General features: G+C 37.3%; 2 protein-coding genes and 1 long non-coding RNA gene across 15 annotated transcripts in view; 1 reads left to right on the top strand and 2 right to left on the bottom strand.

Annotated features, from left to right (window-relative positions):
* Positions 1–22,210: 22,210 nt before the first annotated feature.
* PRPS1L1 (phosphoribosyl pyrophosphate synthetase 1 like 1) lies at positions 22,211–53,235 on the bottom strand. 2 transcript variants are annotated; one of them, XM_058724896.1, is made up of 3 exons: positions 52,618–52,727; positions 38,326–38,402; positions 22,211–23,537 (listed from the first exon to the last, which is right to left on the bottom strand). In XM_058724896.1, the coding sequence occupies exon 3, from the start codon at positions 23,234–23,236 to the stop codon at positions 22,280–22,282; it is 957 nt and encodes a 318-aa protein (XP_058580879.1). In that variant the 5' UTR covers positions 23,237–23,537; positions 38,326–38,402; positions 52,618–52,727; the 3' UTR covers positions 22,211–22,279. The 2 variants fall into 2 exon arrangements, 1 of the variants encoding a protein (XP_058580879.1); XR_009260425.1 differs by lacking the exon at positions 22,211–23,537 and adding an exon at positions 34,311–34,793 and having other exon boundaries at positions 52,618–53,235.
* Positions 53,236–71,022: 17,787 nt separating this feature from the next.
* The window catches only part of HDAC9 (histone deacetylase 9), a 938,649-nt gene continuing 887,628 nt past the window's right edge, over positions 71,023–122,043 (top strand). For 4 of the 12 annotated variants that reach the window (XR_009260421.1, XM_058724881.1, XM_058724882.1 and 1 more), the window contains exon 1: positions 71,041–71,305. The gene's annotated coding sequence lies outside the window, so the exon portion shown is untranslated. Of the gene's footprint in view, positions 71,306–122,043 lie in introns of all 12 variants that reach the window. The other 8 variants (XM_058724894.1, XM_058724890.1, XM_058724889.1 and 5 more) reach the window with 5 other exon arrangements.
* On the bottom strand, positions 106,845–107,852 carry LOC131509315 (uncharacterized). The gene is made up of 2 exons (XR_009260424.1): positions 107,363–107,852; positions 106,845–107,243 (listed from the first exon to the last, which is right to left on the bottom strand). It is a non-coding gene; the product is annotated as an uncharacterized LOC131509315 (long non-coding RNA).

Genomic DNA, 122,043 nt, shown 5'->3' with positions numbered 1-122,043 from the left:
AGTGGCTCTCTCCTTAAAGGAGATTTTCAGGTCAATTGCTAATGTTTATAAATATATAATGTATATACATATACATGATATTTACATTAAATATAACTTACATATAAATTATATACGTGTGTGTGTGTGTGTGTGTGTGTGTGTGTGTATGTGTGTATTTCATGTTGTTATATTCCTTGTTTCTCACTCTTGGCCCAGACCTTTTGAGTTCATGCCACCACATTTGTTCTATGAATCCAAGCCTTTTCATTAGTTCCAACCTATTTCTACTCTTAATCTTAAAATTGGTGGGCCCAGAAGAGGAGGTTGTACTTTCTATTCACTTGGGAACACTTTGAGAGAAGGCATTACATCCTTTTATTCCTCCAACATGTATCTGTCCCCCTGGCATCCTGATGTAGTTCCCATTTTACACATGCTCCTTAGAACTCAGCAGAATATAGAACCCTAAATGGTTAAGCCACATATTGTGAGTTTGAAGTGTTGAAAATGTGAAATATTAGGCTGAATTCAGATAATCAAACTCAAGTTCTATGCCCAATTGTCTCTAAAATGGGAATGCCACAAATTCAGTACCAAAAGTCGCAATAACCAAATTCTGAGTTTCAATATTAGAATTCCAGTTCTTCCCACCCCTTCCCATAATGCACACTGATGGGCTTGCTTCTTACTCCTTGCCCATCCCACCCCTATCTATTTGACCCTTCTGTCACTCACTTTTTGGCATGAGTAACTTGGCCTCTGCTTGTGCCTAGGTTCATTATGTGGCAGCTGTTTTCATTACCATCTCATTATTTCACTGAGGGGGAGACGTTTCCATGGTGATACTGAACTGCGTAAGTAGAGATTTTACTACACTGAGCTTTTATCTACTCAGTGAACCAGTTAGACGGGAATTGAGCAAGAACCTTTCCAGTAGGAAGAGGAACTGTATACTTCCCTTCTCTTTCCTGTTATTTGTCTGTGCTTTTTATCAGCAAGAGTATGTTATAATTATGAGCTCCTAACAACAGATGGGAATTGATGAAGAAAACCAGTAGTTATTTCTGTTTGTATTAATTAACTTGCCCTTTTAACATATCCATGGAAATTTCCAGAGTAGCATTACATAAAATAACTGACTAGCTCTATTCAATTTTTTTAAATAGCCCCACCAGGAAAAAAGAGTTTGGAGTCCCAGGAAAAATTCTGTATGGCAAATGGACCCAATTACTAATGTGATTATTTGCCTAAGCTTTGATTGCTTCCAAAGTTGTCATTGCCTGGGGAAACAAAGGTCACAACAGCATTGAAATGACTATTTAATACTTTCTCCACATGTGAATGAGTGGCACTCGCTTTTCCTTAATTGCTTTGTGGTTAATCCTACATTTGCAGGATGATTTTTATTAATAAATTTCCCCTTGCAGTAAGCCTTCACTAATTTGATCTTCAATAAAAGTAAATCTATCGATGGCAGCAAATTCTTTTTTCTTCGTTCGCTTTTGGACTTTTAGCCAAATCAAACCACATTTGTTTAACACTTAGGATCTTAAATTATATTCTTAATTTCAATGTAACATCACTGTGTTAACTGAACTCTAAAGACAATTAAAAAGCTTAAACACCATTGACATTGACAGAATTATTAAGGACATCCATTAAACAAATGCACCAATAAGGTAAGTACATCAGAGCATGTGATGGTTAATACAGACTGTGATCAAACCAATTATGGCATGGAATTCAGTTTAACATAGATTTATCTCTAACCTGATCCATCCAACTTTGATGGCCAGAAGAATATTGTTTTCACATAGTTATTGATTTCTTAGCATTAATCCTATAGAGATTTTCCCATGGTTAATTTTCAATAAATGTAACCAAATAGATGGTACAGTAGGAGAAAATATAACAGAACACTTGTTGGGGAACTATTAAGTGTTAGAAAAAGTGGCTCAGGTCATGATCTCACAGTTCGTGGTTCGAGCCCTGTGTTGGGCTCTGCGTTGACAGCTCAGAGCCTGGACCCTGCTTCAGATTCTGTCTCCCTTTCTTTCTGCCCCTTCCCTGCTTGTCTTCTCTCTCTCTCTCTCTCTCAAAAATAAATAAACATTTTTTCAAAGAAAAGGAAAAGGAAAAGATTTTTTCCCTGTTTATTCCTTGCAACAACATGAGGTGGATATTACTATTTCCACCTAAATGTTGCTGAAACAAACATTTTGGATATTCAAGTAATGTGTCAAGTGTCAAACACCTAGTCAGTATTAGAATTGGTATTCAAATTCTGATGTTAGGTGTATTGTTCCTAACATCTCATCAGAAGTGATTATGGAATTATGGTAGCCACCGTTAGTCTCTAAATATAAACTAAAAAGAATTTGGAAGGGGCCCTGTGTGGACAGTTATAGGATGAAAGCAGCATAGAATGAATTGCAAAATCTAGCACAAAAATCTGTTTTTATGAGGAATGTTATATATTAGAAAACAATGTTCAGCAGTATGTTGGAAGATAAATCACCTATTAAAATGAAAAGTAGATTTTTATAAGCGAGGAAGGGTTTGGTGGGCAGTTCAAACTTGAGTGCAGTTTCTCCTCTTCAAGAGCCCTTCTATAAAAGTACCCTGGAACTGTTCATCGCTGCTTATTTTAAGTTGCTTCTATTTCAAAGTTCTACTTCCAGGGGAGTAATATCACCTATCTCTACATGAAACTCAAGGGTTCTCTTCCCTAAGTATTTAGAGGTAACCCATAGAATGCAATAACCTGCACATTTGAAATAAGTATAGATTCAAGACTCGGCCTTGCCTTAATATCCCATTTGGCATCCAAAGTTCTATTTCATTAACCCACTGGGCTAGATTAGGCACAATTTCAACTTTGCTTATTAGTATGTTCTAATTTACATTTTCTGTGAAACTTTGTCTTCCATATGTTAAAATAACGGGTAATTTTGGAGACAGTGGTTAAGATGAGGAAAGAGACGTGTACTGACATAAAGTTATAAGGATATTCTTCTGGTCAATACTTCCAAAATATGCAAGATGACACAAACACAATCAAAGTGTTCAGTCAAGGGTTTGTAGAATCAAGTCCTATGAAAGTTGTGGTTATAGACAAAACAGAACTCCATATGAGTGTCACCCAAGTATCACCTGGTACTATTTTTGAACAGGCCATTGCTATCAAGACATGTCTTCACTGAGAGTGCAAGTATAATGACCTTTCAGCTTTCTAAATGTGGATAAGAGCTCAATGTCAAAATACATTGCTATGCCTCACCACATAGCTAGAAAGAAAATTAATCAAAATTTTATGTGTGCAGATGGAAATGCTTAAGCCAGTTTTACAAACCAATTACTGTTTGGTTCCAAAAACCTGTAACTTGTTCGAGATTTAATACACACTGAACAGCCTCAGAACTCCTTGAAGAATAATAATTCAAACTTAATGTGGCATGTAAGTTGTCTACTATTTCTGTGTTCCTTAGTTTCTATATTTTTCCGTTAAGGTAAGTTATAATTCAGGAACATGCAGGAGATGCCTTTATAGAATATGTTTTCTGCTGATTGGCCTTTTTACAAAGACTTATGTAGCATATTTTTAGCGATGTAGTACCGTTGCTATTATGGGACCTGATTCTGCCCTTCCTGTTCAGAATAAATGTCCTGAGAATCCTAGATAAAAACAGCTGAATTTTGGATCAAAAAGGAAGGCTTTATTTTAGCATTTGTCCTGGCGAAAGCTTCAGAATTATAATAAAAAAATCTAATTTCGCAGGGATTTTTTTGTTGTTGTTGTTTTTGCTTAGAAAGCTGCTGGTGTTCAGATCAAAATATAGACTCTACTGTTTTATTTTAAATAATTTTTCTTACGACATAAATAATATGTGCTTAGGGTATGAAAATTAGAAAAAAAGAAAAAGTAGGAAAATAAATAAACTAAAATTAAAATTACTTATAATTTTTCTACCCAGGCCATTGTTAATATTTTAGTATTTAATATTAATATTATAACCTAATGAATATTTTTCAAATAAATGGCATAATATGATGATAGTGCTAAAATTTTAGCATCTCTAGATTTTTCAAATTGCAATGTATCATGATAGATTATCATTTAGTAAGCATATATTTTGAATGCTTTTCCATGTTTCTAGTAAGATCATTTGTAATGGCATGAAAACATTAAATACCAAATATAAAGTTTCCCATTTATGAATCTTGAATTTTTTGTTTTATTCTTAACAATGTTTTGAAAAATTCAGATACTTAATTACTCATTTTAAGTGAATGTTTAAATTTTATCAGGGGAATAATAATTAGTAAACATGCCATTTCCACATTTTTAAAATATTAACACTTTAAATAAACTAAAACTGTTACAGTGTTCTTAAATATAGCTAATGGAATTCAATATCATAGTGATTGGATGCCCATCATGGTACATTTGAAAGATACATCAACAGGCTTTTTTTTGTCAGAAAGTATACATTGTTCCTTTTCCTCCTTATATTTTCATTACACTCACCTCACTGATTTTTTTTTTGTCCTAATATACTCTATTTTTATCTTTGAAGTATTTTATGTTTGAAGTATTTATGTTTCGAAAGGATTTATTGAGGGGCACCTGGGTGGCTCAGTCTATTGAGCTTCCAACTTCAGATCAGTTCATGATCTCACAGTTTGTGGGTTTGAGCCCTGCATAGGGCTCTGTGCTGACAGCTTGGAGCCTAGAGCCTGTTTCCATTCTGTGTCTCCTTCTCTCTCTTCCCTTCTCCACTCCCACTCTCTCTCTCTCTCTCTCTCTCTGTCCCTCTCTGTCTCAGAAATAAAACATACATTGAGAAAAAAAGGATTTACTGATTATAGTATTACACCTCTCTGAATCAAAATATACACATAAAATGACATTTGAAAATTGATTTATTGGCTATTATCATAAAGTCTTAAGTGTTTACAATTTCTTTCTTTTGGGTTGAATTATGATGATATTTAATATTAACTGATTGGTCAAAGAAACCTAAATTTATTATGTTTTTTATAAAATGTTAAACATTTAAGTAAGATTTTATCAGATGCATTTCTTAATATGATGAATGCAGCTTTTTCTCTTTTCAATAAAGGGTGTACCCATGGCTAACTATGCCTTATTTCCAAAGTGAGACAAGTTTTAGTGAAAGGTCACTAAAAGTTCACTGATAAGTCTATGGCTTACGTGAAGTCTTTTCGTGAGTGTTTCTAAGTGCATTATTTACAGAAGAATCCACAACACATCCTCTTTAAGTGGGTCCAAACAGAGTAAGTGTGTGATAGGAATGAAAAAATCACCAGAGAAGTAGTTAGCAAGTGATGCTAAGCAGGAGACCTACCCAAAGAAAAGACAAATGTGAATTGACATCATCAATAATATTTTAGCAAATCTTAATGGAAATATATATCCTCCAGCTCTGAGTTTATGCTAAAAAAAAAAAAATGAACAAAACCGAAACCCACTAATTTACCTTCACCATTGTTCTTTCCACTCAGACCTGAGACATTCATAGGACATAAATATGGACTATTTCACTACCTACTCCTTGAAAACATTTAAAAAAATTAAAAGAGACCCAAATGGTGTCTTGATCAAGGGAGGCTTCACAGACCCCCACATTTAGAATTACCCTTTGTCTGGCAACCACATCATCTTTATATAACCTGGGGAAATGCCACCTTGTAAATTCAGGGAGGGTGAGGATATGCCTTTCTCTGGTAAAGTGGACAAGGGTGTTAGGGAAAGTGAAGGTAGAAGAAGAAAATAGACATGATACTTTGACCATAGGCATTTTCTTAGGCTTAAGAAAAACAACATTCAAAAAAAAAAAAAAAGATCTGGAAACTGATTTTCTTAAAACTGTCACTGCATATGTTCCATATGGAGTACCTGCAAATATCCCCAACGATATTGAACCTTGTGTGAACATCATTGGTATACCAGGTCTCCAACAGTAAAACATTTGCTTAAATACCCGGACTTAAGTGACTAATATTAAAACATCCTTGTTTTTAAGATAGAGAGAGGAAATTCCAACAATTGTAGGTTTAGTTATATAATAATTGGATGCTAACAGTTTAAGGTTGGTAGAGACTAGCTGAATCCTCTCCCTGGTTATAGATGGAAAGCTGAGATACTGAGGGGAAAATAATTCTTCCCATGTGACTCACATAGTGGGAGCAGAGTAACTAGGATTAGAAACTTCTTTAATGGATCATAGTGCTTAGGAAAGAATTCTCTTCCATTTGTTCTTTAAAGTCCAGCCTTAATATAGTTTTAAACTAGAATTCAAAAATTGCCAGGTGCCAGGTACAGAGAGCCTGGTGAAGGGGCTTCTCTGCAAACAAGCCCCTTGCCCAAAAATTAATCTGGATCTCACTGGACCCGACTTCTAGTGTCATCACCATATCTATTTGCTTTTCATGGTTTTTACTAGTGTTTTGTTTTTTTTTTTCCCTTAGTTTCTGCTTTGGTGTTGGCCTTCTTGGTCTTTGGAGTCTTCAACTTCTGTTCTCCTTTGAAACTGCCATTTTTAAATCAGATTGTTTGTTTGTTTTTGGTATTGAGTCGTATGAGTTCTTTATGTATTTTGGATGGTAGCCCTTTATCAGATAAATGATTTGCCAATATTTTCTCCCGTTCAGCAGGTTGCCTTTCATTTTTGCCTTTGCCATGAGAAGCTTTTTAGTTTATGTATTCCCAGTTGTTAATTTTTGCTTTTGTTGCCTTTGCTTTTGGAGTCAAACCCAAAAAATCATCACCTAGACCAATGTCCAGGAGCTTATTGCCCACGTTTTCTTCTAGAAGTTTTATAGTTGCAGGTCTTACAATCAAGTCATTAAACCATTTTGAGTTAACTTTTGTTTATGGGATAAAACAGTAGTCTAGTTTCATCCTTTTGCATGAGTCACTCCAGTTTTCCCAAAACCATTGATTGAACAGACTGTCCTCCATTTTATATTCTTGCCTCCTTTGTCGTAAATTAATTGATCATTTATTTGTGGGTTTATTTCTGGGCTCTCTAGTCTATTCCTTTGGTCTATATGTGTAAGTTTCTTGATTAAAAAATACTACAACCTTTCATTATCAATTTGTCTAACCCTCAAAAAACTCATATAAGACTAAAATTGTTGGGGTGCCTGGCTGGCTCAGTCAGTGGAGCATGCAACTCTTGATCTCAGGGTTATAGGTTTGAGCTTCATGTTGGGTGTAGAGACTACTTAAAAATAAAATCTTAAAAAAAGATTTTAAATTATTTATTTTTATGATAAATAGGAGACCTAGAAGAATGTAATGGGTTTGTGTTACTTAACCATTATCTGCATCCATTTCTTACCAGAAGCATAAGCTAAACACACAAAAGTCATGCAAAATTTTAACTCCACCAAAAGTTTTTCCTTTTTCCAATACCTCTGAGATTTAAACACTGGAATTTTCCTGGGTATACTGAAGCAACAGGGAAACAATGATGATGGTATAATAAAGCCAGATGATGTTCAACTGAAGACCCTTTTGGCTCATTTTATTTCATAATCAAAATCCCAAACAAAGTTTAAAAGGGACTTGGTTCCCCATAGTGCTACCCTGCCATTTGTGTTTGTCTGTAATGTAATCTGTAGAGATAGATCTCAAGGCCTGTGGAAAGTTAGCATTAAATTACTGGTTAATGTTACTCTGGAAGAATCGTGTTCATTACAGCATGTCTTTGAACCAACTTAAATATCCTTATAGTTGTCCTTCAGTTTATGATGCTGAACGTATGGTGCTTTAGCCCTATAAGAAAATAGCAAAGATGAGATTGCCTTGTAGTCTCATTTAGACAGTTAATTTTATCTTTGTTTTCTTAAGTCACATTTCATTGTGCTTCTCGATGGTGCAAAACTAATTGGCTCTTATCACAGTTACATTACCTTCAAAGGCAGATAAAATTAATGCAAAGTAAAAGATCACTACAATCAGAGATATCTGGTTAAAAGGGAGACAGGCTTGCATAAAGTGGCTGCACAATCCACAGAAGGCTCTGGCAGAATAATAAATCATTACTTTCTCCAGGTTATCATCTTGTGCTCTAGTTCATTATTTTGTATCATTTGTTTTAACCTTGGATTGTCCCTACTACATCTGCTCTGCTGTGATTAATTCTGCTGATGGAAATAAACTGTCGAAGGGCAATGCTGTACTGCATGACTAATTAGCCTACCGAATTATGTTCATAAATTAACATTTTGTTTTTATTCATTTAAATAAATCAAACTTGTCCAAACTTATTTTGTATAGATCACGTTAATATCAATTTATATTTTGTTACCTTTTAGCTTAGATCAGTTTACTTACTTTTTGGTCAACTAATTCTTAAACAGTTTCTCACTTTCACTTCTCTAAAATCGCCATAGAACATTATTGTCCCTGTTGGCCTAAGAGGAAGAAAGGTATGTTCAGTTAAGCTGAATAAGAGCTCTCCACCAAGCTCTCTGCTTTACCTTACCCTTTCTCAGCTTTCTCCTGCCCGCAATGCTGGCCACAACTCCTATACTACTCCTTTTGGTTATGTAGGACTGAATGAATGTTTCGGTCTGCCCCCAGATTCCAGTGTTGCTGGAAGCACTAATGCCTAGTGTGATGGTATTAGGAGATGGGGCCTTTGGAAGGAAATTAGGTTGAGATTAGGTCAAGAGGGTGAGACCCTCACGATGGGATTAATGGCCTCACAAAAAGAAGAGGAGATACAAAATCTCTCTCTATACACTGTGAGGATATAGCAAGGCTGCAAACTGGGAAGCCTGCTGTCACCAGACATCGAATCTGCCGGCACCTTGATCTTGGATTTTCCAGCATCCAGAACAACATGAAAGAAATGTTTGTTGTTTAAATTTCCCAAACCATGGTATCCTGTTATAGCAGACCAAAATGACTAAGACAGGTTATTATTGTGAAAAACCAAATTCTTCTCATAAAAATTGTGGATTATACAAGAATGTTGTTAGTTATAAAAACAATTATTTCAAGAACAGAAAAATTGATGGCAAATGTTTCTATATATTCTGCAATACTGGGTTGTTTGCTTCCAAAGTCTGTTTGAAGAATAGGACCTAGTCTTCCCAGAACACTATGTCATCAATCTTATTTTTTTTTCATTTTTTAAAAATTTAAATCCAAGTTAGTTAACATATAGTGTAATAATGATTTCATGAGTAGAATTGAGTGATTCATCACTTACATATGACACCCAGGGTTCATCCCAACAAGTGCCCTCCTTAAGGCTCATTGCCCATTTAGCCCACCCACTCACCCAACACCCCGCCAGCAACCCTCAGTTTGTTCTCTGTGTTTAAGAGTCTCTTATGGTTTGTTTCCCTCTCTGTTTTTATCTTATTTTCACTTCCCTTCCCATATGTTCATCTGTTTTATTTCTTAAATTGCACATACAAGTAAAATCATATGATATTTGTCTTTAATTTCGCTTAGCATAATATACTCTAGTTCCATGCACATTGTTGCAAATGGCAAGATTTCATTCTTTTTGATCACTGAGCAATATTCCATTGTGTGTGTGTGTGTGTGTGTGTGTGTGTGTGTGTGTATACACCACATCTTTTTTATCCATTCATCCGTCAATGGACATTTGGGTTCTTTCCATAATTTGGCTATTGTTGATAGTGCTCCTATAAACATTGGGGTGCAGGTACCCCTTCAAATCAACACTCCTATATCCTTTAGATAGATACCTAGTAGTGCAATTGCTGAGTCATAGGGTAGTTCTATTTTTAACTTTTTGAAAAACTTCCATACTATTCTCCAGAGTGGCGGAACCAGTTTGTATTCCCACCATCAGTGCAAGAGGGTTCCCCTTTCTCCATATCCTCACCAACATCTGTTGTTTCCTGAGTTGTTAATTTCAGCCATTCTGACAGGTGTGAAGTGGTATCTCATTGTGGTTTTGATATATATTTCCCTGATGACTAGTGATGTTGAGCATCTTTTCATCTGTCTGGTAGCCATATGGATGTTTCATTGCAAAAATGTCTATTCATGTGTTTTGTTCGTTTCTTTACTGGATTATTTCTCTTTTGGGTGTTGAGTTTGATAAGTTCTTTACAGATTTTGGATACTAATCCTTTATCTGATATCATTTGCAAATATCTTCTCCCATTTTGTCAGTTGCCTTTTAGTTTTGCTTATTGCTTGCTTACCTGTACAGAAGCTTTTTATCTTGATGAGGTCCCAATAGTTCACTTTTCCTTTTGTTTCCCTTGCCCCTGGAGAAGTGTTGAGTAAGAAGTTGCTGTGGCTCAGTCTTATTTTAATAAGAGCAGTTATGCCCTTTTCAATAAGGGGTTCACTGCCTGAAACTTCAGAAAACTGAATAATATGAGAGAATTTAAAAGCCCTCATGTTTATTTACAAAGTTTTCATTGAGACTTTCCTAAACTTTTATGCAAGGGCCTCGCCTACCAGCTCACGTGACACAGTTACACTCATTCTTTCCAATTCCGTGTTCACTAAGGGCACGTTGGTAGCTTGAATTTGGCAATTTGGAGTGTTTATTCCAAGGAAATATGCAAACAGTACAAATCAGGGCTTTTGTTTTCCAGAGAGCTGGTTGTTAAGCACTTACCAGCACCCCCTGTTTACATGAAAGGTAAATGTTGCTAGGCATGGCTCCCCTATAAGCTTTTTCTGATGAAATTCTTAGCTGTTTCATAGAGAAGAATCTTTATATTTATATTCGTTGTTCTTACCCTATCTCCGCTCTCCCCACCCTCTTCTCTCTTTCTTTTTCTTTTATTTGGGAGCATAGTTTCTCAGCGCTCTGCACTGTTTGAAAGAAATACCTCAGAAATTCTCTCTGAGTAAAACAACCGGGAAACAGTTATTCTCAGGCTTTTTAACTCAGCCAAGTCAGGTACCATCCCGGTTACCGCTCTAGACAGGCTTCCACAATTGTAACACCTGTTTCTGCCTTACACAGGTGGAGTCACCTTATGTCTTCTTTGATACTTAGCTTTGACAGAGGAAAGTACCATATAATTGAATCACTATATCAAACATAACTAAATCGCTATTCAGCTTAGTGACCAATGTGTTTTCAATGGAAATTTAAAATTTGCCTATAGGGCACTTTTTACTTTTTTTTTTTTTAATATTTTATTTTTAAGAAATCTCTACACCCAAAGCAGTGGTTCTTGAACTCACATCCCTGAGGTCAAGAATCACATACTTTACTGACTGAGCCAGCCAGGCGCCTCTGTAGGGCACTTTTTAAACCAAATGAACTTGTTTTATCTGTCTATTTCATGCCTTCCATTACTGTTCCAAGCACTGAAAGGGATAAGGACCAGAGAAAATAGTCATCTCTTTCAGAATCCTTCCAAACTTCTTTGGAAAATGAGGGCTCATTGATGAAACGTATGGAGCAATGAGGAAATAATTAAGAACAAAATTGGCAAAAGCTGGTCAATGTACCAAAGCACTGGAGAGGTCAGGAAAGATTGTATGTTGGAATTTCCACTTGAATTTGTCTTTGAGCAATGACTAGGACTGGGGCATTAAGGAAAGAGGAAGGAGGCACTTTATGTGAGACCAACAGCATGAGTGAAGGACTTGGCCAGTGAGCAAGTAATATCTGGCTCTTGGGAATTATTCGGAAATTTGGATGGATTCTGGGAGGTTTCTAAAAGTCAAAAGAAAAATGTGTTAAACACAATAGGGAATAGGAAGCTATTATAGAGCTTTTGAGCATTAGAGTGATGACATTAAAGGGATGCCTTTGAAGATTAATCTGTCAGCATTATTAAAGAGATTGTATAGGTTAAAATTAATGGCAGGGGAAGAAGTAGAACTACCTTAGGTTGGCCTTGTTAATAAGCACATAGGGACCACAGCAAGGAGCAGGTGACGGCCAACACTGGGTAGAATGCTACTTATTCACTGTGGCAGAGGTAAGGGTACAGGAAGTGGTAGAGTAGGCCCAGTGAGGTCAGAAGCAAGCTCCCAAAGCACGGCATCCAAAAGGCATGCTTGGGCATGATACTGGCAACTGCCAGAATTAAAAGAGTTCATCTGATGGACAGAACACAGTGATGGGAAATCTAAGTGATGGAGCAAGAGAGCTGACCAGATGTGACAATGTAGCAGGTGTGGGAGAGACTATTCCAGGCTTCTCCCCAGGAAAGGATGCAGATGCTAGAGCCAGCAAACTTCTAGAGCCTTGATATCACTTGGGATTCAATGTAGGGCCCCAGACCAAACAGGAAGCAGAGCACAAAGCTGAAAGAATATGGAGAAGAGAGATAATGGGAGGAGAGAGTGTCAGAGTGTGCCAACCCAAGGAATGCTTAGACGCCTGAGGCTTGGTCCTCAAATAGCAGACCTTGGGCTGAGCTGTGTTGATGGTAAAGAAGAAAAGGACAGTGAGAACCCAAGCACTACGGGTAGCAGATGCATCACAGCGATGAATTCTAAGCCTATACCAGCTTACAGATTCAAAGCTTTTGATCTCTAATTTTCGTTCAGAAACTAGCAGATCCCTGCGAGAGTACTTGAGGAAGGAGAAGTGGGAGATATAAAATGAGGATTGACCCTTGGAACTGAGGCAATAATGCAGTTAGCAAGAACCCATAGTCTAACTTTTTTATATTTTAGCCCATTGACATGTGTTTTGAAGAAGTACACATGTCTAAGTGGCAGAGGCAACAAAGAAGATGGGAAAATTTGAGAGGTATTTACATATAATTTCAGTAAAACGTTAAATAACTATCATGTACAGGGATTGTATGGTTCTGATTCATTCAGATTTCTTCTTCTTTTATTTTGGATAGAGAGGGGGTGCAAGTAAGCAAGGGGCAGAGAGAAAGGGAGAGAAGCAGGGCTCACCCAAAGTGGACTGGTGGTCACCTAAGTGGGGCTTGAGCTCACCTGAAGTGGGGCATGAGCTCAGTGGAAGCAGGACTCGAACTCAACCATGAGGTCATGACCTGAGCCAAAGGCAGATGCTTAACTGACTTAGTCACCTAGGTGCCCTGATTCATTCAGATTTCTGACCGTTTGAGCTGTGTAGAAAACTTTTATGGACATAAACTCTTCCTATATTTACTTTTCTTAGGTTAGCTTAACTCTCCTGACTTATCATGGTGGTATAATGCACGTAACTTGGTATTACTTCAATAATTGACTATTACATATAATTCACAGACGTTATTCTTTAATGAAGAAGCACAAAGTACAGTTTTGGACAATTCCATATTAACTCCAGGACATACATTTTTATAAATGAGGCCCCAATTTGAGGTTATTTTTTTATCACTTGCCTGTAGCAGTTCAGCATGTTGCACTAATGATGTGGAGGATCCCACTTAATTCTAAGGGACTATCGTTCCATAGTTTTCTTAAGAGCCTAGACATACACCCATACACATAAGAAAGTCTAATTGAGGATTTTGCTTGTTTGAACACATATTAGTTATCAAACTTTGAATTAATAACATTTTAGAGTATTTCTGAAGGTTTCCACATTACACTACCCAAATTCTGTTACCAAATAGAGGAACACAGGACAAAGTCTATAAGCATGTCTATTAACAGAGGAAGAATTCTGTTTCAAGCAAAGGCAAAGAGGATATCTAGGCTTTATTTCACGTACATACCATGTGACCAAAACTGTTCTAGCTGTTGCATACATGTTCATAGTGAATCACAACATTGTGTGAGATATTTTGTCTCCATTACGGAGATGAGGAATCAGGGATTCAAAGACATGTATTAACTGGCTCATAGTATAGCTGGTAAGCAGCACAGTCAGAATTAAAATTAAGGTGTGTCTACTTCTAGAGCTCATTCTTGTTTTTACTGCCCTACATTACAAAAATACGTTTGTATACATAAACTTTTATAAATGAAAGTACTAAATCCATTTTTTAAAGATGCTGCAGCTACGAGGTCTATATCAATATATTTTCTGAGTTAATTAAACAAAATTAATCCTACAGACCAACCCACAAATACAAATACATTTTTCTATGTAACAATTCAATATTTCTCAAAATACAAATCAGCTGAGAAATCCTCCTGATCTAGTGGTCACCGTAACAGAGGAATGGCATATAAGTTTCACCTGCTGTCAGGTCTTACTAATTGGTAGTGGCCACCTGGATTTCTGCATGGAGAAGAAATCTGAGGTCATATGTAAGTCAACAGGAAGGTGCCCTGGGATCCATTGGAGATGAAGGCCAGGGACATGGGTGAGGAAAATGGCAGCTATGTGCCTGTATTGGCTTGAGCTGCCACAAATATTAGCAAAGTAGTATGTGATTTGATATGCTACTGCTCAAAACTGCCTTCCGCACTCAAAATTCTCTCACTTTAATTCTCTCAAAATTATTCTCACTTTTGTTTTTTCTAAGCTGGCCTGATCATCTAGATTAATCATCTAGATTAATTGTTTAAAAATACTGTTTCCCAGGCTTCTTATCTGGAAGATTCAGAAGGTTAAGACTAGGAGTCCATGAATTTTATGTTCTGGCAAGTTTGGGATTATTTGAATTGCCTCATTTGTTTGTTTGTTTGTTTGTTTGTTTGTTTATATTTTTGAGAAAGAGAGAGAGGGAGACAGAGACAGAGAGCGAGCACGAGCAGGGTAAAGGGGCAGATAGAGAGAAAGAGACAGTTTCACGTAGGCTCCATGCTCAGGTTCCATGCTTAACCAACTAAGCTACCCAGGTGCCCTTGAGTTGTCTTTTTATTCAGAAAACCTCTCTGAGGGACAGACATTAAGTTATTGAGCAGTAATAATTTAAGACATAATCTTCCTGATAGAGATTTGAGGACTTACCGGTCAGGAGCAAACAACAGACCCATTTGATCTGAGAAATTCGGTGCATGTGATAGCTTCCCCACCTTATCTGGTTCTGCCCAATTTACTGACTCATTCCTCTTTTCCTCTCGCTCACTCCGCTCTGGGAAATACTAGCCTTCTTTCTGTTGTTCTAACATGTGCATGTTTCCACCTCACAGCCTTTGTCCTTGCTGTTCCCTGCATGGTATGTCATTCCTGGAGACTTTCACAGGGCTGGTGCCCCTAATCCTCTCTGAAGTGGTAGGACTATTAAGTGAAAAAGCTAATTGGTAAGCAAGGAAGAAGATTTTAAGTCTGTGAAGTAGACTCATTGCTTATATGACAATCAAGCTGTTTAATGTTATAAAGGGGAGGCTCCCTGCCCTAGCTCTAAGCAATGAGTTATGCCAGTCATTGCATAGCGTCTGCAATGAAATGAGGGTAAAGAAATAATGTTTTTTTTCTAGAAAATCAAGAATGATGAATATAAAAACAGAGAACGAAGTCACTAGTTGAATAATAATTAAATCTGGGTAAAATATATTATTTAAAACCATTCAATCACTGCCTTATCTTTTTTGATTCCTGCCGGATGCTCCTGAGTAGAATCATCTGACTATCTTTGAATGAGCATTAGGATTTGGGAAGCATCTTAATAAAACACTAACTGAAGCCACTCTGAAGAAAACATCATTAATCATGTCATCTGATAAGAGATACTGTCAAAGCTACACTTAGAAATTTATACTCAGGCTGAATTCCAGTAACATCCCTTGTGTACATTAGAGATTAGGAAAATGAGAGCTTCTTAATTTACTATATAAATTTTTGAAAAATATTATTTTGGCCTAATTTCTCAAAATGGAAATCACCTAGACACATGGATCTCCCAGTGGCAGAGTCTTTCTAGTCCAGTTCACTTTATACAATTCTCCTGTATTATCTTCAGAAAGTACTATTTTCATTTTAACACCGTCTATTGAAAATATACTGAAAAGGCTGCAAAACTCCCTATTACTTTTTAAGTAAATATAAAATCTTTAGGTTGGTATTTAAGACACCAATTTAGCTATTCCTAGGTTTACCCATCTTTAGGCAAGATTTATATCAATTTAAAAATATCAACCAAACTATAATAACTGACTGCTTAGTATATGGTAAACATTAAGTAAGACATCTTGAAGATGCAAAAAATTTATGAGGGGCAGCTAGGTGGCTCAGTCAATTGAACATGTGACTCTTGACTCTGGCTCAGGTCATGATCCCAGGGTCATGGGATCAAGCCCTGATTCGGGCCCCACATCAGGCTCTGATGATTCTCTGGGCAGATGATTCTCTGTCTCTCCCTCTGTCTCACTCCCTCGCAGGGTGTGCACATGCACGCTCTCCCTCTCTAAAAGAAAAAAGAACAAAAAAAGAATATATGAAGCATTCCCATTCCTTAATGACTACCCAAATTAATCTCATAGGAATAGGCAACATTGTAAAGAATGATGCAGACAATAGGAGCTTGCAGGAGAAGGACACAAAGAGATCAGAAATTGTGACATTTGTAAAAGAAGAGGGCCTTGAAGAAAAGTAAGATTTAGTCAAGTGGAGGGTAACAGAGAGGCTATTGGAAGTTAGGAGAATGTATGTAAAGGAATGATGGCAGAGATTTGCAAGTATCTTCTGGGTCAATAAATAGACCAATATGAACAGAGCAGAAAGTGTATATTGGGAATAGTGGACCAGATTTTGATAGTCAGGCATCAGAATAAAGGATGGTTTTTCTGTAAACAATAAAAAGGAAATCATTGAAAACTTTATTATGAGATCAAGGTAATGAAAAATATTTTAGGAAAATAAGTCTGGCAGAAGTGCAGAGAGAATCTGTAGGAGGATATTAGGGTTCTTACCTTAGACATTAGTGATGTAAAGAGGTCTTTACCCTTAATATTTGCCCACAGTGGCTGAGAATAAGCTGTATTGGGGGCTGTTGGGGGAAAAGTTTGAGAAGTGCCAAGAGTTGGGAGAAAAGCCTCTATTGGAGGGTCATAAAAAGTCAGGGAGAGAGGTCATCTTGATAACAAAATAGTTATGAATCTGATAATGGATTTTAGAAATGCCAAGGAGAATGAGGAAGGCCAACAGAAATAAAATAAAAATAAAATAAATGCTTAGCCCGAAGGGAAACCATCAAAAGGACAGAAAAGTAAATCATTTCCACATGATATAAAATACATGGAAACCAATTGCCAACAAATCCTAATAGAATGAATATAAAATACATGGAAACCAATTGCCAACAAATCCTAATAGAATGAAAGAACTGAAAGTTCATAGAGATAAAAGATAGGGGTTCCTGAGTGGCTTAGTCAGTTAAGCCTTCAACTCTTGATTTTGGCTCATGTCATGATCTCACATTTTGAGAGTTTGAGGCCTGCTATTGGGCTTTGTACTCACAGTGTGGACAGTGCTTGAGATTCTCTCTCTCTTCCTCTCTCTCTGTCCCTTACCTGCGTGCGTTCTCTCTCTCCCTCAAAATAAGTAAAAACAAACTTAAAAAAGATAGGATCCCCAAACAAGGAAGTCTTATAGAAAATTTCTAAAAAAATTATTTTAATGAATACATTAAAGAGCAGTGGAATAGTTGTGACTTTAGACCAACAGATTCCATAATTTTGTGAATATAGTTATCGGAAGTGAGAGGGCAAAATTTCAAGGTGGGATTTTAGGCTTGAAAGGCTATACGGTATATTGCCTTCTCCGTTACAAGAATATAAAAGTTATTCCACATTTTATTCCACTGCTTTAGAGTTTTGTTTTTCATGACCATCTCCCCTGGAATTTATTTTTATGCATCATTTAAGGATGAGAAAAAACTTATTTCCCAATTAATAGTTTTCCACCATCATTGATTGATCAAGGAACTATTTATCTAATGACATGATATACCAATTTTGTCATATATGCATACTTGATTTAATGTCACTTGGGAAGAATTAATTATGATATATATATATATATATATATATATATACACACACACACACACACATAGACATATGTATATATACATATACATACATATATATACACATATATACATATACATACATATATATACATATATACATATATATATACATACATGCACACACACACACACACACACAGTTGACCCTTGAACTACACAGATTTGAACTGCTTCAGTCCACTTACATGCCAATTGTTTTTCATAAACACTATACAGTCCTATAAGTGTATGTTCTCTTCCTTATAATTTTCTTAATAACATTTTCTTTCCTCTAGCCCACTTTATTGTGAAATACAGTATATAATGTATATAATATGCAAAATATGTGTTAATCTGTTGTTTATGTTACCAGTAAGGCATCCAGTCAACAGTAGGGTATTAATGGTTAAATTTGGGGGAAGTCAAAAGTTTTAAGAGGGTTTCTGACTGTTTGTGGGGTCAACACCCCCTAACTCTCACCATGTTCAAGGGCCAACTCTCTCTCTCTCTATATATATATGTATTTCCTCCCCTTCAGCTTCTAAGTACTGTTATGAGCTCTCAGCCAATAGGAGCTGGTATGTATTGTGATGGACTGTATAAAATAGTTCTTGGCCACTAAGCATAAGTACACTATAGCTTTCAGCTACAGAATCTGCTACTTTGCTAACCATTTGGTGAATATATTCTGCAGTGTGTGTAATTTATTATGCTATGGCTTCTCTTTCGTTTGTTTTGTATTCTGAGAACAGTTTGGCCAAAATGACTGGTTAAATGTGTAGAAATAACACTTGATATATTTCATATATACAAGGTAATGGTGTTATAATAGTACTTAAAATATAAGTTTTGAAGAGGCTGGAGGTGCTTTCCAGGATGCAATCAAGTAAGCAGAGTGTTAAGATCATCAAAAAGATATATATTGATAAGTGACAACTGACATTAAAAAGCCCATTATAACATCACTATGATTTGGATTGACCAACAATTATATGAAGATACTTAAGGAAAAGATTATGGCAGGAATCTCATCCCCATTTCAGAGAATCTGAGTAGATTGTAGGAGTGGTTGCCAAAGCAGGATACCAGAAAAGCATATCCCATAGGGATTTGTGATAGTGATTCTCCTATAGAATTGATTCAGTTATGCTTCTCTGTCCAGTAATACAATCCCTCCATTAAATGGGGTATGGGTGTGCTAAATTCCTGTAAGTATTCATGGGTCTGTTTCAGGAATTTAAATTCTGTAATATTAATTTATGTGTTCATTCCTGCATCAATACAACAGTTTTAATTACTATAACCTCATGTTTTATTATAGTACAAAAACATTTTGAAAAATATCTTGAATATTATTTATTACTTATCTTTCTAGATGAACTTCAAGAAAAGCTTCTCTGTCTTTTTAAATACTATTAGGATTTTTATTCGGATTATACTAACTAGGTGATTTGAGGAAACTCTCATAGTGTTCTTCCTCCCCAGATTCATATTTTTTATATCCTTTAGCAAAGTTTTTTCATACCAATCCTACAGTTTTGGAGTTTCTTACTGGTTATTTTGCAGATTTTATTGCTCTAGGTTGTGGCAATCTTTTTTCAAATATATTTTAAAATTATGTTTTGTTGGTGTTTAGGAAAGGCAAATACTTTATCTTATCGGTAGTCATTTTGCTGACCTCTCAAAGAAATAGTTTTTCTTTTGATTGTTGGATCTTTTTGTTGATAATTATGACATTTGTAAATACCGACAGTTCTGCCTCTTTTTACCCAATACTGCTCTTTTTCTTGTCTTATTCCACTGGCTTAGAAATTTGACTGCTTGTAGTGGGAATTATTAATTATATCTTTGTAAGTCTCTAATGGATTTGCTTTACCAGGTCAAGTAAGCTTCATTCTATTCTTATTTTACTGATAGTTTTATTTTTTCAAGATTGTCAAGATGATTGTAGTAAATCCTCTTTACTATACAAGGTCTATATAAATTTCTTTTAAAAAATGTATGAAGACTATTTATGACTTATTAATATTTTCAGTATTTGTAAATGTTCTCATTCATGCTGGAAAAATATGAATTATCTGTTTAGTTTCCATATGTAGTTATTAAAATAACATCTTTTATGTATGAGAGTTTTGTTAAAATTTCCCTCTATTAATGTAGATTATACATTTCTCTTCATATTGTTTTGTTTTCTTTTTATATTTCAATGTTGAGTTTTTAACTACATAAAGATTCATGATGCTTGTAACTTATGGAGGGTTTAATCAGCAAAACATATGCCATGTTTATTTTGACTAAAAGTATCACGCCTAGTTTCTCTTTGTAAGCATTTATTTGGTATATTTTTCATCATCCCTCTACATCCAACTTTTTGTTTGGATGTGTCTCCTGGTCTCTTGTAAACAGCTTATCATTAAATAAATTTACTACCCAATCTAATAATCTATCTTTTATGAGGTTAATTTAACATATTGACTTTTAGTTAATATAGTGACTTTAGTTTAGCATATATTTGGTATTTTCTTTTTGCTCTATTTTCTTCCTTATTTACTTTCTATCTTCAGCCGAATTTGTTTACTTTGTTGACTGGGCCATACTTTTTTTTTTTTTTTTCCCCTGTCTAGGAGTTTTCAAGTAATTCATCACATTTCTCTCTTGCTTGTCCTTGAATTTTAAATAACATATTTAAACACAGGTTTTTTGCTATAATGTCAATCATTTGTGTCAGTAACCTCCTTCCCAAACTACATAAGATTATTAATATACTTAGACCAATCCTAACATCTCCTAATCTCTCATGCTTTGTGGATATCATCTGGAATTTTATTTATAGATTTTAAAATATTTGCTTTATATTGTGACTCAATTTTTATGTGAATTTTATCTTAATAACTGTGATAATTGTAATTTCATGAAAAATAATTTTTTATCAGTTTCACTGTTACCTCTTTCAATCCGTGTGTTCCTCTTAGTCGTATATATTTATTTTCGATATCTTTAAGTGATACATCAGAAAACACTCATGGTGGCAAAGTTCTGAGACTTTTAATATATTAAAATGCCCTAATTTTCCCCTCAAAATTAAATGATAGTTCAGCTGGGCAAAGAAATCTAGGTTAAAAATAATGGTCCTTTAGAACTGCAAAAATTGTTTCCACTTGCTTGCTGCCTGGGAGATCAAACGAGAAATCTAACAGCAATCTCAATATTGTTCCTTTAAAATTACCTTGTTTAGGGGCGCCTGGGTGGCGCAGTCGGTTGGGCGTCCGACTTCAGCCAGGTCACGATCTCACGTTCCGTGAGTTCGAGCCCCGCGTCAGGCTCTGGGCTGATGGCTCGGAGCCTGGAGCCTGCTTCCGATTCTGTGTCTCCCTCTCTCTCTGCCCCTCCCCCGTTCATGCTCTGTCTCTCTCTGTCCCAAAAATAAATAAATAAAAAAAAAAAAAAAAATAAAAAAATAAAATTACCTTGTTTATGTTTTATCTTTTGAGAAGCTTTTAGGGCCTGTCTGCATTTTTGTGGAGATCGGAAATTTCCCAACATGTCTAGGTGTGTGTCTTATTTTTCCCCACACACATGCAGACATTTTATTAGTTTCTTCAACAAGAGGACAATAATACCAATTTTTAAATATAAGTCTGAGGTCATCTGAGATTCCAACCAAATACACGGAAGAAAGATAAATGTCTTGCAAGAGGTTTAGCACAGATCTTGGAGAACTTGTGCTCAATGGGAAGGGGAGAAGCCCAGAGGCGGGGGAGTAAAAGGGGGCAGAGGGTCAGATGAAAGGGTAGTGGTGAGGGTGATGGATCTGGTTGGCTGCAGTTGCTAGTTATCCTGAAGCAACTTTAGCAATTATGCCTAAAATTCCGTAGTCACTTTCAAACACCTCCATATGATACCCTCAAAATCTGAAATCAGTAGATGAACTGTAGCTGCAAGGTTCACGAAATAATCAATGAAGCCAGAATGAGACAACCCAGAGAGAAAATCCCAGCACTTATTCTCAATCTGTCCTTCCTCAATTTAAAATAAACTCTAATAGGGGGCCTCGGTGGCTCAGTCACTTAAGTGTGGGACTTCACTCAGGTCAGGATCTCAGGATTGGTGATTTCGAGCCCCACATCTGGCTCTGTGCTGACAGCTCAGAGCCTGGAGTCTGCTTAGGATTCTGTGTCTTCGTCTCTCTCTGCAACTCCCCCACTTGCGCTCTGTCTCTGTCTCTCTCTCTCAACCTCTCAAAAGTAAAACATTAAAAATTTAAAAATAAAATAAAATAAACTCTAATATACCTGAGGTGAGATTCGAAAAGTAGCGGCAGAGCCAGCTGGGTCTTCTACTGAACTTTTCATCAAATACCAAGAAAGAACAAGGGGCAAGGCATATTTTTATTTCTATTTTATCTTATTTTAAAATAGAATAACCTAAAGTTATTCTATTACAAAGGGACATGGCTGAATAGGTAAGAAACAGATTCTCCGTTGTGAGTTCTCTTGATGGCTTCCGCAAGGATCATGGAGATGTCGATCGCCTGTATCTTGGAGCAATGTTTCATCTTATCCTCCTGAGGTATGGTATTGGTGACGACCACCGCTTCAAAGCACGCACTGTTGATGCGAGCAAGGGCCGGGCCAGAAAAGATTCCGTGAGTCAAGATCGCGTAAACTCTGGCGGCTCCAGCGGAGAGAAGTTTGTCAGCTGCATGACAGATTGTACCACAAGTATCAGCCATGTCATCCACAAGGATGGCCACACGATCCTTCACATCCCCCACTAGCACCATACGGCCCACTTCATTGGCCTTCTTCCATTCTTTGTGAATCAAGGCAAAGGCCACATGCAACCTGTGTGCAATGGAGGTCGCTCTCTTAGCTCCGCCAGCGTCTGGTGAGACAACAGTGCAGTTCCTCCACTCAGAGATATTCTCCCTTATCCATTTCAGGACAGCTGGCTCCGCATAGAGATTGTCTACGGGGATATCAAAAAACCCCTGAATTTGAGAAGCATGTAAGTCCATGGTGATGATATGATCTGCACCTGCTACAGACAGCATATTTGCAACAAGTTTGGCGGATATTGGGGCCCGGCTCTTATCCTTCTTATCCTGCCGGGCATAAGGGAAGCATGGGATGACCGCAGTAACCCGGCTGGCTGAAGCAATCTTGCAGGCATCGATCATGATCAAAAGCTCCATTAGACTGTCATTGATTTCGCCACAACCACTCTGCACTATGTAGACATCCTCTCCTCGCACACTCTCGCCAATTTCCACGCAGGTCTCCTGGTTGCTGAATTTCTTGGTCACCACTTTGCCTAGCTCCAGGCCCAGGCGGTAGGCAATTTTCTGGGATAGGTCCTGATGGGAGCTGCCCCCGAAGATTTTGATATTTGCCATTTTGCCCAATCACTCGAGGTACTTACTCTTCGTCCGGCGATCACTGCTGCTGTCAAGATTGCAACCGAAGTCAGACCACAGACTAACAAAGGACTTTCCGTTGTTACAGGGCAGTTACCCGCCCGGTTCAGACGGTGGGCGCGAGCTGGTCTATGTTGATCTTGAGTCTTTGGGAAAAAAATTCCTGCTTGGCATCCACTTTGCACTTTTAAACTAAAAAAATCAAGTCTTTCTTCAGTTCATGGAAGTTTTTCTTCTGTTAGTGCCTGTAGTAGTTTCCTAGGGGTGTGAAATTTAATGCCTAAAAATATAAAGTTTCTGTAAGGTAAAGGATGCATACGTTTACAAGGAAAGTTACAGACCGGAGAAAATGTCTAACAATGTGCTTCCAATGGAATGAGGAAAAAGACCAAAAACATTTGGAAATGGTATGAATAGGCAATTTACAGGGGAAAAAAGATAATAAACATATGAAAAAATGCTAGTAATCAGGAAAATGCTAATTTTCACACATTAGGTGGGCCAAAATTATAAGATAGATAAACTCCTCTGTTGTAATAGAATGTATAAGTGTGAAATTTTGCAAGGGAAGTTTTGTTTCATAAAACCTTTGACTCAATGTATCTCCTTCTAGGAATCTACTCAATAGAAATATTCATAGACAACCCCAAAATATATTGATAATTTTATTTGTCACTGTGTTAATTCATTCAGTTAATATTTCATGAGGTATTGTGTGTCAGGTATTGTACCATTTATAGAATATAAGATGGTGAATGACAAATAGCATATCTCTCTAGAGTTACTCATAAAAACAAAATCTGGAAACTAACAAATGTCCATCAATAGGTAAAGTATCATATAATGTATTATACAAACATAAGCAGACATTAAAGAAACTGACTTATGTGCAGTCATATGGAAATATTCCCAAGATATTTCTAAATGTAAAAAATCCAGTCAAAAAGGTACATAATACATGAAATTTATGTATTTAGAATTAAGAAATAGTTAAAGCATCAAGTCATTACGGAGGTCCTTTTTATGATGATTATCTCTAGAGAGGGGTGTAGGTTGGTGGCAATTTGGGATGAAGAAGGACTGTCACATTTTATTGCCATTTATTAGTGTAGTATTTGAACTTTTATTACTTTTATTACTTAAAAAAAGACTAATAAAATATATGTGATGATTAAGTGTTAGCAAATTTTAAGTACACAGCTTCCAAAAGGCATTAGGAGTTGGAGTAATGGGGAAAGAAATGGAAGGGACCACAGATACCAGAAATTTCAAGAACAAATTGTATCATAAAAATAATGGAGGCATCAGATATAGATCATACATTTTTATCCTGCTAATTGTGTGTCTGACTTTTGGTTCTGCAATATTTTGATCTAGCCTAAATATAAATAACCATTTTTTCATAGTTTGAAATTGATAAATAATCTGTTGAATATATTTTCTCACCCTACTTGTGAGATCTCCCACTGAGTGGGGTTCATGAATCGGGTAAGGACTGGAATAGGCAACAGAAATGGGTAAGATTTGACAATGTCTATGAAACACATCACTTTGCTAGAAAAAAAAGTGTAGTTATATTAAATGTGCTATTAATATAAAACCATATAAACAGCTATGTAAAAAAGCCTAAATCAAAATGTCCTGCTGCTGATCCAATCACCTCTCTTCTCAACATCGTCAAGCTTTTCTCCTCAATTCAGACTCTTCATGGTTGATAGTGCCTGCCAGCTCATTTCTGCCTACAACCCTCCATTCATGTTCCTTCCTATCATAAAATCAGCAGACCCATCTATACTATATAATTCTCATCCTCAGCCTGACTACATACAGTGATTTCTAAAGAAAATTCTGTGGCTTAATTTAGCTGCACTAAAAAGTACTTGCAGCTTCAATTAAAATGATTTTTCTCTCAGTGTTCTCAATGTGTCACACATTTTTCACTTTTTAAAGAAAAACAAAACAGATTTTTAAATAGACTTATTATTACCTAAATAGGACTGAATGCTAATGTAAACATTAAAAACACATAGTTGGTTGCATTGCCTTGAGGTGTTAAGTAGAAGAAATTTTTGTCTTGCTGCTATTTTTTGCTCCAAGCTCTGGCTGTTGCAACACCTTATAGTTCCAGGGATTTGTCTAAAATCATAAAATGTTAAAGGTGGAGATAGCCTTCCAGACCACCCAGTCCAACATCCTGATTCACAGACAGGGAACTGAGGCCCAGAGAAATGAAGCAACTGGTTTGGGATCTAAAAGCTAATTAGAGGCAGAGTGTGGACTAGAATGTGGGATTCCTGAATTTCCAAATAGCATTTTTCTCAGTCTATCATTTTTCTTTGAGGTTTATGAGAATGAAGGAAAAATGTAAAAGTCGGGCAGAAACTTTTACATAAAAATGTTACTTTTTTATTATCAAACAACTACAGTAAGGAACAACTTTCCATATCTGAGACCGAATAATCCTTTTAAAAATTATTTCCTGAAACAAATGAACGATTGGTAGTGTCATGGAAATATCTCTGTTACGCTGACATTTCTGTTACATGAATCTATTGCAAGGGGATTTAGTTCCTCTTTACTTTGGTCTTTGTGGGTTGAGAAAGACATCTATCTTATCATTGGCTGTTCCGAACAAAAGTTACAGGTAGGAATGATGCCTATTGAAGAACATATTTTCTGTATTTAAGACATCATATCTTAATAAATTACTCTAGATAAATAAATCGTGGTATAGAGAAAATGTCTATCTTTCTCCTTCCCAAGGTAAGCATATTTAAATGTCATCTCTACAGATCTTTGAGAACTGCTATATTTTGAAGGTCTTTTGAGTCAATACCCAGAATATATATATATATATATATATATATATATATATATATATATATTGCACCTTGGTGATAGTTTCTTGCTTTACTGATTATTTTTTACCCTTTGCAATTCCAACATAAATAATTCAAAGAGAGAGCCTTGATGCAGCTTGATCAGTTAAGGAGAAAAGAAATTCAGTCAATTCTTTTAGAAAGTGGAGAAAAACAGTTGTTGTATTTTAAGTAAAATAAATGCTTTCACTAAACATACTTGCAGTTGACAAAATGCTAGATGTTTAGGTGGCAATTATAGTTCTTTGATAAACTGTCAAATCTTGTCACAACACATGTTACAAACAAGGACAGATTTAGATGTCCTTTATGACAGCTTTGTGTAGGTTGAGAATGTTTGGCAGTTAATTTCAAACAAGGAACATATTTTTCTTTCCAGCAGTTATCTGCTTGTTTATTAGGAAGAGTTTCTTTATGCCTTTAATCTTACTCATTTGACTCACAGTTCCAGATCATTATTCTAACATTACCTTACCTCATTTATTTTGTTCATAATAACCATCCGCAATACTTTGAGAAAATTTCCCACAGAGCTTTACATTGGTAGAAATACTTTAAAGTTTGTTTTGTAATTTTTTACAATTAAAGTTGACTACTTTGTGTGTTTATTGAGCTTTTAGTTGGAAATCCATCATTTTATACAATAGATGTGAAGATAATGATTAGGTAAACAAAGCTGAGTAAAACAAATAAAAGAAAAGGAGAAAGATTTGTGATTCAGAAATGCCCCTTTAATTTTGAGAGTTATTGTAGACTTACGAGGGTATTTTCGAAACATGTTTACAAATTTAAAAAAATCCCGGAGAGCTTGAAAATCCTAGTATGAAACAATAATCTTGGAATAAAAATGATGTCACATATGCTGAATAATATGTACGTACTTGCAATGGCAGATGAAGCAGTATATATGGAGATCTTCTATAACTAGCAAATTGCAAATAAGAAATATCTCCCCAATATTTATATGAAATATTTTAAAGTGTTTTAAAACAGTTTTTGATGATGGATCTTTCCCTTTTGTGTATAATATTAGTTTCATGAAATTAGTAAAAAGATTCATGTTAATTATATTTTGACAAAACACAAGCTCCATTTACGCTATTCAATTCTTTTTTAAAGATATTTTAGGGGCGCCTGGGTGGCTCAGTCCGTTAAGCTCAGGTCATGATCTCATGGTTCGTAGGTTTGAGCCCCTCGCCGGGCTCTGTGCTGACAGCTCGGAGCCTGAAGCCTGCTTCAGATTCTGTGTGTCTCCCTCTCTCTCTATTCCTCCCCTGCTTGTGCTTTCTCTCTCTCAAAAATAAATTAAGATTAAAATTTTTTTTTAAAAGATATTTTATCTTTTTCAATTGTGATCATTTGTTTAGTCCTCATAATAAACACTAAGACCCATTGTCCATTCAGGTAAGTAAAAACTGAGTGTACTGTGCTTTGGAATGATTCAGTGATTCTCAGACGTGAAGGACATCAAGATCTCCAGGCAAGACTGTTAGAATATACATTCCTGAACCCTGTGCCTACAGGTATTGATTAGTGGGTCCAAGGTGGAGTCCTAGGCTTTGTGTCTCTTTTTTTTTATTATTTAAAATTCTTTTAATGTTTATTTATTTTTGAGACAATGCAAGAGACAGAGTGCAAGCAGCAGAGGAGCAGACAGAGGGAGACACAGAAACTGAAGCTCCAGGCTCTGAGCTGTCAGCACAGAGCTGACTTGGGGCTCAAACTCAAGCCGTGAGATCATGACCTGAGCCAAAGTCGGATGCTTAACTGACTGAGCCACTCAGGTGCTCAGGTGTGCCCCCAGGCTTTGTGTCTAATAAGATACCAGATAACGCTTAATGCCACTTTCTGCTGACCGCACTTTTGAGAGCCACTGGTTTCTATCATCAACATTTATTTTGCCATTTGGGAAAATTAAAGGTATAGTTTTCTTTTTCTTTGACTCATTTCACTAGCTGTTGTGATGTGGCATTTTGGTTTTGCTTCTAGATCTTTTTCTCTTCATATTCTTCTTTTCTATATATGAATATTACTTTCACATATCACATAATTCTTTAAGAACTATAAACACACACACTTCAACTTAAAATACCTGTATAATGTTCCAGAAATATTTTGACAAGTACATGTAGGATATGAACTCTTGTTATTTTGGAGATTTAAAAAATCCATTAGGCATTTGAGCATCTGAAAATCAGTTTCTACCTACCAGCCCAGTAAGAATTGAATGAAAACTAAGAGGCTCTCCAATTTATTGTCTGATTTCCCCTCCTTGAATTTCTTACAGTATTCACCACTGAGATAGTTCTTTTTGTCATACCCTGAAGACCATTTGGCTGTCCATGAGGATACTAAGCATTGTACAGGGTAAATACTTGCTAGTTTGATTTGATATTCCCCCTTGGGGGGAAGTCATTGTATATCAGTTTATAAAACAACGACGATGACAACAAAGTAAGCAAAAACAAAAGAATTTCTCTATCAATTAAGTGTTAGAAAGAGTACAATCTTCAGGCCTCCATATTGTTCTTTCTCAAAGGCTATTTTGCCTTCATACTTCCTTTCAAATTTTAGAGTCAGCTTTCAAGTTCCACTAAAATTTTTGTTAGATTTTGATTGGAATTACATTATACCTATGAATCAATTTAGGGAGAAAATTGACATTACAATACTGAGTTTTCCAATCCATGAACATGCTATTTCTTTCCACTTAATTACTTTTTAAAATGAAAATAAGTTTTCATAATTTTTCTGTAGAAGTCTTTCCTTACAAATATTTTTCTGTATGGATTTTGATATTTCCAGATATTTAATTTTTATATGATATGAATGCTATCTACTGAAAGTTGTATTTTCTGTTACATAGATATATACTTGATATTCTAAATATTATTTCTATTTTTAAAACCTTTTGGGATTTGTAATAGTTTCTCTATAAGCCATCATATCATCTGTAAATAAATGTCAGTTACGGTTCTCCTTTCTGTTCCATGTACTTCCCCCCCGGCCTTTTGTTGCTGGCTAAAATCCTCTAAATTCAGGTTGACTAGAAGTGGTGACAGGTCATTCTTGCCTTGTCGCTAATCTCAAAAGGAAAGACTTTTAGTATTTTACCATTATGGATGATGTTTGTCAGTTGCACTTTATCAGAAAATACTCTGCTAGATTAAGAAAATCCTTTCTGTTATTAGTTTGCTGCAAGTTTCTTTTTTTCTCTTTAATCAAGAAAGGGACTTGAACAAAGTCAAGTGCTTTTCCTACAGCTTTTGAGATTATAATATGATTTTTGAGTTTAACTTCTTAATATCGTAAATTACAGTGATTTCTTTTCTAATGTTAAACCGACCTTACATTCATGAGATAAACCCAATTTAATCATTATATATTTCCTTTTTTATATATTGGTTGATTTAGTTGATAGTTTATTTAGAATTTTTTCATATCTTTTTAAGCGAATCTGGTCCATAATTTTCTTGTCTTTTCTTATTGAGAACACAAGATTATGCTAGCTATACATGAGTTGAAAAGCATGTCATTTTTTTTTGTCCTGTAGAAGATTTACGTAAGTTATGACATTATGTGGAACAAGGCCAAAAAGTTTTGATTACTTATTTAATTTATCTAATGGTTTTCAGTTATATTCAGGATATAGGTTATTGGTAATGTCAAAATTTCCAATTTTTTGTCAATTTTGTGAGTTTTTTTTTTTTACTGAATTTCTTATTTCATCTTATTTTTCAAGTTTACTGACTTGATACTATCCGTAATATCCTCCTATTTCATTTTTAGTACATGCAACTTTAGTACATGATTCCCTTTGTCATTTTTTGTCATTTCTAGTATTAAGTTTTTTTTAACTATTTGCTTTCTTTTTGATCAATTTCACCAGAAGTCTATTTAATTTTATTAGTCTTTCCAAAAAACTAATATTTGAAATTGTTGATGCACCCCAGTGGATGCTTATTTTAGTCTTTGTTGACTAAGATTATTTTTATTATTTATTTTAATCTCTTCTTTGAGTTTATTTTGCTTTTTTTTAAACTTCTTGAAATGTGTGTTTAACTTATTATTTATTAATATTTAAAGCTATACGTTTTTATTCTAAGTACTGTTTGGACTGAAGATTTGTGTGTAATTTTTATAGTATTTCTGTGGGTATTCAGGTAAACTTATTTTCTAATTTTGATGGCAATTTCTTCTTTGTTCAGCGGTTATATAAATTTTTGACTAACAAGTAGATAGGTAATTTTGATATCATATTTATGGTTTCTAGCTTAGTAGTACTATAGTCAGAAAACATGATCTGTGTGATTTAAGTATTTTGAAATTTGCTGGAACATTTTTGTAGTCCTAAGTGGTGACTTTTCGTAAATATTCCATGTGTGCTAGAAAAAATACGTACTGTGGAGTGGTTAGGTGCTATAAACATACACACACATTAGATCTGGTTTGTTTGTAATGTTCTTTATGTCTTTCCTACCTTTACTGATTTTTTTTGTCTATTTCATCAAATACTAAGAAATATGTTAAAACTTCAACAGTGATTTTTGGTGTATATTTGTCTCTATAAATCTCTCCTTTATTTCTTTGTATTTTAAGTTGTAACTTTTGGAATCAAGAAACTATTTTAAAGTAAAACTCTTTTTTCTACTAATGTCTTTTGCCTTAAATTCTATTTGCTGATAATTATATTAGCTATCTTTAAAATAGTATTTGGTTTATTTTCTGGTCTTGTAGTTTTAGCCTTACTGTATATTTATGTATTAGTTGTGTTGCTTATAAATGCCATTTAACTTCATGTCCTTTAACTTTATTTATCCCTTCCTAACATAGAGTGGTCAGGTATTATCATTTCCCTTCCTTCTCTCCTTCCTTCCCTTTTTTTTTATTTCCACAATTAAATTATTGTTGTTTATATAATCAATGTTCGTTTAGGTATATCTACCTATGTATTACTCTCTTTTCCCCTCTTTTATTATAACATCTTAAATATCCTTTTGAGATCAGTTGCCTTCTGCCTAAAGTACATCCTTACAAATTTTCAAGATACTGCTGGTGAAAAACTCTCTTTTTTCTTTTGGTGTGATGTCTTCATTTCACCCTCATTCTTAAAGATAGTTTTGCTAAGTGTACAATTCCAGGTTGTCGGTTATTTTCTTTCAGCCCATTGAGTTAATCATTTTCCCTTTCTCTGGATTCTCTTGCTGCTATTTAGAACTCAGCCTGCTTTGAAGTTATTCCTTTGAAGGTAATACATTTCTCCCCTCTAGCTGCTTTTTAAGATAATCCATCCTTCCTTCCTTCCTTCCTTCCTTCCTTCCTTCCTTCCCTCCTACTCTCTCTTTTTCTTTCTTTCTTTCTTTCTTTCTTTCTTTCTTTCTTTCTTTCTTTCTTTCTTTCTTTCGCAGATTCACTGTTATAAGTCTTGGTATGGAATTTTAAAAACTAATTGCATATGTTTGAGATTCATTTGGTTTCTTAAATCTGTGAATTGGTGTTTTTCCTTGGTAGTGGAAAAATTCTTTACTTTTCTTTAAATATTGCTTCTGTCCAATTCTCTCTCTTACTACTGTAGCTCTGGTGAAACTTAAAATATACCCCTCATTGCATATTCCATGAACCTCTCTTTCATAGTTTTTGTTTGTTTGTTTCCTGTGCTACGTACTAAATCCCTTCTTCTGACCTGTCTTCCAGTTTACTTACTCCCTTTTTATCTGGGCCTATTATGCTATAAAAACGGTAGATTGAAGTTATTTTTAAAAACATTTTTGAGAGTAGTTTCAAAGTCAAAAAACTGAAAGGAAAGTGCAGAGATTGTGAGGATGTGTGGGTATAGCTTCCCTTATTACCAACATCACCCACCAGAATGACACTTTTTTTTTTAAATGGAGGTTGAACCTACATTGACACATAATAATCACCCAAACTCCATAGTTTACCTTAGGGTTCACTCTTGATGTTCTATATTCCATGGGCTTGGACAAATGTATACTGACATGTATCCATCATGATAACATCATAAAGAGTATTTTTACTACTCCCAAATCTTCTGTGTTCTGCCTATTGTCTCTCTTCTCCTTCCTTACCACAGGCAAGTACTGATCTTTTTTAGTGTCTCCATAGTTTTGCTTTTTCCAGGATCATATGGGTGGAATCATTCAGTATGTAGCCTTTGCAGATTGACTTTTTTCACTTATTAATATGCATTTAAGTTTTCTTCATATCTTTTCATGGCTTGATAGCTCATTTCTTTTTAGTGCTAAATAATATTCCATTTAGTGACCCAGAAATCACACCCATGTGGTAAGAGTAGGTTGAGTTTTATAAGAAACTGCCAAATTGTCTTCCAGAGTGGCTGTACCATTTTGCATTCCCAACAGGAATGCATAAGAATTCCTGTTGTTCCACATCCTCACCAGCATTTTGTATTACCAGTGTTCCAGATTTGGGCCACTCTAATTGGTATATCTCTTGAATTTTTAATTTTAGTATAATATTTTTCATTTGAAAACATTTTAGTTTTGTTTTCAATTCTATGGGGGCAATTCTTAGAGTTTTGTTCTCTGAAGCTGTCTTCACAGTCATTCTTATATGAAACTAATTTTTAAATCCTAGTATAAGGGGCACCTGGATGGCTCAGTCGGTCAAGATCATGATCTCACAGTTCATGAGTTCGAGCCCTGCATTGGTCTCTGTGCCGACAGTTCAAAGCCTGGAGCCTGCTTCAGATTCTGTGTCTCCCTCTCTCTCTGCCCCTCCCTCGCTCATGCTCTGTCTCTCAAAAATAAACATTAAAAAATAAAATTTAAAAAATCCTAGTATAAAAACTGTGTCATACGGTATATCTGGTGATTCCATTGTCTAAAGTCTTTGGAATCTGTATCTGCTGTCTTTTTTTTCTTGCTGGTTTTTTTCTTTTATGCTTATTTATCTTTATGTACCTTTATAATACATGAAATTTTATATTAGAAAATTCTTTGAGGTCTAGAATGAAAATTTCTTCTTCAAGAAAAAATTTGTTTCTGACTCCTGCGTGGGATTGTTACCAGTCTGGGACCACCTTAAACCACATACAGCACTTAAATTTCCCTGGACTATCCAGGGGATATAACAACTTCTCAGGGATCCCCTCCTCCCAACCCTTTCATCCATCTTTCTAACACCGCTCCCTGCTCTCTGCTCTGCTCACAAGTCATCTCTCCCTACTATGGATGGGGGTGGCAGGTTTACTTCTGGTTCACCGTTATTCTGAAGATAGAAAGTTTTTGGGTCCCAGTTTAATGAGAAGGCCTCCTATGAGACTCTTCACCTTCAGCAGGCCCTGGGCCTTAACTTCCATCACTCTTGACCCATGAAGTCTAGAAAACTGAAACCTACAATAATGACAGCTAGTCTTGGATCAGGAATTTAGGATGAGTTGTGCTCAGATTCTCTCCCTGAGGGGTAGAATGGTGGAGGCAGCAAGCAGCAACTGCCACTGGCAGAGAATACCTGTCCCTGGTGGGGAAGCCATCTCGGCAAGCTTAGTGGTAGGAGAGACTGTACCGTGGTGGCTGATGAAGAGGCTGAAGTGGACAAATTTGCAGGATGTAGAAGTAACAGAAACCTGTAGTCTAAGGAATTATCAGAAATAGCTGTTGGATGCATTGAGACAGGGCTAATTTTTGGAAGTAGCTAGTGTAAGCTTGTGCCATTGTGGTTACATTTATAGTCCCAGCATGGTTTCCCCACGTCTGCTAGGACCTTTAAAATCAAGGATATAATTACATTTATGATAGACTCAAAGTTGGTGATAAGGGAGAGTAAAGGCATATAATGAATGTATATTCTATATACTAACTCCTAGTAATTTGTCTTTTTAAATGTTACTTGCAATTGTTGACTTTAGCAGTTTACTTCGCCAACAGTCACTTTTTGTGTAAATACATTCTGCTTCATATCCTTATATGTTAATTGACTTCTTATCAATTCAATTCATGAGCTTCTCATTTCAAATAAACTACAATGAAAAACAAGAAACAGCTTATTAGTGTCAATCTGTTTTCTTCCTTTCATACACATAAGAAGAGAGATCTTGCCTGTGGATAAATGAATTTATGACAATAAACCATTATTTTAATTCTCAAAATTATATATTTTTTAAAGCAACATTTTATTTTTGTAACTTTGGAGGGTCCTGCTCTGTGTTTGAAGCCTAGAAGCATAGTGATTAATAGTGTTTTCAAGTATGAGGAATGGAATGGAAATAGTTGATTTCTAATTTTCTGTATATTTAATTCAACTGCAGAGAGGCAGCTTGATGTTACAAATGTGCACAGAGGCTCTGGTGCCAGACTGCCTAGGTTTGAGTTGTGCCTCTGTAGCTTCGTATCTGAGTGACTTTGGACAAATTAACATCTTTGCCAAAGTTTCCTCATCTATAAAATGGATGACAACCATAGTACCAACTTCTTAAAACTGTGAGGATTAAATAAGTAGAACAAATATAAACCATTAGTAACAAGTGCTTTATATATTGTATGTATAGCACAATATGTTATAAATGTTAGCTATTTATATATGCAGGATAGGTGTTAAAAATATTGAAAAGTGAGAGCAGAACTGGTCTACGTGGAAACTTGTTTCAGATTCTTCTTTACTTGCTATTTATCTTCTTCCTAGAGTGGCAAGAACAGTGTATTAGAACTGGAAGATTATTGCTTGTCCCTGTCTTTCCCATGGGGTTACGGTAAGCTGTGATGAGAGGGTCACATGCTGAAAGTATGCCTCTTCAAAGAGTGTGTGGTTCCATCTGACTTTTTGAGCTAGAATGAGTCTTTGCCTGTGAACTCCTACATCAGGTGAGTGCTGGGAAGACACCGACATCTTAGTGCACCTTTACGGCAGCAGACTGCCTCCATATACAATGATAGATTAAGGTTCCTGAAAAAAAAAAGTTTAATCATATAGCCACGTGGAAGATTATTGGTTAACTAAAAGAGAATGGTTTCTTATTTTCCTTAGTTTATCTGATAGGGATTAAGCATATTTTGACTACAGATCATAAAATCTTTGGACTATTTGAATGTTTAATTCTTATAACTATATATTAAGTCTCCGTTTTCAGTATATTTTATAGCAGTAAATGGTGATTGGGACATATGATCTTTCCATCTTGAGATTCTATGATAGGAGATTATTTCTCTCAGAAAGACATCACTGAAACTTTTTGAACAAGGAAAAATATGTCTTATTTATAAATACTTCCAGGGAAGGAAATTCCACAGACCCGTTTGATGATTTGCTCTTTCTAAAAATATAATTCTTTTGGGAAATTCTATTCTATCTCACTTAAGTCTTCTCTCCTAAAGTTTAATCTCATTCTTGCTTATTTGTTCCTCAATAAAGATGGCGAGCAGCTGATATCATCCTCTTCATATACTTGAGAACTATTGTTAAAAAATTCCTTTGCTGAATAATGTCATTTTGTTAAGGCCTTCATTAGAGTTTCCATTTTTATAGACTTTGATCATTTTTACTACTGTCTACATCTCTCTCTTAAATTTGTAAATCTAAATAATTGGTGCTCATGCAGGTCTGACCAGTATAAGTATTATACTGGCTATGTCACCTCACATTCCTGATGCTTAGCTACTATTTATACATCCCAGTATCACACTTGCTTTTTTAAGACTAGTAAGAGCGTTTCAATGGAGGTGATACATCATCTCTGACCATATATTTGTGTCACAGGTAAATTAAGGCCACTTGAAAATTAGCACCCTCCCCTCACACACACAAAAAAAGAGCATATCTTGATTGTAAATTTTTTTCTAATTAAAGGAGTTCTTTAACAGTTGTTTAAAAACAGCACTATGTTCCAGAGCTACTTGGAGTTAATTATGGTTTATTACACACTGAAGGGAAAAAAAAATCAGAGGTTGCAAAAAAAAATATGAATAGAGGGGATTTTTAGCAGTTAATTGAATTTTATGTATTTTTAAAAAGCCAATGTGTTTAAAATAAGTAAATAGATCTTGGATTGAATTGTTAGATTTTACCAGTGATATACTTCTAATCTTTCTATTTTAAATATGTTTTAAAATATTTATTTATTTTTGAAAGAGAGAGAGAGAGAGACACAGAGAGAGAGACACAGAGAGAGAGACAGAGTGTGAGCAGAGGAGGAGCAGAGGGAGGGAGACACAGAACCTGAAGCAGGCTCCAGGCTCTGAGCTGTCCACAGAGAGCCCGACTAGGGCTCAAACTGACTGACTGTGAGATCATGACCTGAGCTGAAGTCAGTTGCTTAACCAACTGAACCACTCAGGTGCCCCACTAATCTTACTATTTTAAATGTGGATTGTAGGCACTTAGTATTTGTGTTTGAAGTCTGAATCTTAGTATTTATGTTAGTATAGTTAAAAAAAATTGAGATAATTATGTTATGAAACTGGAACTGAAATTGGCAAGGTAACTCAATGAAATTTAATATTTTCTTGATTATCATATTAGCTCTCAGATTATTTCTTGAATTTATGATTAATTCAAAGAGTACATGGCAGATTGTTTTCTTATTTTAACTCTGTTTGCAGGGTAGCTTTATGATGTTGCTTTGTCGAGTGACAGAATTTTACTTGCTTCTTTCACTTGTGTTTTCGTGTCTTTAAAGAGCTTTTACCACTTTTAAAAAAACATTGCAATCAGAGAAGATTTTCATTAAATTCTTTTTTCCATACTTACTCTCTTGTTTTGCTGATGAAATCTTCGTTTACTTTTCTTTGGGAGGTTTAGATTATGGCCAACCATTTACAACATATTCATAATTTATTTATGACTCAAATATGACCAAAATAAGACCAAATTTATGACCAAAGTAAGATAAAAAATTAGTGAAACTTAACACTTGAAAGGTTCCATATGTTTGGATGTGCTCAGATTATTATTTTTTCCGTATAACTAAGTTACAAATCACTGAGATGTAACTTATGTGCAAGCACTGTATGGGATTTCATGAATATTTAGTGCTTTGTTTCTATTTCTAAGTCTGTGAAGTTTCATAAATCAGCACTGTTTTTGCTTGGTTGCTACATAGCTGTGATTTTTGTGCTGTCTCTTCTGTATTATAAAGGCTGAGTTTCATACAATTTGCATACGAAAATAATTTCTGGTAGGTAAGAAACAAATTATGTTGGCTCAATATTAAGGGTTATGATATAAATATAATGGAAGCAGGAAATACACATTTAAATTTCCACTTAAACTTGCAATTCCTATATGATGTTTACAGGTTAGTAAATAGGGAGATCTTGACAATCTATTTCCAATTTCATGAACTGAAATCCAAACTATTACCAAGTATTTTCTGTCTGAAAGCTCCACTGGCAATGTTTCCTCAAACTTTATGAGGGTAAATATAGGCCCTCGGCTATTTATTGGGGTGTCATGTGTTCTAAACCAGAGATTTCCAATATGACCAATCATCAGTATCACCTGAATTGTTTTCTGAACATTTAGATTTCTAGACTCAACCTCAGGAATTTTTTTTTTTTTTTTACCTGGTAGCATTAAAGCAGTGATTCTCAACCTTGGCTACACATTAGAACCCCCTGGGGAACTTGAAAAAAACAAACAAACAAACAAACAACCTGATACCTCAGCTCCATCCCCAGAGATCCTGCTGTAATTGGTTTGGGGTCATTTCCGTCTAACCTGAACCCTGAGAGACTTTCAGGCTAATGTCACTTTTGAGAACAATTGCTTTAAACAAGACATTTCTTTATTATTATTTTTTATTTGTTGAGAAAGAGAGAGAGAGAGAGAGAGCGCGCACAGCCTAAGCAGGGGAGGAGAAGAGGGAGAGGTAAAGAGAGAATCTTGAGGAAACTCCATGCCTAGCATGGAGCCTTATGTGGGGCTCGACCTCAAGACCCAGAGATCATGACCTGAGAAGAAATCAAAAGACGTTTAACTGACTGAGCCACCCAGGCATCCCTAAACAAGACATTTACTAATTAGAGGTATAATATTCAGAGTTTCTTATGGTGAATATTGATTTGGTTTTTAACTTTACTATTTCATTACCATCTTCGTATATTTCTCCTTTTTTTTTTTCTTTTGTTTATAAAGTTATAGTGATAGCCACTGGGAGAATCAGAAGCTGATACTTCCAACCGAGTTCTAGCATGAAGAATATCTGAGCCTGTTTACCTTCACGGGAGAAATATATGACTTCTTTGAGAAGTACTTGAGAAGCTGGATTGCCTTCTTCCCACCAGATGGAGAGCCTACAAACAAGAAGATTAGGGACAGAGGAGTTAATAAATTGATTTTGCTGTGCCCTGGACAACCAAGAGATCTACTTTAGCTCGAGTTGTCTCCTTGAGCCTTGGTAATAATAGATAACGTTTACTGAGTTCTTACTATATGCTAAATACTTGGAATCTTCATAGTAGTCCCACTTCCATTTTACAGGAAAGGAAATAGCAGGCACAGGGGAGTTAAATAACTTTCCCAGATTCATAGTCATTATGCAGTGAGATCTGGATTTGAACCCAGACAGTCTGACTCCAGGGCTCTCTTGGCTGCCTACGATCCCATTTTGACTGACTAGCTAGACCACAGTATGGTATAATAGATATGGGCTTGTAAGGGTATATGATCAGATTGAAGTGTGATTTTATATAAGCAATGTAACATGTACAACTTACTTGACTTCTCTCACCTTTAAGTATCCCATGTGTAAAATGGGTAATAATAACATCTTCTTCACAGGGTTATTATGAGGCCAGCTTAGTACCTGCAATTATTGAGGAAATAACTTCTGTTTTTAATCAATCAGCACAGTGTATGAGTCCAAAAACATAAAAATGTGGGATTTGGACTCATTACTATACTCCTTATGAGTAGGCTAGATGGTAGTTCCAGAGTGTATATAAGTTAGCTGAGGTTTATTCTAACCCTGAAATTCTCTTATTTTCATTAATTGTATTATTCTTCCAAATCCATTATCTTTACTTGGCAAAATTCCTCTGGTCCTATCATTGTGGTCAATCATTTAATTTGTTAAATAAAACTTATTTTTTCATAGACGTGCCTAAGAAAAGCAAAACTTCATTCCTATGAAATATACTCCTTTGAGGACTGAGTAGAAGACTCTTCCTGAGGAATTAATATGATGATTCACCTGAAAGTCCCATAACATGATGCTTCATAATATTACTGCAATGGGAATGAGATAATCCTCCTGATCTTACTTTTTAAGTGCTGAGCAATTTCAGGCATGCTCACTTAACCTCGTAAGTCCATGGTTGTCTTATGTGTAAAATTTAGAAGCTGTATTATTTGATAGTGATGGTTTCTCTCACTCTAATATTATCTGATTTGGGATATTACAAAATAGCAACAAAGATGTATTTATATATGGAAACTGTATATATAATGAGAACTGCAGTTCTCACCCACCAGTTCATCGTTTTAGTTCCAACAGTTTCTTCCTTATTCCGAGCTCATCTGTCAAAACGAAGAAGTAGGATTCTGTGATTTCCAACTTTTTATGATTCTATTAATCTTTCCTCCATTATCAGCCATTTGCCAAAAATGCAACAGCCCCAGTGGACATCTTTTCCTCGGTTTGAGTTCCAACAACTTCTGGGAAATTATTTTATCTTGTTATCATTTAATATTTTCTTTACCTGATTATAGCGTTTCTCCAGTATTGATTCCTGAATATATATTTGATTATCAGACAATGCAAATCTTTTTCTAGTTCATATGCATACACATACCTATAAAAGTTGCATTAGTGGATAGAAGATTTCCCCCACAAAATATTTTTAAACTTCTGACACCTGGTACCATTTACTTGTTTTAGAACAAAATATGACAGTGTCCTATTTAACACAGAATTATTTATACTATAGTATAGTGCTTCTCAAACTAACTGTGGAGTTCATATATATATATATATATATATATATATATATATATATATATATATACACACAATCCATTGTAGATCAATTCTTTTGTAAAATACAATAAAAATGAATTACTAGAAAAAAGATATTTAAAAAAACGTAATAATATAATTTTTAAAATTATTTGTTGCAAGAGACATAAACTTATTCTATCAAACTACTGCAAAATTATTTCTTTCACATTTTTATTCTCAATGTCTTTATGTCTCACAAGCCAATAGCAAAGAGTTCATAGAATTTTATAATCTGTGGATAATTGTGTTGCCCTGGGCCTAAAAAAGAAGTTTGACTTTTTATCATTTTTGTAAGTTTGAAATTCTTTTTTTTAAGGTTTATTTATTTTCAGAGAGAGAGAGAGAGAGCGTGCACACGTGGGAGCGAGTATGAACAGTGGAGGGGCAGAGAGAGAGAGGAAGAGAGAGAATCCCAAGCAGGCTCTGCACTGTCAGAGTAGAGCCCAGTGTGGGGCTTGATCACATGAACCTCAAGGTCATGACCTGAGCAGAAACCAAGAGTCAGACGCTTAATCCACTGAGCCACCCAGGTGCCCCATGAATATGAAGTTCTTTAGGAAAAATAAGTATATTACAACATCTACAATGCTGTAAATTTTTTAAACTTGTTTTTAATGTTTATGTAATTTTGAAAGAGAGAGACAGAGTGCAAATGGGGGAGGGGCAGAGAGTGAGGAGGACACAGAATCTGATGCAGGCTTCAGGCTCTGAGCTGTCAACACAGAGGCCAATGAGGGGCTGAACTCACGATTCACAAGATCATGACCTGAGCCGAAGTTAGACGCTTAACAGACTACGCCACCCACCACCCAGGCACCCCTGCAATCTTATAGTGAAAACATTCACCTCTTCATTTGCAGGAAATATTTTCCTTATAATTTTGATTAAGAATGAAATGTAAGGTGTAGATTTTGAACGTTAATCCCTTGCTTCTCTCTTCCTTATTCTCCTTTCTTAACGTGTAATATGGCTTTAAAAGGCCAGGTTGGCTAGATCAGACAATCTCCACATTCAGTGACTGGATCCTTCAGGTTCTTTCTATGGTTAAAATGTAAGTAGATATTAAGCCTCGCCTGTGTTTAACTTTAGTAGAAGCAAGTTGTTCAGATCCGTTCCTGACAATGGCTTTTAATGACCAGGAGAAGGACAAAGCCTGGGGAGAACCAAGTGACTCAGGCATGGAGAGGAGATACTACCAAAGGGACCATGTCTGTTTAGGCCACATGCCTAATAAACCAGCACCAGAGATTTACCCATGATTTTAATGCCAGAGCCATTGTCTGAGTGGAAAACAATCCAAAATATTGATGATGAAGGAAATTCGTGTAAGATGATGCATTTCACTTCCTGTAAGAAAGAATATTTCTCAAAATCGTAATTCTACTGGAAATTTCAAATACATATACAGTATGTATCTTTGAAAGATAGTTGCTAGGTGAGTAGATTTTCCAGTCCCCAATGAAGGATTCATTTCACAATCAGCTTAAGCCTGTATTTTTGAAACTTGAAACCTTACTCATCTGGCAGAGAAAAGGATCATAACTACTGAGAGGAAATACAAAGATGTTTCAGAGCATCCAGATTTTACTTCTAAATCTTATCCTTCACGGACATTAAAAACAAAAAATCTTATTTATCTGCCAGGGAATTTTCTGCATTACTGCACAACCAAGTTAATTATTATAATGCAAAATCTCCCTTTATAAGGACCCTTGAGAAATATTTCTCTCTGGCAATGTATTAAGAATACTGTGCTTCCCTTGAGCTACTCATTTGTTTTTATTTTTCTTCTTAGCTCTGTACTTATTAGATAATTAAATAATTTAATTAAATTTCATGGGCCTCACTTTTTCTCCTTTCAAAGATGGGGATGAAAACACTTATAGGGTTGTGCTATAGATTAAATGAATTAATATGAATTAAATAAATTAATATATCATAAGTGTTTAGAACAGTGCTTGGACCATAAGTACTTACTAAGTATAAGCTATTGTTGCTTTGTTATCATTCAATTGGTTGATGATTTTTATTAACTATTCATGTTTTTCTTTTGTGCTTTTTCTTCTAGGAACATTAGGGTCAAATTTGCTTTTTCTAGTAGCTGTTCACTATCCTTTTAGTCCCCTTATTTTCAATTCTTCATCAGTTTATTCTTTTATTTACTTATTGTTTCATTTTCATTTATTTGAGGGAGAGAGAAAGAGAGCAGGGGAGAGAGGGAATTTTAAGAAGGATTCATGCTCTGCGTAGATCCTGATGTGGGACTCCATCCCACGACCCTGGGATCATGACCTGAGCTTAAATCAAGAGTCTGCCACCCAGGCACCTCTTTATCAGTTTGTTCTTTATTCTGGTACTTTGCATGCACATCTGCAGGCTGGGCTGAAATCTTTGTTTTTGGAACAAAGCGGTGTATCAATCAGTTCATCCATCAGTCTCCTAAAAACTGAATGATGAGTCCACCTAAGGACAAGCATTATCTCAAGAACATTTAGAAACTCAGACTGGCTTAAATGTGGCATTGAAAGGGAGATGGAATTATTATATTTGACTTAGAAAATCACTCCAGCCTTGTCTCCGAGGTCAGTCCTGTTACAGCAAGGGGGTGTATTGGGATGAAGAACAGTCAACCTCAGTATCAATTACAATAGAGTATCCTCTTCCTTAGGTCTTTATCCTCAGTGCCTTACACAGTTTCTGGCACATTACAATACTCAATAAATGAACAAATCATTTTTGCTTGGGTACCGCATTTTCCATTTGGCAACTTGAGCAAAGGAAACTCAGTTATAACCACACAATTCCTATAAATTAAATATTTTCTGGAAACAAGACCTTTCCATCAAGCAAAACTCTAGGATGCTTTTTATGATTTATTCCCTGCCTAATTCACTTTGTATCACTCTTACACATACACTCTGTGCTCTAACATTATCAGATCCCAGAAGGTCTCTGAAACCAACGTGGTTTTTCATTCAGACTTATGTTTGAACATGATATGCTAAACTCTTTTATCTAGTAAAGCACTTATATTTTAAATCTGGACTTAGATCTCTGTTTCTCCGTGGGGAGATTTTTTGGCTAATTCACTCTATTAGGCAGAACCAGACATGCCAATATTTATGGCCCTCCATGCTGGGTGTATGTCCTCATCGTAATCCTCTAAATATTGTATTTTCCTAACTTGCTGCCCAGACAATGTGTGAGGGAGAAAGAGCACAGGTTTGCAATCAGGCAAAACTAGGTTGGGTTCTTTTTAGCTGTGTAACTAAGCCCTGCTATTTAATTTTGCTGAGAGTCAGTCTACTTGTTTTGAAATGAGGATAGTAAAATCTACCTCATGAGGTTGTTGTGAAGATTAAATTAGGTAATATATGTAAAGGTCAGCACATAATTGGTTCTCAGTAGATAAATAATAGAGTAGGTACTCAATAACTAAAATGTATTTAGCATTATTGGAGGATTCTTGAAAAAGTGAAGATAGTGTAATAGATTTATGATGATAGGCTAAAAATCAATATGAACTTCTATTTGAGGCATTGGAGTTCTTAGAATTAAGTTTCTTTTAGGGTTATAAATATGAAAAGGGTGAACCATGATTTCAGCTTCCTCCTAAAGAGTACCTAGCATAGATCATGTGTTAATAGATACTCACTAAAGATTTTGATGAATGGCCAGCAAGAAATTTGCCTCCTTTCCTCACATCTCCTCAAAGTTCTATCACAGAGTCAAATTTAAGAATGATAAGCATGGTATTAGAGCAGTGGTGCCCCCAAACCTCACCATCAGCATTGGTTTCCAGATGAGGCTATTCTTGAAAGACTTAATTTAAGCTTTTCCACTTAGCATTTAATGTGACTTATTTTGTACAATGACAAAGCTGCAGGTGTTAACAAATCTAAGAGTTTAAAAATGTGCTTGTGGTATATTTAAAGTGACCAAAATAACTTTTTTTAAGATTCAAAAATAAACTGTTGACATAAATCACAGAAATACCACTGCTTAAAAAATAAGATTTGTCGCATCTTGTCTTTTTCACTCAGAATTAAAGGTTCTCTGTAATCTAGCCCTAGTTTACCTTCCTGACACCACCAGCACCCACCCCCTTCCCAGACCCTCTACAGTCCAGTCTTAAGATGAAATTTTTCCATGTCTGCCTTTAAGTCCTCCTTAGCCTCTGCTGTGTTTTAATATAGAGACATGACTTTTCCATTTTTTTAATTCCAATTTGAGCTGAAGCTCAGGGCCTGGTAGGTGCTGGAAGCTCAGGACACATTTGATTAGTGGTGGGTGACCCAAAGAGAGGGGTAAGCTAGGATATGGAGTAATAAGACATATACAGTCCTTCCTGAAATGGACTGAGGAACAATGACTGGAGTTGTTAGAGTTGATGGCTGGTCTCCCCAGGCTGGTAATAAAACCCATGCTCAGTCTTCCCTGGCAGTATCCTTGATGGAGAAATGCATCCTGAGTGGCAGGGGAGCTGAGGTTCACAGACTTGACCCAGACACAGTGGATAAAGGTCAAAAGGAAAAGGAAATTTTGAATGAATCACAAGGCATAACACATCCTTCAGCCCAGATCTTCTCTCTTCAACTCCTTCCTTTCTCAGGATTTGTGGCAGAGCCCAGAGAGAGTTCTCTTTAGTGAAAAGACACAGAATTGAAAGCCACCAAGTGAGTGGTGAGCAATTAGTCCCTTTAGTCAGCAAGGCAGAAGGGCAGCACAGTTGGAAAGCTGAATGGGAAGAAGAGGGTGCCTAAAAAAAGTATTGGCATCCTTGTCTCCCTGATTCCCCACACTTCCAAACCACTAAGCCTAAAGAAATTTCTAGAATCTTGGCTCTTTCTTAGATAAACAAGGGAACAGCATTTAAAATACCTTGTAACTCCTTATAAGAGATGATTTCTCTGTAGGGTCCCTCAGATGGAAGAAACCAAATGTGACATTTCACAATATGGGAAGGGGGAGGCTCCTCGCTAATTGAGAAAACATTTCTATTCACAGTCTTTAGATTGAGATTTAGACTATGCTATTCCCAAATTAACATCTGTTCTTGGTAAAGATAGCATGGCTAAATTCCATTATTTAAAGATATGGCATGCCTCCATTTTACCATGGCCAGTCTATGGAGAGAGAAATACAATCAGGAACTTTCACAACCTTATGATTACACCAACTATTCTTTTTATATAAAGTAACTTATTCTTACATTGCCTCTAGAGGAAATCTGAAAACTTGAGCATTAGTCTTAAAATATTGAGTCACCAATAAAAGTTTAAGAGACTGAGAAACCAACATTTATTAAGTTTGCATCCCTCACCTACAATACTCACTTTCCCCACCAGCTTCCTCCAGAATTGGGCTCAAGATAAATACTATGACCATTGTGAATCACAAGAAGACTATTTTTTTTTGCATGTCTAAGTAATAAGGTGTTAATTTTCAATCGAGTTATGCATACATGATGACTATATGAAATCTTTTCCCTGGTTTTAGTCAAATATTGTCCATCTTTTAAAGCTTAATTTAAGTCCTACACGTTTGCTCTCCCCACACTCCCTCACCCATTTATTAAATTTTCTTAAGTCACATTAGTGTCCTCTTTTTCAACCTCTGAATTTAAAGCATTGTTATCTCTATTTTATATTTAACTGCTTGACAATGGCTCAAGGACACATTACGTGATTGCTTAGTCTTCCGTTAAAAACTTTTTCACCTCAGCCACTGGTTTGTTCAGACTTGATTGAGGTAGCCATACTTAGCCCCCGAAGCTAGAAATTTGGGAGGTCTAGTCTATGAAGTTTCTAGATCATTTTTTAAAGGAATAAATGAACATTTGGCAGGAAGTGCCTTTCATAAACACCATACTGAGCACGTTCCAGTGGAAAAATTTCAATGGTGAACATTAGTTACTAGGTTTTTTTGCATGGAATTCTACACTTTCTATGAATCTTTATGTTTCTCTATTTCTTGTTTTTTAATGAATAAATATTCATTGTTGAAATTTTTGAAAAGTGTGAAGAAGTATAAATGAATACAAAAAATGTCACTTAAAATCCTAGTGCTCGTTTTGGCATATTTCTTGCATTTTTTTGTGACAAATTTCATGCTTTATGTACAGTTTCATATCCTGCTTTTGCATTTGATATGACATGGGGATTTCACTTAGTCATTCAAAACACCTAGCAAACATAATTTTTAAAGCAAATTCTCTTTCGTATTCTCATTATATGAATAATTCATGTTAGTTATAGAAATTTAAGTGTATATATTAACAGTAATTCCACCACACAAATAAATGCAATAAAATTTAGTGTGTATTCTTCCACATTTTTGCCTATGTTTTTAAACACAAATTTGTATGCATATACACTATAAATAGGCAACCCTGGGATCACATTTTGTATTTGGTTTGGCAACCTGTATTTACCACTTAATACATTTTGGGTATCTATCTATTATTTACTCTGTTAAATAGCTGCATAGTAGTATATTATGAAAACAGATGTGCAATGACATTTCCTCACTGCCCACTCCCCTCTCCCAATGATAGTTTCTTAGCTTTTAAAACTAAGAATAATTCTAAACTAAATACAATGCTGTGATGAACATCTTTACCTCTAAATGGCATCCGTACATAAAATTATTTCCTTAGAATAAAGTTTCACTCTTGGAACTGTTGGTTAAAGCACATGAAAAAGCTCAGTATGCTTGTTAAATATAAATTTTCTGTGGTTTTAATTTAAAAATTCCTTTGCTATTCCTTACTTCATGTAAAATTCTTGCATCTACCTACCCTTTACTTTTTAATACACTGTAGGCTAAAAGTCGTTTACATTTAAATTTGCATTACTGTTGGGTTGCCTGGGTGGCTCAGTTGGTAAAGCATCCAACTTCAGCTCAGGTCATGATCTCACTGTGGTTTCGAGCCCCACATCAGGCTCTGTGCTGAAAGCTCAAAAATAAATAAACATTAAAAATTAAAAAAAAAAGAAATTTGCATTACTGTCATCATCAATGAAGATATTGGACATGGTTTTATAAAATTTAGTTTGAATTCAAGAAAGCCAACTAGATAGATGGCTGGTATGAAATTTACTCATAGATTGATTTGATGGTGGTTTCTGGCTCTATCTTTTGTCCTTTGTCAACCGCTTGGGGAGAGTTTATGATACTAAACACAATTTAGTGTACCCAGAAATATGAGATTGGAGCTGCATTAACTGCTTTAATTCCATAATAATACCTACTAAGAGATGAGATTTTTATTTAGGTTAAGTGTTCAAGTCTGAATGAAGTCTCTTGCAATCTTCAATGAAATGTGTGCATTCAGAGCTAAAATTTCATGAGAACTTTGTTCAAGGAATTACTTTTCACCTCAGTTCAATGTTAATTTACTTTACTTGTAAGCAAGCAGAATGTCGCAATACTATTTCTATCCTAAGAACATATGCATGTTGTTCCATTAGTAGTAATATTTTCATCAGAACATTGTTGAACAGTAGCAAGTGATAACATTTGTAGGCAGTAATCAGAGACTTGACAGCTTTCCTCACCATTAACATTCTTCCTTCTAGGAGGCGAGAGATGTAAATTGAATAGAACACTTCAGAAAATGATTATTAGCTGATGTTAACACAGATACCAAGTTGAAGTTGGATTACTTCTTTAAGAAGACAAAGTGATCTTTCAGAGTTGTTGTATGTTAATGACTCTGTTTTATCGATGACAGTCATAATGAAGTGGGGAGTGAAGTATAATCATACAAAATCTCTTTTGCACAGAAAAAGTGAGAGTTACCACGTATGAGTTTCTTCAACTTCTTGCTATGCACCTAAAATTTACCAGCATCTATCCCATTTCTTTCTTCCCTCATTAGCTGTGAAAGAATAGGTGCCTCTCCTTCTGTCTAAAACCAAACTCTCTCATCTCCTTTAGGAAACTTGTGCAACTGTCAGAACTTCCTCTTTCTCTTCTGCTCTTAATACTAGACTTTTGAAACCCTTGAAAGATGTTGTTTCCACTCCTTCTCCTTTTATTTAGTTAAAAAAAAAATTAATGTTTATCTGTTTTTGAGAGAGAGAGAGAGAGAGAGAGAGAGAGAGAGAATATAATGAGCAGGGGCAGGCAGAGAAAGAGGGAGACACAGAATCCGAAGCAGGCTCCAGGCTTTGAGCTGTCAGCACAGAGCTCGACTCGGGGCTCGAACTCAGGAACCAGGAGGTCATGACCTGAGTCAGATGCTTAACTGATTGAGCCACACAGGCACCCCTTACTTTACTTTTTTAAAGCTTACTTTTACTTTTGTGTCCAGCTCCAAATGCCTCTCTCAACCAGGGTTACATTAGAAAATTAAGCCCTACAGAATAGGATTTGAGGGACTTTTTTTCTTTTTCCCAATTTCCCATTAATAGTGGAGCGATAGTCCCTTCATGAAGCATACTAGAGAAGATAATTACTAACACACGATGGATGCTTTAGGGCACTAAGGTTTAAATATTTATTCTAGTAGGGGCAGCTGGGTGGCTCAGTAGGTTAAACATCTGGCTTGGGTCATGATCTTGCAGTCCCTGAGTAAAAGCCCTGCATTGGGCTCTGTGCTGATAGCTCAGAGCCTGGAGCCTGCTTCAGATTCTGCATCTCCTTCTCTGCCCCCTCCCCACTCACACTCTACCTCTGTCTTTCAAAAGTAAATAAACATTAAAAGAATTTTTTTTTAATATTCTAGTGGAGTCCTGGTTGAGGATGTCTTCCTCCATGTTTATTTAACCCTACACAGAGTCAGCGATTTTACCCTTTCTAGCTAATTCTTTGGGTATATACCTACATGTCACTGAAAAACAGGCTTGTTACTGCTTCATTTTTCAGTTTTGGGTATTATATATTGTCTTTTCACATTTGAAAATGAAAACTGTGGCATGTATAAAAATGGTCTCCCAAAGATACCATACCCTAAATCTTTGAAACCTACAAATATTACCTTATTTGAAAAGGGGTCTGTGCATAAGAGATTAAGTTAAGGATTTTGAGATGTGTGTGGAGGTTATTTTGGATTTTCTGGGTGGGTCCTAAATGCCATCACAAGTGTCCTTATAAAAGGAAGGCAGAGGAGGATTACCCACACAGAATTGGAGGTCCTTTGACCATGGAGACACAGATTGCAGTGATGTGCAAACTGACTTCAGACCTTTGCCCTCTAGAATTGTTGGCCTCTCCATACTCACATCCTACTGTTCTCCATACACTTTTATGCCTTTTGAGACGGCTCTGTATGGAGTACATCTATGGGTTACAACCTTAACCTCTTGCTTCCTGTTGGGTTTAGCCAATGGGAATCTCATCAGGGGTCAGAGGAGAGTGAGTTTGGTGTACTTATGTCTCTGGCTCCCACCTTGGAATATCATCCTGATGATATTGTTTTGCATTCAAAGAATACAGTTCCTTTCAAGATGGCCCTCTCTACTGGATTCTCCTGGATTCCAGTTACTGCATTCTTACCTTGATAGAAGCTTCAAGGTAGTAACAGGCCAACTGTTATTACTCCTGGGAAGTTGGATGATTCTACCCATATAAATCTTGCCTTTATTAAGCCTTACTTAAATTATCTAATTTGGGAGTACTACCTGTTTTCTGTTGGGACCATAACTAAGCCATAGCCAGAGATAAATACTTAGATAAATACAGAGTATGCCACTGTTTCCTGCTAGAACATACTGATACAATAGGCAACAAATATTGAATGAATGAATCAATGAATGAAATTTCCATTATCATTGTACTGTAATGACTTTGTTGCTCTTCTATCATCTCGCCAAGACTGAAAACCAGTAAAAGGCAAAGAGTAATTACAGCCCTAGAGTTTAGTATAGTATTTAGCACATAATACACCCTTGACAAGAAGTTACTGAATACTGAAATAATTTGATTTAGAGTCTGAATCTGATTCCCCTATTTACTAGCCATCTGACCATGGCTTAGTCCTTAGGTTCCCTAAGACATAGTTTTAAAAAGTATTAATATCTACTTTACGTGGTATTTATATTTATCCCTTTGTTGATTGTTATAAAGATCAAATGAAATAACATGTGTAAACAGTTATTGCAAATTATAGAGTTGCTTTTTACATACAAGAATTCACTTCAAAGAGCATGATATATACACACTACTGATGTTCTAAAGGCAATAGCTGTTGATCAATGAATACCTTAAATTTCTTCTTTGTATGTTGTTTAATAGCATTTTTTTTTTTTTTTTTTGGTCAGAAGATAAAGTAATCTGGACCATTTTCTTTTCTTTTCATAAAGGCAAGAACTTAGTTCTAACCTGAGAGTGTAAGGCTACTCTAGTGCCTATGGCTTGATTTTTATATCAGGGAATAAATGTCTAAAGCTGTGACTCTGTTGATGAAGGTATACTTTATTTCCTTTATCCCAACACTCTAAGAATCTAAGACAAATGTGGACATATATAGGTAGGAACCTATATAAAAATCTATACAATACTAGATTGTTGAATATCAGTGTTATTTGGGGGAATCATCAATCATTGGGTTGTCCTATCCAAGCAGTGAATACAGCCTCAAATATCTTTAATAGAATTTAGCTATATTATTCTGATATTTTTGATTTACTTATCTCAATGTTGATTATTCATCCTGCATTTAACAGACTGAGGCTAGCCTTCCTTCATGAGCCTTTGCTACATTGCTGGTTTACCTTGAAAGGTAGGCATGTGACAGGGCAGTAATCTTCACTAAGTACAGGAAGAAACTAAATATAAAGATAATGACTGAATTTCAGCCACAATAACAATAGCAGTAATAATTAATGCTAGCACTTATGGAGCACTTACTTTATGCCAGTACCATACCAAGCACTTTATAGGCAATAACTCATTTCATGTTTGCAACAAAGTATAAATTATATACAACTATTATGCCTTCATTTTATAGATGAGGAAACTGAGGCACAGGGAGGTTGTGATATGCTTGTTGAGCTAGTAAAGGGTAAAGCCAGAATTTGAAGTCGGGGTGTCTGGCTATAGAGCTCTAGATTTCCTACGCTATGTTGCCACACAAAAATGAGAAATGGGGGGCACCTGGGTGGCTCAGTTGGTCAAATGTCCGACTTCGGCTCAGATCATAATCTCATGGTTCATGAGTTTGAGTCTCGTGTTGGGCTTTGTGCTTGCAGCTCAGAGCCTGGATTCTGTTTCGAATTCTGTGTCTCCCTCTCTGCCCCTCCCTCGCTTGTGCTATGTCTCTCTATCTCTCTCAAAAATCAATTTAAAAAAAAAAGAGAGAGAGAGAAATGGAAGGTCTAGGACCAAAACATTTTTTGGGTAATAGGCCTTAACTACATGCCATGTCCAAATCCATCTACTAACTGAGGATACAAAATATCTAAATTTTATGGTCCTTATATTTGGGAAATTTTCCAGATCAGTAATAAATATACAAAATATCTTTATTTGGTGGATGAACTGAAAAAGATAGAACCAGTTTATGAAGGGCTTTGGTTGTCCAGCTGAGCAATCTGTTGTGACATAGTTGGTTTTAGTTACCTTAAAAATAATGTTTATGTTTTTATTTCTCCTTTATTCCTTCCATCCTTCCTTCTGTCCATTTCTCCTTCCATCTATCTGTCCTTCCTTCCTTCTCCCCCCACTCACCTATATAGCATTTGTGTGTATTTCTATGTAAGTTCAGTTGTATGTTTTAAAATTTATTTAAGTATAGGGAAACCACTCTAATTTATATTTAATGTGAAAAATCCTCAGCTAAAAAAAGATTTACAAATAATTACAGTTTTTTACTTCTTTTAAGGAAGCTACCATAGCTAGGTCTGAAAGAAACGTTGGCTTAGATGTCCTTTGCTGACTTGCTTTTAGTAAATAGATCAAAATTATTTCTGAATGACATAACAACAAGCTGTGTGTAAATGAGTATTTTTAAATGCTTAAAGGTACTTGAAAATAGTGGCCTGAAACAGTTAAAATAGTTTTCATGAAATTTTGTGGAAAATTCATTTATTTAATAAAGATTCTCTTTGGAGGTAGTACAAAAACTACCCTGGCCTCCTTCTGAATAGTCACAAATTCAGCTTTAGTAGTGTGTGAATTAAAGAGGTATAATTGCTTTTCCAATGCTCTTCAGTCCAATTGGAAAAATTAAAAAGACTAAGGATAGTGTTGTCTGATTCTTTTTTTTCTTCTTTTTTTTTTAAGTTTATTTATTTGAGACAGAGAGTGTGCGTGCACAAGTAAGGAAGGGACAGAGAGAGAAAAGGACAGAGAGAATCCCAAGTAGGCTCCATGCTATCAGCACAGAGCCTGACGCTGGGTTCGATCCCATGAAGTGTGAGATCATGACCTGAGCTGAAACCAAGAGTCGGATGCTCTCCAAGATGCTCAATCAAGTCGGATGCTCAACCAAGAGTCGGTTGACTGAGCCACCCAGGTGCCTCTTAAACACATCACAATATCTGATATGAAAAGCGGGCACTTACTTTGTGTTGCTGATTGATGGGAATGGAAGGACAGATGTGCTCCAGGAGTGCATTTACCAATGTCAGTGGTCCCTTTCAGGTGATGGAGTCACAGCAAATGGAAGCCATTTTTTACAAAAGAAGAGAAAGAAAAACAAAAATTTGGTTCGTAAGTCATTTTTTTTCTGGTTGTTTTAGAATTTCCATTTTTAGATGAATTTCTCACTTGTGTGAATTTATGAAAGGCAAATTACGACTTCCAGTGTTTTTCTCTCAAGCTACCCACTCGGTTTTCCATTCTACCTTCCCCAAATGATTCCATTCTGTTAGAAATGTTACATGAAACTCTGTTTACACGAGGAGTGAACTGGAAGGAATGGATTGGGATTTGGGGTTTGGACCACAACTATCTTTTATATTGCCTCCTGCATATACTCATAGCAAGATAATGTTCAGCAGGTTTTTGCTTGGAGTAAAAACATACTAGATGACATCGCCTAATGAAACTCTACTATTTGCACAGGTATTTAGTACTGAGACTTGATGAAATCCTCAAGATAAAGATCAAGATGAAGACATGCACCTTCTCAAATACTCATAGTGTAAAATTAACTTATGAAATTCATTCAGTCAATTTTATCACCTGCTTGCTACGTGCCAAGTACTGTTCCAGACGGTTAGCAATATAACACTGAATAGGATAAGAATCTCTAGCCTTGTGGAGTTTGCTTTAAATGGAAATGGAGGAAGATATATAGTACTCAAATAAATAAGTAAAAAATATAGTATATCATATGGAGATAGGTACCATAGAAATAAGGAAGGAAGGGAAATAAGGAATGAAAGAATGTGAGGGCTGTCGAATTTAAGGAGGTGCTTTGTGAGTAAATACTAAAGTATTAAAGGGGGTGTATTCTGTGTATATTAGGGAGAAAAACATTGCTGCAAAGGGAACAGCAAATGCAAAGAGTGTGGGCAGTGGTGTGCCTGGCATGGGATACCAGCTAGGGACAACAGGGATACCCGTGGAAAATGAGAGGCAGAGTTACAGGACATCAGGTCAGAAGGCAGTAGAAAATTAGATCATCTAGGGATCTTGTAGGCCATTGCCAAGACTTTGACTTCTATTTGTGTTGGTTTCCACCCTGAGAATAAGCTGTAGAGGAACAAGGTGGAAGCAGGAAGACTAGTTAAGAGGCTACTAAACTGATCCAGGTGAGAGGTAATGATGGTTTGGGAGCAATGGTGGAGATGGAGAGACACAGTCAGACTCTGAATATATTTTGAAGGCAAAGCTACCAGGATTTGCTAATGAATTGGGTATAGTTTATGAGAGAAAGAGAGAAATTAAACGTGAATCCAAATTTTGGGCCTGAGTAGTTGAAAGTTTGGAGTTGTTATTAACTGAGGAGAGAAAAACTCTAAGGGGTACTCGATTGCAGAGAGAAGATCAGACACCTGGTTTGGGACATCTAAGCAAATTTGTTGAGTAGCAGCCACAAAGCCTGGAATGAGGGGAGAGATCTGGCTAGGGGATACATTTGGAAGCACTCCATACATAGATGATATTTAAAGAGATTTGCTCATGAGATCAAATTTCCAATTCCAAGGTTGTTGTCTTTTTAGACAGTGATGGTGCAAACAGAATGATTTTACGTGTTTTGACATGCCTAAAGTTTGTCTGATGATAATACCGAACACGAGTCTTTTTCTACTTTTGCTCTGAACTTCACCATCATGTTCACTGTGAAGGCATCTGTTGCCAGATGGGGCTGGCCCCTAAGTGATCAGTCTAGGCCTTAAAGGCTCAAGGCTGCTCAGAGACAGTACTCACACTTTGTTGTAGTTGAAAATAAAATAAAACACAGCAGGAAACATCCAATTCCACAATGTCTTGGTGAATAATGAAAAATTTATTGCAGATTTTGTGGTTTGATAGAGAAGAAGGTTCACACAGGCATACCACATAGCTAAAATGTAATAAAAATCCCCTCACTTCTTTGCAACCCTTCTCCCCTACTCTCTCCCCCCGCGACCCCCCTGCCCCGGCAAAGTTAATCTTAGTCTACCAGCTATCGTGCCTTCATTCTCCTCCTTCACCCCTTCCACTACCTCTCAGAACTCTCCTTACTACCCAAACACACTTTTTCGGTGTGTTTACCCTCCATCCTCTGCAAAACAAAACCTCTCCCTGCATGTAACCAAGTCTACTCTTCTCACAAAGCAGTTTAGCAACCTTCTACTGAAACTCATGTTCTATTTCAACATTTTTCAGTCTTCTCTACTATGGTGGATACTATACTGTGCTGTCCAAATCCCCCGTTCAGAACTGAAGGGCTTATTTCCTCAGCTGATGGAAAGAGTTATCCTTTGTTGAAGAGAGCGTCCTTGCCCAAATGCATGCCTTTGAACTAAGGACAAAAAAGGCTCAGCCACCTCACCCTGGCTCAAGATGACTAGAAAGGGCCATTCCAGCTTCAGAGCTCATTGTGGCTCATTCAAGGCTGTGTGTGGTTGCAGTACATACAGCCCAGCTTCTCCCTCTGCCCAATCCTGCTGACTTCTTTCTCCACAAAAGGTTGGTCCCAAGAGTTCTGCTTAGTAAGCTCTCTGCACACTATCCTCTTTCTCAGAGTCTGCTTTCTGGGGAAACCAGCTGCAATACTCCCTCACCGTCACCGCCTTCCAGAATATTTGAGATTGAGTTTTTCTCACAGTTGTTCTGAGCGCCTGCCCTCAGCTGCTTTTTCTCGCCATGTGTTCCTGTTGATCACCACAAACTTTGTGGCTGGCTCTTTCCCTGGAACTGTGATGCTGTTCTGTTCCAACAGGTGCCCTTCTAGAGGACTTTCTGTGCAACAGGCAGCATTTCCTTCACTGTCCTATGTGTCTATTCCCTACAAATCATGCACACCAGGCTACAAGGATATACCAGAATTACTAAAGCATTGCAGGCAACTGAAAGCTGTCACAACTAAGTATGACTGACATAGTGCGAAGAGAGCAGCACTCAAACCTGCTATTGGGGGTCCCTCATGGACGCACCCTAGGTATTTATTATGTTATTTATTTTGAAATCCTTGTCTCACTCCCCATCTCCCTACACCCCCCACTCCCCCACCCCTCACGCAATGCAATAAGCACATCCTTTTTCAAACATCCACAGTATACTCTTCCTTCTGTTTTAGAGAAATCTTACCCTCAACCTACAGGAGTTCTAGTATCATTTTCCTCAGTCCATTCCAGGGAGTATTAATCCAATTGCTAAAGTCTGGGCATCAACTGGACAGTGGGCACTGGCAGTTCAGGTGTCTACTGTGAAGTCTACTTATCAATGTAATGTGACAGATATGTCTCCTCAGTTTCCCCAGGCATCCAGTGGTTCACAATTAAATTATCTCCTAAGGGCAAACTCTTTCTGAAAACTTTTCAGAGCCAGTATTACTAACTCTGTATTTCCAATACTGTATCTACTAGCCAGTTCCATGATTAGGGGTATGGGTTATTTCCAATTCTTGAGTCATGAGTTGACTTATTTTTATTTTAAGGTTTCTCTTAGCTTCTTAACCATTTATAATTCATCCATCTTGTTTTGCAACCTCTCCAATTGTGCTGTTGTTGTCTTCCTTCTTATTCTTTCTGTTTTTATGGATTTATTCTTCAAAACAATCATTATTGTCATTTTAATGGGGTTTTAGGAGAACCCAAGACAAATGCCTGTTCAGTCCACTGTATTTAACTCAAAATTCCAAACAGAGTGTTCTAAAACAGTTAAGCGTTTTCTTCACAGGCCCTAAGTTTAAATAAAACTGTAGAAAAGTCATTATTTGAAATACAGGAATTAGTCACCAAAAGAATTTGTTGTAGCATAAATATTTGGCTACTATTGAGGTTAAGTCATATTGAAATAGGAGGAAAGAGGATTCCTTAATAATTCCAAATGAAATATATTAAAATAACATTTCAATATAAGGATTTGTGAATATGTCCTATTAGTTCTTCTGAAATTCCCCAGTCCTTTCTGGGGAAATCTTCATCCTTTCAAAATTTCTAAGTGAGAAAAGCAAGGAGGTAGAAATATTTTCCCCAGTAAGCTTTTTCTTAACATTAATTTATGTCTTTTGTGTCCTATTTTCTTTGTCAGACTACAAAGTAACATATTTTAAAAATCATGGATCCATTTCATATTTAAAGATGATAAAATATGCTTTTCTTACTAGTAAGCCAAAGAGTTAGGAAAAATAGCACTTTGTTCTTTAGTGTTAAATGGACAAATTTGAGTAATGCACAAGGCAGTAGGGAGAAATGATACATATTTAAGAAATACTGTAGTCTCCCTTATCTGCAGAGTATACATTCTAAGTTCCTCAGTGGATGCCCGAAGCCATGGATAGTACTGAGCTCTATAGATACTATTTTTTTCCCATATGTACATACCTATGATAAAGTTTAATTTGTACGTTAGGCATGATAAGAGATTAGCAATACTAACTATTAATAAAATAGAACACTTCTAACACTATACTGTAATAAAAGCTATGTGACTACGACCTCATCCTTCTCCTTGTGAGGGTGTGAGATGAAATGCCTACGTGATGAGATGAAATGAAGTGACTGATGATGTAGGCATAATGACAGTGGTGATACATCCGAAGGAGGGTCATCTGTTTCTGAACCCGAGGCTGACTGCAGGTAACAGAAACCATGGAAAGCTGAACCACAGATAAGGGGAGGACTACTGTATATTACAAATCTAAAAAGCTTTTTTAAAGCACTGAAGCCTGCAACTGCTATGAGATGAGTAATACCATGTAAAATATAGTTGCTGAGTTCTATTTTTCCAGGGTTTTCAACCAATACTAGGAAAGTTTTGTTAAAGAAAAAAAAGATCAAAGTCTCTTTTTGAAGAGAAAAAAGAGGTTATTGATGGGGTAGGGGATATTACAGTACTCTGGATTCATTAGAGAAAGTCCATTTCTTTAAGGTATAAAGATAAAAGCATCCAGAAGGGGTATAATGCTGACATTATCTTTAGAAAATACAAATAGGGGCACCTTGTTGGATCTGTTGGTTGAGCACCCAACTCTTGGTTTTGGCTTAGGTCATGATCTCACTGTGCTGGGCTCTGTGCTGACAGCGTGGAGCCTGCTTGGGATTCTCTCTCTCTCTCTCTCTCTCTCTCTCTCTTTCTCTCTCTCTCTCCCTCTCTCTTTCTCTCTCAATAAATAAACATTAAAAAGCACATAAAAATACAAATAATATCAAGCCTGGAAGAATAGTAAGGAAATATGTGGTTTTATTTTTTTATATATTTTTTTTCAACATTTTTTAAAATTTATTTTTGGGACAGAGAATGAACGGGGGAGGGGCAGAGAGAGAGGGAGACACAGAATCGGAAACAGGCTCCAGGCTCCGAGCCATCAGCCCAGAGCCTGACGCGGGGCTCGAACTCACGGACCGCGAGATCGTGACCTGGCTGAAGTCGGACGCTTAACCGACTGCGCCACCCAGGCGCCCCGGAAATATGTGGTTTTAAATCAACAGAAATAGTTTAAACTTTTCGTTACTGCATTAGGGGACTAATGCACATTCATTGAGTCAGCTGTATTTTGCTGATGATTTTGCAATCTTTAAAGATGATTTTTATTGATTTGACTTTTTTTCCCCAACAAACTTCCTTGTTTCCATTGTTTGGTAGTTTTAATATGAACCATCACACTAATGAAATAACCAAATGGAAGATGAACCACAGTTTTCTCTTTTCTTTACATACAGTGGTTAGCCTCAAATCTGAAGCTTCTTATTCTTCCAGTTCTCTTAACACCTCATTATAGTGTTAGACTATCTATTCTAAGTTTGCCTGCTGTGAGTACTGAACACCTTCATTTGAAGACTAACAGGAATATTACTTTCTTTAATTGTGGCCCCTAAAAACACACTAGAATGCTTTTCTGAGACAACTACTTCAAAAACAGGTTCCTTTTTGGCTCCTAATTCACATACTTTATATGATCCATTTCAATGCAACTTGCTACATGTTATGTCAATACTATAATTATTGTGTTAGATATATCTATTGAAGACATACATGTGCATCTTAAGCTGAAACACACACACACATACATACATGTGCACACACATACACACAAATAGTAACCCTTCCCTGCATGGTGAAGCTAAAGCTTGGAGGAATATACACGTGCCCTACATACCTTGAATTACATTGGATAGGAAAATCCCAGATTCTCAGAAAACATTGGAACTCTAGACTTTGGTGAGCTCCCGTTGTGCCTTAAAAGAATTCTTCAGTCTTAGTCTTGTGATGATGATGGAACTATATGGTAGCTGCAATCAGAGCATTTTGTGGCTGCCTGACTTAAAACCTTATTCTTAGGATAGGTGGTTTTTAGCCTATATTGTAATCTAAACAGAAAAGCAGATGGCACAATCAAAGGGGTAAGGAGGGTTTAAGTCACTCCGTATACAGGTGTAGACAGTTTGGAGGAGTCATCAAGTAACAGAGAAGTATTTGGAATGCAGCAATGGTAGCAAGTTCTTAATGTCCCTCAGCTTGAGGTGTTGAGGGGTGAGTGCCTCTGAGCAGACCCTTGTGAGAGGTATATTTGCAGGAGCTTCAGGCTGAGGAAGAATGTAGTCATTGCCAAACAATGGCCCAGCAGGCAGAGCTGGAGCGATGGGGCTAAATACCCAGTGTAACTTCTTTATCCATGCCTTCCACCGGCAAAATCCAACCAGGAGCCCAAAGGCAAGGAAACCCTGGTGGTATGGTCTGCAGAGGACTGTCTTCTGGGCAGAGAGCCAGACATAGAAGAGATGAGATCTGGAGGGAATGGGTGAATATTCCCTATAAAATGAATATGGGATCCGATTACTTTGAATCTGAAATCGGGTTGAAATTAAACTGAAAATGTGACTCTGTAAAACTCAGCTACTGGTTACCGATTACACAAAGGCACAAATTATAAAGAGCAAAGTGTAAATGGATAGTTAAGATTGGAACCCCAAATGATTTGACACATTTAATAATGTGCTCAGTCAATATCGTGTTTATTTATTTATCCATTCAGTCATCTATGTCTATTCAAGGTAAGTGGTTTACCATAGAATGTGGCTTATATTCAAAGCCTAATTTAATTCTTAATTAAAAAAAAAAAACAAACTTTCCCCCTTTTTAGTGTATCAGAGAGCCAAAATTAGAAGCCAGGAATAATAGGAATGAAATAAATATACAACATTTTATATGATAAGTTTTCATGATAATTAAGTTCAACATGCATATGCAAGTACATGTGGACAATTTTTTTTTAATTTTTAAAATGTTTACTTATTTTGGGGGGGAAGAGCCAGAGAGAGAGGGAGAGACAGAATCCCAAGCACGGAGCCTGATGCAGGACTTGATCTTATGGCCTCAGACGAAATCAAGAGTTGGACACTTAACCGACTGAACCACTCAGGTGACCTAGGTTGTGGATAATTTTATGTTCAAGAGCTAGAGAAAGAAAACAGAGAAGAAAGTGGGCCTGTTAAAGCAAGAGAGACAGGAATGAGTCAAGTTAGGTTAGTTAGTAGAGAAAGAATGGTACTAATAAACTGGAAAGGTAGGTAACTAACAGCATTACATACTCATTTGTCCACCCACATTTAGTGTCCGGAAACATTTCTATAGTAACAGCAGTGAGCTTCTTTCCCCCCCAGTGAGAAAATTAATGGAAATTTATTTGCACTAGAATATAATGAATATCAGATTTTTTTCTTATTTTGATGGATGTGGGACATAGTGAAAGAATTGATGGGGATATAATGAATATCAGATTTTTTTCTTATTTTGATGGATGTGGGACATAGTGAAAGAATTGATGGGGTGAAAAAAAAAGGGTGAAAGTTGTGTGTTTTGAAAATAGGAGTATTCATTCTGCGTACCTCATGTGATTGTGTAAATTTGGGCTCTAATACTATACACTCATGCCTATTCCTTTTAACTCATTCCAGAGTGATACACATAGGACAAAGGAAGGGACTGCCTAAACACTACTTTAGGTAATTCACTAGTCTGAAAGGTCAGGGATCCATATCTTGGTGAATTTCTTAGGTTCCCTTGGTCTTAATCTTTGGTCTTTTTTGATAAATATAGTCTTTCTCACATTATCCTTCTTGGTCTTCTTGGCCTCAATCTCTAAGAATATCTCTTTCCATGGTGTTATGGATATTGCAAAGCTTTTGCAAGTAACCAAGTTTACTGAATATGTGTATTACCAGGACTTGCTGACTTAGCATTAAAATCTTATGAATTTCCTTTGTTTATCTCATATGTCTCAATATTGAATCTTTTGTCTTATGTATTCCATATTCCATAAACTCTGCAATTAGACTTTGTGTACTACTTCAGCATGCGGGTTAGGAGCTGAACCCTGGAGTTAGACTGTCTGTGTCTGAGTTTAGGATCCCATGTTTACTTGCTAGTTGTGGGATTTTAGCATTAATTAACTTTACTCTGTCTCAATTTCCTCTTCTTAAAGATGACAATTAGTACCCAAATTGTAGGGTTGTTACAAAATTGGAAAGGGGTAATCTATGTGCTAGCACTTAGCCTAGTGACTGGTGTATAGATGAGCCTAAATAAATAAATATTATTATTATTATTATTATTATTATTATTAAAATAATAAATATTATTATTTTAATTTTTGTTTTTAATGTTTATTTATTTTTGAGAGAGAGAGAGAGAGAGGGAGACAGAGGATGAACAGGGGAGGGACAGACAACGAGGGAGACACAGAATCTGAAGCAGCTCCAGGCTCTGCGCTGTCAGCACAGAGCCTGATGCGGAGCTCGAACTCACCAGCCGTGAGATCATGACCTGAGCCGAAGTTGGATGCTTAACCGACAGAGCCACCCAGGTGCCCCAGATATTATTATTATATTATTATCAATACTATTGAGGCTCCTCTCTGTAAGAGGATTTTACTTCACACAGCACTGAAGTTAGACTTGGCTAAGTGACTCGCTTTTGCTAATGAAACATGAGGGAAACTGATATATGCAACTTTCAAGGGGAAGTTTTTAGAGCAGTGCACGTGTCCACCATAGCTCTGCTCTTTCTGCCAAGAAAATGTGCTTTCAAGACAGCTGTGCTCTATGTGTTGAGGCCCTAGAATAGACACATTATGGCGGAGACTCATAGCTGAATGGCCAAGGATCAGTTTCATGAAAATGAAATAAACCTTTGAGATTTGGGGGATTGTTTGTGCATAATGTAAAAAAAGCCTATACGTTCCTCATGCCGTCAGAGTTCATTGTCATACTGTTACTTGTTGGTTGTCTTTATATCTGAGGTCTTTGTTTATGTTTCCTTTTATAGAGCAAAATATACCTTCTATGGCCTCATAGATCATTTGGCTGGGCAAAGACTTGACCTCTGAGCACTACCACTGTTAAGACAAGTCTATGTTATCTTCTGGTCTGTACTACCATTGTTGTTTATCTTGACACTTTTCTGAGTAACCTGGTAATTTATGAACACCTAGTTATAAAATATTAGTGTTTTTAAAGAATTTTCTGCCAATAAAAAATAATTTAAAAACTGTTTATTCCTATTCTTCTGCTTGGAGGATATAATGCTTATGTATTTCAAACATAGATCCAATTACCACAAATTATTAAAAGAAAAAAGACAATGGCAATAATGGGAGTTAATTTACTTAATGCTTTCTATGTGCTCCTGAATTGCATGAAAATAAAAATTACGTATTTAGAAGTCCCTAGAAGAGCTTATTATGTAATAAAATGCAGAGATTAAGCTTTTTAAACACTTCATAAATTTTAAGAAAAATTCCCCTACATGTTCCAATTTTATTTAATAGTACATGATTATAGCTTTCAATGACCAAAACTGTTTGTAAAACAAATAATTTTTTGTTAACAATCATTACCCAAATTAGTCTTTTTCTAAATTTGAATTTTCTTAAGGCTATTTTATGGATGTATCCTGTTTTCTTAGGCAGGCAGCCATAAGGAACTATAGAAAAGAAGGTGCTTCTTTACAGGAAATTACAATTGTCTTTAGAGAAGGAAGGGACATTCTAATGTTCTTAGTGCTCTGAAATAGCAACTGCAAAGTTAACAGCAAAAGATTTAGGATGAGAAACCAGAAAAGGAGGGTCATACTGTAAAACTGATTTTAAATACTGATCCAAGTAATATCAAATGCATTGGAAAACTTTTTACAACTTATGTTACAGTGTATGGAGTTTTGGCTTAGAGGAAGACAATAAGTTTGAAGACGATGGTAGATGTACTTTCCTTTTCTTTTTTCTTTTCTCTCTCTTTGTCTCTCTCTTTTTTAGTACTTACGCAGAAAAGGCAGAGTAGGCAGTGGTTAGTTATACTGGGAGGAGGACACTGATATAAAAGGTGTATCTTAGATCAGAGAGGGCTCTTAATCTGGACTAATTAAGACCTACTGTGGTCTTGGGCGAGTTTACTTAAAACTTCCGGATCTCAGTATCCTCATTTGCAATATTGAGTTGGATTAGATGTGACTGCTAAAATCAGGATAGTGAATATATGAAACGTCATGAAATTCTGTAACTAAGCACATTCTTTAAATTTTATTTATTTATTTATTTATTTATTTATTTATTTATTTTAAAGCTCTATGTCCAACGTGGGGCTTGAACTCATGACCCTGAGATCAAAAGCTACATTAAGCACATTCCTTTTAAAAATACTGAATAATGAAAATTTTCTAGTAAAGTCAATATCAATATTTTTGAAACTTAACTTTGGGGCTATGGTGGATATTATAGGTTGGTTCCTTCACCCATTCAAACTCTTTTTATTCTGTGTTTCTCTGGTATAGAGGCTGGAAAAATACATACTACAGAAATAAATAAATACAAAAGAAAACTTGCTATTCCAGCTTCTCTTGCAGACAGAGTTGATGATGCGATAAAGCTGTGTTGAGGGAGAACTAAGTAGAAGAGTGTTTAGGGCTGCTGGGAAGTCTCTGTTTTTCTTGATAAATGCATTACCCTTTTTATATTCCCCCTTTTGTTGCCTTCTGGAAAGTAGATTTGATGGCTGGTACTACAACAGACATTTTGTGGCAATAAGGGAAAAGGCCCTGACAAATCACAAAAACCTTGCCTCTCCATTCTTGAGCTACCAAACCAATAGCAGTAGGTTCCCATCTTCAGACTTCTTACAGTGTTAATAGATAAATAAATAAATAAATAGAAAGGAATCTAAAATAAATTATCAAGGTATCCTAAAATTTGTATAGGTTTATTCTCGTGGCAAACAACATTATGCACATGGGTGAACACCCTAAGTACAAAAGGCAACATGAACTTTATGCTTTCACATAAGGTAACATTATATTAGAGTTGAAATATAACTTAATGATTACTTCAAGCATACTGAAAATTAACCCACAAATAGCATTAATTTGTTCGTGTTCTTCCTCTAACTTAAATGGCACAAAACTTATATATGTTATGTTAAGAACTATTTTCTTTTTTTTTTTAATGTTTATTTTTTAGAGAGAGAGGGAGACAGGGCATGAGCGGGGTAGGGGCAGAAAGAGAGGGAGACACAGAATCCGAAGCAGGCTCCAGGCTCTGAGCACAGAGTCCAACATGGGGCTTGAACCCACAAACGGTGAGTTCATGACCTGAGCCAACATCGGATGCTTAACTGACTGAGCCACCCAGGTGCCCCAAAGAACTATTTTCTAATAAGGACTTTACCTAAAAATTTTATGTATAAATATATGCATATACCAAGAAACATACATCTAGATTTTGAAATCTTTTCTTTCAATGTAAGCTGATTGGCTATAGATTTGAGGTACCTTACTATGAAATACTTATAAAAATGGATATGGAAGCTCTTCTTTTAAAAGAAACTCACTGTGAAAGTATAAAAAGCAAAGATTTTTCTTTGATTGTTTCCTAATTCAAAAACTTGGTTTGACAGTCTGCTAATGTGCGCACGATAACAGTGCTTCACATTTGCATCTGACTAATTGCAGTTCAGAGTATTTCATAAATGAGCAATGGGTTGTGATTAAACCTCACTATGACCCACACATTTTTGCATAAGAAAGGAATTATTAAAAATAGAGGCAGCATATTCATCCAGATTCCATTCAAAATTTAGCAAGGGAAAGAAATCCTTAATGGGTCACATTACAACCTCTATTACTGCACAGACCTCTCCCTTCAATGGGGAGTTCCTGAACAGATGATGAGCAATACAATATCCATTGTTGCAGACCTAGAAGCGGACAAAATTAATTGAGAATGAAATAGTCACTTAAATCTCCTGAGGAAGTATTATCAGTAACCATGAGAAAAATTATTTTCAAAATGAAATGACTTCCAAGAAAAAATGATCTCAGTGAAAACTAGAACTTTCATGGAGAGGACTAATGCACTCAATGACTTTTATGGGTAACAAAATGAAAGCCACATGATGGGAAGGTGCTATGGTGTGTATACAGACATTGGCCTTGCAGATTGGGTAGTTTCTAGGCTGTACCTGACACTAAATATATCCTCCTTTCTTATTATACATGTATACGCAGATTCAGTTTTTAAATGTGCCTGAGGAACCCAAACTTCAGTATCACCTTGCATGGAACTATTTCTGGGAGTTCAGATACACAGATTGTGGAAGTGTTATCAGTAAGTTTTAGGGCTGTGGAGCCCTTTGCTTTCACCTTTTCATATCTTGTAGTAAACAGGGAGAGAGCCAGGTTTGGTGGGGTATGAGGCTTATGCATATTTGGGGCCCTTTTAAGTAAAATAATACAAAATTATGAATATAGGGCCTTAGAAGGCACCTGTGCACATGAGAGTCCCTGAAGCTTAAGTTTTATTAGTTTCATGGTAAAACCCACCTCTGATAGTCCATTCTTCTAGCTAAATTTCTTTATCCCTTCCCTCTAAATATATATCTTTACTTTTTAAAATGGCACCACCCTTTGGTGAGGATGTGGAGAAAGAGGAACCCTCTTGCACTGCTGGTGGGAATGCAAACTGGTGCAGCCGCTCTGGAAAACAGTATGGAGTTTCCGCAAAAAGCTAAAAATAGAACTTCCTACAATCGAGCAATTGCACTACTAGGTATTTACCCAAAGAATGCAAAAATACTAATTCAAAGGGATTACGTGCACCCCGATATATTTATTGCAGCATTATCTACAATAGCCAAATTATGGAAACAGCCCAAGTGTTCACCAACTGATGAATGGATAAAGAAGATGTGATATATATATACACCACATTTTTGGTATATGGCTTTATATATACATATATATGTATATATGTATATGGTGGAATATTACTCGTCCATCAAAAATAATGAAGTCCTGCCATTTGCAATGCTTGGATGGAGCTAGAGAGTATTAAGCTAAGGGAAATAAATCAGTCAGAGGAAGATAAATACCATATAATTTCACTCATATGTTCAATAAGAAACAAACGAGCGAAGGAAAAAAAAAGAGACAACCAAGAAACAGATTCTTACCTATACAGAACAAACTGATGGTTGCTAGAAGGGAAGTGGATGGGGTAATGGGTTAAATAGGTGATGGGGTTTAAGGAGTTCCCTTGTTTTTTTTTTTTAATTTTCCAATGTTTCTTTTTCTTTTTCTTTATACACACACACACACACACACACACATATATATATATATATATATATATATATATATATATAATTTATTTTCAAATTGGTTTCCATACAACACCCAGTGCTCATTCCAACAGGTGCCCTCCTCAATACCCATCACCCACTTTCCCCTTTCCCCCACCCCCCATCAACCTTCAGTTTGTTCTTAGTATTTAAGAGTCTCTTATGGTTTGCTTCCTTCCCTGTCTGTAACTTTTTTTTCCCCTTTCCTCTCCCCCATGGTCTTCTGTTAAGTTACTTAGGATCCACATATGAGTGAAAACATATGGTATCTGTCTTTCTCTGCCTGACTGATTTCACTTAGCATAATACTCTCCAGTTCTATCCATGTTGCTATAAATGGCCAGATTCCATTGTTTCTCATTGCCAGGTAGTATTCCATTGTATATATAAACCACATCTTCTTTATTCATTTGTCAGTTGATGGACATTTAGGCTCTTTCCGTAATTTGGCTATTGTTGAAAGTACTGCTATAAACATTGGGTGCAAGTGCCCCTATGCATCAAAAAGGAGTGCCCTTGTGATGAGTGCCCTTGTGATGAGCAGGGAGTGTCCTTGTGATCCTTGGAGAAAAATGTGTAAATGAATGCACAAGAATTCCAAATGAATAATGTAAATCAAATAAATATGTACATGCATAGAATATTAAAAGTTATTTGTTACTTTTATTGTTTATTTTTAAATATTTATTTATTTATTTATTCATTTATTCATTCATTCATTCATTTAAATGTTTATTTTTGAGAGAGACAGAGAGACAGAGCACCAGCAGGGGAGGGGCAGAGAGAGAGGGAGACATTGAATGTGAAGCAGGCTCCAGGCTCTGAGCTGTCAGCACAGAGCTGGAAGCAGGGCTGGGGAACTCACGAACTAGGAGATCATGACCTGAGCTGAAGTCAGATGCTCAACTGACTGAGCCATCCAGGTGCCCCTAAATATTTTATTTATTTCAGAGAGAGAGAGAGAGAGAGAGAGCAAGCGCAAGTACAAGTGGGGCAGGGGCAGAGAGAGAGGGGAACAGAGGATCCAAAGCAGATTCCCTGCTGACAACGGAGAGCCAGATGCAGGGCTGGAACTCAAAAACCAGGAGATTATGACCTGAGCCAAAGTCAGATGCTTAACCAACTGAGCCACCCAGGAACCCCTAATTAAATTACTTGTATTTATTTTTATTTTTATTAAACTGTTTTAATGTTTATTTATTTTTGAGAGAAAGAGAGCACAAACAGGGAAGGGGCAGAGAGAGAGGGAGACACAGAATCCGAAGCAGGCTCCAGGCTCTGAGCTGTCAGCACAGAGCCCAACCTGGTTTGAACTTGTGAACCATGAGATCAAGACCTGAGCTGAAGTTAGAGGAGTAACTGACTGAGGTACCCAGGTGCCCCTTAAATTACTTTTAAAGTATGGACTACGCATAGTGACTTACTTCCAAAGAATACAATTTAGGAAGGGGAGAAAAAAATTTATGGTGGAGACATCTGACAAACACTATTTTAGCCAGGTCAGCATCAGCAGTGATAGATCATGTTGCTAGTATGTACCCTTGATATGATGTGCTAAAAATGGCATTTCACATGTGTGATTTCCCTCCCAAAATCCATAATGCAAGTCTCAACATGAGAAAAACATCAGACAAATTCTACTAGAGGGCCATCCTGCAATAGAGCTCATCATCACTGCTCCAAATTGTCATGGTCACAACAGACAAGGGAAGTCTGAGAAACTATCACAGCAAAGAACAGCCTAAGGAGACAAAACCGCTAAAGACAATGTGGGATCCCTACATGGGATCCTGAGATAGAAAAAGGATGTTAGGTAAAAACTAAGGAAATGTGAAAAATTATGGACTCCACAGTTAATGATGTCTCAATATTAATTCACCATATGTAACAAATGTACAATACTAATGTAAAATGTTAATAATGGGAAATTATGTGTGTATGTGGGGGGACATATGGAAACTTCATAGAGCTTCTCAATTACTCTATAAATTTAAAACTGCTCTAAAAATAATCTTAAAAAACCTACAAAAACATGAATAAAGTTATCTGTCCTCTGTGTTGAGGAGACCCTAAAACCAGAAAAAAAAAACAATGTAATACTGCATCATGAAGGCTAGGTTTGAACAGAAAGCTGTGGGAGTCCCATCAGGACTTCTAAAAGAAACTATAACCTTTCTTACAAAATGTTATCTTAAAATATTGGAATCTCCAGTAGCACCTAGCAAATGCCTTGCTTAAAGTTATCATGGAAATATCTAAGAGAATGATGAGCAATTCAGCTCCCTGTTGTCAAATGACTTAGATGTGGTAAAAATAAATAATTAGAGATGGCGAATGTCAGCTATGCCCTGTACCAGCTCCCTAAAAGGCGAAAATGAGTTTTGGTTCAAATTCTGCCATACATACCTTTATTACACAAACATCTAGTGAAATCCCAGCACATTTGTCTTTTTTTTTTGTGCTTCAAAAGGCATCTTGTGTGTGTGTGTTTCAACAAACACTTTATGTGAAAGGTTTTCTTGAGAGACAAGACAGGGATAATTGCTTTCCTTTGAGTCAGTAGTAGCCAAACACAATCGTCATCCAAAAAAAAAAAAAAAAAAAAAAAGCCTGGACACTAGACCATTTCAGAAAGGACTCTATCTTGGAAAGTAAAGGTTAAAGGTCACTAGATGTTTATACCTGCTTATGCGTAGTCCATATGTGAATAAGAAGTTTCTCTGAAATATATTTTTAGTCAACAGTCAACACAACCCATTTCACTAATGAGATCCCATTATCAAGATTCATCCTGTTGATGCACACATCCCTAGTGTAGACAGAAAGTTGAGCAAGCTGTTAGCACTAGCAACCTTAGGATAGTGGCTTTTTTATTTAAAGCTAGCTGACCACCCTTGTACTATGAATTCCTCATTAGAGCAAAGTGAGGTTTAAATCTAACCACAACATGCCTTCATTCTACTATAAATGCTGAACTATTTTATTTTTTAAAGATAATATTTTCTCACTTCTTCAAAATTTTGTTTTAGAGAGACAGAGCGAGAGAGCGAGTAGGGGAGTGGGGCAGAGAGAGAGAGAGAGAGAGAGAGAGAGAGAGAGAGAATATTAAGCAGGTTCCACCTTCAGCCCAGAACCCCCAGGGTGGGACTCCATCCCACCACCTCATGGGATCATCTCACGATCCTCATGAACCCTGGGATCATGACCTCAGTCAAATCAAGAGTCAGATGCTCTACTGACTCAGCCATCCAGGTGCCCCAAGGCTGAACTATTTTAAATTAGACACCGTACTGGTTTCTCTGAGTTATCCGGGTCTTTTTGCATTGACAGTTCAATTTTAATACTAGAATTTAAACTAAACCCAGCCACTGGCCACTAACTGAGACCTTGGCCAAATCACACCACGCCTCTGGATCTCTGTTCTCTTCTCTGAAAAGGAGGGCACTAGGTTAAGTGTCTCTTGTTCTTTACATCCGTTTAATCTATGAGCCAGTAGCGTTTTAGCTGACTTAGAGGAAAACAGAAATGTACATGCAGAGACACTAGCTTTGATTTGTTTGAGAGTCACATTATATACACTACAATATTAGCCTCTTTGAAAGATTAAATGTTAGCATTAGATAAGTATGTGTAGGACAACAATTTTTGAAAACATCCTTCAGGTTTCTACTCCATATATAAAGGATTCTATAGGTGTAAGTGATACCAGAATAGACGAAGTTGTAGCAGGAAAAAAAAAACACAACCCAGCTCTGCAAAGTAAAAATATTAACCACTGAAGGGGATCACCTTGTCGCTTCTCGGACCTACTAACTCTGCCTCCCCTCCCTCATGGTTGGTCTGAGAACAGATGGTGCTCTCTGTTCAGCCTTAAAACGCCACAAACTAAATCATGTTTCCAATAGCAATCACCATTATTTCCTCCCATTTCCCATTCGTTTTTAACCTCCCTCCCCCCAAATGTAGCGTTTTCTCTTAAAATTTCCTTGAATGATTCTCTAAGCTGCAAGCGTCTGTGGGGACGCTCCAGGTACCGCCCCAAAACGCTCCCTTCTCTCAAAAAGAAGTGGCAGAGACGTGGACCCGCGGGGTCTGCGTGGCGCGCACCTGAGCGGCCGCGGCTCCCTGAGCTGGGGCGGGCACGGCGGCTGCCTGGCTCCTTCCCGCACCGTCCTGGGTCACGGCCCCGGGCAGCCTAGGGGCCCTGCGGGAGGAGCGCGGGTCGCCAGACCGTCACCTTGCGCCTCGCGTGGGCGTGTATCGCTTCGGAAACCCAAGTCTTCTCAGGCACCCGGTCCTTCCCAGGGGAGGAATCGCTGGTCCTCCACGCCGCCCTAGGCGGCTCTCTGGGTCCTGCTGCCTTCCGCGCGTCCTTCCCCGCGCCTCGGCCGCGCGCCCAGGTTTTCCCGCACTCCTTGTTCCCCCGCCGCGGCTCGCGGGTCCCGGGCCTGCGGGTCTCCAGCGCCTGGGCCCGCGGTCCCGCCGCCGGCCCTGCCTCCCTTCCCACCGGGCCCCGCCCAGCCTCGGCCGCGCAGGGGCTCGGGGCCTGGCCTCTCTGTCTCCCTCCCACCTCCGCCCCCCCCCTCCTCCCAAAGAGTTGCTATTTTTAGTAAATCCTCCGCGCGCCTCCACCCGCTCAGCTCGCAGCTCGCAGCTCGCTGCCGCGCGCACCGCCCTCCCGAGCTCCCCCCGCCCCCCGCGCGGCGGCCGCGGCGGCGGCGCGTCCCGCACATCGCGCAGCGCGCACCGAGCCGGCCCCGCCGCGCCCGCCACCCTCGCGGCGGTCTCCTCCTCAGGCGCCTGTCGCGGCCGGTAAGTGCCTGCTGGCGGAGCAGCGGCGGTCCCCGAGTCAACTTTCAATCCCCCCTTCGCTTCTGCCTCGCCATTCTCTTCTCCGCGAAAGATGGCTGTTTGGAGAAGGGGGAGAAGTTAGGGGGTCGCCGACGTGGGGCGAAGGAGGGCGCGACAGCCTCAGCAGGAGCGGGCGGAGGTGAGTGGCACCACAGCCCGGTCCCCGGCTGGTGTCGGGGGAAGCCCTGGGAATTGGGGGCCAAGCGTCCCCCGGATGTACCGCTGTATTGCCGGCTCGGATTCCCCAGGTTAACAGCATCCCAGTCCAGACCCCGGCACAGCTTGCCTTGCACCTCGAAACCCGGAGGCTGTGGTGGGTTGACGGGAACCTTTGTCGTAAGTTCAGCGCCAGGTGATCTTTTTTTCTGCTGGGCAAAAAGACATTGGCTACTCAAGCCCAGGCGAGGGGTCGGTGACATGACACCCCCCCCCCCTTTCCTCCCCCAACACACACACCCAGTTTATGCTGGAGTCGAGTTATGAATGAAAAGTTTTGTACAGCCAACGTGTTGCTTGAAAGGAGCAATACTTAGTGGGGGTACCTTTGATGTTTCGTGGGGGGGACTTCAGTTCCATGACTACAGATCAGAATTCTGGGCTTTAAGAAAAGTTCCGGAGCCTGGGGGATGGCTAGTAGAAGGAGATTGATGAATCGTAAACTCACTAAGGTAAACTGGTTAATTAAATGCCTGGAGGGTGTCACGGTTGGGATAGGAAGCAGACGAGGAGACGGGGGAGGGCGGGGGGGGGCGTTCCCTGAGTGCCTAGCGGGCAGCGTTTGGCTTTGAAGCCATCTCCCACTTATCCGCAGTGAGAGGTGTCAGAGGCCTGTGCGTTCCTGTTGTGATCGAGGGGGACTGAGCTGCTCTCCAGATCCGAGGCGCGGTAGTCTGGAGAGGTGGCCTGCAGCCGGGAGCTGAGGACGCGGTTCAGGTGGTATGGAATTGGAAATTCTCTAGTGAGTCTCCCACGCTCTAGTTTCAGGAAGATCTTTCCAGTTTGTTTTCCCTGCCAGGAGGTGTGTATTATCTCCTAAAAGGAACTTTTAGGTTAAGTAACCATAACATTTTGAAATCTATGAGAAATGGGCTATCTACATATGTGCCATTACACACATATTGTGCCTGTGTGTGTGTGTGTGTGTGTGTGTGTGTGCAAAATGTGGGAGTGAGGTAAGAAGGGCTTAAAAAGTTGAACTTCAACTGGAAAAGAAAGTGAAGAGTATTATTCTCCCCAAAGGATATAACAATGCTCATACAACTAAATAATCTTGGCTTGTTGAGATTTCTCATAGAGGGTAGGATTTAGGAATTAAAGGTATTTAAAGTACAGTCCATGTTTTCAAATCTTGCAAGCATCCTTGAAAGCTAGGATAAGGGAGTAACTACATAGAGAAGTCATATTAAAGAAAAAAAATAAATTATTTGCAAAGAAAACAATTCGACATTTGAAAAGGTCTGGATGTTATTTTCTGATGTGCTGCAAATCTTTTAAATCCTGTAATTAATAACAGCACAGAATAAGTTGCAGTTAGTAAATGAGGACAATTAAAATATCATGCTTGGAAAAGATATCTTTTGAACTACTCTTTGGTACTTTGAATGTTTATTATGGAAATTATTGTGACTGAAAACTTGTTTAATATATTTGCTTTTTGCCACAAATAATTAGTTCTCCTTTTCCTTTTAAACCACTATTCCAGCTTGCACCAATTTAATTACCCAAAGACCAGATCACTGATGTGCCTTCTGGAAAGCATTTGCATTTAAGCTACTTAATAAGAATATTGTATTTCCAGGAGGACAAATAATTTAGTTAGTTTTAAAACTTTTTTTGTAATTTATTTTCATCCATTTTGTTTGAGTGGGGCAAATCTCAAGAAGAGAGCGTTTTCTTGGAATATGTCATTTTCCATGTGGGGAAAGAGTGAATGTTTTCATAGATGTTTCAGTCACAAACAGGTGCAAGTAGAGTTGGAATCTTGAGTCTGACCTTTGATATTAAGCTACCAGCTAGAGAGAGAGAGATGCTTTCCCAGCTCTCTTCCTGAATTGAACATCTCCATTCAGAATGGACATAGGTGCACATAGGACATAGGATTGTGCAGAAGGAATTAAGTATTTTAAATTAAGTACCAGTTTATGGTTAGGAAGGAATGATTTTTTTTCTTTCTTTCTTTTTCTTTTTTCTTTTTTTTTTTTTCTTAAACCTCAGTCTTCCTGTTTCTCTCTGCAATTCAGCCTGTTGGGCCCGCCTTCATTGGGAAGTCAGACCAAACACTCTGGCTAGAAAGAGTTTGGCGTATTAAACTGACATCCTTTAAAAATAAAGATGGCCCTTCTGAAATTAAACAGGTAATTTTATACACTGTAACAGGCTTTTGTGATTGAGTGTTTTATGACCATCACGGTGCCCATTAATATGGTAGACAGTTGCTTTATGAAGTTACTGCCACGAATATAAATAATTACTTATTATATGTATTTGGGGTATATTTAGACAATATTTGGGTTTTTAGGAATTTTAAATGATAAAGCCAACTGACCATATAAGTTGTCTAATTAACTAGTTCCAGTGATACACATAGTTGGGATTTGTATTAATATCAACATCTAAGGATGTTTTAGGGTTGTGTAGCTGTCATTTCTTTTCATTAGAATTGCTTCTATCTTGAATTTGTTTAAATATTACAACATATTATACTGCAATTTACACCTGCTCAGTGGGGAAGGTGTAGGTTATTCTTAAATAGAGATATGGAGAAATAGCTAACAAGGAGACTCAGTTGAGAAACATATGGACATCATAAAATCCTTCTGTATGTAGCATCTGTACCTTCTCATTAGTGAAATATTGTAGTTATGGACATTTTTTATTACGTTCAAATGTGGCTTTTTATTTTTGCTTCAATGGGTTTTTTGTTTTAGAATGTAATTATATTAATGTTTAAATTGGCAGGGACTTTTATTGTTTGAAGTCCTTTCCTTTCAATAAAGATGTCATACTTAATTTTTACTGCATACATCCGCAGAAATGTACCATTGTTTCCTATCTTATTATTATAATGCTTACCTTTCTCAGATATTCTTCAAAACATTTGAGAGGCAGGTAGGAAGACATATTGTTCTCATTTTCAGAAGAAGGTAGCAGGTACACTGTTAGATCCAAAGTCACACAGTAGTGAATTACTGTGAAGCTGAGGGTGACATCTGTATTTCCTGTGTTCTGTTCACAATAGCATGCTGCTCCCATGGCCATGTTAAATGATATTTTCATAAATTTATACATTCCTGGATTTCAAAGTGCTTAGCTTTGTAGATATGCTGATCAGATTTTATATCTATCAGTATAGTCATAAGGGAATGAGCCTTACTGTTGTCTACTGATGGGGGAGAACCGCAACCCCAGTAGTTAGTGCTAAAACAAACACACACCTCTGAGGGTTATTCATTCCTGCAGTCAGTCCATGTGCCACGCTTTTCTCTGTCCCCATTGGCCTGGCCTTATCAATTATATACCATCCTTTCATGTGCCACACTTTTCTCTGTCCCCACTGGCCTGGCCTTATCAATTATATACCATCCTTTTAATGGTCAAAGCTGCTTTGAATTTTATCAGTATGGTCATCAGGCTTGAAGATCATCAGGCTCACTGATGAGAGAATCAGAATGTGATTTTTGAGAAGATAGAATATTGACAGAGGACAGTAATGGACCGTTCACTCCAGAGCCAGCCAGCATCGATTAGAGATCATGTTTTTCTGGGTGTTAGGACACCTGTCTTCTCTTATTAGCTCTGCTTCTTTGGCTGAACTTACGAAATCAAAGTGAACAGAGAGTTTATGCAATTATCTGGTTGTTTCTGTTCATGTAGACAGTTTCTCTTCGTATCTAGATAAATCAGATTTAAAAACAAAAACAAAAAACAAAAAAAGGATAGCAACTTGTTCTGTGGAGAAGGTACTCATGACATTTTTTTTTTTTTTTTCATTTTTCCAAATTCCCTCTTCTTCAAATCTCACTAGACTTTTTCAGGGTAATTGCCCACATGATTTGTAACAGCCAAGACTTATGATATTGTATTGTTAGATTAAAAAGTGGAATACATTATCCAGGATACAGAAGAAAGCATTGTAATTTCATAGACAATAGCAATATGTAATGTTTGGCTTTGTGTATTTGACAAAAATACTTTCAGGCATTTTATTTATTTAAAAAAATTGTTTTAATTGTTTATTTTTGAGAGAGAGAGAGGGAAAGAGAGAGAGAGAGAAAGAGAGAGAAAACGAGCAGGGGAGGGGCAGAGAGAGGGAGACACAGAATCTGAAGGAGGCTCCAGGCTCCGAGCTGTCAGCACAGAGCTTGGCGTGGGGCACGGACTCACGAGATGTGAAATCATGACCTAAGCTGAAGTCATATGCTCAGCCAACTGAGCCACCCAGGCACCCCAGCATTTTCTAATGAGGAGAGGGTATCAGGAACTCTCTACTTCATTAGGTTTATTTATTTACTGTCTTTCCCTAAATGTTTGGTTTATAGGAGTTCACCAAAATGTTTTAAGTGTGAAATTTGGAAAAAAAAAGATTATTCAAGTGTGGTTTGCCATTTACTATAGGTTATTCTGTTTAGAGCCTCAAAGAGAGGAAAGCAACCCATATTTAATATTCTTTGCTAACTAGGGAGAGTATAGCATGCTGCTGGTGAGATTGAGAAGAGTTGGGATTGCTGGAAATGGTACTTTCTTCCCATTTCTACAGAATATATGATAAGGAGATTAGTGTGGAGTAGTCTAGTTTGCATGGAACTGTGATGAGTGGAATTTGACTTGGCCAGTGAAGGAAGGATAAAATTTGGTTCACTCAAATATCACTCAAGATATTTGGCAGCAAGTCACTGAAACTAACTTTAGTTAATTTAAGAATTAAATAAATGTATTACAAGATATCGACTCTGTTTTCTGTTGCTTTGGACACATTGCCACAAATTTAGCGGCTTGAAACAGCAAATGTTTATTATCTCAGTTTCATTGCTGTACATGGCCCAATTGCATCCTGTGTGCAGGGATCTCACCAGGTGTTGGTTAAGCCTGCAGTCCTATGAGAGGTTCACCTAGGATCAGGTCTGCTTCCAGCTTTCCTAGATTGTTGGAAGAATTCATCTCCTGTGGTTGTAGGACTGAAGTCTCTATTTTCCTGCTGGTTGTCCAGGGCCACTCACAGCTCTTAGAGGCAGCCTGCTGTTCTTTGTCATGTGACCCTCTCATAGGTAGTCTTACAACATGGCAGCCTACTTTTCAAAGCCAGCAAGGAAGAGTTGTTGCTTCAGTGTGATAAGACAATCTTTTATAACATATGGGAGTGACATGACATCATTTTTGTCACAAAAAATCATCTAATCAAGGGAATGACATCACTCATCTTTGCCATATTTTGCTGAATAGAAACAAGTCATATGTTCTACCCAAACTTAAGGGGAGGGGATGATACAGTGGCATGACTCGCTAGAGGTCATTTAGGATGAATCACTGAATCTTTTTTTTATTTTGTATATTTCAAAGTTTATTTATTTTGAGAGGGAGAGCAGGAGAGGTGCAGAGAGAGAATGAGGGAGAGAGGATCCCCACACTGCCAGGGTGGAGCTGGAGGTGGGGCTCATGCCCACGAACTGCGAGATCGTGCCCTGAGCTGAAACCAGGAGTTGGACTTGTGACTAACTGAGCCACCCAGGCACCCTGCCCATTGAATCTTTGGAATAGTCAGCAGACCTTGCTTAGAAGCCACTCAGTCAAAAACAGTGCTCAAAATCTGTCTGCAGAACCGATTCTGTGAGACATTATTGCGGACACTGTTGGCACACCAGCTTCTATAATAGAAGATGGGGTCTGTGTCATAAGACAGAGCATTCTTCATATATACCAATGTGGTTTGGTTGCTCATGGCCCAAAAGGATGACAAGTGTCTACTGCTGGAAAGAAGGATAAAAAATGTGAGCAAATGATTACTTAATGAAATGTCAAAGGTTTTGACCAGGAGAGGCATGATGACCGACTGGAGATGGGGTTTAACTGGAGAGTAGCTGGAGTCCTGCAGCTCCTTAGAAAGAAAACTCTTAATAGGATTTGGGAGAATGGGGGTAATGAGGTTCCATTTAGGAATGGTGGTAACAAAGGAGTAGAAGACTTTAAAAAGATGAATCCCTAGGAGGCATGTTAGTCTAGGAATTGACTTCATTAGCCCTTAATATATTCCACATATGAAAGAGAAGGACTACTGCCACTCGCCCGTGCCTGGAGCCAGTATGTGATTTGGAGGTCTGCAGCTTGCCCTCCCCTTCTTTTTCAGGAGAGAACAGAGCCAGAGACCATTTCAGATCCATTGTACAATTGGGGCCCAGTGAATATCAGGTATTGTGTAGGGGCATGGAGGTCTATTGAGTACAGCTTGTGTTTCAGGCACTTTGCAGGAATGATTTTATCCAATCTGCATCTCATCTCTGGCCACTGAGTTCCAATTTTCCTAGTTCTGCCACCTCCGCTTCCCTCCCAAGGAAATGGAGACTTTGAAAGACTGAATACATTGCTAAGGGTCATTCAGATATGGGTGGGACCAGTTGAATCTAGTTCTGATTTCAAAGCCCATGGTCTTATACATCCTGTACTCATAAGCAGTAAGTGAGGCTTCCAAGGGAAAGCTTGTTTTTCCCACTGGAGTGAATGTCAGCACTATAATTGCTCTTGGGTTCCTTCGTTCATCTTGTGAGAACTGGATACTGGAGTATGAGGGTTAAACAGAGGAGTGAGAGAGTGTGCTGTATCATGCCTTCTTTTTTCCCAGCAGGAAGTACAGATTATAGGTCTGTCTTCCATCTAAAAGTAAGAATGTGGAGTGGAGGCTGTATATTTTTATTTCTACTTATCATTTTGGCAGAAATATAAAGCTCTGTGTCTCCTTTTTCTCCTATATGTAGATTTCTATTAAATTCAATTAGGAAACATTATGAATTTTCATTGCCTCTTTGACCATAGGGTTCTTTCTGTAGCTTTTTCAGTAGATGCAACTGTTTTGATCTACTTGAAAAGTCTATTGAGACATTCCTCCTTTGTTCTTCTATTACTCAGTCCCCCTTTCTGCTCTGTGGTGCCTCTGAATTCTATTCATAGATATTCTGCTTTTTTTTCCTTCTGTTTTATGTACTTAAATCTCTTCTTTAAATGGATCTAGTTCCATTGATCGGAATCATTTGCTCAGATCCCCTTGCTGTTCTACTGCAAAATACAAGCTCAGTATGGGACTCATCTGTATTCTGCTAATTTTACAGAGTTGTACCCTCCATCCCAGCATGGTATGAGGAAGACTTTAAGATTTTCCTGGGTATTCAAGTCAGAATGTAAACACTTTAAACTGAATACCCTAAAGCAGCTTTCTCATTGGATTGTATTCTATCAGGTGCATACCTATGGCTTATTAGGGTCGAGTACAAGAAACTAATCCCCAGCAAGTTATAGCTCAGGAAACTTTGAAATACACTTATTTTTTCATATAGGATTTAGATGTTCTAATCTAGCCTCGGCCAGATTTGACTCTAAAAGCTGAAAAACCTTAGCATGGCATGCAGATTCTCTCATAGTCTGGACCTAGCCTCTATTTATTACCTTTTCATTTTTAATTCTTGCCACTCCTTGCTGTATGGCTTTAAGGATATAAGCCCTAAACTTAGAACTAGAAAGTGGCTTAGGTTTTACGTAATGAACAACCAGCCTGACATGTAAAGAAAAGTCAAGATGTGAATGTGTATATGTGGAGGGGGTGAGAAGGTTGTAGGGAATAAACAATAACAACGTTTCAGTTCCAGCATGGGGTCATTCTTGAGGCCATTCTACTACTGTTTTTGTGGTTTTATGTTATGTGAGCAAGAAGTTATACATAAATTGAGTTTCTGTCTCTTTCAATTGAAGGAGTACTAAATAGCGCAAGTTTCTTTCAGCCAAGGATTCTCCACGCATTTTCTGAACCTGCCACCTCCAGAACTATCAGTAGCTTACCTCTTAGCCACAATCAGAGCTTTACTCTTCTGGGGTTTTATTTGAAAGTGTGCCCATTAGGAGGTGCACCTTCTCTGTGCTCCTTTCCACCTAATCCCAACTTCTTTCCTTCCCCTGTTGTGATGCTTACTGCAGCTGACAATGATCTCGTTCTTCTCTGAATTCTTAGAGTAATTTAGGGTTCTGGCAATGGTTTACACAGACTTAAAGTTTAATTTTAGTGTTAATTGATTTTAAAAACCCATAATAAGAAAGGCTACTGTATGAGTAAAGCCATTAAAGGAATTTGCATTTTATTGCCCAGAATAGCATTTTTATACTTCTGAGATATAGTGATATACTTAATGTATGATTTACATAGTTTTTGTGGTCTCTTTGCAATTCATCGGTGGCCCACTAGAGACCTATAGCCTCTCATACCTATTTGGAAAGAAAGGAAGAGGCGGTCTGGCTTCATGATGAACACCCTTCTAAATAAAACACGATGCGGAAGAACAGTCTGATTTTAGCTGAGGCTACTGGTCTCTACAGTATGAACCTAAGTTATTCTTATTAAACATTTTATGTAACTATGTAGGAAAAATAAAATAAAGTACAAACATCTTGCAGATTTCACAAATTATAAAACGAAAACCAACAAGCCAACATTAAATGTACACAACAGACCCGATGAAATTAAGAAGAGCTGGATTGACTTTTGTGACAAGTGATGTATTGCTGAAGTTACGTTGCCAGTGTTGCATTTAAGAATATAAAGATGTAGCCTCAGATCCTGTTCTTATTTAATCCATTTCTGTGTTTTATATTAATATACATGCAAAAAGTATCCTTTGAAAAAAATGAATTAAAAAAGGAAATCCACAATAGTAACTTCAAGGCTTTGTTTGCTGGTTCAGGGTAATCAGACTTCATATATGAACAAAACTCTCCAAGTGAATAATCTTCAAATCAGTTTTAATGAAGTATCACCTGAGCACTCTATAATCCCTTTTTGTTCTCTTAAAAATGTGATCAGCATTGTAAAATTTTTGAATTCTAAATCAAATGTGTGAGCCATATCCAAAGATTGTAGGAATGGTGAACAGATTGTGTAGAAACTCCCCAGAGATAGCATGCTGTGTCGCCTTCAAACACGATGATGATTTTAACCACTATAGTGCAGGTACTTTTGGATCCCTTGACCATGTGTTCTATAATGACTCAATTAATCCTCACCTTTTTTTCTCATCAGATTTTATTTACTTAACAAACTGTATGCTATTTGTCTTCACCTAGTACCTGCATGATTGAGAACACCAATAGCATGAAAATTCCATGGTGGTTATTTCATTTTAAGATACTTATTCAGAAATTAATTAGAATATATTCATATTTATTTTACACTTTTAGATCATTGTCCTAGTGTCCCAAAATGCAAAAGCAGAATTCCACATCAAACTCATGGATTTCAGTTTGAAGTACATAGATTGCAAATATTGTCACTTAAAATATTATACATCTTACTCTGTGTTGTATTATTAACTAGATTGTAAACTCTGTGAAGGCAGAGAGAATGTGCTTACTTTTTTTTTTTTTTTAAGTTTATTTATTTTGAGAGAGAAAGAGAGAGAGAACAGGAGAGGGGCAGAGATGGAGAGGGAGAGAATCCCAGCAGGCTCCACAATGCCAGCATAGAGCCCAATGAAAGTCATGAACCATGAAATCATGACCTGAACTGAAGTCAACAGTCAGACACTCAACCAACTGAGCCACCCAGCCGTCCCTGTTTTTTGTTATATTCCACAGCGCTAAGTGCATTTCTCAGTTGGTGCCTAAGAAGTATTTGCTTATAAACAGCTTGACCAACTGTTTATATGTTGTTATTTCCTAGGGCACTGTGAGCTCCCCCTTGAGGGCAGGGACTACTTTGTTTTAATCTGTAGACCCCAAATGCCTGGCACAGCAACTTTTACATGAGAAATGATCAGTAAATGTTCTGAAAGAAAGAGTGGGTGTGTTATTGACGTGTGTGTGTGTGTGTGTGTGTGTGTGTGTGTGTATGTGCATGTCTTCTTTTAGATCACATGTTTCATATACAAGGCAATTTTAACACTTTTATAGATCAGTGTTGTCTAATAGAATTTTCAGTGGTGATGGAAATATTCTGTATCTCTTGTTCTCCAGTTATCATAGTCACTAGGCATGTGTGACCTTTGAGCACATGAACTGTAGTTAAGTCAGGCTGAGAGCCTGAATTTACTTTTATTTAATTTTAATTATAAAATAATGCCATGTGGTTGGTAGGCAGCTCAGGCAGCCTCCATTCTCAAACTCATTTGCCCGCATCACCAACACTACATTTTTTGGTTGTAATTGGATGTTGTTATGGAGATTGTTGTTATTGGGTAAATGAGTTATATTAATTAACTAATTAATTAATGCCCTATTACTTTATACACAGGGCAGTATATTCCATCAAATTGGTTTCATTCTTTTCCCAAAGGACTGATGACATTGTGTGTCATCCCACCATCTGATTTAGGTGTTCATCATTTCCTTATTAGTTTAGAGGCCTGACACTGACCAGTTTACCAGATAAGCTTTACATATACTTTCTTTTCTAATGGCCCAGGTTTCCTTGTCTCTCCTAATAAACCATTTAAACTTGGATTCACTATTTGTTCATCATTATTATCATCGTCATTGTATAAGATGGTGTTTATAATACCCTGTCTTTGATGTATTAATGTCTGCTGATATTCTGATTTTAAAGGTGCTATATTCTTAAAAGTGTCTGAATTGCTTTTCTTCTATTAACGTTTTTGCTTTTCTTACCATTTTATCCTTTCTGGTAGAGAAGAAGAATGAAGTAACATCATACACACTTAAACATGTGATAACTCAATCCTTATGTAAGATGTAATCCCAACATAACACGTTTCAAAGCTGGTATCAGGGGCATGAAATCAATACAACAGGATTTTCCATTTAGAAAGGCAGGAATTGCTCTAAGTGGCCAAGGTTTTTTATGCAACTTGTGGCACTTCAAGAGAAGACTTTGATTAAAATCCATCATATAGTTATTGAACTTCAGTATTGGGTATGTCCACATATATTGTCTCATTTAATTCTTTAGAGAATGCTGAATCTAGTAATATATAATGGTGTAGAAATTAAATATTCAAATAAATTGAAATAAACTCTGTTGGCAAGTAGAAATACTTTAAAATTTTCCATTCATTCTCTCCTGCTGGATATTTAATAGTTGCTTTATATGGCAGAATTTGAACACACATACTTAGGTGTGGAGACTTGCCTTTGTTCATTCTTTTAGTCTAGCTTAACAGTTCCCAAATTTGAATATGCATCAGAATTGCTTTTCAGGGTTATTCACTCAAGTGCCTGTGAACTATACTTTATGGCTGAGTTAACCCCTTTTCCAAGGTGGTTTTGTCAATTCTAAATTTTCATCTTGGAACCTACTTTTTCCTCTTTACCCAAGAGATACATCTTGTTTTATTTCTTTATTTTCACTTTCATTCCAGTGCAGGGCTACTCATTGAGAGAACCTGTGGATATGCTTTTGAATAGATTTCACAGGATAGGAGAAAACTCAGTAGCAATATATAGAATTTTGCACTCAGGAATTGCCAATTATGCTTTAGTCTCTTGATTGCTTTCATCCGCCTCTTAATGGTAAGATGCTAGCACTGCTTTTTATCTTCTGTCCCAACCTTGCTGATAAACCTTCCCCTGAAAATACTTAATGATGTGCATCATGCATTAGGTTCACACCATCTTATACAATTATGATGATAATAACAATGATCAAATAGTGAATCCAAGTTTTGTGAATTGTACTATAAATAAATAAATAAATTTAACATTTATTATTTATTTTGAGATCATGACCTGGGCTAAAATTAAGAGTTGGACACCTAACTGAACCACCCAGGTGCCCCTAAATATATTTTTAATCTACTTACCTGTTTGACTCAATTTTTAAAGTTATCTGCATTAAAGTAAACATTTGATGAGTTTCACACTGTAGTAAAACAATAGTTATTTGCTTTTACTTATAAATATCAGCAAAGCCATTGCCAAACTGTGTGAGCTAACTTGTTTACTAAGAACATCCTTTTGGAGTTCCTTACTACTCTTTCTTTATTAAAACAAAGGTAATAAATTCAACTTGTGTATTCAAAAATATAATGCTAAGACTGCTCAGGCCAAATGAGGAAAATGTAAGCCAAATGGAGTGGGTTTTTAGAATAAGGGCTACAGTTTTAATTTCTCTAGAATAGCAGATCTGAAATATTCTTGGGGGAATTTATAGTTTTCAAGTAACTGTTGAAAACACATTAGATTTTTATTTCATATCCTGTTCTATTTTTCTTTTAAAGATATTTACATAATAAAACCAAGTCTTTTGTATTTCCTCATGTCGTTGCCATTTTAAGTGCTCTTCATTCCTTTCATCCCTTCATTTCTTTTCATGCTTTTCATACAGTTTCCATCTTGTATCATCTTTCTGCCTGGAGGGCTTCCTTTAACATTTCATGTGGCATAGGGCTGCTAGTGAGGAATTCTCTTAGCTTTTGTATATAGGAAAGCATCTTTTTTTTTTGGCCTTCATTTTATAAGATTTTTTTTTGATATAGAATTCTAGATTGATAGTATTTTTTTTTCTTTTTCTCAACTTTAAAGATGTTGCTCCACTGTTTTCCTTCTTGCATTGTTTCTTAGGAGAAATCTGCTGTCATCCTTAATTTTGTTTCTTTTTCTATGTAACACATCCTTAAACATATTCCCTTTTCACTGGTTTTGAAAAACTTGATTATGGTGTGTCTTGATATAGTTTTCTTCATTTTTTTTTTTGTGATTTGGGTTCATTCACCTTCTTGGACCTATGGGTTTATGATTTCTATCAAATCTGAAAAGAAGGTAATCACTCTTTTCTTACAAATTTGTTTGGTTTCTTTTGTCTTCTATCGTCTTTCAGGAACTCCAGTTACATGTATATTAGGATCACTGGTGGTCTGTTTATCTTCTTTTATTCTTTTTTTTCCTCGGTTTCATTTTGGATAGTTTTTATTGTGTCTTCAGATTCACTACCAGTAACCACATTTAATGTTGTTGTTGTTGTTGTTGTTGTTTATCACACACATTGTAGTGTTCATCTCTTGAAGTTTAATTTGGGTGTTTTAAAAATATTGGTCACTATTTCTAACTTTTTTGAACATATGGAATAGATTTATAATAACCAATTAAATGACCTTGCTTGTGAATTCTAGCATCTTTTCAGTACTTGACCAGTTTTATTGGGTTGATTTTTCTACTTGTTATGGGTTATATTTTCCTACTTCTTTGAATGCCTGGTTATTTTTGGTGGATAACAGACATTGTGAATTTTACCTTGTAGAGTGTGGGATATTTTTATATCCCTATAAATCTTCTTAAGTATTTTTTTAATGGGATGCAGATAGTTACAGAAGCAGTTTGATTCTTTCAGATTTTGTTCAGGTTTACCCTAAACCCCATGAATTAGAAGGCTTTCCAGGCTGGTTGGTGGGAACAGGCACAATTCCCAGCCTTGAGTGAGTACTAGGTACTATTCCCTGTAGTCCTTTCCTGTGGTCCTTTCCCTGGCCTTGTGTTGTTTCCCTTATATATTGTACTGATCAGTACTTTGCGGAATACCTGAGGGTTATCTGCAAATCTTTGGAGATATCTCTGTTTAGCTTTCATTCCTCTGGAACTCTGTTTGGAGATTTCTAGCTGCTCTGATCTCCGTAGATTCTCAAGTACATCTCTTCAGTTCAGGAGCTGTGCTGGGCTGTCTTTATTTTTCTTCCCTGAGCTATTATCTAGAAGCTGAAATAGTCATAGTACTCATGTCATCAGTTTTCCCATTTCTTAGGGTTTGCCTTATGTTTCCCATTTCTCAAGGATTATTGCCTGGTATCCAGTGTCTTGAAAATTGCTGTTCCATATATTTTGTACAGCACTTTCATCTTTACAAGCAGAGTACATTTCCCATCCCTGTTACTCTGTCTTGATTAGAAGTGTGTGTCCTCCATTCATTTTTCTCTTCCATGTAAAATCTTGTTGGTCAGGATAATTTTTGAGATGATTTAAGTATATAATACTCACTTTAATGCAGTTTATTGGACATTCTTTTTATTTTTCAGTAGTTTCCAAACTTTTTTTTAAATTTTTTTTTAACATTTATTTATTTTTGAGACAGAGAGAGACAGCGAGCATGAACAGGGGAGGGTCAGAGAAAGAGGGAGACACAGAATCTGAAACAGGCTCTAGGCTCTGAGCTGTCAGCACAGAGCCCAACGCGGGGCTCGAACCCACGGACCGCAGATCATGACCTGAGCCAAAGTCGGACGCTTAACTGACTGAGCCACCCAGGCACCCCCAAACTTTCTATAATGAATATTTCATACTGAATTTTTAATTTTAAAAATTAAGTTTTAATGGTCAGTTATGTCCCATATTATGCTTGATGATTTTAATCATTGCCCTAGCCATTCAAAATTCTTCTTAAGGCAAGCCAATCATAAATTAAGAATTTAAATTAGTTAAACATAATTTAAATATTTTTAAGTGGATAAAACATGCTACTATAAGGAAGTGGTATATCCTATTAGCTTGTTTTTTAAGAAGGATTAAAGTCAGGTAGCTTTGTGTATAATATATTCTTGAATTTATAGGATGTGAATGACCATAAAACAGCTAAAAAATTGCTGTCTTTTAAATTGTATCACTTTTTATGGAGTTCCTTTTTATATTTATTTAGGAGATTCTGTAGTTCATGGGTAGGCCTCTAGAATGTTCATATATCAAGTAAGTAGTGAACTATGTGCTGTTGAACTATTTTATTTTTGGTTTTCTCTATTATTTAAGTGATAAAATATAGCACTGTGAACTTATGAGAATAGAGTGACAAAATTCAGGAGCACATCTTGCTTTGGTACATGCATGTTGTTACTTTAAGCATTTTCTGGCAGTAAGGGCACAATTGACTGTGTTAATTTAAAAGAATCTTTGAGGTGGTATAGTTCCATATGCTGTAGGAATATGTCAATGATTTTTGTATTTTATAGTTTGAGTTTTAATGTAGTCTTTTGAAAGCTAGTTGTTAAGCATGGCAGGAAGACTAGAGTTGCTTTAGAATTCTTAGGAAAATAATTTTGTAAGAACAAATTAAAATTAACTTTAACTTTCTTCAGCGCTGTCATAAATACCAGCACGATGAATCCAAAATTGTGGCAATGTTACATTGCTCTGTTTCCAGTATTTAAGCATAAAGGTTAGGCCAGATTTATATTCTCTTGTAAAATTGAACCAAAATATAAATTATTTCTAGAATTTTAAGAACAGAACCTTGAAAATTAAATACCACTCTGTGGTGGAGACTCCTAATTATCTCCCAGTATCTCCTTTCTCCATTGTCCTCAAACCCAGAGCCTCTGAAGTTTTGCTGGGATCAGACCCCACAGAATAAAGATGATACTTCTCAGCCTCCCTTGCAGCTAGGAGTTGTGCCATGTGGCAAAATTCTGGCTGTAGAAAACAAGCAGAAGAGATTTGAGTGACTTCCAGATGGGCCATTAAAGCACAGGGGTGGGCTCTCTTTTCCCTTCTAACTTGCTGGAATGTGGATATGGTGGTGTACTCTCTGAGACCTCCTTAAGAGGCCAGCGTTCTAAGGAGAGAGGAGCAACAGGATTGTTTTTAAAAAGCCTGGGACAGTGACGATGACTTCTTGAGGCAGAGCTGCCAAACCAGCTTGAAGCTTTATGTGAGTGAGGAAGAAATTTCTCTCATCTAAGCCACTGTTATTTTGCGTCTCTGTCACACACAGGCAAAGTTATTTACACTGTTCTCCCAATTTTTTTTTGTTTGTCTGTTTATAAGACAGGTCGCTAGTGAATTTTTATAAGTGCAAGCTTAAGAGGAGCAAGTGATCATGCATCACAGAGATTAAAACTTGTTCTTTGGACGTGATTAAAAAAATTGAACTAGTCCAGTATCTATCAGCTGAAGAGGACCACATAAGTAATGATGGCTCTTCTCTGAGAAACGTAAACAAAAATTCGGGGCCCATAGTTCCTATGCTGACTTTTGGAGAAAACAAGGTTTGAGAAGTGAGAGAAAGCTAAATTATTCAGCTTTATACTTGCTTACAGTCATCAGATTTTTTTTTTTCATTTTCCTGAAAATATTTTGTATTTCATAGTTGTCAAATCCTGAAGTCCACTTTTCAGTGCTACTGTGAAATGGCACCCTTGGCATTTTACACTGTTTACTACTTACTCCCCTCTCTGGAATCTATCCCTGAGCCTCTGTGATGTCCCACCATTACAGTTTCCTCCTCTGATTCTGCTCTCTCCTCTGTCTCCTTTGTAGGATCTTCTTCAGTCCACCCCTGCCCTGTGCACACACTCTGCTTCTTGGCTCACTGTTCCTTTCGCTTCATGCTGGGGAGATCACAAACTGCAGCCATTGGCATGTTTTGTTGATATCACAGAATTTATTTATTTATTTATTTATTTATTTATTTATTTATTTTTTTAATTTTTTTTCAACGTTTTTTATTTATTTTTGGGACAGAGAGAGACAGAGCATGAACGGGGGAGGGGCAGAGAGAGAGGGAGACACAGAATCAGAAACAGGCTCCAGGCTCCGAGCCATCAGCCCAGAGCCTGACGCGGGGCTCGAACTCACGGACCGCGAGATCGTGACCTGGCTGAAGTCGGACGCTTAACCGACTGCGCCACCCAGGCGCCCCATGATATCACAGAATTTAAAGAAACATTGCATTAATTGTCTATATTTGAAAATCTGGATATTTAACATGAAACCCAGTTTGGTTTTTCTTGACCAAGGAGATTGGACAGTACTACTACATCTACTTGTTAGAGCTGAGTTATAGCTGCTAGTTTTTGATTAGATGTGTTCTTTCCTCTTTGTTATAGTGTCTACCATTCCCTATTGCTTATATCTTGTATTTTATTTATTTTCCTTTCTTGCCTGATCTTTTAGGCATTTATGTTTATGATACTCACCTTCATGTGTAATTTGTTTTAAATTGATCATTTTTAAATTTAAAAACAAATAATGCTTGTTTTTGAGAGAGGGTGAGGGAGAGGGAGCAGGGAAGGGGCCGAGAGAGATGGAGGCACAGAATCCTAAGCGGGCCCCAGGCTCTGAGCTGACTGTCAGCACTGTGAGATCACGACCCTAGCTAAAGTTGGACACTTAACTGACTGAGCCACCCAGGTGCCCCTAAATTAATAATTTTTAAAGGCACTTTCCTTTCTGGGTTGCCTGGGTGGCTCAGTCAGCTAAGTGTCTGACTCTTGATTTTGGCTCTGATCTGATCCCAGGGTTATGGGATTGAGCCCCATGTTGGGCTCTGTGCTGAGCATGGAGCCTGCTTAAGATTCTGTCTCCTTCTGCCTCTCCCATATGCTTGCATAGGTGCTCTCTCTCTCTCTAGGAAAAAAAAAATGTGATTTCCCTTTCCTTCCTCTTCCTTTTCAATTTCACTTCCTCCCCCATCTCTACTATTATTATCCTAATTAGACTATCTTGTTGTCTCACCTGGTTTCTTTGCAGTAGGCAACTAGATTACTTTTATACTTCTTATATTATCCAAATTATTTAATCATTCTCCACACTGTTTCTAGAGTGACCTTTCTAAAATTAAAATTTTAGTATAACTATTACTAGCCTCAAGACTTTGAGTGGCTCACCTGACTTCTGGATGACTTCAGACTCCAGCATTGGTATGTACGCAAAATGGTGCAGCCACTTTGGAAAACAGTCTGGCAGTTCCTCAAAAAGTTAAACATAGAGTTACCATATGACCCAGCGGTTCCACTTCCCTCAGGCATATAGAGGGAATTAAAACCACGTTTTTAGACAAAATGTGTACATGAATGTTCTTATCCATTTATAATAGCCAAAACGTGGAAACAACCCCAATGTCTACCAGCTGGTGAATAGATAAACAAAATGTGGTACAGGAACACAAAGGAATATTACTGGGCCATAAAAAAGAATGAAACACTGATATATAAGACATGAAAACAGTATGCTCAGTGAAAGAAGCCTGACTTATAAGGCCTTTTGTAAGGTCTCATTTGTATAATTCCACTTAAATGAAATATCCAGAGATAAGGAGAGTAGTGGTTGTCAGTGACTAGGGGGAGGGGAAATGGCATGTGACCGCAAAAGCATATGGGTTTCTTTTTGAGGGTGATGAAGAGTTAGGTAGGGCTGTTGGTTGTACAACTCTGTGAATATACTAAACAAATCATTCAATTGTGCAGTTTCAAAGGGTAAATTTTATGGTATGTGAATTATACCTCAAAAAATAAATCAGAGACCATAGCAGACATGACTTTTGCTGATCTTTCCAGTCTCGTTTCCCAGTCCTTTCGTCTTCCCACACCCCTCCCTGCCCCTTTCCCCCTTGTGTCGGTGTACGAATCTACTAACTGTTGGAAGAGTTGCATGCTATCTCTCAGTCTTATCCATTTACACATTTCTGCCAGAAGAATTCTGTCCACTCTTTTCTCTCTCAGCCCATCTAGAGAATTCCTGATTTTCCTTCAAGTTTCAGTGAAGATCTCACATCCTCTGGAGTTCCTTCCTATTCATCACTGTTGCTGGATTACTTACGAGGATTAGGTAGATACTCCTGAAACAAGCAGGAGCACCCTACAGTATGAAGAGACATTAACTTTGTTGCACTTATCCAGATTTTGCAACCAGAAAATCTAGAAAGAAGCTCCTTTAACTTCACTGTGCTTGTAAGTTCATGTTTTGTAGTTTTTTATTTTAAATAAAATATGGTGGGCCAGGTATGGGGAACCATATTTTAAAGCAAACATTTTATAAGAGTCTTAATCCAGTTTTGCTGACTCCACGCTCCATTTCTCCAACCCTGTGGGGATTAGGAGCATGTCCTTTGTGACCCCCAAATACCCTCAGCATCCATTGTCATCCTGAATGCTGTTCATTTTTCTGTCTCACTATCTGGATTGGGGACTCCTTGGGGATAGCTGTGTGTATTTCATTTTTCTATCTCTACAGGTAAATCCTCATAAGTCTCCATAGAAAGCATTTGTCAAATTTTGAACGAATGAATGAGCATACTCAGTGGCATCAAACGTAGGCATATGGGAGAGAGAGCTTATATTTGCTATACTGAAAATCAGAGATCTGGGGCCATTTAAGAAATCCTGTGTAATCAGATGACTTTATTAAAACAACCTGATCTCTCCTCTCCCTGCTCTCCTATTCCCCGCCTTTAAAAAGTTATTTCAAAAAGAATAGATTAATACAATGTGAGAAATTTTACTTTTCTCAGCCTGTGCACCTGAGGAAGGTGTTAGAGGCCTAACAGGAAGGTATTTTTAGGCCTTTAGGAAGGCCTAAAGTGGGTATTAAAATGGCACTTTGCCCAACAGATTTTTACAGTGTCTTCTGTATTTTTCAAAGCAGTCTTTCTTTCCTTTTCATGTCAGAAAATTCATAAGTTAAAATTCATGTACTAACATTAACTCCCAGTTTGGATTGTTTTCACTGCACAGTGACAAATGGCGGCTGGTTAATGTTTTCTCTTTGAAAATGTGATTATACTAAATTATTTATAAGTGATCCCTGACTTTTTTACCTATGTTTAAAAAATGTTTAATGTTTATTTATTTTTGAGAGAGAGAGAGAGCATGAGTTGGGGAGTAGCAGGGAGAGAGGGAGACACAGAATCTGAAGCAGGCTCCAGGCTCTGAGCTGTCAGCACAGAGCCTGTTGAGGGGATCGAATTCACCAGCTGTGAGATCATGACCTGAGCCGAAGTCGGACACTTAACCGACTGAGCCACCCAGGTGCCCCTTTACCTTTGTTTTTTAAAACTAGAAATACTTTCCTATCCTACATTGTTTCATTTCCCAGAATCCGACTCTAAGACAAAGGTTTGGAGAGCAGGTAGTTTCTTTAGGATGCAAAGAATACATGGATGGGGGTAGGGAAGGCAGTCAGTAAAGGATGTGTATTAAGCCAGCTACCATTTTGGGCAACTGAAGCTTAATTTGGGGGTGGGGGAAACTGCAAGAAAGCATCCCTTAGAGTTGTCTATTCAAGACACCACAAGACACCACAGAACCAGTTACTCCTTAGTTGAGGCTGCTTCTAGCCTTCTGTGGAGAGGGGAGAAAACCCTTAGGTGACTAAATGGAAGTGTTGGCTGTTGAAAGTCTGTGGGCATTCATTTGAGTGGTAATAGCCACGGGATGTGGGCAGGCAACAACAGTATCTGCTACATCTGGAGGTGGCGCACCGGAGCGGAAGGAGTGCTGAAGGGTGAAAAGTGCCAGAATTTAAGTTAGCCTTACTCAAGCATTTACCCAGCCATCGGTTAAGTACCTACTATGTGTGCAGTACTGTTCTGGGATAGACTGATTTGCATGTTGAACCACTTAGCTTTTTTAAAAACTCAGGTTCTTCTACTTACAAAGATAACTTGTTTTCTTCCTTTGAAAGTTGAGATACAGATGGGATGATATTCCTGCAACTACTTTGAAATGTTTAAAGCAGAATTTCAAATTTATTATTGTGGTATTTACCCAAATTTACCCTGAGAAAACAATGAAAATGAGGTTAGACCATAAACTTTTCTCTTGTCTGGGATATGTTAGCTGGTCAAAAGCTTTTTTTTCTGAGGCTGTGCAAGTTTGGTCTCTATGTGTGGTTTGTATAAGCCAGTAAATTTATAAGTCCCATGAAAGGAATAAGGTACCATGGGGATGGTTATTTTTAGTCAGTTGGCAGTGAAGGCATCCCAGGGAAAATAGATAAAATGAACCTTAAAGTAATAGGTAGGAATTAGCCATGTGGAAATAGGGAAATGATGAAGAGGCAGTGTATTCCAGGAGAGCTTGTGTTCAGTCCAAGAGGCAGTGCAGAACCCACTCAGTGCCCAGGTTAAGCTTTTGACCCATGGGTTGGTCATGACAGGGTGACATTTTGTCTCCATTTCTAACTAGCTGTGTGGTATATGACTGATTACTTAAGTTTTCTCAACCTTTCTGTCCTTAATTATAATTTGGGGATCCTAGTACTATCTATACTACAAGTCTGTTGTAAAGATAAATGAGATACATTATATAAGGCAGTTAGAATATATTCTCAGTAACCTCATCTGTAGCTTTTGGTATCAGTATAGTTTCAGATTACAAGTCATATTTTCTAAAGATGCACCTAGTTCCATACAATAGATTTCTCAAAGTATATGGAACATTAATCCTACAATATCTGCAAGAAGAAAAGATCATGAAGTTAAAAGAATTTGATAAGCCCCGTGTACCATAGATAGATGTCATGGAGAGTCACATTAAGATATTAATATCTCTGAAAAGTCTGTGATTAAATAAACCCTTTTAACCTTGTCTAATACTGTGTATTAAATTTCTTTAATCACCAGTTTCTATTAGATACCTATTTACATTGGATGTTTTTTGGGAAATGTTAATTGAAAGAGCTTCATTTAGTGGATCAAGCAAGTTACCAATAACTATACATCCACATTAATATTGCTCTATCAGAGAAATCACCTTAAGGACTTGTAAATGTCTTTAATATGACAAAATATTAAGATATTGCTCAAAATATTTTTTGAGATTTTCTCGGTAGATATACCTTTGAGCCAGTTTATTAGTCCCCCCACATCAATCATTATGTGATCTGGTACATATTTCATTCCTCGTTTTCTACAGAGAATTGTATCACTTGTGCTGTGATTCCTCCTAGGCCTCATATCTGTTCAGAATGATGTTTTTTTGGCCTCACTTGAGATCATTTAAAGAACATTCCCCAGACAGTTCTGAAAGTCGACTTCCAAAAATACTTGGAGTAATGCCACCATCATTAAACTAAGTGGATAACTTTCAAGGTGAATGGTTTTAAAAGGGGCAACAGCTACTTAGTTGTGTATTTTCTCTGCAGAATAAATGGCTTGTCATTTCATAGTCCTACAAGGAGTGCTGAATTCCTACTCTGTGCTTGTCTCTGTGGTCAATATAGTCAATTTTGGGCAAGTGTTCATAGTCTAGTTGGGGAGAAGTAAATATTCAAAAGTAATCATTATAGGAGGGGATAAATATAGTCATAGAAGGGTCAGAGTGTTATGAAAATAGAGAGGGAGGGGTCTTTGTTGGAGGTCAAAAAAAAAAAAAAAAAGAGCATGCAATGAGCCTTGACCACCAAGTGGAGAACAGAGAGAGGATATTTCAGGTTGAGAGAAGTCAAAGTATAGAGGCCCAGAGATGTGAAAGAGGGTGGGGAACTACAGCCATGTAAGTGCAAATGGAGTGAAGATGCTTCCTAGGAAAGTGGAAGGTGGTGAGACTGGGAAACCAGATGAGGTCCTGACCACAAAGGGCTTTATAAGTTCTAGGGGATGGAGTTTGGAGTTTCTTCTCTAGCTGGTAGCACACCACTGATAGACTACTGAACAGAGATGGCCACAGTCATCCTTGTAAAGAGGTTGTTTTGGTAGTACCATGAATTTGAGTTGGAATAGGGGAAAACAGGAGGCAGGGAGCTCAGGCAAGACCTGTCGTGGTCCAGGCAAGAATGAGTCTAAGCTAAGGTAGCAAGAGTGATGGTGAGGAAGAAGGAAAAGCTTTGCAAGTTGTTTAGGTGATGAGAAGGTAGATTGTCGTCAGTGACTGGATAAGAAAAATAAGGGGAAAAGAGTAGTCTTGGATTCTTTCAGATGAGGCAGGGTTAGATATTGGCACCATTTGGTATGATTGAGAGCCAAGAGAGAAACACATTTTGTGGGGCATTTACTGAGCTCTGTTTTGTACTTGTTTAGTTTTAAATGCTTATTTCAATGTATACCTTTATTGATTCCCAAAGGAGCTACTCTGTGCTAGATAATGTGCTAGACCCTGAGACTATGGCAAGAAAAGAGTCACAATGTTCCATGTGCCTGTGAAGCTTACAGCCTAGTGGGAGAAACAGACACAAACACATAATTACCCAACTCATTACTTAATTAGTAAATAAATAAGAAGGGGACCTAACTCATATGGTATTGTGCAATCCGTTCTGGTACTTAGCAGAACAGCCTGGTCTGCTAAAAGAGATTTGAGGTCATTGGTAAATTGTTGCTTAACTAAACCCATTAGTGAGATTGCCTAGACTGGGTTTGCAAAATGAGCAGGAAAAGGGACTGAGGTTAGAATAACATGAATGTTTAAGGAGAATGGTGAATGAATAAAGTTCTACGATGAATCTGGAAAACCTTGGCAGAGTAGTTGAAAGAAAGTTGAAAGTTGAAAGTAGTTGGAAGGCAGTGTGTGGAAAGTGTTGGGAATGTGGCAGAGAGGTCAAATAAGACAGGTGTGCAAAAGCTCCCATGGACTGGTAACAGAAAGTCTGTGTTGGCTCTAGCAAGAGCAGGTATGTACTGTGTAAGCCATATTTCCATGCACTGGTGACCTGGAACTGGTTTACACTGACTTGTGAGAGCCAGCTTGTTAAATTTTCAACAAAGGTACAGGCTGGTTGTTAAACATAGCCATTACTGTCAACTGAATTATGTATCATTACAATTAAAGACATTTTATTAAAAATCAGTATAGTAAATGTTCAAAATTCATCCTTCCTAATTATTTTACTACCTTCTCTTATTGTCTATGCTCTTAAGGTTATTTTTGTCTAGTTTATCTGGATATGGATGTACCATATAAAATTGTGCTACTGCCTACCTCTTCTGGAGTCTATGTTCACTGACTTCACTTTGGTATCTTGAAATTTCCCATAGTGAGAGTATTGATACCATGGAAATTGGCAAATGCTGCAAATGTGAGATTTTGTTGTGCTGACTGTCCAGACTTAAAGGGATAGATATATTGTTAATAATGCAGACTAAACTCAAAGGAATGTTGGATATGTAGCAATTGCATTGTAAATGATACAAAAATTGAAGAAATATTTTTCCAAATATTCTTCATATATGTAAAATATTATCTAATTCAACAGAGAAGTTGTTCCCAATATTGATGAGCAAGAGAAGTTCTGACATACATATTCATTGTTTCACTTTCATCTTATTTATTAATGTAAAAGAAAATATCAACCAACATTCATTCATGTCAGAGCACACCAGAGTTGGTAAATATCAATGAAAGCATTTTCTAAGAAAGAAGCTGGAAAAAAAAAGAAAGCAGTTGTCTGTGTGGAATTTAAGGTAAAGAATGTTGTATATTTTATTATTATGTGTAAATTCTGTGCTATGTCTCTTTTATACTAGTAAAATTTATAATAAACACACACGCATATATAAACACACATATTTTTTTTTATTGGAGCTGATTGCTAAACACTTATTAGCACACAATGGTTGTATATATGGGATGTTTGGAAACAAGGGATCTACTCTTTTGAAAAGCATGGCAGAGAAGGGATGTTCCTTAGGTACTAGGTTATAGGTAGCCAGAAGACATTTGCAGGTTTGGGGCTTTTTTGTTTGTGTTTTTGTTTGAATGGATTTATAGCCCTAATGAAGAAAGCTAGTAGAGAGGGAGAGATTGATGGTGTAGAAGGTAGAAGTAAATGTTGGAAGAAGGTGACAAATATATGGTAGGAAATGAAATGCAGACCTGTGAGAAAATTGTGGGAAAATTGAAAAATAGGAGGATCCTTATTTTTCTAAGGATGAAGAATGATAACATAAGATGTGATAAATTCAAGTACAGGTACATTAAACTCATTTACATCAGTGAATTGTAATTGAAGAAGTGGGAAGGATGAGCTCAAGAAAAGAAACTCAGAAAGGAACCAGTTAATTTATGAATAACTTATAGAATGAGAGGTAAATATATGATTGACCAGGGTGAATTTTCATGTTGATTTAATTTCTGAAATATTGAGTTGAAATTTTAGCCTGTTTTTTTGGTGGAGATATTTAAAAAAAAAAAGGAGTCAATTTAAAGGTACCTCATGCATTTAAATGCCAAGTATTGTTTCTTTTCCTTAACCCTGCAATGTGATGCTACATTTCCATGGACACAGGTTGAGCTTCTACAAGATGATCAGAAATGGGGTATAATTTGAGGTTGACTAAACTGCATTCATTGCATACATGGATAGTTTGAACACAAGGTAAAATGTTATCCAGACTGCTGAAGAAAACAAGTCTTATTTTGGAACATGACTTTCTTCAGCATTATAATTTATGACTTTTTCACTTGGATTCTTGCTTTTAACACACTCATACTTATATATATACTTCAATCAAAGAAATGCATAACATTTTTGCTTATCCTATCTCAGTTCTATTAGTTTGTCATTATTAAGATTTACAGTCCTTATTTGCCTCTCAGTTGAAATATAGTAAAATAAAGAACTATTTTACATTTGCATGATAGTTTAACATTTCAAGTCTTTTAAGATCTGTTTTCTCAAATACATATTAAATAATTGGCCTAAGTATTCAGAGATATTGGTACTGATGATGCCAAATGTGGATATTGGTATTGAAAATTCAGGCAGCTGGCTCCTTGTTGCCATTGTAGTGACCATCATTGAATCTGACACTGTGTTACCTACCTCCTTCGTAAATCTAATACCACTTCAGCCATCTGGCTGACGATCCTGGCATCTTAGCTTTGATGTTTAAAAGAATAATGCCTTACTCTGTATTTCCGTTATTAGAGTTAGAACACTGTTGTGGCCCTGCTCCAATAGCTGGTCCTTGTGTTTGTTGATTGATTCATGGTTGCAGGAGGCTATTGCTGTTCTCAACCTCACGTTCATGTTCTAGGTAGAAAAAAGGGGGTGGGGCAGGGGAGGGACAGTACCAGGCAGGTGGTGTCTTGTTTAATCACAAAAGCAAAAGCTTTAGAGAACCTTAGCACTTCCTTAGCAGTGTTCTGCTTATACCTCGTTGTCCACTCCTAGCTACAGAAGAGATTGAAAAGTGAATATTTAGTTTCCCAACATCTATAGCAAGAGACAGCATAGGAGAGAATGGCTTTGGTTAGCCAATTAATAGTGTTTGCTAAAGGGGAGGCTCTAAAGCCCTGTGTAGCTCCAACCTTTGCACTTGTATTTTTCACCAATTTAAGGCTGTCTTATTTGGGAAGGCAGCCTTTTCAGTCTCCATGCCTACTGGCCTAGGAGAAACTTTTTTGGCCTCCATCTAGACTTTACTTTTAATTGGTAAGTAAAGCCATCAGACAGTTCCTGCTGGACAAGAGGATCCATTCTTCAGTGTCAGTCTAGATAGAGCAGCTCAGGAAGTGAGACACAATCCTGGACTTGAAAGGGGACCAGTGTTAACAGGCTCTCTTTACCAAGCGTGGCTGCTGGGAAGGCTCCAGTGAAAAAGTTCAGCAAGGAGGAAAGTATTCTGAGAATCTGCCTGATAATACTTTTTGTATCTGAATGCTTTAAACAAGTATAGCTGCACACATTACTTGGTTATTTTCTGGTTGTTTCCAGACTTCTTGTTTGAAATATGTTAGTTTCTGTGCAGCTGAAATATGTTAGAAAAGAGTGAAATTTAAGTAAACTATTCATGGACTACTTGGGAGCACTGAGAATGGGTCTAAAAGGAATATTTCTAAAATCCCTGTCTACAGGCACCTGTGTGGCTCAGTTGGTTAAGTGTCCAACTCTTGATTTCAGCTGGGTCCTGATCTCACATTTTGTGAGACTCAGCCCCGTATTGGGCTCTGCTCTGAGCTTGGAGCCTGCTTGGGATTCTCTCTCTCCCTCTTTCTCCCTTTCTCCCTGCCCCTCCCTCACTCATGCTCTCTCTTTCTCTCTCTTGCAAAATAAATAAACTTAAAAAAATCCCTGTCCTGATCAATCTTGCACTATTCATACCTGCAAAAATATTTCTGACCCTCTAGGCATGGAATAATTCTTTGTTTTGGATTTATGAGAATAATTATTAAATGACAAAGAAATTTGCAGTGTGTGTAAGTGAAAAGCCAATTATTAAATTATTTGCATAATTAAATTCCACCAGGAAGATATAACAAAGTATATATATTTTTTTCTGAGATCTTAGTGTATTCCAGTATTGAGCTAAGCAATTCATACATATCATTTGATATTCTTGAAGTAGTTACTATTATTTTCCCCTTTTGTAGAATGTGATGCTCACAGAGATGAAGTTACTTGCCCAATATTTCAATGCCAGTACTTCGTAGCAGCTGTGATTTGAAACCAGGCAGTTTGCCATACCTGCCAGGTGTGGATCCGTGCTCTTAATAATAATAACATTAGGCATTATGCCAAAGATTTTATAGTCATTTCATCTATTATTCATTAAAATCCTCGATGTTGGTACTGTTATCATCATCCCTCTTTTACAGCTGAGAACACTGAGTGTTAGAGAGATTGAGTGGCTGTTTCAATTTATTGCAGCTTCCAAGGCATGGCTTCCAAACCAGGCAGTCTGATCTGACTCCACGTGGACCCTAGACACTTCACTACACTGCTTGTATGTAGTCAGTCCCAAGTTTGGCTCGTATCTCTATAGTTATTAAAGTATGTATATGAAATGTAATGTTTATTCCTAAAGAGAAAATTTCCTCCACGTTATAGAATTCCAGAAAAGGCCTCTCATGTTTCTCAATGATTTCATGCTGAGAGAGTTTACTCTGCCAGATCAAATTTGGTAACTGTTTTCTGGTGAAAATTTAATACAGATTGCTTTGTGCCTGGCATGTATGACCAGAGCTTAGATTAGTTCGTTTTTTAAGGTGAATTGAGTGAATTTCTCTTTATTAAAATTAACTAAATTCATATTAGAAACATTCCAAGCTGAGAGAATCTGACACAAAAATTCAGCAGTGATGAATGCCTGACTGGAACAGTTATATTTTATGTGACTTGCTGATGTTTTACGACAAGGGAAAAGTGACCATTTTTATTCTTTAAGTACCACTTCGCTCAAAGGATATTAATAGATAGCAATGTGTACTCCCTTTTACTTTGAGTTGTGATTGGAAAGAAAGTGTTTCTCAGTCTCAAAAAATAATCTATTTCATTACAGATACATTCGTATGAAATTATAGTTCATTTTAGGTCAGTGGTGCGTCGGTTTTGGTTCAGATATGTATAAAATAAAATACAATGCAAATGTGTTACATGGGGAAAAACCAACTCTGTATTATTCCAGGCACATTTCATCACCTTTCTTTCACCCAAATTCCGTGCTGTATTTTATAGTGACTGACTCACAGGGGAAAGATCTATGACTTCTATCTTGCTGCATGACCTTGGGAAAAGTTAGCTTAAATGTATGAAAGGATATTTCAGACATTGACTCAGACTAAATAAATGTGCTAAATTTGATAAAGTGAGTGGGAAATTTTTCTCACCACATGGAACCACTAATGGGCTTGGGAAGTAAACATGGTTAAGTAGACAGAGTTGCCTTTTTATTACAATAATTCTGAGTTGGCCCATTAGCATGAATAACATTTTAGTGAATTTCTCATTTAAGACTGACCCTCCCTCCAACACCCCCCCTGCAAAAAACACCCAAAAAACAAAAAGCAAAAAAACAAAAAAACCCACAAAAAACTGGCTACACAAACCAAACAAAAACAAAGTAAAATGTCTCCAGATGAGAGAGGTGTTGTGGTTGAATTGTGTTCCTCCAAAACAGTATGTTCAAGTTCTAATCCCTGGTACCTGGGATTGTGACCTTATTTGGACAAAAGGGTCTTTGCAGATGCAGTCAAGATAAGATGGGGTCTGGGGCACCTGGGTGGCTCAGTCGGTTAAGTGTCCCACTCTTGATTTTGGCTCAGGTCATGATCTCACGGTTGTGAGATGGAGCCCCACATCCAGCTCTGCACTGACAGCTTGGAGCCTGCTTGGGATTCTCTTTCTCTCTCTCTCTGCCTCTTTCCTCACTTGTGTGTTTTCTTTCTTTTTCTCTCTCAAAATAAATAAATAAACTTAAAAAGAAGGTAATATGAGGTCATACTGCAGTAGGGTGAGCCATTAATCCAGTAGGGCCAGTGTCCTTATAATAAGAGGAGAAGAGAGAGAGAGAGAGTCAGGGACATGCAGGGAGAAAGCCATATGACAGCAGAGGCAGAGATTGGAGGGATGCAGCCATAAGGCAAGGAATGCTTAGGACTGCCAGCCACCACCAGAAGGTAAGAAGAGGCAAGGAAGGATTCTACCAAGTCTCAGAGGGAGTATGGCCCTGCTAAAACCTTGATTTCAGACTTCTGTCCTCTGGAACTGGGAGAGAATAAATATCTGTTGCTTTAAGCCACCTCATCTGTGGTAGTTAGAGCAGCCCTAGGAAACTAATGCTAGAGTGCGTTTGGAATGGTGGTGGAGAGTTCATGGTAGTGCTCTGTGGACTTGCTCTTTCCCCTTGTTCCACATTTTCCTTTTTCTCCTCATCAGAAACATGAGAATACTGGGTTCTTTTTTCCACGTCCAGCACATACCTTTGCAACATCACTTCATCTCTCTGGGTTTCATTTGCTTTGTGGGTGAAGTTAAGATGTCACACTCTTCTACATAACATTAATGGCTGACATTTATGGGACTTCCTTATGCCAGGCCCACCGCTTAATGTGTATTATTTATATACTCCTCACAAGAATCCCATGAGGGGGGCGCCTGGGTGGCGCAGTCGGTTGAGCGGCCGACTTCAGCCAGGTCACGATCTCGCGTCTGTGAGTTCGAGCCCCGCGTCGGGCTCTGTGCTGACAGCTCGGAGCCTGGAGCCTGTTTCCAATTCTGTGTCTCCCTCTCTCTCTGCCCCTCCCCTGTTCATGCTCTGTGTCTCTCTGTCCCAAAAATAAATAAAAAACATTGAAAAAAAAAAATTTAAAAAAAAAAAAAAAAAAAAAAAAAGAATCCCATGAGGAATGTATTTTTATTATCCCTACTTTACCAATGGCCCAAATAATGACATTTGTCTCTGACTTCTCACTTTTTCTTGACTTGTCCCTTTAGAGACTAGAACGTGGGAATCAGAGCTAAAATAGTGGTAGTGTTTATGTTTCTTTGACACATACCTAACCTGACTTAATCTGAGTAGAAAGGATGTAAAAGCCATTGGAAAGGAATGATAGATCAACATGGTGCTCTTGCTTTGGCCATGTCAGTTTCCTCATCTGCAGAACAGAGGGTTCCTATTTTCCTTTTGAAATTCTCTTTCTTTGCTATACCTTATTCCCCTTTTTATTGTGAAAATTGTCAACATAATTTCCTTAATTTCTAGCCTGCTTAAAAATTTCATTATTGGAGTGACTTCAAGGTAGGATATAATAGAGGAATTTAGTAATATAGTTGCAATTATTGATGTTCACTGTGTGCTAAACACTGCATTCTGTGCAGCGACCTATGAGATCGATGTTATTATAACACAGTTTAAAGATTAAGGCTTATAAAAGTAACTAGGTCAAAATTACTAGTCTCCAAATCTTCATTTATTTTGCCACCAGACTCTGTTTTTGCATTTTCTTGTTATAGAGGGCCATTAACACTGTGACACGGATTAATTTATCACATTAATGATTGACTTGGAAGATATGTATCTGGGCTCTAAGAGGATACTGACCAGCGTAAGTACATAAGGGAAATCTGGCATCTGAAAAATGGTGCTCTGAATAGTGTATCTTAGGCTTGGGGAGGGGGCATACATACCATAAAAACCACAGGTGGGGCAGCTTGGGGATACCAAAGATGAACTTTTTTTCTTCCAGAATATTTTGTCTAAAGCTACTCTAGAATTAAACTCATTCATCCTTCATTACCATATTTAGGACCAGCAAAAACTGATGTTTCTTGCTATAATTTTTTGTTGCTGATCTTCTACTCAAGAACATGGTAGCAAACCTTACAATCTGCCCCTAACATGGACCTTTTAGTAAATGCTAGGTTACAACCCTGTAATAGAATAGTTGTTATATTTGAAATCAGAGTGCATCAGTAGTCATTCCATGCCTTTTCCTTGGAAGGCATAGACACTGTGTCCCATGCTTCTAATAGTAAAAATTCTTAGAAATACAGCAAGCAGTAGTGTTTGAGTAGGTCTTAGAGGCAAAACTGATCTGACCAAGCAATGTACATTGGTTAAGTGAAATATGAAAGGCTATCTGTTCTATCCTAGCTGCGGATGTTTGCCATAGAAAATGTTTGTGATGGCATACTAGAGAGACTGAAGCTATCGGTTTCTTGCTGACCAAATTTGCCTTGGTTAAATCTGTCTTCTGTCTTCTAGACCCTAGAGAGCTGTCATTCTCCTGAAGAACTGGGTAATATAGTGAAGGAAACAGGAAGAAAGTTGGAGCAGCTTAGCTAGTTTACCAAAAGGAATTAGTGGGAAAATGCACTTGGACAGTGAATAGACACTGGAAAGTCTGACTGTCTAATTTGGATTTTTCCTAAATACTTGTCATGGTGAGATGAAATATCTGTTGAACTAGGAGTAAGTGTGTCAGTATTTTGGTCACCGCTCTGCTACAAATTAACATTAGGACTGAAAAGTAGTGCTTTGTGGCAATAATTTTTTTAGCTGTGTGTGTGTTTGTGTGTGTGTGTGTGTTTGTGTGTGCGTGTGTGTGTGTGTGTGTGTTTTAATTAGAGAGAGAGAGAGAGGGAGAGAGGGAGAGAGAGAGAGAAGTCAGGGGAGAGTGGAAAGGGAGAGAGAGAGAGAGAGAGACAGAGAATGTCAAGCAGACTCTACACAGCATGGAGCTCGATGCAGCGCTCAGTCCCAGGACTATGGGATCATGACCTGAGCCAAAATCAAGAGTCGGATGCTCAACTGACTGAGCCACCTAGGTGCCCAAAAACTGTGGGTATTTTATATTCCCTGTAACTTCCCCCAAATTTCTTTACTACCTGTGAAAGACCATAGGTGTCTTGTTGAGAGTACATGTCATCAGGTGGTGATCAAACTGCTGGATGTTGACTGTGGCCTCACCATGCTGCCCATATTTGCCACCAAAGAACATTTTCTTTAGTAACATGTCGATGGTACTACAATGTTTATCTGGACACTAGTATTTAATGGATAATGATAATGATGACTATTACCATTACAGTGGAAGCATTTATTATCAGCCAGGTAGTTCAGCGATATACCACAGGGGAAGGTTTTGCCTCTAAAGTACTTTTGGCAATGTCAGGAGACATTGTATGTTATCAAGAGAAGGGAGGAGTGCTACTGGCATCTAGTGGGTAGAAGCCAGGGATGCTGCTAAACATCCTACAATGTACAGGACAGACCCCACAACACAGTTATGGGGCTTAAGATGCTAGTAGTGCTGAGGCTGAGAAACTGTGCTGTATAGCCTGTTGCTTATTTATACTTTGTATACACGGTGATCATAGAAGGTATTAAGACCATCTTACACCTGAGGCCCAGAAAGGTTAAGTCAGTTTCTCAGTGTTAAACAGTTCATATAGAGACAGAGCCGACATTCCCATCTCAGCCTCTAAAGCCTATTCCTTTTAAACTAAGAGATGGTTCTAAACCCAAACCTTTTCTCCCCCTACATTGGGAAACATCCTTCACCTCAGTTTTTCATGTTTAGTGTGAGATTTTCTGTCCTTTACCCAGAAGTTTGTAGTAATATATTTGGGTTGGGGGTAGGCAGTGAGGAGGAAAGATAGGGTGTTTGGAGATTTTCAGAAACTTGAGGTATTATACTTAAATGTAATATTTTTGGCAAAAATCTGTAGTCATAAGCAGTGTGGGTGAAATACAAATGTATATTTAGAGTTTAGTGTTGCTCATACATATGCATTGTTTTTAGATTAAGAATGAGAGCTTTTAGTTTTTCTTCTCTTTGTATCTTTCAAGAGCAATTTGATTTGCTCTTCTCTTGGGCGTGATGGTGATTTGTAGAGTTTGCTGCTTGTTGAGGAATCGAATACTCTTTGTGGAAACTTGAGGGTGAGAGTTTGCATGCTGGCAGTAAGGTAGTTTTGGGGCATTTTGCACTTAGAGCATAGCAGAAGATACAGAGATGTGAGGAAGACCAAATTGTACTTTGGGGAGGGAAGTGTAGAGAGCTTCAAGAGGAAACTGTTTTATTTGCTTCTTTAGTCACTGATAAATTTTAATTTTGAGATAAAGCATGACACATAAGTAGGGTTATTGGAGTATAAGAGGTGGGAAAATTAATTTGAATTATTTTATTTGAAATCTTACATTGTTGTGAGTGGGAAGTATGGCTTAGGAAAATTGACAAGACTCATTCCCTCTGTGATACCCATTTTTTTTTTCACCGAAATATTAAAATGCTTTGAAACAGTGTATTTTGGGACTGGTGCTTTGGAAAATATAGATAGCCATCCTGGATAGGCTTCTGCTTACCTGTGCGGAGTCGAGTTTTATTGTGGAGCCTTGGGACAGCAGCTTCAGTTGCTTTGTACGATAATCACATAGAACAAAGGCAACTCTTTGATTTACCCGGTGTTCATTATATTTGGTAGATATAGTAAGCAGAGAAAGGACAGGTCATGGAACCAAGGTAACATGAGTACCATAACAACATGCAAATACCACTTCCAAATTAACGGTAGAGGAGTTGAACACAGATGGCTTCTAAGCAGCATCCAAAAAATTGAACATTTTAAGAGAGCAATACACAGAGATATGCTCAGTGTGGCAGTCAAGTTAACCAAAAGAATGAATTCCTGCTTTCAACATTAATTTCAAAGCATTAAGAATACTGAGGTTTAATCTTTACTATCTTATGTTAGCTATAGACATCATTATTTTAACTGGCATTCACTAATTATTACAGTTTACTTTTAAGTAAAAAATGGTTGCTGTATTATAAAAGAATAATTTTGGAAACTCTGAAACTTAATAGTTCACAAGGAAAAAAATGAGGAGATCTTGAGGCGAAGATAAGATTCTCTGTATCATACCAAACCTTGATTTGAATTGTAATTGTTCATTTCTTTTTTACCCTTTTATACTACCTTTGCATTTCTTCAACATGCCAATCCCAGAAGCTTACATCCAGATCTATGGTTTCAGCGGAATTTAAATATAAGTTTCAGAAAATACAGTAATGAAAAGTCCCCGTAGCATTCAATCGTAATATTTTATACCAGGCAGAGAAAAATGTTAATTCATTTTCACATAGAGTTGAAAGATTATGCTAGACTTGATTTTCTTTAGAGACCATATGCATATTTACCAGAAGAATAAACTCTGGTTGTCAGTTATGTGTGTAGGTTGGTGAGAATTTAGATATGTTAGATGAGGGCAGTATTCTTGTAAGAAAGAAGAGGAGACAAAGTAATGAAACTGACAGTTACTGAGGACTTACTAGATCTCAAGTACAGCACTGGGGGATGCTATATCATGTAAATGTCACAACAGGTCTGGGACCTAGATGGTATTTTTTTCATTCTATTGTAGAGGAAATAGAAAAAGCTACAATCTCTAGGAAGTACCTTTTCTGCTATACCCCGATCTATCTTTAGTATCCGGACCAAGAAATGGAGATTTTTTTTGGCGGGTGTGGGTTGGGGGGGAACCAAATTATAGTTGTTGGCTGACTTGAACACAAAACTCCAAGGGTTTGGATTAATCCTTAAATACAAAGGTTTTTCTATTTTGGGTTTTAAATTTATTTTGGTGTAATATTTTCATACATTCATTCAAATTACTGCTTGAAACATTTCCCAATGGCCCTACAGACATTGCTTACAATGACAGATTTTGGCACGATGGGCACTATTTAATTTGTAAAGTAACCCTTCCTCCAATAGCAAATTTTAAGATATGGTAGGTTATCTGAATTCTGATTTTTCATGTTTATTTGGTACTGCAAGATATTACTACCCCCTTTTATTCAAAGTTATTTTATCCAAAATGGCAAAGGGACACTGATTAATTTAAAGCCAGAAGTCCAAATGTGATTTTTGCACCTGATAACTCATTTCCATCCTTGTGTATTTTAATTATAAATAAATATACAACCCCCAATTTAAAACAGGTTGCATTCAAAAGTTCATTTGGAACAGAGTTTGGAGTTTGAAACATTTTCCATAGAAACAATGTTACGTTTCCAGGCCAACCTACAAAAACCTATTTAAACCATATAGTACAGTTTCTGCTCTATAATCGTCATGGGGCCCACACAACATATATTTCTACTGGGAAAATGCGCTTGAAGTTTGGCTTGGCATAGACTAGTGCTTCACTGGGGTAGAGGTGGGCACTTGAAGCCCTCCTGCTATCTTGGCAATGAGAATTAGCTTTTTATTTTTTCCCTTACAATGTTGCCTAAGGTTCCCATGAACTTAGGTGAAGACTCTTTAGGATAAAGGCCAAGGCAGGGAATGGAGCATCTTCCAAGAATGGATACATGATTCAACATGTTTTGGCTGCAAGCAAGAGACTACTCAATTTGAATAATAGTATGGTTTATCCTCTCGCTTAAAAACTCTGGAATGAGTGGTTTGGCTTTGGTTAATTCAGTAGCTCAGTGAAGCCAAGGTTCTGGGTTAGGTTAGGTTCTTTGAAATCTTTATAGCCTCGTGGTGATGAGATGTCCCTAGAAGCCACAAGAATCTTGTCCTTGAATAACAAACTCTGAAAGGTCAAAGAATGAGGAGTGGACTTTTAATCATAATAAGTAGGAAAATATCTCCCAGAAGGCCTTCTCCCAAGCAGATGTCCCTTTCTCCATTGGCCAGAGTTCTGAGTCAGAGTCTGCTCCTAAACCAGTCACTGGCCACCAAAATCAGACTGGTAGCACTGGCTTAGACTCTAAGCTTCAGATGAATTATCTTCTGGGAGGCGGGGCAGTTGCACACTTTCTCTGAGCACAATACCGAGCTCATCTGGAGATGCGTAGACAAAGAAGGTCTGTTGGGTGAATGTCATCCATGTCTTCCACACTCCCTGCCACTAGAGAGCAATGGCCTTGGGCAAGGGAAAGCTTATAAATTGAGTTTTTGTTTTAGTTTTCTCCAATGAGCTATGTGATCTTGAAAAACTCCAGTTTCTGTAAAATAAGGGAGTAAGATAGAGTCATTTATTCCTCAGTTTATTCATTCAAAAATGTTTATTGAGCATCTACTTTGTTACAAGCAGTATTTTTGACACAGAAAATATAAAACAAACCTTGAACAGTCCTTCCCAGCTCTTACATTTCTAAGTGATTCCATGTGATATGCTGTCATCTTGGTAAAACTCTGTGGGATGGGGTAGAGATGGTGTAGTCACGTAAGGCTGTTTCATGGTGTAAACTTTGGGGGGCGTTTCTTGGCCTTGGCCACTTCATATCACTTCTGTTATTTTCTTTTTCTTCTGAGAATACAGGAGATTGATCTGATCCATTCCATTTGTCCAGCCTCTAGCTGTTGTTCCGGACAGGGTTTCTGTCTTTCCATTATCCATTCTAATACAAGACACAGTGTCAGAGCATTTTTCTTATACTTCTGCCCCAAAAGCAACAGATAACGTGATTGATGTTTTCTAAGTTTTTGTTGTTGTTGTTGTTGTTGTTGTTGTTGTTGTTGTTGTTGTTGTTTTTCGCTTTTTAACTGTTAGCAACAGAGGAAATAGATGGTGGTGTGGAGGGGGCTTCTTCACCCTCTTCATTCATTTCTCTTAGACCTGTAGAGAAATTTGAAAGTGCACAAAAAGAATGATAGGGCTTCTGGGAATTAAAAATACTGAATTAAGATCTACTTGCATTTTCATGAGATACCAGATTTGGTGAGAAAGAAGGAGAAGAGTATGTTGGAAGAAATTGACCTGTGACTGAGAACAGCTGTAGGGGCACTGAGGAATGAGGGTTCCCTCCCTTTTTCTACCCTTTGCCATGGCCATAGCCGTTCCTGCCCCAGGGACACTGCCCCAGCCCGGCTGCCATGTGGGTGAGAATCAGAGACTGGAGAAGGGAAAGGGGCTGTGTGTGCAGGCAGCATCAGAGATAGTAGACCATGAGGGAAAGGGAGGGAGAAGGCAGAAAATCCTCTGCTGAGAGAATAGCGGAAGTCCTGCTACATGCAACCTGAGTTTATGGGCCTTTCATGAAAGTCCATTTTCTAAGGAAAAACATACATATAATCAAATGTAGCAACAAGATGAGTCCTGGCTCGTGATAGTTATGTTTTATTTTCTAAGTGATGATAAATTACATTCTAAAGTAGTTCGGTGCTTGTAACGACTATGCTTGAGAATTCTAGTGCAACCTACTGGGATGGGTAGATGATAGAGGCTTGTAGTTTGTATTATCTATCTACTTATCTGTCTGCCTCAGGAGTTGGCATACAGATAACGTCCTGAAAAGGAGAACAAAATGAATATGTCAGTCTTTGTGGGCCACATGGCCTCTGTTTTAGGTACTCTGCTCTGCTGTTGTTGCACAAAAGCACCATAGACAATAGGTAAACAAATGGGTGTGGCTGTGTCCCAGTGACTCTTTATTTATGAACCACTTCTTCATGTTTCCTCCACTTTCATATAATTTTCATGTGTCATGAAATATTTTTCTTCTTTTGATTTTTTTTCAACCATTAAAATATGTAAACCCCGCCCTTATCTTGTGGGCTGTGCTAAGACAGGCTGAGGGGCCAGACTTGGCCATTGGGCTGTAGTTTGTCGACCCCTGGTCTATCATCTGTTTATCTTTCTGCCTACCCATCCATCCTCTTCCCTGTTTCATCTGTGAGCATGAATCTTATTCCATTTAATTCTACACGAGGAATTCTTAATTATTCAAGTTGTCAGCTGCACTGAACACTTATGAAGGGGATAGAGAATAACTGATCTATTGGATTGCTAGTGTGATGCATTCTGTTTCCATGGCTGAACTTGTACAAGCTTTAAATATTATTATCAACATTGCAAAATACTACATTTAGCTTTGTTATAACCAATTTGGAGTAATTCCTTTGTAAAAGATCCTTAAGGAAGCACTTTATGTCACATAATAAATGATCTTGGATCTTGTTAAGACTTGAAAACCGCAGGTGAATGATAGTGCCATGTCAATTTTTATACCCTGAATAGGGCACTTGTTTTTCTGAGTCAGAAAGGCAAGACTTGGATAGCTATATATTACTGTTTATGAGCCTTATCCTTTACTGCAAATCAAGTGTTTATTCCACTCCTAAACTTAATTAGCAGCTAAGAGCTTTGTGCTTTGTATTTTAAGGAAGCATGTGATTTGTTCATTAGTTCAAAAGCAGATTAATTATTATATCTTTAGTCACCATCTGTAAACACATCTAATATTGGTGAGCTCTCCCCTGCTGAGTTACCTTGAAATGCCCTGTGGTGTTTTATTAGCTTTCAATTCTGTGTTTATTACAGTTGGTTGGAGATTTTTCAATTTAGTTTATTGGCCACAGAGTCCAATCCTTCTGTGGAAAAACCACCAATTTCTGAGGGTGAGGGATTTATTAATGCTGGCTATCAAATTGCTATAAACATTTCTCCCAAGTCATACTGTTTTGGTTTGGATTAAAATATTAGTAGTTCTATTACAGGCCAAGGTTTTAAGCACCTTATGTACTGTTTGGATTCAAAGAGAGCAGTTGGGAGTAAAATTAGTAACCTATGTAAAAAATGTCTTCCAAGTCCAAGCCATCCTCAGACAGAATGATGAAGTACAGGAGGGCAAGTGGATAAATGGTTATACTGATAGATTGGTGTTTTGCTATTATTTAATTTGGGATTGTAACAACTTTTTCAGGTTTCAAGTGATTCTCAGAGAATGTAAAGAGCTTATACAAAATCATTAGTGGAGCTGGGATATGAACTAAAGTCATATGACTTGTAAGGTTATTTTCCTTTTCATTAGTGTCTAGGTTGCCAGATAAAATACAGAAGAATGCTAATTAATTGATGTTTTGTCTCATCAAAACCTTTTTTTAGTATTAATAGTTCCCAAATATTGCATGGACCGTATTTAGACTGCAAATATTTGTTGTTTATCTGAAATTTAAATTCAATTTGGCATCTACATTATCATTGTTACCGCTTGTTAAATCTGGCAACCCTAATAGTGTCCCATTCTTCTCTCCCCTTCTGCAGGCAGGGACCCCCACTGTGCTGCTGGCTTTGGTTTATTAACCCTGTTTTAGTCCCTTCAGGCTGGTGTAACAAATACAATAGATTGGGTGGCTTATAAAGAATAAGTTCATTTCTTACAGTTCTCACGGCTGGGAAATCCAAGATCAAGGAGCTGGCCAATTCAGTGTCTGATGAGAGCCTGATGTAACCTCATGTGGTAGAAAGTTCTAGGGATCTCTCTGCGGCCTTTATAAAGGCACCAGTACCATTCATAAGGGCTCCACCCTCATGACTTCATCACCTTCAAAACACTCTACCTCCTAATACCATTATCTTGGGGGTGAGGATTTCAGTTTATGAATTTTGGGGGGGACACAAACATTCAGGCTATAGCAAACCCCATTCTTTGCTTTTTTAGTTTGAAGTTTACCAGCTCAGGACCATTAAGTAAGGGTCTTATTCTTGCTGTTTTCCGTAGTGCCCAGTGCCTAATGTGGTAAAACAATTTGGGGGTTCACCTGTTTATCAGCACGAATGGTGTCATGTGCTATTTTTTCCAGGTTACGTATTTATTTAACACTGCTGTAGCTAATGCTTTAACACATAGTAACTTCAGAGGCCAGAACTTCAGACTCCATGCAGAGAAAATGGAGAAGAGTCTTGAAATCATTTTTTCAGTTATTCTGGTATTGTGTTCTTGCTCACAGAACATCAGTTTATGATTTTAACGATATTTTTTATTTCACCTTAAATTTGATCATCATAGTTTATTTTCTTGTTTATGATTTCCATGTCTATTTTGGTGAATTTTCAAAATTGTGTTATAACATATTTTTTAAAGATTTAGTGGATGATTGAGATCCCTAATAATTCTGTAACTGTATTTTCACTTTTAGTAAAGGTAATGTTTTAGTAAAAGGTAATGTTTTTTTCTTTTTTGGACAATCACAAAAAAGTGGATGAAGTTAGAATTCTCAGTGTCTAACTACATAACCATGTACCAAGGTGGGGGTAGAACAGGAGCTTCTCTGTGCACCTAATCTAAGCCAGTGCCTTCCTACTTTGCCAAAACTCTAGGAAACTTATATTTTTACTAAAAAATCCCAGAGAATAGACTGGAAAACCCCTGGGTATATTAGGGGAATAGTTTTATTATTTAGTTACCATGAAGAAATTAATAAGGGCCCTAAACTCTTTTTGGACTATTAAGCAGAAATGGTGTGTTGTTAGTTTCAATATGGATTGACTCCTTTCTTCTCTCTGGACCTTGGCTTTCTCATCTGTGAAGTAAAGCAGGGGTGGGACCAGATGGCCTCTAAGGTCTTTATTATGTTGGTACTGTCTCCAACAGAGTTGGATATCCTGAGGAGTAGTTCTGGAAAATTGTCATATGGCATGAGGCTTCCCAACTCTGTGGAGTCTTATAGGGCATTAGTTGTGGTATCTACTCATTCATTCCTGATCCTTTCATTTGTTCAAATATTTGCTTTCCCCATGATCTGTTCACTGAACCATGCTTGGCACAAAGCAGACACAGTCCCTGCTATCATGAAGCTTACAATGGAAGAGAAGGCACTAGAAATTAAACATAAGTGAATATGTAATAGTAAATTGAGATAAGTGTTAATTAAGGAGAATACCAGGATTCAAATGAGAGAGAATAACAGTGACATCCTATCTAGATTAGATATATTTAAACTCTTTGGAAGTAGCATTTAAGCTAAGAGAGATCTCTTTGGGATGAATGGTTACTTCTTGGCTGGTTATAAACAAAACAAAAGACAACTGATGAAGAGTAGATTAGATGTCACATTTCATGGTACATGTAAAGGCCCTAGGGTAGAAAAGAGTTCTGTGGGCCCGAATAATTAAAACTTAAGCGTGGGCAGGGTGCCTGGTGGGTCAGTTGGTTGAGCCTCAGACTTCGGCTCAGGTCATGATCTCTCAGTTCATGGGTTCGAGCCCCGCGTTGGGCTCTGTGCTGACAGCTGAGAGCCTGCAGCTTGCTTCAGATTCTGTGTCTCCCTCTCTCTCTGCCCCTCCCCTGTTGACACTCTGTCTCTGTCTCAAAAATAAATAAATATTAAAAAAAAAACAAAAACAAAAACTTAAGCATGGGCATTAGTGGCATCAGAGGTAGTGATGCTGCTCCTAGTGTCCAACTTCTTAAGTGTTGTATTCCCTTACTGAATTACTCCCTTGCAGTAGCTTCTCTTGGTGTTCCACTTGTCAGCACATTCATAGGTCTCTCTCTTTCTCTGTCTCTCTCTCTTTTTGGGGGTGGGGTAACAGAATTATTGAGACATAATTTACATACTATACAGTTCACCCGTTTAAAGCCTACAATTCAGTGGTATAGTGTACATTCACAGAGCTTTGCAACCATCACCATAATCAGTTTTAGAACATTTTTGTCATCCACAAAAGAAATGCTACGCTTGCTCTTTAGCTGTTACCCCTCAAACTCTTCGTTCCCCAGCCCTAGGCAACCAATAATTCACTTTTGGCCTTTGTGGACTTTTTGCTTCTGGACATTCATATGCATAGAATCATAATATGTGATTATCTGTGTCATGCCTCTTTTGAAGTTTTCTCTTACATGTTTCTTGCTTCCCTCTCTCTGCCTCCAAGTCACTACAGTTACAAGCTTTTTCTTGCCTTCAATGTGCCAACTGGTTTCAGTGATGTATTTTTTCTTTTTTCTTTTTTTTTTTTTTTAGACTATCAGCAACTTCCTAATTCAGAACAATTGCCAGATTTCTAAGTGCAACAGCATAGTTCATGTTGGTGAAGAGATGTCTTTGTTGTTTCTCATTATTACTCATTGTTTAGAAATCTTTATTGATGATTGGTTGGTTTTCTTTTGTCTGTTACCCAAATCTGATCTCTTTCACTTAAGTGTTAGGAATCTTGAATGAATCTTTGTAATGTAATACAATGTAACATTGTATAAAGCTTCTTTACTCTTATAGATAACAAGAAAACTTGAGGATGTGTGAATTTTATAGTTTTGGATGGTGCATATAAGGAAAAATACTTTAAATCTCTTCTGATTATTATTTTTTAATGTTTTATTTATTTTGAGAGAGAGTGCATGTGCATGAGCGAGTGGGGAAGGGGCAGAGAGAGGGAGAGAGAATCCCAAACAGGCTTCATGCTCAGCGTAGAACCCCATGTGGGGCTGGATCCTGTGACTGCAAGATCATGACCTGAGTTGAAATCAAGAGCCAGACACTTAACTGTCTGAGGCACCCAGGTACCCCTATTCCAATTATTTTTTGAAAGTGGACTCTCTGGGGGCTCTTGGGTGGCTCAGTCAGTTAAGTGTGTGACTTTGGCTCAGGTCATGATCTCACGGTTTGTGAGTTCGAGCCTCGTGTCGGGCTCTGTGCTGACAGCTCGGAGCCTGGAGCCTGCTTCAGATTCTGTGTCTCCCTTTCTCTCTGCCCCTCCCCTGCTTGTGCTCTCTGTCTCTCAAAAATGAATAAATGTAAAAAAAAATTTTTTTTTAAGTGGACTCTCTGCTTTAAAACTAGAGCAGTGATTATTGGCTGCTCAATACTTGTTAATATGAACTTCATTGATTGATTGATTGATTGATAGATAGCTGATAGTACTATTTGGTTGCTGGTTATATATCCATAGTGTGCTGAGAATCAGAATGTTATAGTTGAAAAATCAGTTTAGTTGCGTCATTCAGAACTCCTCGGTTTTGGGGAAAGTAGGAGGTTGCTTCTTTCCTACTTAGGAAAGGAAGAAGTATTAATCGTCATTTATTTTTGAGCAGACCACTCGTAGGATGGAGTGGCAGGCAAAGCGTACATTTCTGAACTACCTTCTGCAGTCAGTTGTAGAAAGTATCTTTTGAAGGCAGAAAAGGAAGTGACAAGGTCTTTCCTGGGCCAGAGCTTTGGCCATTGTCATCCCCATGCCCTAGAGAAGGAAAGAAACTTTTTCTGAGCAAGGGAGGAGGAAGAAAGTGAACACTGCCATCTGAAGTAATGAATGCCTTCAGTCCTAGCAAAGGACTTTCGAAAGAAAGAAGGACATCCTTAAAGAAAGCAGGCCCAGGTGGGGTGCCATGGCCACTTATCCTTGGTCTTTGTCCTCTGAGCAGTACCAAGTTTAAGAATTATGATGTAATGATAGACAGTTGAAGTCAAAATTGAAGACAAATACTTCCCCAATTTGTTTTAGGCTAAGAAGAGGCTGACGTCAAGTATTTAAGAGCTATTTCAGCTAATGGCAACAGATAGATTATGGAGAATCACTGCTTGTTCTTTCGGCCAGGTGGTAATTACAGACTTAGAGAAATAGGAGTTGAATGTGTTCCATTCTCTAACACCTTCACACGCCTCTTTTTAAAAATTCTCTATTGCGTGTTCATTTGCTTCCTTCTTTTTGCTCCCAAGTCACAGCAATTAAGGGCTTTTTCTTGCCTTCAGTGTGCCAGTGTGTCCCAGTGACGTTATTTCTCTTTTCTTCAGACAATTAGTAGCTTCCAAAATTCACAACGGTCTGCAAATTGCTAACTACAGAAGTAAAATATAACTACATTCAAGGTGTTTAGAAACTCTCATAAAATTGTAGTAATATGTGGAATAATAGGCAAAATATTTTATCGTATCTGAACATACTCAAATGTTTTGATCGAAGTTTTTAGCTTATTCTTTGTGGAGTCAAATAAGTTCATATCACCTGAATTAAGTGGAAGAAATGAAAAATTTCCAAAAAAGACAGTATGTTCTTTCCAGTAAGATTATTCAGAAAATGGTATAGAATCATTAAATGACTTTGGCCGAGTTCTTTGGATCTGTGAGGACTTAGTTTTATTATCCATAAAATGAAGAGTTTAGCCTAAATCTGTCTTTAGTGAGGTGGCTTGTGCAAGGCTGAGAATGAAAAGCAGCTGTTTCAAATTATATTGTTTCTTTATATCAGAATCCCAGTATATCCTGCTCCTCCTCCCCTAATAAATGACTTTATTTTTTCATTTGATTTTATTTTTGTAAAGCATCCTAAGGTTAACATTCCTTTAAAATAACTCTCAGAATGAAATCGATTGGCTATGAACTTTGGACCCTGGCCTAACTAGGTCCTCTGGCCTCAAACATAAGTGAGACTGCTCACCATGGAAACAGTTGGTACCAGCGGTCTGTCAAGGAAAGCAAATCTTGATTCAAACCTCTGCTCCCCATCCCCAGCTCCTTATCCTTAGCTTCTGTCATAAATTGCATTGAAAATTAATAACAAAAAGAACAGAGAATATTGAACTCCCGTTCAAAGCAGAAATAATTCCCTCCAAAATACCCATGGCGTGTCAGTAAAAAAAACAGGATTAATCACAGAAAATAATTGTAGTCCTCGGACATGTCAGAACCTTATAATATATTTAGAGCTGTTCATTGCTCATATCAACCTCTTAAGAAAAAAAATCCACTGGGCATTTTGTTAAGCAGTGGTGATATTCTAGATGACATACGAGAAGACTTGTCAAATATCCATGACTTGAAACTAGACACAGCATGACTTCTTGTCATTTTAGGGACACTTAGGAGCTACGTCTGGTAGCTTTGGCATCAGCTTATTTTTAGCTTCATGTGATGTCTGTTTTTCCTGGTTATTATCCCTGGGCTTAATTTTGCAATTGTAGGATATACACATTATTCAGCAGATACGAATGTTTTCACTTCTGTATGCGTGACACCTTTGTAATGAATTAATGGGCTCAGTTTCTGTTGGTTGTTTTGCATTTAAAATGGCACTCAAGTCAGATAACCAAAAACATCAAGTGCAAAAATGATTATTGTAGTCAAAAGAGAAAGCAGCTTGTTTCTGTAAATTCTTTTGTGTTGCTTACTTAGAGAAAACCATTTGATTATTGGAAGTTGCTATGGGAAGGAAGCATGTGACACTTCTGTGACATTACATTTCTGTTTGCTTGTTGGAAGTTATTATTTATTATCTGTGTGTGTATGTGTATACACAGATATATATATATATGTGTGTGTGTGTGTGTGTGTGTGTATATACACACACACACACACACACACACACACATATATACATATACACACACGCGCGCACACACACACACACACACGCGCGCGCATTTTATTTTTTTAAATGCCTGAATGTCTCTTCTCAGGCAGGGCCAAAAGAGTAAAATTTAGCCTTGATTATAATGTTCACCCTCCTGGAATTGGTCCATTACAACCATTGTGTGAATAACCTTGTGGAAGTTTCCGGTAGCTGTGCTAGCTCCTTGGCACCACAGTGTTCTCTGTGTTCATGTTGTGGGACTGCTTTAAAGTCAAGTCCCCTTACCAAGCAGCTTTGTATTTCAGAGACTAAATCTCTTATGGCTAAGCAGTACAAGGTTGACCTGCTTTATTCCTATTTCTTCTAGATAGCGTATTATTTTTCACTAATGTCATAGTATGTATTAATTAAGAAGTGTTGTTAAAGCACTGCTAGGAAAAGAAATGAGCCTTTGGGTGACCGTATAAATGCCTTTATAACTCTGATGGATCAAGACCAATGAAGCTAGTGGTTAATTTCCACCATTAGCTGTACTTATACCTGTCATTAAAAGAATTCATGGATTGAATGTAGCTTAGAGATTCTCCTGCATGGTCCTATTTGAAGTAGCAGAAATTGGATAGGACTTTTTAAAGGCAGAAATTAGTTACAGGAACTGTATAAAAGGGAAGAAGAGGATCAATTGTAAGTCGTCAACATTAGTGAGCAACATTATTGCTCATTCTTACTTCCTGAGAGTGATTCTGAATCAGATTTATGTTTCTACTTTTCAGCCTCATCTCCATGCCCATCCCCAACCTCAACCCACGTAATATCTGACTGAAACCAGACATATTCTCTCTTTATTTGCTACATTAGGGATTTCAGAGGGAATTCTATTCACCCAGGGAAGAGAAAATCAGGCCAGTTCTGAGAAACTAAAAATACAACTATGCAAAATTGTTTTCGGAATGGAATTCATTGGCATTTGTTTTTATGCATGACAACCCTTTAAAATATAGCATTGACTCAAACTATGATTCTGACTTCAATGGTTTTTGTCGTTTGTTTATGAATACTGACTACAGGTTTTCTTATATGGTTTGTATCTAAACAGAGCTAATTTAAGTCCCTGAAGCATTATAGTAACATTAATAATGATGATGATAGCGGTAATACTTATTGAACTCGTAATATGTGCCCGACAGCATACTAAGATATTTTCTCTTTTGATTCTCATCAGTACCTTTCCAAGTGGGTAGTATTGGCCCCATTTAAATATAACAAGATCTTATCAACTTGACAAAAATAAAAATTACCGTTAGGAAGAGAAATGTGTTTAGTCTGCAGTCTTGATGAGGGTTCCGAGGAGACCATGAACCTCTGACATACCTGATGCCTTCCTCACCTTGTCTGCTTTCACAGCCTGTCTTCTTGTTGCTGGCACCAAGACTTTAGAGTGAGAACTGGATGGCATGATAGTGTGACAAGGGATTGGAATTCTTGGGTTTATCTGAGATAGAGGGAGCGTGGAATAGACATGAGGGGATAGAAAAAAAAAAAGGGAGCCAAAGAGCAAGATAGTGGGGTGCTTTCCATAAAGATAATGCTGATGATAATGATGATGGTGATTATTTGTTATTGTTATTTTTGTGCAAACTTGGGCTCTTAGCTTAAATAGACTGCTGGAGATGCTCAAGAAGCAGAGAGGGTGGCAGGTTGCAACCTTCCCAGGAACTGGTAACAAGAGAAAGAGGACTACTTTGGATTTGTACCCAGCCAAGGAGTCGGGGGTTCAAGTTCAGTTTCATTATGAATCTTGATGGTAGGGAAATGCCCAGAGACATATCTCACATCACAGATGGACAAACTGAGCATAAGTGCTTGCCTGAAGTCACTCACCTTGTCAGGGGCAAAGCTGGGATGCAAATCCAGGACTCTCAATTCAGAGTACTTTTTCTTCTTCATTACACTCTCCTGGCACTCTAGATAATGATTTCTAACTTGAGGCTTCGTAGAATCCTAATAATAAATGTTATGATTATGCCTGTGCTTACTAACATTTCTAGTAATCTTCCATTTCTAAACTTGTTAATCAAATGTGTATAAATTAAAAAAAATTATGTGAGAGTGAAAAGTATGCTTAGGAATATTAAGTATTTAATTTATGGGATATCATCAAATCATTATAATCTGGACTTTTTTCTGACATTTTATTTTACCCTCTGGGACCAAGAAAGTATGGATGCATAACCCTTACTTGTAATCTTCACATACTATGTTTTGCTATTTTTTTATTTTCTGAGAGTAACAGAGTAGTAAATTGTCAAGTTTTATAAACTAGTTTGTAATATATTAGATTGTACAAGATACCTTGGTAGGGTGAATAATGGCACTCTGTAAAGCATCCACATCCTAATCCTTGGAATCTGTGAATGTTACTTTATATGGCCAAAAAGGGACCTGGCCGATGTGATTCATTTAAGATATTTGAGGTTATTCTGATTATCCTGGATTATCCAGGTGGGCCCTAACAACAATCACATATATCCTTATAAGAGGGAGGTAGCGGGACATGTGACACATACAGAAGAGGGAAAGCAGTGTGACCATGGAAGCAAAGATTGGATTCCACATGCCAAAGGAATAGCAGCAGCTACTTGACCTGGGAATTGCAAGGAGGAGGTTCTACCCTAGAGCCTCTGGTGGGAGTGTGACCCTACTGACACCTTGATTTTGTTTTTTGAAATTGCTGTTGGACTTCTGGCCTCTAGAACTTCTGTGAGAGAATACATTCTGTTGTTACAAGCACCAAGTTTGGATAATTTGTTATGGCATCCCTGGGAGATGAATATGACACTGTGGAGAAGTCCGAGGCCTCATCTAGCCTCAGTCCATGAAAAAAGTAAGGGCAGGATGTGGACTTTATTTTTTCTTTCTGCCAAAGTTAGGGTACTCATTGCCCAGGTAAAATTCTCATACTGCTGAAGTGAAATCTCTAGACATATCGGAGGCCTTTCCACCTGCAGAAATGAGGCTCTGATGACAAGCCAGGGGTGACAGGATGGTCCTCCTTAGGGATTCTTGGCAGAAGGGAAATGGCTCTCTGTCACCTCAAAGAACTTGTCTAAAGAAGAGATTAAATATTATGGATTCTATTGTATTTTTTATTTTATTTTTTTAAAGTTCATTTATTGATTTTGAGAGAGAGAGAGAGAGAGAGAGAGAGAGAGAGAGAGAGAAGGAGAGGGGCAGAGAGAGGGGGAGACAGAATCCCAAGCAGGCTCCATGCTGTTAGCGAGGAGCCTAATGCGGGGCTTGAACCCATGAACCATGAAATCATGACCTGAGCTGAAATCAGGAGTTGGACACTTAACTGACTCAGCTACCCAGACTCCCCTGTTGTATTTTTTAAAATCATAATAATGGCATACAAGTTATTTTACGGGTTTTTCTCTTTGAGCACACCAAATAAGAAAAATAATAAAATAGAGCACCTTCCCCAGAACTTAGAAAAGCTTATGTTACTCTTTGACTAGGTCTAGATTTCATCCCATCTCTTTTTTAACTCAAATTCAATTAGGAAACTGAATCAATACTTTATATTCTGTAAGGGAATTGTTAGTAATTATGTTTAGACAATTGATTATTCAAGATGTACTTTTATTTATCTGTATAAATAAATATATCCACCTATGATAACTTCAAAATTTTTTTGTAAGTTATTACTCGGTACGCAATACTTTGAAAAAATAAAATTAATTTTTCTTTCCATTACCAAAGATTTTAATCTATATGCTTATGTCAGTGAATGTATACATCTGTTCTTTTTATAAATTTTTCTAGTACTGTCAAATGAAAAACAAGGCAGTTTATTGATACAGCATTTAATTTGAAGGTCACTTATATTTTGAATGGAAAGTCACATTGTAAGGTTTTTTTTTTTTTTTTTAACCAAATGGCTACAATACAATTTGACTTCCTGTTCCTTCCTAAAACTAAAATTCTCAATGAGCAGCATTTTTCATTAGAATACATCAGGCACTATGAAAATAAGCTTCTTCAGCTGGAGAGAGGTTGTGTGCCCTGATTAGCAAGCGAGCTACCCTAGGCTTCAGGTATTTTAGGGGCGCCTGGGTGGCGCAGTCGGTTAAGCGTCCGACTTCAGCCAGGTCACGATCTCGCGGTCCGTGAGTTCGAGCCCCGCGTCAGGCTCTGGGCTGATGGCTCGGAGCCTGGAGCCTGTTTCCGATTCTGTGTCTCCCTCTCTCTCTGCCCCTCCCCCGTTCATGCTCTGTCTCTCTCTGTCCCAAAAATAAATAAAAAACATTAAAAAAAAAAAAAAAATTTTAAAGTTGAACCAAGGCCCTTGCTGAAGCCCTGCTTCTGTTGTTTGATAATGAGTATTTTGCAGAGTCCTTTCAAAAGTAAACTGTATTGTTCCCTTGCTAGTTGCAGTACATCTGACTGAGGTGATTATGGTTTGTTAAAAAGCACTTTTAGGACAGCAGAAAAATTATCTGTTTGAAAAAAGATTCCCCTCCCCCTACATGTAGTGATAAACTTAAAAGTCTTGAACATTTTCTGAGCACCCTGGCTAGGGCTTTAAAATTATCCGAAGAGCCTGCCTTTGATCCCAGGTGCAGGGAGTATGAAAACCCATCAGAGTCCACCGGCAGTGCCCTGCTTCCTGAGATGCTGGTTTGACTGGGCAGGAAATTTTGCTTAGTAAATGCTTTAAAACTTTGGTATTCAGAAAGTAACATTATTCAGAAAGTAACATTATTCAGAAAGTAACATTTAATTTAATTTAATTTCCCAGCAGGACTAACATCCCTGAATAAACAGAGTGAATTTTTAATGCGCCAAAGTACTTGTGGTACAGATATTGAGGCACCCTTGTTCATCAAATGAAATGTTAAACTGCTGGGGCATTTGGAGTTTACTCGTATTTTCTGATGGGATATCTATAGGGCTCTCAGAGTAGAGGTGGGGCATGGGGTGGGATCAGATCTCATCTTTCACCTTTTTGCATTTTTATATATTCTTTCCTCTCAGTTACTTGTATCATTTATTTATTCCCAAGTTGAAGTAAACACAGTCTTGGTCTTGTTCTCAGATACGATTTTTTAAAATATTTGGTTTACAGACTTTAAATATAGTGTAAGCAGAGTTTTGAAAGAGAGGGCACTTACTGGATAGGGCCAACAACACCCTATCACTTCACTGAATCATGATTTCCCTATACAAATCCTTGGTTTCTTAATTATCAAATTGATCCTGGTCCTTTGTTGTCTCAAGACTTTTTTCCTAAATCCTAATTGAGTAAAAAGCTCTGTCTGAAGAATTCCCACCTGATGTCTGTGTAGGAGATACTCTTCTGTTGCTGAGAGAAAATGGGGTTAAAGTATGAGGAACCCGTATGTCTCAGGGTCTCCTCCATTTCCCCACCCACTATACAGGACTATGGAAGGGATTAGAAGTATGTACCTTCATTTGGCCTAAAAAAGTAACTTAATTTTACCCCTTGAAACTCTACCCTTAATATATAAGGGGCTTCCAAAATAATCATAAGAGAATAATACTCAAAGGAGACCATCCACCTTGCCTACTCTTCCTTCCTAGCCACTCCGGCAGTTCTCATTCTTGTCTTTGAGGTTCTTTTCCCTTTTGAAAAAACCCATGTTTGAAGATTAAGTGCCCTGGAGTTTTATGAACTGCCTTAACCTGCTACAGAATTTGTTCTATTGTTACTGGGA

Source organism: Neofelis nebulosa, chromosome 4 (genome assembly GCF_028018385.1).
Source record: "Neofelis nebulosa isolate mNeoNeb1 chromosome 4, mNeoNeb1.pri, whole genome shotgun sequence".
NCBI classification, from domain to species: Eukaryota; Metazoa; Chordata; class Mammalia; order Carnivora; family Felidae; genus Neofelis; species Neofelis nebulosa.
The sequence above is the reverse complement of the archived record's forward strand: the minus strand, read 5'-3'. Positions and strand labels throughout refer to the sequence as shown.

What these genes read in the sequence shown, in the direction of transcription:
- PRPS1L1 (XM_058724896.1), bottom strand. Translation starts at nt 23,236, where the DNA reads ATGGCAAATATCAAAATCTTCGGGGGCAGCTCCCATCAGGACCTATCC.